The sequence below is a fragment of the Mesoplodon densirostris genome, chromosome 10, assembly GCF_025265405.1.
Source record: "Mesoplodon densirostris isolate mMesDen1 chromosome 10, mMesDen1 primary haplotype, whole genome shotgun sequence".
Classification (NCBI taxonomy): Eukaryota; Metazoa; Chordata; class Mammalia; order Artiodactyla; family Ziphiidae; genus Mesoplodon; species Mesoplodon densirostris.
In genome coordinates, this window is record NC_082670.1 from 58,478,184 (window position 1) to 58,622,362 (window position 144,179).

The following is a 144,179-nucleotide window of genomic DNA, read 5'->3' on the forward strand; positions in this document are numbered from 1 at the left end:
CAGTATTTTAGTTCCCCGACCAGGGATTGAACCCGTGCCCCCTGCAGTGGAGTCTTAACCACTGGACCACCAGGGAAGTCCCTCTCTAATCTTTCTTTTTTTCTCTATGGGACCTTCCTTCTGCAGCCCTTCATCTTCCTGTTTTAATCTGGTCTGGTTACTCTGCTGCACAGCTACCATTGTAGGGCTTACCTCTTGTGCTAGACCCCATCCTATAAACCATCTCCTGAACTATCTTCTATGAGTGTGGAACCAAGAACTTTGTAAATATATACCATAGATTGATATATTGGTTACAGAATTCTCCTGAATTTTGCTTGGCACACAGTGGAACCTGAACAGATACTTGCTGAATAACTTAGTTTGGCCATCCACATGTTATTGATACTTTCCTTTGTACCATGAAGCTTACGGGGAGGGTTTGTTTTTTTTTTTTTTTTTTTTTTTTTTTTTTGCGGTACGCGGGCCTCTCACTGTTGTGGCCTCTCCCGTTGCGGAGCACAGGCTCCGGACGCGCAGGCTCAGTGGCCATGGCTCACAGGCCTAGCCGGTCCGTGGCATGTGGGATCTTCCCGGACCGGGGCACGAACCCGTGTCCCCTGCGTCGGCAGGCGGACTCTCAACCATTGCGCCACCAGGGAAGCCCTTGTTTTTTTTTTGTTTTTTGCGGTATGTGGGCCTCTTACTGTTGTGGCCTCTCCCGTTGCGGAGCACAGGCTCCGGACGCGCAGGCTCAACAGCCATGGCTCACGGGCCCAGCCGCTCCGCGGCATGTGGGATCCTCCTGGACCGGGGCACGAATCCATGTCCCCTGCATCGGCAGGCGGACTCTCAACCACTGCGCCACCAGGGAAGCCCAAAGGCCTTGGTTTTTAATATATGATCATAAATATTAAATAAGTAAAAATAAATGAAATCACACGTCTGTGTACATGCATAGTTTTCTTACAAGGAAACTCAAGTATGTTTAATATGAAGAAATACCAATAACCATTTACTTACTGCTCCCTGAATCTGAAACAGAGAGCTAGTGTATGCCTGAGGGAACAGACTAAAGAAACCTCATATAACTCTAAAAGCAAATTAACAAAAGCAAGGGTGAGAGGGTGAGGGAGCTCCTCTTCAACTTTGGATACGACTTAAACACATACTGGATTTTGGTGAAAACAGGAGAAACTTGCCCTCAAATGTCGAGATACACACAAGATAATATGCACAGCTGTCCAGAATGATTTCTACTCTGTGAAGCAATTCTTTCAAAATAATGCTGATATTTATTCTCAGAAGTTCTCTTACCCAAGTAAAACAACTCCTGTCTAAGAGACACTGGTGGCAAAGGGCAGGTTATTTAAATAGCTGTGAATGGTATTAGAGAACTGGCAGCTGGTGGAAATATGATCATTAGTATATGGGATGAGAATGGGCTTGCACAGGGAATAATTCTACATAAAAAGATTAATAGTTTCCCTATTTCTCTTAGAAGAATTTGAGGTCATGTGGACCTCAAAATTTACACACCCGTAAGTGGAAAATGGGTAATTTACTCTTCTTGCATTTTTAATTTTTTAGAAATATGCAAATAGATTAAGGAGACAAATAGTTCTCAAGCATGTTATATGCTGCAAAAAACTGAGTGCCCTGCCCCACACCATTCCCCTTTCCATTCCATACACATGATGTGTCTCCCAGGTGACATGTGGCAGTGGGATCTTAGTTCCCCGACCAGAGATCGAACACTTCGCCCCCTGCAGTGGAAGCACTGGACCGCCAGGGAAGTCCTCTCCATCCTTAATGTCATCGGTTTCAGCAAGTCTATTTGAACTCTTCTACTGCATGCCTCCTTTCCTGTAGGTCCTCCCCCATGACCCCCCAACACCCTTAAGTTTACCCCGAGAGAGTGGAGTAGGGGAGTGAAGACACCTCATTTACCTTTTGCCCTTCACTTTCTCTCTCTTAGACTCTTCCTCTTAGCACCCAAAAGGGCTTTCTCTTTCTTGCATTGCAGGGACTTTCCTTACATCAAATCCTTGTACTATTTACCCTCTCATTTACTGTAAAAACTCTTTGTTACAGTCTTCTGGGCTTGGCTTTGATAAACTTCTTTTCTCCTCAACAAGGCTTCGCTCCTCCCCAAAATCACAAGTGCTTACTTTCAGGCTACTGTCTCAACATGGACTTGAAAAGCTCTATTTTGAAACTCAAAGCTGTTTTCAGCAGGGTTCTGTCCATCCAGAGAGGTTTATTTCCATTGGTTCAATCAGTGGGGGTAATGATGGGCTCACCGGAACCAGGGATTATCAGGGAGGAAAAAATCTATTGATTTAATATTCCCCGAAACGTTACACTGCGGATACACTCTAAGAACACATTTTATGATGTTTCATTACACAGATGGAAAATCAATGTTACCATAAGCGAGTTTGGAAACAGTGAAATGTATCTTTGGAAAGCATCACTAGGGCTCCCTAACGTCCAGTTCTCCCTTCCCTCCTGGGCATACAGAAGACCACCCTTCCTGATCCCATTCCAGTCTGATGGAGCTATGTGAGAAGTTCTAGACAGTGAAAGGTAATGAAAGTGAGAGGGCAGAGGCAGTGAACAGTTGCTATGTGATGCTACAGATTCCCTCTTCCCATTTGAAATTGGAGTCTCATGTTAAGACAGTTAAGCTACAAGATCAAACTCGGACAGCGACCCTGGACAGTTGCTTGTCCCACAGAAGACTTTGCATGAGCAAGGAACAAATGTTTATTATGTTAAGATGCTGAGATTTTGAAATTGTTTATTATCAGAACATGAGCTAGCTTATACAATCCTTTGGCCACTGGCCTAATGCCTATTTAATAAGGGTACCTGCTATTGAGGGGAAAGCTGTGTTATTTTGATAGTAGAAACCTTTTTATTTTTTTCCAAGCAGTGAAACTCATTGACTCATTCAAAAATATTTACTGAGTTGCCTACTAAGTGCCAAGTGCTAGAGACTTAACAGTATACAAAATAAACACAATTTTTGTCCTTAAGGAGTTTACATTCTAGTGAGAAAGTCAGAAAAAAAAGTAATCAAGTAACAAAAAACTTGCTAGTTAGGATAAGTGTTATGAAGCAAATAAACAATGGCTGAGTTAGACATTAACAAGGGGGGAATCTACTTTAGACAGTGTTATGGGGAGGAAACATTTCTTCCGAGATATGAAGAAAGGGGTAAAGTATTTCAGGTCATATGAGGAAAGAAAGATCTTAGTAAGAGTTTGAGAAGCTGAAATAAGACCAACATGTCTGGGCAGTAATACATGAGGAACAAGTGGCAAAACATAAAGTTTGAGAGACATGCAGAGACAGATCATGTTTCATCAGAAAAGATCACCTTAATCTTTCCTTGATCAATGACCCACTTAACCACATTTATGTTCATTTCCTTTTTCCCTCCATCTGCCTCAACAAATGACACATTCCTCATCTTTCTGACAGTTAATCCCTTCTTTTGTACCCTCCCTACTCTGGTTACCCTTTCCTCTCCTCTTTTCATGCACTTGGCTCCTTTGGTTATCCTCAGCTCTTCTGAATCTTCATTCTCTCCCCAGTGGATCAGTCCTGTCAGCCAACCTACAAAATACTATCTTCTGTCTTAAAAAAACACATAATCTGATATTATATTTCCTGACAGCTTCTGATCTATTTCTATTTCTTTGTGTTCCTTTCTAGGCCCAGAGGCTTAAAATTAATTTGTATGCTGACTGTTGATTCCCAAACAAATCTCTTCTTGGAGCTCTAGTTTCATATATCCAATTGTCAATTTAATGACTCCACTTGAATGCTTGGTATAAACACTTCCCATCCTCTGGGCCCATCAGTGGATTATCCATCAGTTTTTTTTTTTTTAATATGTCAGTAAATGATTCCACTGACAGCTCAGATGTTCAGGCCCCAAATCTGGGAGTCTGGCTTACTACTACTAATGCTAGCTTTCATGATCCCTTGCCTGGATTTCTGAAATGGTTTCATGATTTGGCTCCATGCTTCTACCTTGCCTTCCTTTAATACATTCTCTACATAGCACCCAGAGTGGCTAGTTTATTTATTTTAACATGGAACATTTTAACTAAAATAAACTTTTAAAAATTTAAAAAACTGTGGCCAAATAAACTTTTGTAACAAAAGTAGTATATAGTCTGTAAAAAATTACACAAAAAAGATAGGCAAAAAATAAAGAAAATAATACATTTCCACTTCCAAAGATTACAACTGCTAATTCCTTAGGGTATAATCCTTCTAGATCTTTTTTCATAGTATATAAATACACATATGTGCATTTTATAATCAAAATGAGATATCAAAATGAGATATTGTAACATACATACTGTTTTGTGACTTGCTCTTTTCAGTTAATGATCTCCACCTTTCCATGGCAATACATTTTCATCTCATATTCAGTCCATCTATGCTCAAATTTCTTCAATTGTCCTGAAAACGCATTTCATAGCTGGTCTGTTCAAATCAGGATTCAATCCAGATTCTATGTCCCTCAAATTTTTTTACAGAGCAGTGGCTTTTTTCATAACTCTACTTTTTTAAAGAGATGGGATCAGTTATTCTGCCTAATGTTCCACCTTCTGGATTTGTTTGGTTACTTTTCATGGTATCATTTAGTTTGCTCTTCTATCCCCTGTACTTCTTTATAAATTGTGTGTTAGATGCAAAGAATTGACAGATTCAAGTTAAACATTTTTGCCTGGAATAGATCATGGATGACGATACTGTATACTTCATATGACATCCCATCAGATTGATGCACAGGGTGGCCTTTTAAAAATGTATCGATAAATTGTATCATGTCACCATTGCTTAAATGCCATTTATAGCTTCCTTTCCATTTATTCTACAATACAAATTCTTTAACTTGGCTTACAAGGTTCTGAACGATTTGATGCCTGTTTACTCTTCCAACTTTATTTCATCCCATTCTCTACTTGTTTATTAAGTTTTTGCCACACTGTTTGCTTCCACTCCCTGAACATGGGAAGTGCTTGCTTCCTAGGGCCGTTGCCCCTTGGTCTGGGAGGCTCTCCCCAGCCACTACTCTCCCAGCCACTCTTCCCTTCTCCTAATGTCAAGCATCTTCTCAAACTGCAGGTCTTTTAAAGTTCTCCTACTCAGAAAAGACTTCTTTAATTATTTAATAATTATTATTGTTTAAACTAGGTTCTTTCGAGGGACCCTCATACCCTACATGCCAAGCACCCTGCTTTTTGTACCAAGATACTTTTTCCCACCTTAATATCTGTGTCCTTACCTGACATTAAGCTGCACAGTAGCCAGGACCTTGCCTACTCGGCTCACTGTGCACACAGTATTCATACACAGCAGCCCGCTGAATGAATTACCATAGGTCACAATAACCCTGAGGCTACCAGGTCTTGGACAGGTGGCTGCAAACTCGCTCACGTGGCAGTAACTGGAGTACTGCCCCGGGAAATTGTTAGAGCGGAGGAAGAATTATCTTTACGTGAAAGCACTCCGCCCACCTGCCGAGGAAGTACGGAGAAAGGAGAAAATTCCGCCTGTGGAGAAAGCCGGCGCCGTAAGGCTGGGCGCAGGAAGAGTGGAGGCCCAGGTGAGCAGCGCCGGCGCCCGGTCTCCCTCACGTGACCGGAGGCGGCGCACCGAGTGCGCCTGCGCGAGAGCTCCCGGAAGTGGCCGGACCCGAAGCGCAGGCCGAGCGGACCTGTGTCAGCCCGTCAGTCCGCCCGTCCGGTACCCCGCGCGCCTCAGCCTTCGTCGCCGTCCCGCGGTCCCTTTGGCCCGAAGGGCGGCCGAGGCGCTCGCCATGGCGACGTTCGTCTCAGTGCAGCTGAAGAAGACCTCGGAGGTAGACCTGGCCAAGCCGCTGGTGAAGTTCATCCAGCAGACGTACCCAAGCGGCGGGGAGGAGCAGGCCCAGTACTGCCGCGCGGCGGAGGAGCTCAGCAAGCTGCGCCGCGCCGCGCTCGGCCGCCCGCTGGACAAGCACGAGGGCGCGCTCGAGACGCTGCTGAGGTGGGCCTGGGGCCGGGCGGGGGGAGGCCGTCGGCGGCCTGCCGCTCCCCTTGCTTCCTCCGCTCTTCCTGCCTCCCTTTTACACCCACGGCCGGGGCTGGCCGGCCTGCCCCTGCTGGCCGGGCGCGTAGGTGTGGTCTGCATTCCTTCCTGCTGAGCAGGAGCGGCCTCGAAGGCCCCGGGGACCCGACCCGCTTCCCCTAGCTGCCCGCCCTAGCCCTTGGTCCACCGAGGCTCGGTCGGTCGGCCACCTGGGAGGAACGGTCTGCCACGTACTGATCTCTCTTGCCACATTTACGCAGAACTGGTTTTCTTCACTTTTTGGTGGGGGGAGGGGGTCTCTGAGACTCCTCCCTTCCCCCGTTTTTGCGTCACTGCAAAACTTTGTTGGCCAGGTTTGGATTTCGTAATCGTAGTTGCTTGAGGGAAGTGGCAGAATTGGAACACTGGAACCCATGTTTATTACTTACTACACTGTCCACTTCGGAAAGAGCCATCTCCCTAGGTTCATCGTAACCGAACGACAAATGGAGAATTCCATAGGTTAGGAGATGCCATTATTTGAAGTTAAACTTGAGTGACATTAACGTTCAAGATAGGTTGCTTTTAATCAGTTTGTTCACAGACAGGTATGCAGATATTGGAGTAAATTTGTTATCTTAGCAAATGTTTATTGAGCTCAGGCTGTATTTAAGGAGAGTTCCTTTTGTAGTTCTTTCTAGTTAGGATGGCAGAACATTTTTATAGCACTTTATAGTTAAAAAATTTCTTTCGCCCATCTTGTTAATGATCTGATTTCCTATGTGTAACATATTCTCCTTGTTTCACAGGAAAAACAGCTGTATTAGGATGCAGGTAGGAGCAGCTCAGGTTAAACTAGTTTAGTAACTGCAAAGTCAAGGAATATTTCTTCCTTATCTTTAGGCATTCAAGGAGATCATCCTGCCTCCATGATGATTACCTCTTAGGAGAGCTTTGTTTCTCTATTGGGAGAGATGGCCACTGGCTCTCCTGTAGTTACAGTGGTCTTAGCACTCAGGATCTTGGCTCTCCTGTAGTTACAGTGGTCTTAACACTCAGGATCTTAGGTAAGAGTGCTTTTCTCCTACACCCTGGCGAAAGTCCATGGAGACCTCTGATTGGGTTGGCTTGTGCCCATGTATGATGGTGGGAAATGGCCTAATTTAATTGCCCTTGTCTGAGTCGCTCTGCTGGTTTAATTTCTCCATGCAGCATGGATTAAAGTAGTATTAGTACGGACTGGGGAAGAGCTGGTTCTCCAGAAGGAGGATACTGAATAGATTGCTTAGAGAGATGATGACCCCTTGGTGTCAGTTTTAAAGATAAGACTGTTGGGTTGCAAAGATCACTAGCTTGATACTTAGTATAAGCTTTTTAAAAAGTTAGGGCTTCCCTGGTGGTGCAGTGGTTAAGAATCCGCCTGCCAATGCAGGGGACATGGGTTCAAGCCCTGGTCCGGGAAGATCCCACATGCCACGGAGCAACTAAGCCCGTGCGCCACAACTACAGAGCCTGTGCTCTAGAGCCCATGAGCCACAACTACTGAGCTTGCGTGCCACAACTACTGAAGCCCATGCGCCTAGAGCCCGTGCTCCGCAGCAGGAGAAACCGCTGCAATAAGAAGCCCATGCACCACAGCAAAGAGTAGCCCCCACTCGAAGAGTAGCCCCCGCTGGCCGCAACAAAGACCCAACGCAGCCAAAAATAAATAAAGTTTAAAAATTTTTTAAAAAGAAACAAATACAAAAAAAAATTTTAACCTATGAATACTTAGCCATTCTTAAGAATTAACATACTTAAAAAAAATCTCCAATACAATTCTTATATAGACATGAGTGGCATTCAGTGATGATTTTTCATTAGTAGTATTAAAAAAGCATGGGTTGTGTATAATGTACACATGAATACATTAGGTTTGGTCTCAGCCCTTAAGGAGTGTGTAGTCTTCAGAGACTAAAAGATGAGAGAATAGTGGGTAGTGGTTCTGTGAAGTTTAAAACTTCATTCATTTGTTCATTCCTTTAGTCTTTTCCAAGGTGTAAATGTGAGAACTGTTCCTAGGTTCTAGGGCTGTTGAGGAGATAGTCTCTTTGAAACTGTTTCTTTAGTCATCTGTATTATCCTCATATTAACACATTCCTTCAACAACTACGCTTTTTTCACTTCTGTTCTAGGAGAGTTAGGGTAAACTAATAGATATTAGTACAGTCTATTAAATGGAGGTGTGTACAAAAGTACCTTTGGTATACATGCTGTAAAAATGAAACAGCTGTGGGGTGTTCATCCAATCAAGCAGATTGTCTTACTTTTAATAATTATATTTGGATAATTGTGTAAACTGAACATTAATTTACATATTTTACACTTAATGAACTTTTAAATAAAATTTTTAAAAAAGAGGGCTTTAATCTAATTCCTAAAGAAGAGAAGCTAGCTTGGTAAGTACAGATACACAGCTCTACATATAGGTACAGTGACTTGCCTTTTTATTGTTACTAACTTCTAGATGACCTGTTAAAATTTCCTAAAATACACATTTATGAGTTATAATATTAAGAGTGAATGTCATCCTTTGTAAAGTGACTTTAACTACAAATTGATTAGGAGAGCCTTGGTAAATAGTGAATTTTACACTAGGTGATCAGATGGGAACCCTGCTGGGATTTTTTGGGGGGAGGGGGAAGCTCCAGATACCACCTTCCGTGTCTTTTGTTGTGATTAGTTTCTTAGAGGGAAAGCTTCCAGTCTCCTTCCATGAAAAAGCCTAGTTGTCAGCTTTCTGAAATTTGGTCAGGGGGAATGGAGGTTGAGGATCTCAACAGTCATGTATGCAGTTTTTTATATTATCTGTTTTAGTTTTATATTATTTATGTTGCTGTGTTAGGGGTGAAGTCATCTGTGTGTGGTAGATCTCAAATTATCAGTGAGTTAAATTATGATTTTAGGGCTTCCCTCGTGGCTCAGTGGTTAAGAATCTGCCTGCTGGTGCAGGGGACATGGGTTCGATCCCCAGTCTGGGAAGATCCCACATGCTGTGGAGCAACTACTAAGCCCGTGTGCCACAACTACTGAGCCTACACGCCGCAATTAGTGAAGCCCGTGTGCTCTAGGGCCCACGTGCCTCAATTACTGGGCCCACGTGCCTCAATTTCTGAGCCCACGTGCTGCAACTACTGAAACCTGCATGCCTAGAGCCCAGTGCTCCGCAACAAGAGAAGCCACTGCAATGAGAAGCCCGTGCACCGCAACGAAGAGTAGCCCCCGCTTGCCGCAACTAGAGAAAGCCCGCGTGCAGCAATGAAGACCCAATGCAGCCAAAAAATAAATTTAAAAAAAATTGTGATTTTACTCCATGTGAAAAGTTGGTGGATGGGTAGTTCTGGTAGCCTAGGGATGGTGTAGTGGTTCTGTGAAGTTCATCAGGCTCAGGCTCTGGCTCCTCCAGTGATCTGCTCTGTAAAACCTAGAGTCCTTGCTCTCAAGTTCCAGATAGCAGTCATACCCAAGTTTTAGGAGGATGGAGGGAGGGAGAAAGGAGGCAGAGGGCTCAGCCTCCAGGATGTTTCCTGGAAACTGTCCCAGAATACCCTGCTCATATGTTATTGGCCATTATGTGTAGGATAGGTAAAGGAATAGAAGGGTAGGATAGGTAAAGGAATTTTTTAAAAAAATTTTTATCAGAGTATAGTCACTTTACAGTGTTGTGTTAGTTTCTACTGTACAGCAAAACGAATCAGCTATATGTATACATATATCCCCTCTTTTTTGGATTTCCTTCCCATTTAGGTCACCGCAGAGCATTGAGTAGAGTTCCCTGTGCTATACAGTAGGTTCTCATTAGTTATCTATTTTATACATAGTATCAACTATTTTATACATAGTATCAACTATCTATTTTATACATAGTATACATAGTTGATACTATGTATTTTATACATAGTATCAACATACATAGTATGTCAGTTCCTGTCACCCAATTCATCCCCCTCCCCGTATCCATATGTTTGTTCTCTATGTCTGTGTCTCTATTTCTGCTTTGCAAATAAGATCATCTATACCATTTTTTTAGATTGCACATATATGCGTTAATATACAATATTTGTTTTTCTCTTTTCCGACTTACTTCACTCTGTATGACTATCTCTAGGTCCATCCACGTCTCTACAAATGACTCAGTTTTGTTCCTTTTTATGGCTGAGTAGTATTCCATTGTATATGTATATATATTACCACATCTTCTTTATACATTCCTCTGTTGAGGGATATTTAGGTTGCTTCCATGTCCTGGCTATTGTAAATAGTGCTGCAGTGAACATTGGGGTGCATGTGTCTTTTTTTAAAAATAAATTTATTTATTTTATTTTTCGCTGCGTTGGGTCTTTGTTGCTGTCCCCGGGCTTTCTCTTGTTGCAGCAAGTGGGGCTACTCTTTGTTGCAGTACGTGGGCTTCTCATTGCGGTGGCTTCTCTTGTTGCAGAGCACGGGCTCTAGGCGTGCAGGCCCAGTAGTTGTGGCACACAGGCTTCAGTAGTTGTGGCTTGTGGGCTCTATAGCATAGGCTCAGTAGTTGTGGTGCATGGACTTAGTTGCTCTGCGGCATGTGGTATCTTCCCGGAGCAGGGCTCGAGCCTGTGTACCCTGCATTGGCAGGTGTATTCTTAACCACTGCGCCACCAGGGAAGTCCCCGGTATATAGTATTCTTGTTGACATTTTTTAATAGTTTGTAATTTTAGTTTTCTTTAACTCAAGAGTCCTTTATATAGATTTTGTAAAATTTCTAAATAGATTTGTGTCACTTTTTTGTGGGTTAATATTTAGTTTGCTGCATTATGGTAGTATCTTTTTCATTTGTAAAATAAAGTTGATGGAATTAGTTTCATAATTTCTGAAATTTTATCCCAGCACTAGTGTTTTACAGATCAAGAAAGAAAATATTGCTGTTCCATTTTACTTCTCAAGGTGTTGCTTACGTTCTGATTGTTGCTGAAGATATTGAGATAATATTAGCCCTAATGACGTTGCTACAATTTGTTAATAAAATAGTGTGGGGAATATAAAGATATATAATACCTGACCCTTGGTCTCAAGGAGTATCTGTAGTATCCAGACCTTAAATTGGCTCAGTAATTTTATTTTGCATAAATGAATAAACTTGAAAATTTAAAGGAAAATTTAAAATCTCTGCTTTTCTGTGTTCTGACTTTTCTAATGTTTAATAAATAAAATAGCTTGTCAGGACTTTCTTCATTCTTTGTAACCCTAGAGAGAATCTTCTCTCAGAATCTTCTGCACACAGGAGGTTTAAGCCACGCAGCTAGCTTTGTGGTAGAGTTAGACTAAGATCTTGACTCCCTGACTCTTTACTTTCTGCCATACTCTGCTGCAGTAGTGCTTCATTAGTGATTCTTCATGAGGTAAATTGGGCAAAGAAAGAAGGGTGAAAATAAGGTTCAGGAGGCATCTGTTAACTCTGATCAATATCTGGCCCAGCTCTCGTTTCTGTCTCTGGTTGGTGGGCTGGGAGTTGCCCAGCCCTCAGTACTGGCTGGAGCTGGATGGGTTACGTGAATTTGCGTTGCAGTATCACCTTGCCTAACGTAGATTGGTTGTTCTCCATCTTCACACCTTCCCCCTAAAAAAACCTTTAAAACTAGCATTTCTAATGGGAATTTGTTTTGTACCTATCACTGGTATATTAAAAGAAATATATTCATTTCCTTTTTTTTCCCCATCAGATTTTAAACGTTGAGTTCTTAGATATGTGCTCTAAAGTGATTGAGTTTTATGAAATACTGGAGAACATGTAAAACACTTATAAATAGTTGTAAAATAAGAGTCTGTAGCTACCGTTTTGCCAACATGTGCAGTGTGTCCAGGCAGTATTTTAAGCTTTGAGTATATATTGTATCATTTGTCCCTCATGCTTAAATTAAATGAGGTTTTGCCCTTTAGGAAGGGTTTAGAGAGGTTGAGTAACTTGCATGCAGTCACACAGCTCAGAGTTGGTGGAGTTGGGATTCAAACTCAGGGTTGTCTGACTTACTTTTTTATGTTTAGGATTTTATAGTTAATTATTTTTTTTTTATTTTTTTTTTTTTTGCGGTACGCGGGCCTCTCACTGTTGTGGCCTCTCCCGTTGCGAAGCACAGGCTCCGGACGCGCAGGCCCAGCGGCCATGGCTCACAGGCCCAGCCGCTCCGCGGCATGTGGGATCTTCCCGGACCAGGGCACGAACCCGCGTCCCCTGCATCGGCAGGCAGACTCTCAACCACTGCGCCACCAGGGAAGCCCTAATTAATTTTTTTAAACTTATTTTAAAAATAAAATCCTTAACATTCTTTTTTTTTTTGCCACACCAGTACTCTGGTGTAGCATACTGGCTTTCTCTCTCCCCATTTGTGGAAAACTTGCAGCCTATGTCTAATTTGTTAGAGGTATACCCTGGGATAGAATCTGCTGATTGAGTAAAGCATATTTAAATGATAAAGAGAGAGGTGTGGTAGATTCTCTTGTTCTGTTCTTGTTCCCTCTCTAGAGAGCTTTGATAGCTGAGAATTAGGCTGACCTGTGAGGGGTCATGTGTGGTGGAATTATATTGAAAGAATAGCTTACTGTACTTTGTACTGTAGGAACAGCATTTTCCCTGTGGTACCTGCAGTTAGCAATGGCTGTTTTCTTTTGAAAAGCATTAGTTGGTCTCTTTGTTGGAGTTTACTCCATATTATGAAGTCAGATATTACTGATTTCCAATGACTATTGTACAGTACTTATATTTCATTTTTTCATACTTATATTTCATATTACATAACCTGTCTTAAGACAGCTATTTTACTTTGAAGATTCCATCGCGTATCTTCCTAGTCATTTAAATGTAGGATACACATGCACTGTTACCCCACATAAGTTTTGAGAGTTGACCCCAAAAGTTTTGGAGTAAATAGGGTAGGTATAAAATTTTAGTACATTCTCTTTAGCCTTTCTTTTTTTCCTGATTCACTTGCAGAGCAAGTAGCTTCATCTCCTACTTCCTTCCTTGCTGTCTGTAGAGCAGAGGCCTACCCAGCTGCCTGTTTTAGTATGGTCCAGGGCACCACTCCAGCGTTGTGAGCCTTGGAGAGCTAGCTGGGGTGCTCCCCTCTGTCCCATCCTCCCCTTTATTCCAAGTGTTTGCCTCTCTGGCCAGTAGCCGTGCCTCACTGCTGCCCAGGGCTTGCTCAGGTGCCCTACATGTTGGGTTTTCTGCTTGGCAATGGCTTGGCAGTGAATGGTGTAATCTCACACCGGAACTTGGAGACTCGGCAAATTGCCCTCTCTCCTGCCAGCTGTACCAGCCACCCAAGCTGAGATGGCTGGACTCTCTGGCAGGAGAGAAGGGCGTGCCGATATTTGAGTGTCACTGGGGCAGAGAGTGAAACGGACTGTATTAGCCACCACTCACCTCCCTCCCCTGGGCTTCTTGCCACCAGACTGGATCCTCTTCTCTCAGAGAAGTCTCCAGCTAATGGCAATTAGATAACTGTGTACTTAGTGTACCCACCATCTGAGATGGCCCAACCCAGGTAAAAAGCACACAGGGCAGGGCAGAAGTTTTCTCTCTTGTTATAACAAGTACCTACATTTTATCCTTGATTTTGCCTTTTTTTTGGCAAAGCCTAGAATAGCCCTTTTCAGCAAAAGTGTGCCAGTCCCTGCTCTATAGCCCTGTCGGCCTCCTTGCACATTGTTGCCTCAGGGTCTTGGTACTTGCTAGTCTCTCCTTATGGACACGTTCTTTGGTAGCTCCTGTTCATTCCCCAAACAGAGAGTCTCAGGTTTTACTTTTCAGAGATTAAAAAAAGTTGCCTTTTAAAAACTTTGCATTTTACTGATTCATTTGTTTGGAGCTAGCAATGAAACTGAGCAAATAGACCCAGTTTCTGTTACAATCCTTTGAGAGAAAAGACGTTAAACAAAGTCCCGCAAATAAATATATTACCAACTGTGGTAAGTTCTGTGAAGGAAAAATTCAGGGGCCTAAGATTATAAATGGAGAGGGGAACTAATTAAGAAAAGGAGTGAGATTGAGTGCCTCTATCATTTCTGCCACCACCGTGGATCATCTGTTTACTGGATTACTGCAATAGCTTCCTGACTTGTCTCTACTTTTGCCCTGGCACACCTGCAAGTCAGTTTTCTACATAGCAGCCAGGGTGACTGTGAAAATGGATTAGCTCGTGTTACTCTTGTCCAAACCCTCTGGATGGTTCCTCCTCTTACTCTATAGTAGAAGCCAAAAGTCTTGCAAGTTGCACTCAAGGCATCATTACTTCCTTGATTTAATCTCCCACTATTTTCTCCAGTGCTCGCTCTCTGGCCATATGCCTCCTTCTCATGGCAGAGATCTTTTCAGACATACTCTGGTCTCAGCTTTTTGGCGCTTGCTCTTCCCTTGACTGGTAATGCTTTTCCCTCACATCCCATCACTTCCTTCATGCCCTCTCTATTATTCTTGATTGTTAAAAAAAAAAATTATTTATTTTATTTATTTACTTTTGGCTGCCTTGGGTCTTCGTTGCTGCACATGGGCTTTCTCCAGTTGTGGCAAGTGAGGGCTACTCTTTGTTGCGGTGCGCGGGCTTCTCATTGTGGTGGCTTGTCTTGTTGCGGAGCACGGGCTCTAGGTGCACGGGCTTCAGTAGTTGTGGCACATGGGCTCAGTAGTTGTGGCTCGTGGGCTCTAGAGTGCAGGCTCAGTAGTTGTGGCACATGGGCTTAGTTGCTCTGCGGCATGTGGGATCTTCCCGGACCAGGGCTTGAACCCGTGTCCCCTTCTTTGGCAGGTGGATTCTTAACCACTGCACCACCAGGGGAGCCCCCATGATGTTTTAAATTTTTTCATTTTTTACTTTTATGTAGTCAAATGACCATGTTATCTGACAAAACTACAGCCTTCTCACCTCACCCCATACACATACCTTATCTCTCTCACTTCTTTAAGTGCCATTGCACTTAGCCCTATCTACTTTACTACATTTTTATTTTATCTTGTTTTGTATCCCCCTCAAAAAGTAAGCTTTACAAGGGTGCAAATTTTTAAATGCTTATGTTCTGCTGAATTCCTATGTCCTAGAACTGTGTTTGGTGCATAGTAAACCTGTAGTATATTTTTGTTGAATGAGTGAATGAATGAGGACAAGAAAAATGGGAAATTGTGATGGGAAAATTTCCAGGTATGGGGGAAAAAAATGGGTGAGGGCCCTGAGCCAGGAGAGAGCATAGAATTTTAGTGCCTAGAATGTGTAGTGAATATTCTGAGTTGAGGCTGGAGAGTTGAATGATGAATGATGTCAAAAGTTTTGGATGTAATTATAAGTATAATGGGAATGCAAGAATACTCTCCTACATGACCACAGTACAGCTTTCAAAATCAGGAAATTAACATTGATTGAATATTACCATTTAATCTACAAAACTCATTCAGATTTTGCTGATTTTCCCAGTAATGTTGTTTACAGGTCCAGGATCTAATCCCAGATCTTGCATTGCATTTAATTGCCTTTTTAGTCTCCTTCAATCTGGAATAGTTCCTCAGTTTTTCCTTGCCGTTCACAATGTTGGCATTTTTGAAGAGTACAGGCTACTTAACTTTGTAGAATGTCCCTCAGTAAGGGCTTGCCTCATATTTTCTTGTGTTTTATGCATTTTGGGGCTCTAGTACCACCCAAGTGATGCTGTGTTCTTTTTAGTGCATATTAGGAAAAACACGAGGTTGATTTGTCCCATTGCTGATAATGTTTAACTTGTACCAGTTTGTTAAGATGCTGTCTGCCAGATTTTTTGGCCTTACAATTAATAAGTTATACTAATTAGTATTTTGTGGGAAGGTACTTTGTGACTTTGTAATATCCTGTTTCCATCAAACTTTTGTGTTTTAGCTTCCATTAATGATTTTACCTGAATCAGATATTATATTATGAAAGATGCCAAATGGTGACTTTTCTCACTTCATTGTTTCTTCTAGATTTATTAGTTGGCATTGTACAGTAAGGTAGAGCTTTCCCTATTCACCCGTTTTGTTTACTTTAGAATGGTGTTTTTATTTTCCTTAGTGGGTTATGATTTGTTATTTATTTGAATTATTCTGGACTTGGCTAGTAGGAGCTGCTTAAAGCTAGTTCCTGTGTTCTTCTGACATATCCTCATTTTTTGAGTCCTTAACTTCCTAGCATAGCTAGATGTTTTAGGCTTGGCGCTTGAATTTTCTCAGCTGCAGCCATGGAGCCAGCAGTTTCTCTAAGGACTGCCTCCGTTTAATGCATTGTACTATTTATCTGGCCTCTAGGTGTGCTTATTGCTACTTAGGTATTATTGCTTCTAGGACCTCTCAGCGTATACACTTAGGAAATACACACACACATTTATACCTCTTTTGTATCTGTATTCCATTGTATTAAAAAATGAGTTCACACTGTTACCTCTAGTTCCAATCCAAAGCCAGCGTTTCTTCTAGCTGTCCGCCTTCCCATGTTTGTAACTCCCTTCTCTGGTAGTTAGAAGCCTGACTCCCATTATCTTCATTGTATTTACCTAATTGCTCAATTCTTCCTCTATGTAACCAAACTTGTGGCCATGGCAGCCCCAAACTTGATCTCTGACATGTTGCTCCCACCCCTCTGGAAAACTTGGCCTCAGAAATAACAATTGCAAAGAGCCATGGTGATGGGGGTGCAGGAGCAGGGAGGTGATAAGGGAAGGAAGAAAGATTACAGGCCAGTTAGAAAGCTTGGCCTTGGACACCCCCCCCCCCCCCCCCGCCAACCCCCTGGCTAGCTCAGAGGTCAGCCTGATAGGGGAAGACTCCCTCATGTTTGATAATCATTCTGGCTGCTGTGTAGAGAACACATTGAAGAGAATGAGAAAGGAGAAGAGGAGACAGGGCGACTGGCTAGGGAACTTTTGGATTAGTTTACTTTCAAGGGAGAGTGGAAGTGTTGACTGTGTAGCAGTGGTGGAGATGGACAGGAGAGGACATACCCAAATCATATGGGAAAGTTGGTAAACCTGTTTTTAATCAGTAGTTTACCAGAGGTGTTAATCTGCCCAATGGATATAAAGTTATCTTAATAAGAAATAGTATTTTAAGATAAACATTAGTTATCTAGACAGATACTAGTTTGCTTTTAGCCAGTAATAGTTGATAAGTATTTTTCTTTGGTGGTAAGAGTTTTTTTTGACAGTTTTTTCATTGCATGCATTTTAGATACAGGTTTACACATTAAAAGACTGCATGAGACTTCCCTGGTGGTGCAGTGGATAAGGTGCTGCGCACCCAATGCAGGGGGCCTGGATTCGATCCCTGGTCAGGGAACTAGATCCCACATGCATGCCGCAGCTAAGACCCGGTGCAACCAAATAAATAAATTAAAAAAAAAGACTACGTTAATTAACTTTAAAATGGCTGATTGAAATCTGATTTGTGGGCCCACTCAGAGTTAACATGTATAATTTTAGTATACTCCAGTTGTATTTACATAAATGTGTGTAATATTTAGCTTTGGTAATTTAAAATTTTGACCGATTTTTATATTTAATTAATTAATTAATTATTTTTTAAGGTTCTTTTTTTCTTCCTGTTTTATTGAGATATAATTGACACATAGCACTGTATAAGTTTAAGGTGTACAGACAGCATAATGGTTTGACTTATATGCATCATGAAATGAGGACCACAATAAGTTTAGTGAGTATCCATCATCTCATATAGATACAATATTAAAGAAATAGAAAAAATTTTCTTTTCCCTGTGATGAGAACTCTTAGGATTTACTCTCTTAACTTTCATACAGAACACACTGCAGTGTTCATTATACTTATCATGTTGTACTTGACAGTCCCTAGCACTTACTTATCTTGTAACTGGAAGTTTGTACCTTTTGACTGCCTTCATCTAGTTCCCACTCCCCTCAGCCCCCCACCTCTGGTAACCACACATCTGATCTCTGTTTCTGTGTTTGCTTTTGGAATATAATTGACCTACAACACTGTGTTAGTTTCTGTCACACAACATAGTGATTTGATATTTTGGTACATTCCAAAATAATCACCACAAGTCTAGCTGCCATCTATCACCATACAAAGTTATTACATAATTATTGACCATATTCCCCACATCGTACATTCCATATTCGTAACTCATTTATTTTGCAACAGAACATTTATACCTCTTAATCTCCTATGCAGTAAGGAAAAGACAGCCTCTTCAATAAATGGTGTTGGGAAAACTGGACTACTTTCTCACACCATGCACAAAAATAAATTCAAAATGGATTAAAGACTTTTAAATGTAAGACTTGAAACCATAAAACTTCTGCAAGAAAACATAGTACGCTGTTTGACATGAGTCTTTGTAATACTTTTTTGAATATGTCTCCTCAGTCAAGGGAAACAAAAACAAAAGTAAACAAATTTGCTTTGTTTTTTAGATACTATGATCAGATCTGTTCCATTGAACCCAAATTCCCATTTTCTGAAAACCAGGTAAGTCATTAATTTTAATTTATTTTAAAGTTATATGATAATGGTAAATCACTCATTTCCTCCTACCCATGGTATTTTATTAAAATAAATGGTGCCTCTTCACTATCCCTAGGTTTTTTTTTTTTTTTTTTTTTGTGGTATGCGGGCCTCTCACTGTTGTGGCCTCCCCCGTTGCGGAGCACAGGCTCCGGATGCACAGGCTCCGGATGCGCAGGCCCAGCGGCCATGGCTCACGGGCCCAGCCGCTCCGCGGCATATGGGATCCTCCCAGACCGGGGCACGAACCCGCATCCCCTGCATCGGCAGGCGGACTCTCAACCACTGCGCCACCAGGGAGGCCCCCTAGGTTTTAATGAGACTTTTAAAATACAAATTAGAAACTTTTAAGCCCATTGTAAAGAGTCTCTTGGAAATTCTATTCATGCCATTCCTTAGTCACTTCTGGGCTCATTTAGTGCATTGGACTGCATTTTTTTTCTTGCAGTTTTTAATCAATAGGATCTTTTGACTAATATAATCTGTGGTGCCCTTTCCTTTGGTTTTTACAGAATAAAGAAGGAAACTGTATGATTCAGGAAGTACTAATCTCATTTTATGTGCTTTAAAAATTATTTGCATAAGTTATATTTGCATATGATTTTGCAGATACTATGATTAGATGTTACACTATAAGAATGTCAATCTTACTTTCTCTTAAAGGCTAGATATTGAAAATGCTGATGATTTCTTACAGTTTTATTTGGGAGACTTGTTAATTTGTGTGGCATTTCTAGATTTTAAAATAGTTTGTACAAAATACTTGAAACATTCTTGTACTAAAGTTTTTACAAGTCAAATAATATGGTAAGATTTGCTTTAAAATATTCCAGGAGAAAAAGTATGTGTGTAGTGAGGTTGGGGTTGGGAAGTGAGGGTAGATGAACCAAGAAGGGCAAAAGGCTAAAACTGCTGATGGGTGTATGGGAGTTCCTTGTGTTATTCTCTCTAGTTTTGTGTGTATTGAAAATTTCTCTAATCTAGAATTGAAAAATTTTGTATTGGATTGCAATACATAATTTAAAAGAGGCTAAGTTCTTTTTAACCTTCATGTGTGGAATATTTTAGAGTAGAGTGAGATGCAGTTTTTAATTAAGTAAACTTTTTATTCGTGTACAACATACATACATAAAAGTGAACAGTATCATGTGTATAGCTTGAATCTTCAGGAAGTGAATATATATGTATAACCACCACCCAGATCAAGAAATAAAATATTGTCTCATTTTATCCTGGAAAGGTAACCATTCTCCTACTTTTGTCATAATGGAATAGTTCTAAATTTTATCCTCTGGGAAACCTGTAGAGCTTACTTCGTTGCCTTTACTTCTCTTGGCTTATTTGATGATCGTTTATTAAGTATCTGTTCTGTTCAAGCCATTGTGTGTTTGTAAAGATGAGTAAGATTGTATTTTTTGAAGAAGACAATATGTATTCAGTTACTGAGGCAGAATGACCATTTGAAATATCCTAGTGCCAGTATCTTACTTTCAAAAAAGAAAATTTTATGGTCCACAAAAAGGAAAAAGAATTGGTTGGTTAGAGAAGATAGTATTTTAGATGGGTTGAAGCTTTTGTCCTTTTCTTCACTGGATTTTTCTTTGAAAGAGACTTAATATTTAATGAGATCCAGGAAGGTAACATGAACTTCTTTTCTTTTTTTCCTCTTTTTATCAAGATCTGCTTGACATTTACCTGGAAGGATGCTTTTGATAAAGGTTCACTTTTTGGAGGATCTGTAAAATTGGGTATGTAATTTTTAAATAAAAAATGATAGGAAATTTGTTCTAAATACTTTGTATTGTTTTAGGTTTCTAAAATTGCTCTCCTAATGACTCTTTGTAAATAATAAAAATTTTTATGTTTTATTTTCTTTTTAACTTCAACTTTTAATGAAATTTCCAAATATTTATAGAGAGCCTACACCTTGCCAGGCACTGTCCTAGTTTTAAAAATGAATAAGATAGTTGTACTCAGTCAGGTTGGGAAGGTAGCTATCATTCTAAAATATTGTAGAGAGTATATTAGTCTGTGAACAAACTTCTGGGAGCATAGATGAGGAAGTAGTTAATTCTGTCTGTTTGAATGCAAGTGATGTTTGAGTGAGGCCTTGAAGGATGAATTTGGTTTTTCCAGGTAGAAAATAACATTACAGGTAGAATATTATAACTGAAAGTCACAAGGCTTTTTGATCTACCAGCTCATCACGTTAACCTTTCTGTGTGTTAACTTTCTCCTCTGTGAAGTGAGGAATAGTACTGTGAAGTACTGTTTATTTCATTGGGTTCTTCTGTGGATTAAATGAGTGAATATATGTAAAGTCCTTAGAACAAGGCTCAATAACTATTAGTTACAATCAATAATATTAGTATTATATTACATATGAAATACATATATATAATGTGTATGCATCATAGAATATATACTATATAATATTATATAACAATGTCATATAGTATGTTAGTATATGTAATACATATTGATATAATTATTGTTAAGGCTTGAAACCTTAGGTGAATTGGGGCTTATGGAGGGTGAAGACATTGGAGAGTAGATTGTGAAGAGCTGCAAGTGTACTGTGAATTTGTGCTCTTCCCTCTTATATGTTTATAGCTTATTGCACCCGGGCACTGTGGAAGGGGCTTTACACATATTATCTTAGTAAATTCCTTCTCAGCCCAATGAAGAAAGGCACTGTTATCACCAGTTGCACAAACTGGTTTAGAAAGATTAAGTGACTTTCCAAGATCATATGGCAAAGATTTAATGAAGCCAGATATAACTCCAGAAAGCCTAAGTCCAGAGACTAGAGAGAAACAGACCAGTTAGACTGGTGAGAGATGAAGAGATTTGACTAGGTGTATTGTATGTGGGTCAAGGAACGGATGGGTTTGAGAGAGGGTTCAGAGATGAAACTGATGGATCTGCTGGCTGGCTGTCAGAAGAAAGAGTAGGAGTTGATGTTTGACTCTAAGGTTTGTAACTTGGTTTGACTTGTGGCTAATTATTCCTTTCAATAGACAGGTTGAGTTTGACTTTCCTGTGTTATATCTGGGTAGAAGTTTCTCCTTGGCATTTAGAAATAATATATTTAAAGCTCAAAAGAGGTCAAGGTGTAGATTTGGGAACAATTTTCATTAAATGATAATAAATTTATCTCCTCTGGTAGATTGTAGATTGGGAAAAATATGAAAGGCAAGCTAGGGAGTACAACGTTCAGGGGTACGAGAAGAAGAGGTTCCTGGGAATGAGGTTGAGAAAAGACTTTCAAATCTCAGAGGAACCAGGGTAAAATAGAGACAATGGGATTGAATGCTGGAGGAGTTTCAGAGATTGTGTCCAGTGGTTCCCAAATCTGTCTGCATATTACAGTTACCTGGGGAGAATGTTAGAAATACAGATTATATCTTTACAGACAAAGATACAGGATGCCAGATGTGATAGGAGGACATTCCAGGGTGGGCCACTGGAATTGATATCTTTGAAAATACCTTCAGGTGACTCTGATGTTGAAATGTCATTGACAGAGTCATTGTGGTGGAGGTCAAGAAATAGAAGGTTGTAGAATTCACTGGATTTGGCAGAGAAAGTGTCACTGGGGCGTGCTGAAGTCAGATTGTGTCACGTCGAGGGGTGGACTGGAAGTGAGGAAGTGCAAGCAGCATGTGTGGGTTGCTCACTTCAGAAAATATACAGTAAAGAGTTGGGGACAACGGGAGCGTTATGCTGAGAGGGAGGCAAGGTCAAGAAAAGGACTTCTAGTGCTGTTGTGACAAGCAAGTTGTTTGGCTGAGAATAAGGAGCAGGTAGCAGGAGAACCAGGAGACACTTAAGTGAGATAGGTTAAGTTGATGAACTGAGGTCCTAGAGGAATTTGGACACACAAAAAATTAAGAGCATAAGTAGAGCAGGAGGTAGATCATCAAGGTATTTCTAGTAGCAAATATTGGGAATTAAATGTCCATTACTAATGTTTTGGTTAAATAAAGCACAGGCTGCCCATTCATTAGAATATTGTGTAATTTAGAATATTAAGAATGATAATGCAAATATATATTTGTTGACAAGTACATCTGTGTCCATTGAATATCCAGTAAAAGGCCTGTTACAGGTGAGAGCTGCTGCCTTGAATTGATGTAACTTGGGGCCCCAGAGCTGGTCCCTTTGGAACACCTTTTGTATAGAAACCAGGGTGATTGCTGCTCCCTGGAGTTGTCCATTCCAGGCACCCTGAATATGGTCTAGTGTACTATTTGTGAAAAATTGGGTATGTGAACATGTATGTACTTATTTGTCAAGATATTCACCAAAAATTAGTGGGTAACTCTGGGAGGATATTGAGTGATTTTTAATTTATTTTCTTTTGTGTGTGTGTGTGTGTGTGTGTGTGTGTGTGTGTGTGTTTAAACAATTGTTTGAATTTTAGAACAACTATTTTTATTTATAATCAAGCTGTTGTCATTTTGAAAAGCTTAATGAAAAAGAGCTCAGATAGAAAAACAAGAATGAAGTTCAATATTAAGAAAAAAGAGGGCTTCCCTGGTGGCGCAGTGGTTGGGAGTCCACCTGCTGATGCAGGGGACACGGGTTCGTGCCCTGGTCCAGGAAGATCCCACATGCCGCGGAGCGGCTGGGCCCGTGAGCCATGGCCACTGAGCCTGCGCGTCTGGAGCCTGTGCTCCACAGCGGGAGAAGCCACAATGGTGAGAGACCTGTGTACCGCAAAAAAGGAAAAAAAAAAAAAAAAGAAAAAAGAGCTCTTTGAAGGAAGGAGAGTTGAACATTTATTTTAAAAAACCCTGATTTAACTTTAGATGTGATAGAAGAAATCATAAAGGAAAAAGATTTAATTACAAGAAAAAGTTTTCACAAAATCTCATACGTGAGAAATTGTCAAAATAAAATGACAGACAACAGCCTGGGATGATAATGTTTATAGGAAATATAATAGGCTGGCATATATATCTTATATATAGAAAGTTTACTTTTATCTGTTGCTTGGAATATATTTCATTCTTTAAGTCCACTGACTCTCTGTCATATATGCTGGATGAGTTGCTTCCTATTTAGACTGTGACTTTCTTGTATGGCTCTGTGTGCGTGTGTGTGTGTTTTTAGAAGTTTTAATTGTTCCACCACCACACACATTCTGTGCTTTTATCATATTCTCAAGACTTTCCAAACTCTCTGTCTTATTATTTATCTCTCTGGACTCACCTTTTCCTGAGGGACTCTTCTGTTCCCTTTGGCCTTGTCTGTTTTCTTGCTTGAATCTGGACTGTTTGCTATCTAAATCTGCTGTATAGCTATTATCCCTTAGTTTAGAGCCATTGTTTTCTGGATATTGTGTCTTCCTCTTTTGCTGGAATATACTCTTAAGTAACTTTCTCAGAAAAGGTCAAATTTCTGAATCTCTTCTTTGTGGAAATGTCTGTATTTTGCCCTCACATGAATTTGGTTTGAAATTCTGCTTAGGTCAGAAACCTTGGAGTCACTCTTGACATTGTTTCACTTCATTCCCCACATGCAGTGAATTCATCAGCAAATCCTATCAGATTTTCTTCTGAAAGATATTAAAAATCCAGTCACTTCTCAGCACCTCTGCTCGTGCCATTCTGGTCAGAGCCACCATCAGCCCTCGCACCTATTGCAGCAGCTACCTGTCCTAATCTCTGGCCTCCACCAGTGCTGCTTCCCCACAGTCTGTTGTCCACCAGGCGGGCTGAATGTGTCTCTGTTCATAACTCTGTTGACTTCTTGCCTCACTCAGAGTAAAAGCTAAAGCTTTACAGCAAAGTTGGCTCTCTTACCTCCCTGACATCATTGCTTCCCATTTAGTACCTTGTTCTCCTTTTTTTTAAGCCATACTGGCTTTAATATATGTTGAATTAATTAGAATCATGTTTCTTCAGAACCTGAAGGCATTGTTCCCTTGCCTTTTACTATCCAGTGTTACTGATGAAAAGTCTGCTGAGTATTCTTTTGTAGGTGACCTGATCCTTTTTTCTTGGGAAGATTTTTACAATTTTCTCTTTATACTTCATGGTTAGAAATCTCAAAAGATCTAATTGGCTTTCATTTGGGGTATGGCATTTTATTGTTGGCCCTTTCAGTTTGAAGACTCATTATCTCCTTTCAGCCCTGGGAAATTTTCATACATTTCTTTGATAATTTCTTCTTCATTTTTTCCTCTCTTCTGTTCAGAATGCTGTATTAACTGATATTAGTTGTTCTGAGCTACTCACTCACAACTTTTACATGTTTCATTTTGTTTTCTCTTTATGGGCTGCGTAGATATTTTCTAACCTTTCTTTTGAAAAACTTTTAGCAATCAAGTTTTTAATTTCCAGGGGCTTTTTCTTATTCATGGATTGTTCTTTTTTAAATAACATCCTGTACTTGGGTATGGATGTACCATCTTTGAATCTCTTTAAGGATGTTAATGTGGATCTTTGAGATGTTTTCTGTTATTGGAATTGTTTACTCTGGGCTCAAATTTTTAGTTCACCTTGATCTTTACTTTGCTGCATGTTCTACTCATATCCTGGTTATTCTAGATTTTTAATACATTTATTTAAGAAAGTAGGTTAGAGTAGCTGGTGTGTATGTCTGCTTTACTTTATGGTGAGGAGGCTAGAATTAGGTTGGAGGCAAGCTAAAAGCCGACCATAATTACAAGGGAGACTACTAAAATGCTACATAACAAGGAGGGTTTTACTTTATGGCACTACTGTGTGGCACAAACACACAGCTGTAGTGTTGTTCTGATTTTCCTAAATGGTTTGTTCAGTATTTTTTGTAAGAAGCCTTCTGATTATTTTGCTTGGTGTTCAATACCTGGCACATTATGTAAGACCTTGAATGTCACTATGATTGAATTTGTTCTTTTTTTAAGATTTTTTTGTGGTTAAAAAAAACCTGTAACATAAAATTTACTATCTTAGCCAATTTTTAAAAATTCTTTTTTTTTTTTTTTTGGCTGCACCACATGGCTTGCGGGATCTTAGTTCCCCAACCAGGGATCGAACCTGAGCCCCAGCAGTGAAAGCGCCGAGTCCTAATCACTGGACCGCCAGAGAATTCCCTGTCTTAACCAATATTAAGTGTACAGTTCAGAGGTGTTAAGTATATTCACATTGTTGTGAAACAGATCTCCAGAACTTTTTTGTTCTTGCAAATCTGAAACTCTGTACCCTTTAAACAACAACTCCCCTTTTCACCCTTTCCCCAGTACTTGGTAACCACCATTCTACTTTCTGTTTCTGTGAGTTTGCCTACTTTAGACACCTCGTATGGGTGGGATCATAGAGTGTTTGTCTTTTTGTGACTAGCTTGCTTCACTTAGTATAATGTCCTCAAGGTTCATCCATGTTGTAGCATGAGACCCGATTTCCTTCCTTTTTAAGGCTAATATTCCATTATAAGTGCACACCACATTTTGTTTCTGTTCATGAATCAGTGGACACTTGAGTTACTTCCACCTTTTGGCTATTATGAATAATTCTGTTACAAACATGGGTGTACAAATATCTCTGAGACTGAGACCCTGCTTTCAGTTCTTTTGGATTTATGCCTTGAAGTGGAATTGTTGGATTATCTAGTAATTTTATTTCTTATTTTTTGAGGGACCTCCATACTGTTTTCTACATGGCTGCAACATTTTACATTCCCACTAACAGTACACAGTGGTCCTAATTTCTCCACATGCCTGCCAACAACTTATTTTCCATTTTGTTTGATAGTAGCTATCCCAGTGGATGTGAGGTGTGTAGATTCTTGGTTAGAATTGTATTTTAACCATATAATCTTCTCTACCTCTGAGAGATGTATTAGCTGGCCTTCCATGTCTCCTTTACGCTAGGAGGTGCTTGCATTGGCATAGGTTTGTAGTAGTGAGGAACTGGTTTGAATATCATGGGAAGGTATCATTTTGAGAGAGGTGATGGAAAAATGGAAAGAATTTATTCTAATTGAATTTGAAATGACTTGAATGACTTTCATTTTGAATCTGTCTAATAGCAGTGTGGACGTAAAGGGAAGGAAAGATTAATTTATTGATCCTTGAGTTTTAGGTGATGAGAATATTGTTGTGGAAATAGATGCCTGGCAGGGCAGCTAGGAATATGGGAGTGGTATTATGGGTCAGAAAACAGGTCTGGAAACTTGTTTTTGTGTGAGCCAGTGGGATAGAGGTCATAGTATTTCTCTTTGAAACATTCGTTTTCTTTAGAACAAAAATAATCTGATAAATTTTTCCTTCTCAATTTTTTTACAGCTCTTGCAAGCCTAGGATATGAAAAGAGCTGTGTGTTGTTCAATTGTGCAGCCTTAGCTAGCCAGATTGCAGCGGAACAGAACCTGGATAATGATGAAGGATTGAAAATTGCTGCTAAGCATTATCAGGTACGCAGAACAGTAGTTACTACGTAACCATCAACACTAAGTTGGATTAAATTGAAAATAATTTGCATTTAGGTTTATAAATGTTTCTTTACACACAGATGCTTTCTTGAAAAATAATGTACTTTTTAATGAATTGATACATATTTTTGAAGCCCTTAGATAAACTACTTACTTGTGGACCCAGCTCTGTTTTTCCTCACCATTGTATACCCAGCACCTAGCACAGTGCCTGGCACATAATAAAGGCTCAGTAGATGTTGGGAGAACAAATGATTAAATGTTTTGAGTTGAAATCCTTGGCAAGTCCCTTTTAAATAAATGACCTCATTTAAAATATTTGTATGTTGTTTTTACGTAATTTTTCTTAGACACACTAAAAATTTTTACCAGTATCACAAAAATTAAGACCTCTTGACAAGAAATTTTTAACTCTGAGCTTGTAGAGAGGTCATAGTTAAATGTGGTCAGATGTGTAATGTTCTTAAGTTAGCTAAATTTAGATTTTAGATACAATCATTTACTAATATGGCATATTATTTGGTGGCAGTATGTTATTTACTTAGCTTTTCTTTTTTCAATTTAAAAAACAGTAAGTGATTATTGTTAAGTGATATCTATAATTATGTTTTCATGTTTTATATTCCTTTATAATTTACAGAGTATGTTGATGTTCACATAAACTTTTTGATGCATGTTATATAATGCCATTTTCATTTTACAGACAAGGAGACTAAAGGACAGAAGTGTTAATAAAGTGGTAGATTGGGGTTTCAGGTGTTCTGATTCCAAATTTTATGGAATTCCAAATGCTTCTTATACTGTCCCTCATGGCTCTGGAATTTGCTTGTCTCAGCGGTGGAGTTTGATCTTTCCCGTTGTTTAAGTTTAGAAGAGAGGCGAAGAATGCTGCTCTAAGAAAGAGAGAGGAAAATGTACTTTAAGCACACAACATGCTCCCAATTTTAGATGGGCACAGATGACAAGCATGGTGCATATACCTTTCCTTTGTGAGGCTATAAATGGCAAATATTTTAAAATGTGAAAGTGAAGTAAAATTTTATTTAATTTTCCATTCATTGTAACTCCATTAGTTGGCATGTGAAATCTTAGAGGGCATTCTGAATTACTGAGGATATGTTCCATTCTGTGAGTCACCTCTGTGATTCACAGCAGGATCCCCTACTGTGATGGAAAGAGATCCTAGATCCCTGTCTGGGCTGTTTGCTGCCAAGAAGCTCTGGGCCCTTGGCTAAGTGCTTTGAACTCTGTAGGTCTCCAGTCTATATTTGTGAATGAGAGACTGGATCCCTTGCAGTTCTAGTCTGTGATTCTGTGAGTTTACTAAGCAAGTCAGCTGATCACTCCTTGGAGACATTCTAGTTTTATGATACTTCATGACTGCAGCAATCATTGATGTTTACTTCAGTACAGTTAACCTTGAGTTAGCTCTGTGTAGTATAGCTGCATAACCCCCAGCGTGTTTTTAAAAAAAAATTTATTTGTTTGGTTGCACTGGGTGTTAGTTGTGGCTCACCAGCTCCTTAGTTGTGGCTCCAGGGCTCCTTCATTGTGTCACATGGGCTCCTTAGTTGTGGCATGTGAACTCTTAGTTACGGCATGTATGTGGGATCTAGTTCCCTGATTAGGGATCGAACCCAGGCCCCCTGCATTGGGAGTGCAGAGTCTTATCCACTGCACTACCAGGGAGGTGCCCCCCAGCACTTTTTAATCCCAGACTGCCACCTTTCTTTTTCCCAGGGTTATTTATTTCATAAAAGCAAAGTTATTTTAGTGTTAACCTCAGCGAAATATAATTGAGAAGAAAAATCTGATGGGAAACATTTCAGCAGGGAGCTCTGAAAGCCAAATAAAAAATCTGTAGCAATGGATAGTCATGCTGTTCCTCAGAGGACTAGGTATCAGTACTATTTAAGGTTTCCCCTAAGTATGGCATGTTTAATTATTTGGGAGATGAATTTGGGACCAAAGCAAGAGCATTTCAGGACTAAAAACATTTTAATAATGTTTTATCCCTGCCTTTGTTCTCATGTTAGTTTTGAGGAAGTATTTCTAAAATGTTTAATCAATTTGTCCCATCAGTTTACTTTGTTTGTTACTGCACTTGACTTTAATGTACGTTAAATTTCTTGTTATTCTATAGTGTTTTAGAAAACTGTCCTTATTGTCTGTAGGTCAGATGTAAGTGGTTTTGTGTGTAGCAGTAGAAAATTGTCTTGCTAAATTCTTACAGATTTAAAAGAAATTCTTTTCTTTCCTCTAGTTTGCTAGTGGTGCCTTTTTGCATATTAAAGAGACGGTTTTATCGGCCTTGAATAGAGAGCCTACTGTGGACATATCTCCAGATACCGTTGGGACTCTCAGTCTTATCATGCTGGCACAGGCCCAAGAAGTATTTTTTTTAAAAGCCACAAGAGGTAATTCCAGTTTGTCCTATATTTTGTTGCATGTGAAAAGAAGTGACAGGCTTTTAAAATAAGAAGGTGATTGTAATATGTTCAACACAGAACTTTCATCTTTGAATTTGACCCACGGATTATTGAAAATTTTCAGCTTTCCTTTTCTGACCTTAAGGTGGTACAAATGCACATTTAAGAATGTAGGCTGTGTTTGAAGTCTTTTGTGAAATATATAATTACTGTCTTAAAACACTGAACTCTAGAATAGTATTTATATAGGTTTGTAATATGTCAAAAATTCGTTCATTCAGCAAATAAGTATTGGGTACAACTGTGTGCCAATCCCTGTGATAGGCTCTAGATAGAGTTAGCAGACAAACAAGATTTCTGTTTTCTGGAAGCTTACAATTTATTTTGGGGGAGGTGATAAATTAAGTAGCCAAGGTAATTTGAGAGAGAGATAATTGCTATGAAGAAAATAAGATGTGATAATGACTGGTGGTCTGGCCATTGGGTAAGTATGTAGGGGGAGTCATGCTATTTTAGATTCATCATTCAAGAAGAGTTTCTTTGAGGAGGTCTTGTTTAAACCAGACTTAACTGATAAGAAGGAGCCATCCAGGCAGAGTCCCTGGTCCTGTGAATGAGGGAATAAGAGCAATTCTTTTAAGGCATGTGAGTTAGTATGAGAGATTAGAATAAGACTGAATATGTAAGTACAGAGAAATTGAAAATAAGGGAGCAGTCCATCAGGTGGAAGCTAAATGAACTGGAAAAGTTTTTCTTTTAAAATAACAGCTTATATTGAGGTAGAATTCATAAACAATAAAATACCCTTTTAAAGTATACAATTCATTAGTTTTCAGTGTATTCAGAGTTTTGCAACAATTACCACTATCTTATTTTAGAACGTTATCATTACCCCCAAAAGAAACCCCATACCCACTGTCAGTCACTCTCCATTCCCCTTTTCCCCCAGCTTCTAGCAACTGCTGATCTATTCTGACTCTTTGGATCTGCCTGTGGAATAATTAAGTTGTATGCAGAAGAATTGATTTCATCAATAAGAATTTTTTAAGACAAATGTACAAACGTGTGATCTCAATGTCTATACTGAGTTATTATGATATATCAGATTACTTTATATTTATTTTCATTATAATGGTCAATTTAATATTTTATTCCAGATAAAATGAAAGATGCTATCATAGCTAAATTGGCTAATCAGGCTGCAGATTATTTTGGTGATGCTTTTAAACAGTGTCAGTACAAGGATACTCTCCCCAAGGTCAGTTATTGTTTTTGTAAATACTTGGTTGTTTTGCATGTAGAAATATTTGGATATTTTTGTGTATAAGAAGCAAATTAAAAATTATGTTTTATAAAGAAATTTGAAATTTAAGGAGAGGCATTTGAAGAGCATATTTGTAGAAATAGTTTTTTATTTAAGATGCATGACAAATTCTCTTTCATATTTAGGGGATGCCTTTGCTTCCACTCTTTACTAAACTTGTTTTTCCAAGCTAAAACTCTTGCTGGAAAATTTTGAACACCTGTCTCCAGTAATTTTATCAGATCAGGGCATTGTATAGTTTTGAATCACTGGTTATTTGGTACAGCATGAGTACTTGAGCATGTTGATTATTCACCCTTTTAATTATTGTCCTGTTTTCTTAAAGATGAATCTTAAAGCGCAAAAACAGACATAAAGACAAAAGGAAAAGGAAACCTTAACAGATTCATCCAGTACTTTGATTAGAATTAAGTTTTGCCAACAGGGCTAGAAAATTGGGCTGCTATTGGACAGCTAAGGAAAACAACCATCTAAAACCATATATCACAGGAAGTATTAATTGTTTTAATATAAACCTTTCTGAAGTAGCATTTGAAGAGACTAGTCAGTGATGATCATTTGTAAATGACAAAGGAGATGATTAGACTAAGAAGTAAATTCAGAATGCTTAAAAATGGAAACTTACAGACTGAAATGTAGTATGATTCAACTGCTTTCTTTCAGAAATGTTCAAGGAATTAGTTTTGTCTGTATGATAGCAAATGATATTTGTTACATGCTCTTTTGTAGGGAAATTTATTGATTTATAAGTCATTCAGGAATCTTTATAAATTATGAAATTGCAGACAATTTTGTGGTGAAATAAAAAAGCATGTAAGTACATCAACACATTAGTCAGAATATGAGCACTAGGGAATTTGAAGATTCCTGGAGATTAAAAATTCACCAAGAGATCAGTAGAAATTTGCCCAGGACTCTTGGGTAGTAATAGTGTTGCTCTTAAAAAGAGACTTGGGATCTCCTCTCACCTTTTTTTCATCTGGAAGACCTCATGATCAGCTGCACAGTGTACCGTTACATCCTGTTGGGCCATTAGTTCAGTCCTGTCCCGGAGAGAAGAATGTCACCTACAAAGACTTGGAAACTACCTCTGCACCAATCCTGGTATTCCTTGAAAATCTCCTGTTTAAGTACCAAGTTGCTCCAGACTTACCTTGAGAACTGGCATGAGTGCAGTTTGAGATTTAGATGTTTTTTATTTTTTTGCCTTTTTACTAATAAAGCTCATAAGTTATTTTCATATTCTAGTTATAAAACTGGAATATCTGCAAGTAGTGACCCAGGAAGCTAGGAAATTATTCACTGGGAGACAGGAAAGCTCACAAGGTAGTAATTCAGTTTTTGATTCTCTTATTTTTTTGTCTAGACAGTGATTGTCTAGTATATTTCTTGGATATTATATGGCATGTACTTCCTAAAAACAATGAGGTTATAGGCTAGGATTTGACATTTTAGAAGATCCTCTACTGCTTTTTTGGTTCATGTTTTTGGATCTTCTAAAATTAATTTTGACTGGAATTTTTTTCAAAACAAATTAGGGCAAAATAGCACTTTATCATATTAGTCATTAGCTTAGTGCATTTGTCTGTTTGCTATGTGTTTTTGAGTTATGTGATACTGAGTAATTTTTATATGGCTAAAAATCATCTTTATTAAAAAAGTCTCTTAGGACATGAATTTAAGAGGGAACTTACTTTACTGTCTTTTGTCTTTTAAACATGTTGAAACAGTCAGCTATAGAGCAATTTCATTAGTATATGTGAGTAATGGTGGTTTAGTTAACTCTTAAGGGCTGGGTAAGGGCTCACAAGAAAGCTTCTAAAGCCCTGTGCTTGGTATTCCTCTGTGAATGTCCATTCTACTTCTCTTTCTAATGCATGCTTTCCTTTCTTCTTTGTAAACAAAATGTTGACTTCATGGCTCAATTAAAGTGAATTGTAAAAGCTTAATTGGCTTCATTTAACAGTTAAAAAAGAAAAGAACCCAAACCTTAATTCTAATTGGAAGAAAAAACCTGAATTCATTGAATCCAGTCCATGCAAAATCATGTGGTCTTCTCTGTTTACACCTGACTAACCTATCTCTAAACCATTAATGGGGTGATTCTAATTTCTGTCTCCTTTTCCTTTTTCTTCCTGCATCCCATGTTGTCTGTGGTGGTTTGTGTGGTTGGACTCTCCCCTGGTCAGTATTTTTATTTCCAGGAGGTGTTCCCTGTCTTGGCTGCAAAGCACTGTATCATGCAGGCCTATGCTGAGTACCACCAGTCTATCCTGGCAAAACAGCAGAAGAAATTTGGAGAAGAGATTGCAAGGTTACAGGTGAGTTTCTTAGAAATAAATATTTAAGTAACTTGGATTTCTCTCTTTTTTGTTTTTTAAACAAATTTATTTATTTATTTATTTATTTTGGGCCGTGTTGGGTCTTCGTTTCTGTGTGAGGGCTTTCTCCAGTTGAGGCGAGCGGGGGCCACTCTTCATCGCGGTGCACGGGCCTCTCACTGTCACGGCCTCTCCCGTTGCGGAGCACGGGCTCCAGATGCGCAGGCTTAGTAGTTGTGGCTCACTGGCTTAGTTGCTCCACGGCATGTGGGATCTTCCCAGACCAGGGCTTGAACCCATGTCCCCTGCATTGGCAGGCAGATTCCCAACCACTGCGCCACCAGGGAAGCCCGGACTTCTCTTTTTTTTTAGTGAGATTCCCAAGTTTGCTCGTAAAAACCTTTCCCACTCATTTCCCCTGTCAACAGAGTCAGGTGATTGTTTTTATTTTCTAGGCTATACCTACCATGTGCTTTTTGAAGTCTCATATTTTATCTAAAAATTTCATGCATAATTTGTATTCAGTTTTCTTTTATTTATCCATGTTTATTTTAATATAAAATATTCTAAATTAATTATATGCTCCAGAAAGGATGTGGAGTACTTAACTTGTGGCCTAGCCTTGGTCTAAATTGGGTCATTACAATTCCACAGCTTGAAAAGGACAGTGGTAATAGATACATAAATAGATCTGGTAATCAGCAGAGTACCTTCTGTGCTGTTGTATCAGCACTGGGTGTGTGAGAAACTTGATGTGACATCTGGGGCAACTTCGCAGCAGGGGCAAGGGCTGTTTACATGAGTTTTTTGTATTTTGAGGGTTGGTAAGCAGAGGGTAGGAAGAGGACTGTTAAGGAAATTTAAATATGGACTGGTATTAGAAGATACTATGCAAGTCTTATTTAGGAAGTTCAGTTTAATTAGTCTTTTCATGAGAAAAGAAACCCAAGTTTTATAAAAAATAAAATGTATGCTTGTATTGTGCTCCACGCCTCCACACTGACAAAATCAGAGATGGGCACACTCAGATTATCAAACATATTTTATTTTTCCAGGGATTCACTTGATTGTAATAACTTAGCATCATATGAAAGCATTATATGAAAATGCTTCTGAGAAAGGGGTTTCTGGGGGAGAGATTTTTTTCAGGGTAGCATATTTAAAGTATTAGGAGTATTAGGAGTTTTGACTGAAAGAAGAACACACAACATAAGAGCTGGAGTTTAAGTTTTATTCAGGGACTTTACTGAGGACTGTGGCCTGGGAGACAGCCTCTCAGTAGCTCTGGGGAACCACTCTGAAGAGGTAGGGGAGAAACCAGCTTATATATGATTTTGGCTAAGGAATATGTGCAGTTGGTCAGGCTTACATCTCAGTAACATTACTGCTAGTCACAAAGAACAGATATCTCAAGTTAATGATTTTAGTGCTTTTCTATGTATGGGAAGATGTGGGAATCTGGGTTCATTAAAATTCTTCCTGAGATATGCATCTAACTGTCTAAGGGGCCTGTTTTTCGAAAGCACAGAGTGCCTCATCTTGTTTTTCATCCTGAATTCCTCTCTCAGGGAGCAGTGTTGGTCAGCCACTGCAGTGGATAATGACTGGGTGATGAGCACTGCTATTTGTTTTACAGAAGTTTAGCTTTTTTATTTTGGGGGAATTCTGGGACTATTATATTCAAATAAGCCTTTATTCTCTATAAACCAGTTATATAAGAGCCTCTTTTGAAATTTTAATCTAATTTTTAAAACCCCTCTGGAAAAAGGAAACTTTCAAGCTCACATAACAAGAGATGAAGACGTTTTTCAGTTATAGACACACAAGAGTTTATAACTTGAGTTTTACACCTTTAGTCATAGGTCAGAAGTTAACATATAGAACACAAACACTTACTGATTCATATCTCCAAGGGCTGTTCCTCTTTCCATTAAGTATGAGATATTTTTCTACTTGATTTGAGCTCAGAAATAGGTAAACAGAACAAACAGACAAAAAAGATGACCAGCAAGTCATATTCTCCATAGTCTCTCCTTCTGCCCCATGTATCTGATGGTTGCACCATTCAGTCAGCTTTGCAATCATTGTTAACAATAATGGGGAAAAGCTTATTAGTCACGAACAAACCAGAAATAAAAACAAAATCACAAGAATCAGGAATATCACAACAGTAGGTAAAATAACAAAGGGAAAATTGTTGCTTGTGATTCACTTCTGGGGCCAAGAAAAGTTGTCCCTGGACTTACACAGCTCATGAAGTGTGCTTATTGGACAGTGCAGTTCATTTGGCTCCCGAAGGTGGGTCCACTTGATCATCCTGGTGGAGTCTCTAAAGCTGCCAAGGTACGATCTTCAAAAAGACATAAAAATACAGTTGACCCTTGAACAACACAGGCTTGAATTGTCCAAGTCCACTTATATGCAGGTTTATTTCAATGAATAAATATTTGGCTGTCCGTATCTTCACGTCCTGAATTTATGGATTCAACCAAATGCTGGTCGTGTACTTTGTTTAATCTGCAGATGCAGAGTCTGTGGGTACAGAGGGCCAGCTGTGGGACTTGAGAATTTGGATTTTGGTGTCTGTGGCAGATCCTGGAACAAATCCTCCACGGATACTGAGGGATGACTCTATATAGATAAAAAAAATGTGACTCAGATAGAATGAATACATACCAGAATTTATTTAATTCATTAATGAGGGACCTAATGAGATGATAAAACTGATTTTGTGAAAGTATTGTTTTTTTCTTTGTTATGATAGTAGCTTGTAGATATTAAGGAGATTGTTTATGCTTCTGTATGAATTTTATTTAAATATTTATTATGGAAAATTTCAAAAATATATATATATATAAAAGTAAGAATTATCAAATATCCATTACCCAGCTTCAGTGATTATCAGTATTTTGCTTTGCGTTTCATGTTTCCCCTTCCTCTCTTATTTTTTTGGAGTATTTTCAGCTGTCTTATGTATCATTTCATCCTTAAGTTACTTCAGTATATGTAAGTCTTAAAAAAATTAAAACCACAATGTCATCCTATCTAGCACAATTAATACTAATTAATAATTAATTCTAGTAATCTAATAGTATCCAAACATAGTTTAGCTTTCTCTGATTTTTTCTAAAATGTGTTTTTACAGTTGGTTTGTTCAAATGAGGATTCATACATGGTCCTCATGTTGCATTTGGTTGATATGTCTCATGAAGTTTTAATTTGTAATGACCTCTGCTCCCCAACTGCCATGTTGAATTGTCCTCACTTTTTCTTGTTTTGTATGTTTCTTACACTGATTTCTGTGATGTCTGTTATCTCTTTCATGTTCCTTGCATAAATATTATAGTCTTCCTTAAACTGTTTTTGTATTTTTCTTCACTTTCTTTCCTGAGTTCTGCAGGTCCCGTTTCACATTTTCTTGCTATCTATCACCCACTGTTATCTGGGGCATCTGGTCCTCTGTTCATATTTTGTGTGTCTTTGGTACCGTGATTGCATCCTTAAGTTTTTAGCTTATTTTAGTTTTTTTAGTATGCTGTGTTCTTTGCTTTGTGGCAATATTTATTTCTTTTCTTTTCTTTTTTCTTTTTTGGCTGTGCTGCGAGGCTTGCGGGATTTTAGTTTCCCTACCAGGGATTGAACCCTAGGCCACAGCAGTGAAAGTGCGAGTCCTAACCACTGGACTGCCAGGGAATTCCCTGTGACAGTGTTTCTTCAGTGAATTTGCATTATCTGTTGGAAAGTTAAACTGCTCTTTTTCATCCTTTTCCTTATGGTTTCTTAGTGTTGAGGCAGATGGGATGCCTTTTCAGTCACTTGTGTTTGAATGAGCTTGATTTTAGTCGGGGAATAGCAAGAGGTTCCTGGGTGGGGGAACCGCAGGGTATCTTTCCAAGCCTCCTTGTGTAGGCCCCTTCCTCCTCTCCTCCTCTCTGCTTCTCAAAGCCTGGTGTAGGAAGGATTCCACTTCTGTGCCTGTATTTCCCTGAGTTCCTCACAGCCTTTGCTTTTCCAGGTGATGCATCTACTTTCAGTTTGTATTTTGTGGACATTTTCTGAGTGCTCATCCCCTTTCCTCCTTCTCCCCACTTTCAGTCCTCTTTTCTGCTTCCCCCAGCATCCCTGCCCTTGTAATTATCTGCCTCTGTGCTCAGCAGCTCCGTGGGACCAGGCTCCTCAGTATTCCATTTTTCCTGTGACCCCTGGGTGGCTCCAGGCAGGCCATTTGGCTTTACCTTTATCTTTGAGCTGGCAGCTGTCACCTCATTGCATTTCATTGTTTTTAGATTTGCTTAATTAAGCACTTTCCCCTCAGGGTGGGGCCCTTAGCCTTCCCGTTTCTCCTGCTGTATTCAGCATTTCTTATGCTCCTAATAATTTTTCAATTTGGGGGAGCGTTTGACCACATTTACAAATCAAATTTGATGTACAGCTCACTTTAAAAAGTGATTTAAATTTGTGCATTTTCCCATCTCTTGGTTTACACTAAAGGTATAGCTTTTGTTTTCTTTGTTTTGGTTATCCTTGTTTCTGTTTCATGTTAATCTTGTACATATATTTTAAAATTTATTCGTGGATATTTTGTCTTCCTGTTGCTAGTAACAATGGATTTTTTCTTTAGTTATCTTTTCAAGTTGGTGGTTGTTTATCTGTATTTGCTCTGTTGATTTTGAATCTTAGCCGTCTCTTATTTAGAATAGTTAATTCTCTTAGCTTTTGCTGGTATACAAATATATACCAGCAAAAGCTGGTAAATAATAATTGTTCCTTTTCTTTTCTAAATTTTATACCTCTAATTTTATCCTTTTGTCTGGTTATTTTGACATATTCTGTGTTCTGTGTTCATGATGATACTAGTGATCTTTGTTTTATTTTGACTCTAGGAATGTTTCTTTTATTTTTCTGCTAAGCATGAGATTAGCTTTGGAGGTTAAGATTTTAACATGTTAAGGAACTGGATATCTATTTTTATTTTACTAAAATTTAAAAAAATGTCAAAAGTGAATATTTAATCAAATGATTTTTCAATGTCTTTGGAGATAATTTGATTTTTTAAACTTAAATTTATTATTTGGAGAATTACATAAGTAGGTTTTCTAATATTAAACCATTCTTGTAATCTTGTAATTTTGGTGTTTTAGACTGCTTTATCTCTTCATGTGGCCGCTTTATATAGATGGTCTTTATATACCTGAGAATATTATGTATTCTCTAACTGTGGAGCCCAGGGTTCTCCATGTCTGGTAAATCAAACTCATTAATTGTGTTGTTCAGATCTTCTATAATCTTACACATTTTTTGTTTACTCCATTTATTTCTGAGACAGGAATGTTAAAATCTTCCACTCTAATGCTGGGTAGATTTATCAATTTTTCATTATAATTGTTTATATAGATAAAGGCTTTTAAATATAATATTTAAGAGGTTTTATATCTTTCTGGCAAATTGGAAAGTGTTTTATATTGAATTTATCCCTAATAATGCTTTTGACTTTATTGTGTATCTGGTGTTACTGTACCTAACACCACCTAAGTAATTTGAACCCTAACTTTATGTGAGGCATGTGTTCATCTTACGTATCACAAGGGCAGCCTTTAAAGAAAAAATTGCTATTGGTGCTGACACAGCATGCTTCCTTGTTGATTTCCTGTGTTGCATAATTTTTTTCTGACTCACCCTTTTCATCACGGGTATAGCCCTTTGAGGTTCCTGCCTTCATGTGGAGGGTGAAAGGGATGTTTCTTAGTTTTCCGTCTTATGTAGTTTCAAGACCCCTGTCTTAAGTCTTTCTGAGGGCTTTTAATGCATTTTATTTTTTATTTATTTATTTATTTATTTTTTTGCGGTATGCGGGCCTCTCACTGTTGTGGCCTCCCCCGTTGCGGAACACAGGCTCCGGACGCGCAGGCTCTGGACGCGCAGGCTCAGCGGCCATGGCTCACGGGCCCAGCCGCTCCGCGGCATATGGGATCCTCCCAGACCGGGGCACGAACCCGTATCCCCTGCATCGGCAGGCGGACTCTCAACCACTTGCGCCACCAGGGAGGCCCTTAATGCATTTTAATAGCTCGTCCTTTGGGTACAGAAATACCCAACAGCCAGAGCCACTTTCCTCAATGTCAGTTTATAGTTTTGATTTCTTTTATTTTCTTGGTAATTCATTCATGTCTTTAAAGGGATATCTGCTCTGTATTATTCTTCATTTTTGATATTTTGGTATTTTGTGATGGGAGAATTTCTAGGCTGTTCTGTTGACCACATTTCTAGTAATGCCAGTCCTCAAAGATTTTTTTTAAAAAACAGTGCTTGGATACCTGGTTGAAAAAAAGAAATAAAATATTCTCTCTCTCTTTTTTTTTTTTTACATTTTCTTAACTAGCATGCGGCAGAATTGATTAAAACAGTGGCATCTCGCTATGATGAATATGTCAACGTGAAGGAATTTTCTGACAAAATCAACCGTGCCCTTACTGCAGCAAAGAAGGATAATGACTTCATTTATCATGATCGAGTTCCAGACCTTAAAGATCTAGACCCTATTGGCAAAGCCACACTTGTGAAATCTACGCCAGTCAGTGTACCCATCAGCCAGAAATTCACTGGTATGTCAACTGTTCAGAGGCACTTTAATCTTATTTATTTCTTCTGCGGTTTAATTTACTTTTTGTAGCTAAAATCATATAATTGAGATTGTATGCTTTGAATATAATTTGCATTCATGTTGTTCAAAGTGAATATGAGAATAAAAATTACAGTGAAACTTTAAGATGGAAAGTAAATGGTAGTAAAGCATGAAGTATATATACAGCAGAGTCAGAAAACTTGAAACTGTGTCTGAGTAATGATAATGACTTCAGTGAGCATTTATCTTTTTGTTAACATTTGTTATTTAAGATTCTGCTAATAAAAATAAACATACATAAATATGACTTTAAACATATAAACTTTTGGAGTCATGGTTGTATCAAATGTTATAATATCCTTGAATATTGTAGGTATATGCAATATTATGGTAGCCTCTAGCTGAGATGCCAAGGATAATATTCTAAGTTCTTGGGTGGTTATTTTACAGTTGGCCATCTGTATCTGTGGTTCCACAGCCATGAATGCAAGCAACCGCTGATTGAAAAATATTCACATAAAAAAATTTCCAGAAAGTTGCAAAAAGCAAAACTTGAATTTGCCATCCTCTGGCAACTATTTACATAGCATTTACATTGTATTAAGTATCATAAATAAGCTAGAGATGATTTAAAGTATTTGGGAGGATATGTGTAGGTTATATGCAAATACTGTGCCTTTTTTTTTTTTTTTTTTTTGCCATACGCGGGCCTCTCACTGTTGTGGCCTCTCCCGTTGTGGAGCACAGGCTCCGGACGTGCAGGCTCAGAGGCGGTGGCTCACGGGCCCAGCCGCTCCGCGGCATGTGGGATCCTCCCGGACCGGGGCATGAACCTGTGTCCCCTGCATCGGCAGGCAGACTCTCAACCACTGTGCCACCAGGGAAGCCCCTGTGCCATTTTTTATAAGGGACTTGGGCATCCATGGATTTGGTATCTGCCAGGGGTCCTGGAACCAATCCCCTGCAGATACCAAGGGACAACTGTACTTATTTCTGTTTAACAAACACAAAGTGTCTACCATGTACCAGAAACTCTTTTCAGCACTTTACAAATATTAGCTCATTTATTTCTCAGAACAACTCCATGAGACAGTTACTATTATTATCCCCATTTGACTGATAAGGATACTGATACAGAGTGGTTAAGTCATTTACCCAAGGTTGCAGAGCCAGGAAGTGGTAGAGCTGGAAACCATAGCACTGTGGCCCACTCAATCAGTTTCATCAACATATAAGCATTGTTTTCTCTTGTGTAGATCTTCTTCACCAAAGATCCTTTAAACTTAATGACTAACACATCTTTAAAAGCTAAGAAAATTAAGTTCAAAGAAAAAGCTTTCGTTATCATTGTCCACGAATATGGTGATCTAAAAATTCTCTTCATCGTATTTTCAATAGTGATTTAGTTTTGTTCTTTAAATATCTGTAGACTTTCAGTGTGAATATTGGAAAGGAAATATGAGTAGTCACTTTACAGTTTGAGTTTTTGTCTTAAAATTTTGTTGAAATTTTAATTCCTAATTTTAGATCTGTTTGAGAAGATGGTTCCTGTGTCAGTGCAGCAGTCTTTGGCTGCCTGTGGTCAGAGGAAAGCTGATTTAGTTAACAGATCAATTGCTCAAATGAGAGAAGCCACCACTTTGGCAAATGGGTGAGTAGAGCTTAACTTTCATAAATTTATCTCTAAAGTTCTGATGTTTTCTGATTGGTTATTTATGAATGTTGTAGTTTTCTGAGCTCAGAGCTGAATGTCAAGGATATTTGAAATAACAAATACAGGCACACACACATTTCTTAGGGACACTATATTTACTGAACCCTGGCAAATATATTATAGTTGGAAGAAATTTAATTACTGAAACAAAGTGAAAATATTTGACCACTAATTTGTATTTTAGGAGATATTTATTTGAGGGAAATGTGAAGTAGAACTGAACTTTCAAGGTTAAGATACATGCATGTTCAGTATTCTGAAACAGTTTTTGTTTTTGGTGGATTGAAGCTAAGAAAATAATACATTGTTTAAAAAAATATATTAAGTATAATTTTCACACAATAAAATACACCCATTTTAAGTGTATAGTTCAATTCTTTTTGATAAATATATATACCCACGTAACTACCACCATCATGATCAAGATAGAGAACATATCCATCACCCTAAAAAATTCCCTCATGCCTTTCCGTTCAATTCCTCCTCCTCTACCCTCTAGCCACTACTGATCTGCTCCCTGTCACCATAGGTTACTTTTACCTTTTATACAATTTAATATAAATGTAATCATTATAGCATGTGCAATATGTACATGACAGTATATAATACATTATATACAGTAAATAGTACATTATATATGATATATATTGATAGTACATTATATACAGTGTATAGTATTGCTACAGTATATATAATATGCAATACTTGCAGTATGCACAGCATGTAACAGTATATATTAAAAATGTGTTGGGCTTCTTTCACTTAGCATAATCTATGTTTTATGTATCAGTTTGATTCTTTTTATTACTGAGCAGTATTCCTTTTTATGGTTAAATAGTTTGTTAATTCTTTCACCTTTTGATGGACGTTTCAGTTGTTATGAACACTGATGTACAAATCTTTGTGTGGACTTGTTTTATTTCTCTTGGGTAAGTAACCTAGGATTAGAATTGCTGAGTTGTATGGTTAGTGTATGTTTAACTTCACATGAAATGTCCAGATGGTTTTCCAAAGTCATTGTTCCTGCACTGTTTGAGAAATGCACTTGCTCTGCATCCTCATCAGAATTTAGGATTGTCAATCTCTTTAATTTAGCCATTTTAGTGTTTGTGTAGCAGTATCTCATAGTGGTTTAATTTTCATTCCCCTGATGACTAACGATGTTGAGCAACTCTTCATGTGCTTATTAGCCATTCATATGTCTTTGTGAAGTGTCTGTTGAAATCTTTTTGCTCATTTTTGGAAACTGAGTTTTTCTTCTTAATTATTTTTAAAGAAGTTCTTTACGTATTTTAGAGGCAAGTCCTTTAACAGAAATGTTACTGAGAATTTTTTCCTAGTCTTGTTTGCTTTTTCATGTTTTTAATTTTGATGAATGCATAGGTTTTGACCTCATTTTACTTTTTCCAGTGAGAAAGCAACATAAGTTTACTGTAACATCCCCTCCATTATGTAAATGAAATAATAGAATAATAGTTATTGTGCCACAAAACAGAACAGATGAAGATTCTGTATTAATACATAGACCAACTATGTACTCTTGAAATTTTGCTTAGATGATATAAAATTATAACCATTTTGTGTATTATTTCTGTTTTGTCACTGACAGTATAACAGTCAGGAGTGTGATAAAAGATTGCATTTTTAAAATAGAATTTTTGACTTTTAATTACTTAGACTGAAAGAAGTTAAGTTTACCTGTGAGCCAAAGGTTTCTAGTATATTTTAATGCATATTTCTTACCTTTTAGCTTTCAGTTCTGAACTGTGAACCTAACTTAGCTTTTTAATGATTTTGTTTTAATTTTATCAATCACTGATTTTCTATTTTTCCTCTATTTTTGCTTTCTGTTTCCATTGACAAGGCTTACCCACTTTTTTGGAGTGCTAACTCTGCTGCTATTGATTTGGATATAGGACATCAGTGTTTTAAAGGAATATTAGACCTCTAGATGACATACTATCTCATTTTTTCAGGGTATTAGCTTCACTTAATCTTCCAGCAGCAATTGAAGATATATCTGGAGATACTGTACCTCAGTCTATACTGACTAAGTCCACATCTGTGATTGAACAGGGAGGCATCCAGACTATTGATCAGTTGATCAAAGAGCTACCTGAACTTCTACAAAGAAATAGAGAAATCCTAGATGAGGTATGTTTTAAGAGATTTGCTTTTCAAGTAAAAATTTTCCAGCCCCTTGGTGTCCAGCAAGGATTAGGACTCAAGGCTTCTTCCTATTGGGTTTCACAAGGTAGCACTCATCATTTAGGTGAGTTTGCTGTGGCCCAGACAGAGTCTGCTCTTCAGCCTCAAGAGGAATTCTGACTGAGTGAAAATGGGGTCATATGTGTCTTAAGGGTATATAAATGCACATTACTGAAACTCGTACGACCATTGTGTAAAACTAGTATACTGTGAGAAATTACTATCACAGAAACTGTTCAAGCTTTTCATAATTAATGATTTTTTTTTCCTATGAAAGATTAGGTCTCTGGTGAACAACGAATCAGACTAAGGAAGTTAGGCTATCAAATGTTTTATAAGCCCACTATACCTATCTTTTAGTCGAAAGGAGATTTTATCAATAAGAATGGAACACTCAAGTTTTTTGGCTAAAGGCAACTATTTGCCAATGTTATTCTCCTTTTACTGTGCTTTCACCTCTTTCCCCTAATTGATACATTTGTTTCTTTAGCTATAAATACATTCAGGCTGGTTATTTTGGCTTTTGTCAGTTTAGGAGTCACATCTTTTTTAGATGACTTCTGTTCTCAGTGCTTTAATTCATGTTTTGATCTTTCAGTTAACTGTCAGAGGATGTTGTATTTACATCATATCCAAGTACTTTGGGGCAAAGACGGAGTACTTAAGTACTTATGACAGTGTGAACCTTGGGGATAAGAATATATACCTTCCAGGGTTATTTAAAGGATTAACTAAAATAAAACAGAAATATTAATGTGAAAAAAAGTTCATCTCATAATTAAGGAAAAACTGGCTTTATTAGTGTATATGATATGTCTGTTGTCTGCCTATCTTAATATGAGGTATTTTTATTTATTTTATTTGATGTTCCTAACAGCCTTAGAGTCAGAGTCACTGTTATTCTGTCAGTTGTACTTGGAGAGTCTCATTTTAAGTAAGTTGTTAGTTGTGAAGCTGATACTGTTTTTGAGTGTTTATCACTGTGGTAGCAAAGTTAATTTTAGTCTTGATTTTGAGAAAATTTAAAGTGTCCACTAATTTATTCTTTAAATGATAAATTTATCTTACTTGGGAGCTGTTGGGCCCTTGCCATCTTAGATTCATGGATTCTGTTTCTTCAGTTACTCTTTTTTCCTCCATTCTCTCCTAATGAATTCCTGTTAGATTGATGGTGGTGCTTCTGGGTCAGTTCTTCACATCTCTCTCTCTTTTTTAAAAAAAAATTAATTAATTAATTTGACTTCACTGGGTCTTAGCTGCGGCACTCAGGATCTTTGTTGCCACCTGCGAGATCTTCATTGCAGCATGCAGGATCTAGTTCCCTGACCAGGGATCGAACCCAGGCCCCCTGCATTGGGAGCATGGAGCATGGAGACTTGGGAGCATGGTTAACCACTGGACCACCAGGGAAGTCCCACACCTCTTAAAGTTTCTATTACTTTTTCTCTTTGTGCTCTTGTTCTTTCTGGGAGGTTGTCTCAGGCTAGCCATCCAGCTTAGTAATTGGCTGTTTAGCTGTGCCTTATTGTTTTTTCCCCCATATTTTTCATTTCCAAGATGCCTAATTGGTTCTTTTAATAAATCACCTATATTAATCTCACAACTACATTTGTCTTTTTTTTTTTGAGATAAAATTCACATAACATAAAAGTTCACCATTTTAACCTCTTTAGGCTTTTAGTACATTCACAGTATTGTGTGAGCACCAACACAATCTGATTTCAGAACATTTCAGAACATTTTCATCACCCCCAAAAGAAACCCTGTACCCATTAACTCTTCATGGAGTTGAGTCACTCCTCATTCTCCCTTCCCCCTTGCTCTTGGCGACCACAAATCTAATCTCTGTTTCTATAGATGTATTTATTCTGGACATTTCAGATAAATGGAATCATGCCTTTGGAGTGTTTTTGTCATAAAAGGGTGTTGGATTTTGTCAAATATTTTTTCTGTATCTCAAGATGATTATATCGGTTTTTTCCCCTTCATTTTACTAATACAGAGTATTACATTAATTGATTCTTTGATGTGAACCACCCTTGTATTCCTAGTATATCCCACTTTGTCATGGTGTAGAATCCTTTTAATGTGCTGCTGGATTTGGTTTGGTAGTATTTTGTTGAGCATTTTGCATTTATATTCATAAAGGATATTGGTCTGTAGTTTTCTTGTTGTGTCTGTGACTTTCAACTTGTGTGTCCTTATGGTTGTGTCTTTTGTAAATGGCACATAGTAAGGTTTTTCCTTTTCTTTTAGTTTGACAGTCTTCATCTCTGTTTGTAGAGGGTTAAATCCGTATATATTAGCTGTGATTATTCATATATTTGGAATCATGTTCTTCTATATTTTGTATTTTCTACTTGTCTCACTCTTTTGATTTCCTTCTTTTTTTGTCCCTCCTCACCCTCACTTTTTCCTGGTTTTATTGAGTTTCCTCCATTTCTTTCCTTTTTTTTTTCTTTTCTTTTTAACAGCATGGAAGTTGTACACTTATTTTTCTTCTTTAAAGTTCATTATGATGTGTCTGGGTGTGGGTTTATTTTCATTTAAATTGCTTGATATGCTGTTGGATCCAATGAATTTGAGGAGTTGTGTCTTTTATCCATCCCAGAAAGTTCTTAGTTTTCACTTCTTTCAATATTGCTTTTTCCCTATTCTAATTATTATCTCTTTCTGGATCTCTGATGTTAAATCTTCTCCCTTTATTTTCCAGGTCTTTTAACCACTTGTATTTTCTCTTGCTCTGTGCTTCATCTTGTGTGATTTCTTCTGGTCTGTCTTCCAGTTCACTGGTTCTTTTCAGTTATATCTCAGCAGTTTTTAACTATCCATTAACTTCCTAACTTTTTATTTTTTTCATTTCCAGAAATTGTATTTGGTTCTTTTTCAATTCTTCTCTTTCTCCTGTCATACTTTTATCTCTTATTCTAAACATAGTAAATATATTTATTTTATTTTCTTTATTTTATCATCTTAGTATCTCTGGTCTTTGTGGTTTGGTTTCATGATTTGTTATTTTTGCTGATTTTTTGCTAATTGTGGTTTGTTTCCTCTTATTTCAGTGTTTTTTGTTTTGTTTTTGTTTTTGTTTTGTTTTGGTGTGTTCCTGTATATTAAGACTGTTAATTTGGAGGGCTTTTTCTTTTTTTCTTTGTGGTTAATCTTTTACTCTGAAATTCATCTTAGGACTTTGTGTCACACAGTTATTATGATTTCCAGTTCTAAGTTCAGGCTTTTGATTAGGAATCTTAAGGTGATACTTCTTTTCTATTTAGAGCCAAGATTCAAACAGGTAAGTTCCCTTCTCTTGGGCAGTTTTCCTTTTTAAAAATTTGTCCACCGAGTGTCACCCATTTGGAAGTGACCCAGTTTGAGGGAAGATCATGCCCTTGATCTAACCTCCTCCTCTTATTAACTCCACCTGTGTTTCTTGTCTCCTATTCATGTTCTGTTAAATTCACACTCTAAGCCATTAGAGAATGTGTAGGAGGTGAACTATGGACAGTAGGCCAGTTCTACCTTGTGGCCTGTTTTTATATGGTTCACTAGTTAAGGATGATTTTTACCACTTACAGAGAATTGTAAAAAAAAAAAAAAAAAAAGAAGAAGAAGAATATGTGACAGAGACTATAGTCCACAGAGCCTAAAATATTTACCCTCATGTTTGACACAAAAGTTTGCAGACCTCTGCTCTAAGCTGTCAGGAATTAGCAGATACCGTTGACTCTAGCACTTGTGTCCATTGGTGGATTAGCACTTGTGTTTCAGGCCCTGTACTATCCTGTCTTCTCAGCTATGCATTAGAAAGGCATTTTTTTAATATGTTAATTTTCAGTTTGTTGTATTGGGAGTGAAGTCTAAATCTTTTATTTTCATGAATTAATCAGTTTTCTCTTTTGTTTATGGCTTCAGTGGTCTAAAGGCTTTCTATTTGTTTTAATCTTAAAAACATCTTTGTTTAAAGTAGTCTTGGTACATGGATGTGCATAATCTCTTAGTTTTCTTTCTTAATTTTACTGAGTAAGGTAATGGCTAACCTAGTCTTAAATTTTTACAAGATTTTTTGTTAAATATAACTTGGGTTTCTGCAACAGAAATTATTGTACTAATTTATATTCTAACCAGTACTGTAGGAGCTCACTAATTGTCACCTGTATTGAGTATGATCATTTAAAAACTGTTTTAAATTTTTTACACCAGAAATATTTCATTGTTGCTTTACCTTCTTTTTAAAAGTCATTAAGACTGTTGGATGAGGAAGAAACAACTGACAATGATTTAAGAGCAAAATTCAAGGAACGCTGGCAAAGGACACCATCCAATGAACTCTATAAACCCTTAAGAGCAGGTAAGAATGTGCATAAATGACTTTGACTTGAGTAAGTTCTCAATTTGGATCCACGTTTTTTGCTTGATTGAAGTAGGCTCTGATGTAAACGTGTTTTTATTGAAACTGTGCTATTATGAAAATCCAGGTGTTTTTCTTCAGTTCCATGTGAGACAAAAAATGACAAAGGTAATCTACATTCATTACGAGAAGTTCAAATTCTTAAGAAAGTAAAAATTAAAATGATCCTGTAATAACACTCATTTCCTATTCCAAGCTCTATGCATATTTTAAAAACATAAATGAGATTGTATTATATATATGGTTTTGTAATTTCATTTCACTTAGTAGTGGGTAGTAAAAGATGAGTTTTAACAGTTAGCCTGAAACCAAATTATTATTTTTAAGACTTTGAATATTAAGATTTTATGCTTATTAAGATAAATGATGTCTAGACTTGTTTTATTTCTCTGTAAAAGTAATTAATACTGTTGAGATTTTTCTGAAAATATATCCGCCTTTCTTTTAAGTCAGATTTAAGGAGTGATCCTTTGAGAGAGGAATACTTTTGAAATAAGTTGTAACAATTTTTGGAGTGAATGTTATCTTTCTATATTCACAAGTTGTAGGAAAAGATTAGACTAATGTCGATTGGCTTTTATTTGGTGGACAGTAACCGCAAATGTATTTTAAGGTATAACTGCTTTTGCTTTATATTTGATTTTGTCATTTTTCCAAAACCGAAAATGCAAAGACTAATAGGAGCTCAGTTTCTGTTATCTAGTGAATTGGGACTTATCGAAGGGGGAAACAAGTAAAGTTGGAGAACAGAATTAAAAGTACAACCAGCTCATATACATTACTGTTAAAATCAATACTGTGCTCTGGTAACATTTTTTTTTTCCCCCCTCCACAGAGGGAGGCAACTTCAGAACTGTTTTGGATAAAGCTGTGCAAGCAGATGGACAGGTGAAAGAGCGTTACCAGGCTCACCGGGACACCATTGCACTTCTGTGTAAGCCGGAGCTGGAGCTGAACGCTGCCATCCCGTCTGCTAACCCAGCAAAGACCATGCAGGGCAGCGAGGTGAGGACATGCGTTTTGATGTGGGTGATCATCTGCTTATGAAAACTATGTTCAAGCCATTATATACAATGAATTACCAATTTTTTTTCTTACTGGCATCTTTTTAAAAATGATGATGGGGCTTCCCTGGTGGCGCAGTGGTTGAGAGTCCGCCTGCCGATGCAGGGGACACGGGTTCGTGCCCCGATCCCGGAAGATCCCACATGCCGCGGAGCGGCTGGGCCCGCGAGCCATGGCCGCGGAGCCTGTGTGTCCGGAGCCTGTGCTCCGCAACGGGAGAGGCCACAGCAGTGAGAGGCCCGCGTACAGCAAAAAAAAAAAAAAAAATGCTGATGTACATTGAGGTGGTTGTTTTTAGAGTAGCATGATATATACACTGTGTAAAAAGTAATTATATTAATAATACTACTATCTCTTTTTTGTGTGTGTGTGGTATGCGGGCCTCTCACTGTTGTGGCCTCTCCCGCCGCGGAGCACAGGCTCCGGGCGCACAGGCCCAGCGGCCATGGCTCATGGGCCCAGCCGCTCCATGGCACGTGGGATCCTCCTGGACCGGGGCACAAACCCGTGTCCCCTGCATTGGCAGGCAGACTCTCAACCGCTGCGCCACCAGGGAAGCCCAATACTACTATCTTGTAGTAATCATTTCCATTTATTGAATGCCTTCTGTGAACTGGGTACTATATTCTAGGTACCTCATATGTTCACAGGTTTAATTCAAATTTTATAAAAGGGAGAGGCTTGGAAGTATAGGAACTTCCTTGAAGTGGAAGGACTGGATTGGCCAGATAGTCTTCTGACCACAGATTCTTTGTTTTTTACATCATTCTATACCACCTTCCACCATATTCCACTGGGAGTACCTCTGAAGGGAAAGTTGTCAAGGTGTGCTTGTTAATCTAATAAATGGATAACGTCATCATGACATTTCTACTGGTGACAGGAAGGAGAAAATCAGTAGTGGGGCGTGTGATTTGCTAAGTCCCAAAAGGGGAGAGTGTGGGCTGAACACTGTGAAGTTGTGTAGGAGGATAAGAGGAGACCCGAAGCACACAGGAAAATAAGCCAAAGGGCAAGAGGTAGTGCTGAAAACTTCTTGAAAAAGGTGAATTTCCTGGAATAGTAGTTCTCAGAAGTTATCATTGCCATTCCTTATTTGTCTTTGCACAGAAGCATTTCATGTATTTACTCAGCCAAGACTTAATGGATAGCTACTGTGTAAGGCACTATGCTAGATGCTCATAATATCCAGCCTTTACGTTCAATTCACAATCCAGTGTGGAAGATGAGACGTATACAAGGATTACTGTAATACAGGGTAGAAATTGAAAAGTGTCACAACTATACTGTGAGAATTTAGGTGACGAAGTAGTTATGTTCCAGCATTTGGAGCTCCTTAAGCTTAGGAGGCTTAAGAAATTGGCACTTTATGAGCACAGTAGACAGGCAGGAAAGTGGACATGTGTAGGATTCGAGAAGATTGAGTGCGTGGGTGTGTCCAGAGCGGCTTCTGAGGTTCTGTGGGAGCAGCCCCCGAAGTGAAGAGAAGACGGCGCTGGTGGATGGGCACAGAGCCTGCGTCTCAAGGCGGGTGCCTGAGGGAACAGTGACTGTCAGTTAGATGCTTTGAGGATGTGGGGGAGAAAAGGAAGGTGGTTAGAAGATTAACTTGTGAAGAACAGAGCCTGCAGACCCATAGAACAGCAACACATTCTGGCCCCTTTTTATTTTAGAAAAAAACATCTCTGTTTAGTATCCCCGTTTTTTCTTTTTAGTGTCACATGCATGACTCAGAACTTATAGGGCTTTTGTCCTTTTATTCTCCTGCATTCTGTAGAAAAGCAAAAATGGTTTTTGCTAAGCAAAATCAGAATGAGCATGTACTGATATGTTATTTTATTCAGTAATAGCTGCTTTGTTAATTCACAGTGGTATTACATAGGGGAAGAAAACTTTTACAGTCAATATGAAGTTATTTTACTGAAACTAGATTTTCTGCATAGAGGTAATCAACAATTTTCAGTGTTCTAAATATTCATTCATCATGTGCCTTTATCAGAAAAGGCAAACATCATGTATTTATTAAAGCTATTTCAGATAGTTGTCATTGTAGTTGGTGACACATTAGCCAGAGTTTTTATGAGAAAAACTCAACCATTTGAATTGCTGATTATTAAAGTGATACAAAGTACATGTTTTATTAAGAGGTCCAAGCATAACAGGTGGGGCTATTTTTTTCTTTCATTATGAACAGGCCAACTAACTAGTTATTTGTCTTTGTTCTGTTTGGGCATCTGGTTTTAGGTACTTAGAGGATCTTCGTTTTTATACTATGTAAGAGACAGTCAGTCTATTTCAAGATAATAGTTAGTGTTCCTGACTTTCAGCTTTGTTTACTAGACTATTTTTTAAGACCAATTCTGCATATTCCTATTTCTCCCCCAGCTTTATTTCACTTGGCTACTTAAACATTTTCTAACTTTTGTTAGACATAACTTATATATAGAGGAAAATGACATTTCTTACTCTCCTAATAGCCAAGCAACCTTCACATAGGGTCATGGTCATGGTTGAGGTTCCATTATCAGTTTAAATATGCCAACAGATAAAAGTATCACAGCCTTTTCAAATTTATATGCTGTTATATCCCCCCAATACAAAATGTGTCACATAGTTACAGAAATAGTTACAATTCAGCAAAATAAGGGATACTTAATTCTTGGTCTGTTCCTTGTTGTTACTCTGTTCTTGTCTGAGTGCTCAGATGCCTAAGCCTCTTTAGTCCACAATGCACATGAAGTATAGAGTTAAACCATGAAGCCTAACTAACAGTTAATAATAATGGCTACTACTGACTGAGCACTTAGCCTATGTTAGAAATTACATTGAGCACTTTATATGGATTATTTCAGTCTTTACAACAGTCCTGACATATAGGTACTATTCTTATTCTTGTTTTGCAGATGAGAAAATTGAGTTTTCCAGGTAAACTGCCCTTGGTTACACAGTAACTAAGCCCATTATATTCACTAAGGGAGTGTAGTCAGAGTTGAAGTATTTTTTTCTATGTCATCATATTTCACTTTGTTAGACAACTAGTTTCATTTGTTTCTGTATTCACGTTTTGATTTAATTTTGTGTTTGGATGTGTAAAAGAATATTCATGATTCAAAAGGTTCATGCAGAGAAATCTCACCCCTTTTCTTTCTACCTTGTTCCCATCTGCTCTATGTAAGTAACAGTACTCATTAGTCTTTGGTTTGTGCTTAGTGCTTTTATTTTTGTGAAAAATACATATGCACACAGATACATATCATGTATTATGTGTGTGTATAGCTTTATATTCTGATTTCCCTTCTCACTCAAAATGCAACATACCATACATAATGCTTTTGTACCTTTTTTCATTTAACAATATGTCCTGGAAGTCATTTGGAAGCAAGACTTTGCTCCACTTTGTCTAACATCAAATTCTACTAGATCCCTTTAATAGACTTTGCCATGTCCATCCAGGTATGATTCTTTCTCCTCTTCCTTCCTTTTAGAGTATCTGTGGTTTAATGCTTCTTGGACCTCTAAGACCATTCCTTTGCACTGCTCTGCATGTTAAGAGACTGAATTTAAGATAGGAAGGACACTTAAGAGATACGGTGGTAACAGAGGCCAAAATGTAGAAGAAACTTGAGACTTCCTCAGGGCTTTGGTTTTCACATGGGAAGGTCGCTCTGGACCCTTTTGTCAGGGAGCTAACTAAGGCCGTGGACTGAAGAGCCAGACAGAGCTTCTTAGAAACAGGCAGTAGGTGAGCAGATCCTTTGGAGCTGGAAGTGCTGCTGGTAAGAAGACAGACAGAGGTGTAGGTGGGGTTCATGGACGGCCCCTTCTTCCTTTGTCTTTCCCCACTTTCTTTCTGTGAGCATCCCTGGGGCAAGCAGAATAGGGGGCTTGGGGTTGCTGTTCTCCCTTCTGGTCCTAGCAGAAGTGTGAAGAGATGTGAGTGAAAGGGGGCAGCTCATGTGTGGCCTTAGAGGGCGCTTGAACACTCTATAACACTATTACTACAACGGGGTGTTTATGAATCATTTGGGTGTTAGTCAGAGACTGCCTGGACCGAGTAAGAGGCAGAACTCATGATGCGAACAGAGATACAGAACCCGCCCGCTCGTTCTCTCCCAGGATATAAAAGAAACATACAGCTATAGCTTTCTATCTGTCTGTCTGTCTGTCTCTCTCGAGTGCTCTCTCCGTATATATCCGTATCTCTGTTTCTGTCTCCATGTCTCTCTCTCTCTCAGTCTCGCTAGGTCGGCAAAATAGGGTATCTCTTTACTTGACAAAAACATACCTTCTGGGGACTTCCCTAGTAGTCCAGTGGTAAAGAATCCGCCTTCCAATGCAGAGGACGTGGGTTCAATCCCTGGTCAGGGAACTAAGATTCCACATGCTGCGGGACAACTAAGCCCGCACGCTTCAACTAGAGCACCTGTGTGCCGCAAACTACAGAGCCCACACATTCCGGAGCCCACGTGCCACAACTAGAGAGAGAAAACCCACACACCACAACTAGAGAGAATCCTGTGTGCTGCAGTGAAGATCCCACATGCTGCAACTAAGACCCGACGCAGCCCCAAAATAAATAAATTAATTAAATTAAATAAATATTAAAAATGTATATATATACTTTCCTCTACCTCGTGACAAGGATGCAGTGTCGTGTAGCGAGGTTAAGAGATTGGTTTGGAGTTAGGCAGACTTAGGTCTCAGATTTCACCTCTGCTCCTTTTAGTAGCTGTGTAACCTCAGGCATGTTAACTTAATTTTTCTGGGACGCAATTTCTCCATCTGTGGAATAGAGGTAATAAATATATACCCTATGAGGTATTGTAAGGAATACGTTAAATTATATTTGTAAAGTGTTTAGGACAGTGCCTGGCACATAATAGATGTTCAGTAGGTCTGTTATCATTATTGCTGCTGCTGTTGCAATCTGAATCCACTAAAGGTACAGCAATGTCTGTATCTAAATAAACCTGATGTACAATTTATACTTGGCTCTCTGAGAGATCGTCTCTCCCTGACCCTGGTGAACCTTTGTATATAATTCCTTTCTTGAAATTGGCTTCTGTTTTTTGGGCAGTTAAACTAAGTTTTTTAAATTGTTTAGGTTGTAAATGTCTTAAAATCCTTACTGACAAATCTTGATGAAGTAAAGAAGGAAAGAGAGGGGCTGGAGAATGACCTGAAATCAGTGAATTTTGACATGACGAGCAAATTTTTGACTGCTCTGGCTCAAGATGGTGTGATAAATGAAGAAGCTATTTCTGTTACTGAACTGGATCGAATCTATGGGGGTCTTACAACTAAAGTCCAAGAATCTCTAAAGAAACAAGAAGGACTTCTTAAAAATATTCAGGTAAAGTTTATATACTTTAATAAGATTTTTATTAAAAAAATTACAGGAAGGATAAACCTGGACTAAATCTGTATCCATTTAGGATTGTGTTTTTTGCAAATGTTACATATTAATAGAAGTCTGTAAACGTTATTGGTTATATTTTCATGCCCACTGAATTTATGGTATTTTTTACTTAAGGAAAGCTGTACTGTGTTACTCCAAAAGGAATATATTAGGTAAATATCTAGTAATAACTGCATGAAATCATATATGATTTTCATAGTTGGGAAAGTATCAGTACAAATGTCATGAGCTATAGTAACTTGATAAATAAGTGTAACTGCATAAATCTTTCTTTTAACAAGGTCTCACACCAGGAATTTTCAAAAATGAAACAGTCTAACAATGAAGCTAATTTAAGAGAAGAAGTTTTGAAGAACTTAGCTGCTGCGTATGACAACTTTGTTGAACTTGTAGCTAATTTGAAGGAGGGCACAAAGGTATGAAGCACAAAAGAAACAAGAGCTAACTAACCAGTGTGGATGTGAGGATATAGTTTGGGAAGTTAATTGGTATTTCCAGTTGGACCAAATCATTCTGTCTTGAATTTCTTAGCTTTAATGACTTTGGCTCCTGAGAGCTTTGGTATAAATGGGAGAAAGCTTAATGAAGGTGGGAGTATTTCATGGGAACTTTGCAGAATGAATTTTATATTTCACCAGGCAGAAAGAGGATGTGTAGGCATTCATTTCAGGTAGCAGGAATTAGCACAGAGAGGTCAAAAGGTCAGTGACACTTTGTTTTGGGGTAGAAAGTTGGCCAATCTGAGTGAATTAGGAGGGAACAGGAGTAGTAGTCAAAGCCGATATGTGATGGGGAAGGGGGTGTGTATGGCTTTTATATTCTGTGCTGGTGGTGTGGATTATGATAGATTTGTGATCTGCTTATGACTCAAGAGTGCTTACTAAATAAGTTTAAGTATTTTCTTGCCTTTCCTTTAGATATTTTAGGGAAATGCTTATATTTGTTTTTACCAATTACTTTGCTTTTGAGGGAACAAGTGATTTTTAAATTTTTCCAATACATAATTCCTTTTGGTACTTTAACTCCATAATGATCACTTAATAAAGTTACCTTGATGTAAATACAGTAGATATAATGTAAAACCCTCTGAAGAGAGCATAGAAATACTGCCAAAGCCTTCCAAAGAGAGAGGATAGTAAAATGCCATTTTAATTCGGTTTAAACTGCTTTGTTGAAATAGATAAGCTGAGAAAATTACCAGAGTGCCTTTGGAAATTCTTCTGAGGGTTTCTGAAATGATGCCTGCATTTCTGAAGTGAATGTGCAAATCTGATACTTAAATAGGTTTAGAGTCTTTATTAAGAAGTTGACTTTTCTCTAGGAATTGGGAACTTGTTCACGATCATGAAACTTTTAACTTGTTGCCACTTAATTTTTGGTGACAGTGCTTTCTAACGATGATTTTATTATTTTTATTTTCTTAGAGAATCTTAGGTCATATTTAATATTAAGTTACTGGACTTAAGTGGTATGACTGTCTCTCATGCAGAGGATTTTAGCTCTTTAGCTTTAACTGTTATTGACAAAAGAGCTTTAGATTGTGTTCCTCTTAGATTAAAAATTGTTCTGGTTTATCACTTGTGTTTGTTCTTTGCTCATAGTTTTACAATGAGCTGACTGAAATACTCATCAGGTTCCAGAACAAATGCAGTGATATAGTGTTTGCACGGAAGACAGAGAGGGATGAACTCTTAAAGTAAGTTTATTTTGTGTATTAAATTGTACTTTTGAAGTATTTTTCTTTAAAAAAATAATATTCTTGCTACCTCTTTTAAAAAAATCATATGTGGAGACTTTTGTGGTGAGTTGGCAGCGTGAGTTGGCAATTTCCTTCTTTTCCTCCATGGTGTTTCTTTGTTTGTTTGCTTTTTTATAAATTTATTTATTTTTTATTCTTGGCTGTGTTGGGTCTTTTTTACCACACGCGGGCTTTCTCTAGTTGTGGCGAGCAGTGGCTTCTCTTGTTGTGGAGCATGGGTTCTTGGCATGTGGGCTTCAGTAGTTGTGGCATGTGGGCTCAGCAGTTGTGGCTTGCAGGCTCTAGAGCACAGGCTCAGTGGTTGTGGTGAACGGGCTTTGTTGCTCCGTGGCATGTGGGATCTTCCCGGACTAGGGATCAAACCTGTGTTCCCTGCATTGGCAGGTGGATTCTTAACCACTGCACCACCAGGGAAGTCCCCTCCATGGTGTTTTACAAAGCAACAAGGAAACAACTGCATGATCTGAGAACAAAAGGGTGAAAAGGAGTGGAAACTCTAGATGTAGGAAGAACAGTGATGTCACAGAAGTGATAGCAGAATAGCTCAGGGTAACAGATCTTAGGAAATGCCAATAGACATAAGCAGTTTACTTTGAAGTGGCAAATAGATTCCTTACATGAAGCTAGAGGCACAGAACATGAGGGAGAGAGGGTTTATAGCTCAGAAAATGTCAGCAAAGTCACTTTCTCCAGGGGTCTATTGGGAAAGCTGGGCGAGTAACATAGGACTCATTCCATGTGGAGTAATGAATAGAGAGTTGACACAGCATCGATACAAAGATACTATATTCGTTGAGGTGAGAAAGAGAACAAAATTTTACGAAACTTAGTAGATGAAGAACATTCACCAGAATAATGTCGTCACAGAACAGATGAAAAATTTACCGTGAATTAAAAAATAATAATAAAAGGCTAGGAAACAATCATTAAAGATCACCACAAACATGTGCCAGAACTCAAGGAAAATGGTAAGAAAACAGGAGGCACTAAAACGTGAGGTGTCAGGATTCAGGAAACAAGTGGAAGAGAAGAACAAAGCAATCACAGGTATAAGATGAAATGGGAAGGAGCAAAACGGAGGATAGACGATGAAGAAAACACAAGAGCACAAAGTAGAAAAGAAGAAATCAAAGAAAATGAAACCAAAGTAAGGAAAGGATTAAAAAGGATTAGAGAAAGTGGGCAGAGAAGATCCAATATATGTAAAATTGAATTCCCTTCAAAGAAGAAAAACCAAAACAGTGAACAGAACAAATATTTAATGATATTACTCAAGAACATTTTCCTAAAATAAGGCTTGTTGAAAGAGTATATCATATGGTCAGGAGAAATGAACAAGAACTGTCAATACCCCAGCATATAAATTATTAGTCTTAAAAGATAATGGTAGATGGGGCTTCCTTGGTGGCACAGTGGTTGAGAGTCTGCCTGCCGATGCAGGGGACATAGGTTCGTGCCCCGGTCTGGGAAGATCCCACATGCCGTGGAGCAGATGGACCCATGAGCCATGGCCACTGAGCCTGCGCGTCCGGAGCCTGTGCTCCGCAACGGGAGAGGCCACAACAGTAAGAGGCCCGCATACCGCAAAAAAAAAAAAAAAAAAGATAATGGTAGAATCCTATTAAGGCAGTCAGGCAAAAAGATCAGGTCAGTTTATAAAAGGTGAAAAAAATTCAGGCTGGCAGCACTGCATGCTAGAAGAGAGTGGAATGATTGCTTGTTGGAACTCAAAGGAAGCAAATGTGAGGCAAAGATTTTATATCCAGTCAACCTGTCCTTCTGGTGTATACAGAGCCATGTGCTCAATTAGTAATGAATGTAAAGGACCCAGAGACTATTATACTCATGAGCCTTTCTTGAGCCCTTCAGATGACCTGACCATTATTCTTGTCTCTGTCCATGTTTAAACAGTTTCCCATTGAAGAAGTGGGCAAAGTTAAGAGCTACTTTCTTCCACCCGCCAAGAAAGAGCAGGGCTGGTTGTTTTCAGTTTTTCTACTAAACCTTTAAAAAGCAAATAATTAGAATGCTTTTTAAATGGTTCTAGAGGTTAAAAAAAAAACCCTCCAAGTTAGTTTTACTGATAAGTAAATGTGACAAAGATTAAAACAAAAGTCTTCAGACCAGTTTCATTTATGAATATGGATGCGAAATTTCTAAATAAAATACTTGCCATTGATATTCTCCAGTATATTAATAAAGAACCATGACCAAGGGGGAGTGGGTGGTTATCCCAGTAATGCAGTGATTGGTTCAGTATTTTTACATCTAAGGAGAAAAATATTCTCTTCATAGATGAGGAAAAAGCATGAGAAAATAACTATTCTGGTACTCAAAATAGGAATTAATTGACTTCCTTAACATGAAAATATATGTGTATGCGTGTATATATACAATAGATCTATTTATCTGTTTATATCTGCACAAAACTCAGCTTCATGGTTAATGGAGAAATGCTATAAACATTCTCCCTAAAGACAAATGCCCATTATCAATGCTGTTATTTAATATTGTTTTGGAAGTACCAGATACACCATTAGAAAAGAAAAAGAAATTAGAAATAGAAAAATTGGAAAGGTGGAGGTAAAACTATCACTACTTACAGACTTTATGATTATATATCTGGAAAACCCAAAAGAATCAACCCTCAAATTCTGCAAATAATAAAGGAATTGTTACTGAAGATAGGTGATTATAAAAATAATTTGTAGAGGGCTTCCCTGGTGGCACAGTGGTTGAGAGTCCGCCTGCCGATGCAGGGGACGTGGGTTCGTGCCCCGGTCCGGGAGGATCCCACATGCCGCGGAGTGGCTGGGCCCGTGAGCCATGGCCGCTGAGCCTGCGCATCTGGAACCTGTGCTCCGTGACGGGAGAGGCCACAACAGTGAGAGGCCTGCTTACCGCAAAAAAAAAAAAAAAAAAAAAAAAAAATTTGTAGAAATCAGTAGCCTTGGGACTTCCCTGGTGGTCCAGTGACTAAGACGCCGCACTCCCAATGGAGGGGGCCTGGGTTCGATCCCTGGCCAGGGAGCTTAATCCCACATGCAGCAACTAAAGAAAGGTCCCACAGTGCAGCCAAATAAATAAATATTTTTAAAAAATCAATAGCCTTCATACAAATAAGCACTTAGAAGATATAATGGAGGAAAAGACTTCACTTAAAATAGCAATAAGGAAGATAAAATACATAGGAATAAATTTGTCATTTATTAGACCTGTATGAAGAAAACTTTGAAACACTATTCAAGGACACAGAAGAGGACTTGAGCAAGCTGAAAGGCGTATCATGTCCTTAGATAGGATGAGACAGCTTCATGAAGATGTCAGTTCAAAAGAAACTTATGTATTCAACATAATTTTTAAAAATATTTATTTATTTTTTTATTTTTTTGGCTGCATCGGGTCTTAGTTGCGGCACATGGGATCTTTCGTTGCGGCACGTGGTCTCTTCGTTGCAGTACTTGGGCTTCTCTCTAGTTGTGGCGCGCAGGCTCTAGGGCGCATGGGCTCTGTAGTTGTGGTGTGGGAGCTCCAGGACACGTGGGCTCTGTCATTGTGGTGCGTGGGCTCTGTAGTTTGCGGCATGCAGGCTCTCTTGTTGAGGCACGCAAGCTCAGTAGTTGTGGCGTGCGGGCTTAGTTGCCCTGTGGCATGTGGGATCTTAGTTCCCTGACCAGGGATTAAACCCGCGTCCCCTGCATTGGAAGGCGGATTCTTTACCACTGGACCACCAGGGAAGTCCCTCAACATAATTTTGATTTAAAAAGGAATCAACAGATTTTCATGTAAAACTAGACAAGTTGATCCTAAAGCTCAGGTAGAAAAACCGTTAAACAAGATTAGCCAGGAAAACTGAATAATAATAACAGTAAGGGGAAAGTAATTTGCCAGATATTAAAATATGTAATATTGTCTCTAATTAAAACACATTGATACTGGCACATGATTAGACCAAAGACAGAATAGAAGATAGGAATAGATTCAAATACATATGTGAATTTAGTGTAAAAAAAGATCCTAAATCAGTCAGAAGAAGTTAGAAACAAGTGCCCAGCCATTTAGAAAACAAAAAGTTATTTTTACCTCAGAATAAGTTCCAAAAGGGTCGTAATTGAAATGTATAAAATGAAATGAAAAAGAGAATATGAGAGAATTCCTTAGTAAAGCTGAAATAGGAAGGGTCTTTGTAATTCTGACTTAAAACCCAGAAGCCATAAAAAAAAAAGTTCATCATAACATGATAAGAGTCAAAATGTAATAAACTGGGGGAAAATATTTGAAACTTATTCATGGGCAAAAGGCAAATTTACGTAATTTATAAAGAACTCCTAGATACTAATGAGGAGGAAAAAACTCAGTAGAAAAATTGGGAAAGGATGTGAACAGAAATTCTGCAGGTGAAATATGAGTGGTTCTTAAGCATATGAAAAAATACCTATCCTCGCTCAATATAAAATAAATATGAATTAAAATTACTCTGAAATGACATTTTTCAGGGATTTCTCTGGTGGTCCAGTGGTTAAGACTCCGCGCTTCCACTGCAGGGGGCACGAGTTCGATCCCTGGTTGGGGAACCAAGATCCTGCATGCCATGTGGCATGGCCAAAAAAAAAAAAGAAACAACATTTTTCAGATTGGCAAAAATTTGGATATTTGATAACATGCTTTATTGGCACACGTGCGGGAGCAGGTCTCATCTGTTGCTGTGAGAAGGCACATTGGGGCAGTCCTTGTGTGGGGCACTTGTGTGGGACCTGGAAAGGTCTGCTTTTGAGAATTTATTCTGAGGGTGTATGCTAGAAATGACATACCAGTGAATTCATTTCTAAGTTGCTTGTACCAGTAAAAGAATAGAAACAGATCAAATGTCCAGGGCTGGTGAAATAAAGCTACATCTGTACAGTGAAATACTATGCAGCTATTTAAAAAAAAAAGAAAAAAAGGATGTTTTCTATTTACCCATGTAGAAAAATCTCTGAGAGAAATAATTAATGGTAAAAAAAAAATGTTACAGACAGTGTAAAGTATGCTTCTTATGTAAAAAGGGAGAAGATTAAAACACATTTGAATTGGTTTATTTCTGATAAGGGAGCTCTGGTCAGGTTCATAAGAAATAAAAAATATTGGCTGTCTGTATGTGGTAGTGAATGGTGGAATGAGAATTTGTAGATAGTGGCCTGTCACTTTTTAGTTTTTGAATCAAGTGAATATATTACCTTTTCAGAAAGTTATATTAAATTAATCTAAATAATTGTAGGGATTTCATGTTTTTTATAGTACCACCAACTAATCTAACTTTATTTTTGACATTGTATCTGTACTCCTGGCCTTTTTTTGTTTTTTTAGCCATAGAACCCTTTGTTCAGACTCAATCCTGCAGAGAAGCCCAGTTTGTGAAACAAACAGAAATGGCTCTGTGATGTAATAGCTTTGATTTATATAATTAGTCAGTGGACAGGAAATTCTCATTTGTCCTATAAATGTGTTATTTACTGCAACCATCTCTGGAGTGTATCAAAGGAAAAAATATTATGTCTTATATGCTTTATAATATATTATAATTATACATGCTAGATACTGTGTTTATGATTAAATATACTCAAAATCTAATTAAATAGTTGTAAATGTAATAAATAAGTAAAATATTTAAAAGATTAAATATAATTATATTTACTATATGTGAGTTACATATATACACACATATATTAGATGTTTCAAAGTTCGACCTTTTTCAAATTTTAATATTAACTAAAAACTTATAGTTTATATTGTAAGCATTTATTACAAATTTAGAAACATTAAGAAGTAGTTTTGATTTCTTGATGAATGTGTGTAAGTTTTCTTTCTATGTGGAGTGTCTAATTTATCTTACAACTGGGATTGTTTTTGACAGTGGAAGTGTGGTCTGGGGGACTCAGAGTTGCTGTTAATTGTTACATCAAGACAGTAGGTCTTGTTGCAGACATTTCAGGACACGTCATGTTTACTGCTCTGTGCATGTGAATCAGCACAGTGAGAAGTTGATCAATACCAAGTATTTCATAGAGTGTATTTTACTTTAGGGTTTTTGTTTAGTGAGATTCCAATTTACTGTTAGAGGAGACTTTAAAATATTAACAAAATTTTTAATATTGTATTTTAATAGTCCTTTCAACCTCTATCTTTAATGAATTTACCTTAATAATAGATTGAGGTATCTTTTAACATAAACTATCTTGGTGCCACATTTCGAATATCTTTCAGAAAGTTTTCATCAAGAAATTTGCACAATGGTTTTAAAGTTTTCATCAAGAAATTTGCTCAGTGGTTTCAAATAGGTTGTTGTTTTTTGTAAACACTGATACAATACGGCAATTAAAATATTAGCTAGGTAACTATGTACAGTTGTAGTTTTCTGATAATTTTTAGATTATTATGTTATGAGTTTCTCATCTAGGGGACGACCTCCTGTTCGAGAGAGGGCAATTTCTTAGGCTCACTTGCTCAGTTTGACATGTTCCTTAGTCTGGCTCTAACTATGATCTCTGAAAAAGTTTACCTTTTTCCCTGGTCTTCAGAAACAGAATAAGAACTAACTTTATTTTATTCAATAGTAGGAAGAAAGAAGATTTCAGTTAGTTCTAGTCAAGAACAGAAATGTAGTATATTTTAAAATACCATCATTGTTTTGAGTATATTTTCTGTATTTCATACGTGAAGAAAAGAAAGTAAGAAAAACATCTGGTATTTTGTATGTGTTGGTTTTCAAAATTGTGTTAATTTCTAACACTTCTGTCTTTAATAAGGGACTTGCAACAAAGCATTGCCAGAGAACCTAGTGCTCCTTCAATTCCTACACCTGCGTATCAGTCCTCTCCAGCAGGGGGACACACGCCAACGCCTCCAACTCCAGCACCGAGAACCATGCCGGTCAGTAAGCAACCACGTTTTTAAAATGCAAGTTTTACATGTTCTTGACAGCTTGCTTGCTGTAAAGGATAACACAGACTTTACATTGTAGAGGTCTGGTGGTCACCACTTTGATCAGGTGACCAACCTCAACTTTCTGATGTTTTGCAGTATAAGGAGTACAGCATCACTCATGGATTCTTGCCTATAACTAAATCTAATGAAGTCTTTAGAATCACCTTTCAGTTCATAGCAAATACAGTGATAAAACAAGAAATTAAATTGTGCTGTTAGGAACAGTTGGACAGTCTAGAACTGGAATATTCTGTGAGACACCTGGCTTGGTCTTTTCTAAAAGCAAATGTCATAGAAAAAAATAGACAGGGGGCATATTCTAGATTAAAAGAGAGGAACGATTCATAATAATCAAATGCAATACATGAACCTCAGCTGGATCTTGGTTTATAAAAACGCCTAGAAGAGCTTTTGTAAAAAATAGGGAAACTTGAATGTGGAGTGGATACTCAATGATATTAGGAAATAATTATTAATTTTCTCAGGTGAAATGGTATTGTGATTATGTAGGAGAATATTAGGACTTGTATGCTGAAGTCTTTCGCGCTGGTGTCCTGAAGTTTGCAACCTAACTTTCAAATGGTTCTGCAAATATATAGATAGATAAATATATGGATATAGCTATAGATAAAGCAAAGATGGCTAAATATTAACAATTAATTTAATTGGTAAAGTGTGATTGTTTATAATAGTATTCTTTTACGTTTTCTGGTGTTTAAAAATTTTCATATGAAAATTCATGAGGCCAGGAAGAGATAACAGGAATAAACTGTACCTGACCTGCTCCGTCCTCTGACCTCAGATGTCTAACCATTGATGGGAGCAGTAATGAACAGTAAATGATTAAATATTAGGCATCAGGGAAAGAGCAGTGGCTATGGAGTATCCACAAATTGGAGAATTATTTTTCAGCTACAGTACATTTCTGGAGTAATAAGCCCACATTTAAGAATGGGAATTAGAGGGCCTCCCTGGTGGCGCAGTGGTTGAGAGTCCGCCTGCCGATGCAGGGGATACGGGTTCGTGCCCCGGTCTGGGAGGATCCCATGTGCCGCGGAGCGGCTGGGCCCGTGAGCCATGGCCGCTGGGCCTGCGCATCCGGAGCCTGTGCTCCGCAACGGGAGAGGCCACAACAGTGAGAGGCCCGCATACTGCAAAAAGGAAAAAAAAAAAAAAAAAAAAAAAAGGAATGGGAATTAGAAATATATTTGGTTGGATTCTAGAGTTTCTCATATGCCCTTTTATTTTGATTGATAGCAATTTGACAGAAACCTGACACATTCTGTCAGTGCTGACTTTTTCTTGCAGCCTCCTAAGCCCCAGCCCCCAGCCCGGCCTCCACCTCCTGTGCTTCCAGCAAATCGAACTCCTCCTGCTACTGCTCCAGCTCCAGCTCCAGCTCCAGCGAGCACTGGGACCACTGCACCAGCTCCATCACAAACTCCTGGTTCAGCTCCCCCTCTGCAGGCCCAGGGGCCCCCATACCCCACCTATCCAGGGTATCCCGGGTAAGGCTGAAACTTTGTATATCCCAATGAATTGGCTAATGTTTCTAGCTCTGGTTAGTCTTTTAAAAACAAGCTCACCCCTTCTCTGAATGGAGGTGTCATGAAAGAGTAAGCTACATTGTCAGCTCACATAGAAATAAAAGTAAGTTATAGTCACTTTTTTTGAGTCGTTGAACAGCCATTTCCCAGGCTTATTTAATTTTAGTTTTTATGTACTGGGTTTATATTAAATATATCTCTTCTGTATGGAATTCAGAATGTTTCCTTGGTCTTCTTTATTTAGGTGATAAACATGTAGGTGCCTTTTCTGAGCTTAGAATAGCAAGGTTGATAAGGCCTTCTTTACATACCTGTACTTTGATGTCTTGGCATTCTGATCAACTCTTAAATAGAAATCTATCTAATTATGGCATGTGTTTTCTTAAAGATCAGCTGCCTTTGTGATAGATTTTTAAAATTAAAAATCCAGACATTTAACTATCTTTTAAGATGTCTTCCAAACTTAGTAAGTACATTGTATCTTCCAAATGTTAAAACTTTGTAAATAGTAAATTTTTGAGCCTTACAGTGAACATTGAATCTTGTGAAACAGAAGTGTACTTAGATTGCCACATTAGATTTAAGGGCCTCCGTTTTTATTCCTTGTTCATAGTTGAATATTTAGTCTTATTTCCTTCAACAATCTTATTTTTGGGGTAGTATTCAACACTTTTTTCTTGAATTTCAATTAATAACAAGATAGAACACTTTTCTCTAGCAAGTACCTTGAAACAGCTGTTTTTTTCTCGCCATTGAATGGCTTTCTTGAAAAAACTTCATTTTAGAATAATTATTGTATGTTTCATTTTCTAGTGTTTGATTTACCAATCCAGCTTTCTTGTGTTCTTCTTCCCATCAGGTATTGCCAGATGCCCATGCCCATGGGCTATAATCCTTACGCGTACGGCCAGTATAATATGCCATATCCGCCAGTGTATCACCAGAGCCCTGGACAGGCTCCGTACCCAGGACCCCAGCAGCCTTCATACCCCTTCCCTCAGCCCCCACAGCAGCCTTACTATCCACAGCAGTAGTGTGTCAGCTCAGAAGCTCAGCTGGTTCAGCTCAGAGGGAAAGAAATACCAACCCTGCAATAAGTGTACTAAACCCTACGCTCTGGTTAATATAACGTACTCTGATGTACTGAGTGCAGTGTGTAATTTCTGTCTGCGGCTAGAAGCTGTGCCCCAGTTCCACATTTGATTGCACATGGGCCATTTGCTGCTGTTGCAGTATAAAGACTAAGTGTAATAGGACTTGAAATAAATTACATTACAGTTCATAAAAGTTGAAAATGAGAAATTAAACCCACAAGTGAAACGTTTGAAATTATTATACTTAGTTCTACATAAGACATTATTGGAACATCAGAGGCTTACAATGATGATTTTAGTACTGATACTCAAGAAAACTAAGTTCTCTTTCTCTTTTGGTTTATTGATTTGGTTTAATTTTCATTATGCTATTTTGCATAATCAAAACATTGTAAATCTTATAATTTAAAAATAAATTCCTTAAGAACAGTTGTCATTGTTATGTTTTGTCATTGATTCTCATTCCTGTCTAATTTTCTGGTATTAGTCTCTCATTTTATGTGTACACAAGTTAAACAGATCATGAGTTAAGTGCATGATTAATGCAAGTTAATAGGTTCAAGTACATTTTATAGGAAAACCAAAAGAATAATAACCATAATTTATCTTTCATATACTGATTAGTAAATTAATTTTGACATTTATTTTGAAAAATCCTATAATGTGGAAGAAACACAATTGCTACCAAAGATTCTTCAAATAAATATACAAGTAAATATGTATATTTAATGTTTTATTATTAGCTTCTCCAAGAAATTGATACAAATTCTGGTAATAATTTTTTTTCTTTTTTTCATAATCTGGTTAAAATAAATACATGTCATTAACAGTGCTGTCTGATGTAATGGAATTGTTTAAAGAAAATTTACTGTACCCTTCCATTCCTTTTTTTCACCTTACTGTCTTAACCTACTAACATTTAATGCACAATGTATATGAATAGATCTAAGCCCTTTCATTTTTATGCTCCTAAAAGATTGGACTATTTTATAATTCAGGGAGTGCACAAAACAGTTGTTGGGAGCATATACCAATTCTGGAATAGGCTGTGTATTTAATATTAGTCTCCACTGTTAGGATAAACTAATCACTGTATAAACCTCAGTGAGACTTGCCTAGTGGAATGCATCGACATGCCTCATGGAATGAGAAAGAAAGGAATGAGTTGTCTCATATCCCAGTGGGGTCTGTTCTGTGTGAGGTTCATTTCAGAACACACCAGGCATATGAGTAGATGTCCAATGAATCTGTTTATTTTCTAAGTTTTAATGCTAACCTTCTCTTGAATTATTGTTTCATTTAAATGATACTATTAGTTGGTCCACTGTTGTTTTCATTTGACAGTTTGGGTTTATATTTTAAATGTGGGACGGAAGGTGTGATTGTAAAGGGAGTGAATTGGTTTAAAATATGTGTATATTTTTAAAAATCTTACTTTGTTGTTGTATGTAGAAAACATGAAGGCATGTTACTTCAATATAAATGACCTTTACATGGAATACTGAAATTGGTTTAAAGTTCAGTAGTTAAAACCTTGGCAAAAATAGTTTTTTACATATCATAGCTAAGTTTTATTAATATGGAATCATCAGAATATGACATGGGCTTGTTTGACTTGTGTAAATGGCACTTAAGTTCCTTCTTCTTATTACTCAAGTTATCATTTCTATCGTAAGATACTCAGTGAGATTAGGGGTATTCCAAATTGCTAGTTTATAATTCTCACTAATGCAGAAAAAACAAAAAACAAAATTGGCCTGAATATTCTCTTGGGGAAAGAAGGCACTAAAGAAAAGAGTAAGTGCATGGGAGGGCCACCAGAGAAGTTACAAGGCCATTTAGCCCATTCCCTGTGCTAGACTAGGCCTCCTCTGTGCTCTCAGAGGGCTCAGGAAGGTGGTTCAGAAACTTTAGGGAAGGAGGCTCCGCAGCCCCTCGTGGTAGCCTCCTCAGCATACCCAGCTCATTCAGCTCTGTTAGCAAACCCAGGCCTATTCCCTCTTGTTGGTTCACCCATCCTTTAGATGATTGAGGATGCTTTCCTTTGGTCACCTAGTGTCTTAGGTACAGATGACCAAATTTCTGCAGCCCTTCATTGCTGGATGTGTCTTCATAGGACTCTAGTTTCATTAAGGTGGCTCATGGAAAGAAGTTTCTCTTATGTCTGTTTTGCATCCTAGCAAAGCAAGCCCTCACTGGGATGATTTTTGTTACCAGACTTTTTTATCCTTTGTTTAACTTCCTGTATTCCACAAAATACCCTAAAAAGTTGTTGTGGATAATGCTTTTTATTTAGAGGTAGGAGAGTTATCACTCTGGTTCAGGTATGTTGTACCTATGTTTATAATTAGGCTTTTTGATTATCTTCCTAAACTAAAGAAAGGACACTTTATTTATTTATGTCAGGCTTTGGAATACTATTTTAAAATGGACTATAAGTAATGAAGCTCTGCATAAAGGAGCTGGTCTGAAGTGGGGAAAAAACTAACATGGCTTGACTTCTCAGTCTGGTGTAAAGTATTGGTCTACTCCTGTGCCTCTTGGTCTTTATTCACATTTAAGAAAAATAGTCACGTCACTGCAAACCAGTCAATCTTTGTGAGATCTGTGCACCCAACTTCTTTGCAATTTATAATCTCTCCCCAAATTTAAGTAGTTACAAAAAAAAAAATTTTCACAGAGCCTCTGTCCCTAATTTTCTGTACCAGCCAGCAGCCTATCTAGTCAAAAAAGATTAAAAAGATATTTTCCATTAGAGCTTTACAGTTTGCAAAAGTGCTTTTTGTACACATTTTCTAATTTCATAAACATGGCAAAATGCAATTTGTTAAGTAGACTTCAATTTGCTGATGGGAATTTTTTTTTTTTTTTCGGATCAGTGTATCTTGGAAAATCTTGCTACAACCTAGCAGCATCTTTTTTTTTGTTTTTTGTTTTTTTTTTTACACTTCTGCAATTATTAGTTGATTCACAATACAGAACAGGATACAAAGTAGGAGAAAAACAGTGCTTATAGCATTATAATTACTAGTTTAAAAATAAACTTTAGAACTAATTGGTTGATTATAAGATTTACATGGAAGAGCAAAGAAGGAAAAATTATATTTTTAGAGAAAAAGAGAATATTCAGGCTTTATTTCTGGTATGAAGTTTATATTTTTTAAGAAATCCTATATTATCACACCAGAGATTTTAGATTCTTTTCTGCTTACAAACATTGCTGGTAGATGGATGATATTTTTATTGTATTCATTTCTCTTAGGGGGAAATTGTAAAGAAAACAAAAGGTTCCGGATGAAATGTATCCTAGAAATAAAAGTTGAAAGATTCTTACTTCCTTGTAGTATGAATTCTTATTTAAAGTGTTTATCCTTCAGCTTTTATATTTCTCTAATTTCTTTGACAAACAGTGGGTTGGGAAATAAAAAAATACCCACTTTGACTAACTGCATGAGACAAGAAGATGGTGTTGTTTAAATGGTTTCTTACAGCTGTCAACCCTATACTTGATCATGGATGGACCATTATTTTCATCACTTACAATTTGACCCAGATCTTTCAGATGAGTAATCTCTTCTTCAGGTGTCATTTTTGGGGTTAATGTTTGGAAATGTTTGGCGAGATTACCACAGTCAATTCATCAGGGAAAGGGGGATGGTGAAATGTGTTCGTCTTTTAAAACATTTTTATTTTCTTATTTTCTTCCTACTTCTCCCATGTTTTAAGGTTAGATGCAGCTGTTTTTCTATGTAGCTCAGGATACACAGTTTATCAGAGAATGTGTTGACTTTGTATGTCCTTGAAGTTGAACAGGCTACCTCCAGGAATGAAGCTATAGTCTGAATCCGTATTATATACATTTAAGATACATAACTATTGGGTATAGTTAAATCTTTTTTGTTTGTTTTCACTTATCTGGCATCTGGGTTGGACAGTAGAGTTCTCACGGAGGGGCTTGGGAACCTAGGCATGTGGGGTGGGAGGACATGGGAAACTAAGGGACCCTCCCTGAAACGAGTTCAGCTGCAACCTAAATCCAGGACAGTGACTTGAGCAGCTCTGCTGCTGGGGTTGTTTCAGTTTATGACCGCAGGGCGGGTGGGGTTGGCCTGGGCACTGCCTGTGAGCAGACAGGAACTTGCCTAGAACCTGTGTACCAGAGAGCCGCCAGCCCCTGCTAACCAGAGTCCCCATCCACTGACGCATCTTGCCTTTGTAGTTAATTCATCTGGGGCACATCCAAGTTGCACATCCAAGTTGTTTGCCTTAGTACTCTGCCTGCCAGTGATCCTGGCTCGTGTCAGCTCTGTGGCTCCCAATAGCCGCCTTTTTTGCTTAAAAGCTGCTTACGTCCTTTTCAACTAGTGACGCCAAGTGATACAGGTGGATATGTTCAAGTCTATTACCTTTGTGTTTCTTTTTAAGTTTTCCTGTATTTGTAACTCTTCTAGTCTCTACACATTTTGAAACCACGTGATTGATATTCAAGCCAATTATTGTGAACATGAAGTGACCCTTTTTCACTTTTTTTTTTTTTTTTTCTTTTTGCGGTATGCGGGCCTCTCACTGTTGTGGCCTCTCCCGTTGTGGAGCACAGGCTCCGGACGCGCAGGCTCAGCGGCCATGGCTCACGGGCCCAGCCGCTCCGCGGCATATGGGATCCTCCCAGACCGGGGCACGAACCCGCATCCCCTGCATCGGCAGGCGGACTCTCAACCACTGCGCCACCAGGGAGGCCCTTCACTTTTTAATATATATTATTATTAATATCTACACTTTTTTTTCCTATCAGGATACATTAGTGTTTTTTGTTTTGTTTTTTGTTTTTGTTTTGTAATCTAATAGGAAAGTTTAAAATAATTTACAACTTTGTTAAAATTATAATCATATAATCTTTTGACATTTTGTCTGTTTGGAATATTTTTGTCCTATTTCCTTTTCCTGTGTTTCATTGCTTGGATTATATTTTCTTTTTTTCTAGTTATTTGGAACACTAATACTCTTATTTTCTTCCCTCCCATCCTCAGCTAAATCTTGTCTTTTTTATGTATATTTTTGTAAACAGGGTTTGGACTTATATTGTTAATGTATTATTTTCTTATATTTTGACTTTTGGAATGTCAGCTTGGTTGCTTCTAGTTTTTGGCGATTATGAATAAAACTGTTTTGTGCTCAGGTTTGTGCTTTCCTCCAGGATTCTGGCTCCAGTGGTTTCTGCTCCCAGTAACCTGTGATTCTCTGTCTTCGTCTGTGTCTCCAGTTTGGGAGTTTTGCCCCTAATGACTTCATATCTCATCTTTACATTCTGATGCACTCTGTACTGATCTCACCTTTCTCTTTCTAGTCCACTGCTGGCTGTGTTCCACTGATAGCATGGTTGCCTACTCTTATTTCATATAATAACTTGCTCAACAACAACTGTGTACTTACTGGTTCTAAGGACTGTACTGAGTCTTCAAATAATAATTCATTTGTTGCAGAAGAGCCCTATGAAATTGATATTTTTATTCATACGCTACACAGAGGAGTCAACTTGTTGGAGAGAAGTTGATCAACTTGTCCGTGGTCACACGGCTGCTGAGTGGCTGAGCTGGGGATCTTTCAGCGGCCGTCTCTGATCTGAACATCTACAGTGACAAGCATAGCTTCCTCTTGTGTGCTGTTGTTACTGCTAAAAGTAGCTGACATCTACTGAGTGCCTGCCACGTTCCAGGTCCTCTTCTAAGCATTTAAATTCCATTAACTTATTTTAGCTGAGCAGTCACTAGTGAGATGGCCAGTGACTTCATCCCATTTTGCAGGACAGGAGGAAACAAGGCACAGGAGTTGAGTGATGGAGCTGGGATCTCACTGAGATGAAAAGTTAAAAGGCTTTCTAAAGTTTCTCCTGTCTCTTGGAGTATTTGTTTTATAGTAGGGCATTTGCTCTCATTCCTCACATCCATCTCTCCATTCACCTATCCATTTTTTTTCTCCCCAATAATTCAAAATTATATATTGAGAGATTATTGATTACTCTAGGTGCTGCGAATACAACTGTGCCCTCAAGGAATTAATATTCCAAGGAAGAGTGAAATTGAACTGGGAACAATGATAGGTTTAAGTGTGAATTTGTGGGAGTTCTCCATTTCCTTCTCCCTCCTTTCAATGCCAACCAGGTAGCTAAACCCCTTGCATGTTCCTGTTCCAGGGGTTGTTTGCTGGGTGGAGTCTCTGGGGCCAGGAGTTAAAGGAAGCAGCATCTCAGAGGGGATAGCTTTTTTAGAGGGATCACAGCAGGCCCAGTGGGTGTCACACTCCAAATGAGGTGGAGCTTCTGTAACTGAAGGGACCATGAGTCTGGGCAGCATGGAATGGTGACCCAGGACCTAGCACCACATTGGGTATTTGTGTGGGAAGCCAGTAATGACTGAGACTGAATTTCTCATCACCCTGTGGGATGGGCTTCAGAGTCAGAATTGAATCAATCAATCAATAGATATTTCTTATGTACCTGGGCTGATCAGCTTCAATTCATAGCTCCCTATTGCATTCAGGCCATCTCTGGGAGGGCAAAGAATGTTCATGCCATGCATGCCATGCCGTGCTCCAACAATAGCACTGCATTCGTTTGGTTGAATTGGCTGAGACCCCACTGGAGAACTGGTGAGCAGAAATAACAGGGCTCCTGGAAGCCTCTGCTGATGTTTAAGAGTGATCTGAATGCTTTCACCTGCTGGTCAGATATGGGGGTTGGCAGGATGGAGAGAAGGTAAATCACTCATTAGACAGTGCTGAGGAGATTCATGTTTCTCATTCCCAGCAGAAAGTGCCCTGTACCTCAGAGGGAGTTGCCTGAATCCTAAAATGGGCCCAGTCTGGTCATGCCATGTAAGGCCCAGGCCAAGGGGTTACCCCAGTTGTGGGGAAGGCTGTTTTGCTATGGTAGAGATGAGCCCACTAGAAGCTGTGGGTGCTGGGGGATGAAGCTCCAACTTGGTCCCAGGAGAAGAGTCTGCCTCTCTTTGGGGCTCATTCCTGAGATGCAGCAGGTTGGTAGCTGAGAAACTGTAGAGTTGAATGAAATCCCAGGGGTGATGCCCTGGGCCTCTGGGGCTCTCGGAGCAGAGGAGGCTCAGTGGGTGATGCGGACTCCCCAGCAGGCTTTCAGGGGCTGCAACCCTTATGAGCACACAGCAGTCTGCTGGAACGTGTCTGCACCTACTGGTCAGGAGAGGAGGTCAGAAGGGCCTTCTCCAGAGCTCTGGACTTCACAGGCAAGGCCTGGACACTCAGAACAGGTGTTGACAGATCTGAGCCGCACCTCCCATCCCAAGCTCTATCTGACCGACCCTCACTCTCACACCTTCTCCAACCACTGGTGCCATAAAGGCCGGTACTAGTGGGTGGGGGGAGCCAGGCCCTGCCACTGAGGCCAACACATGGGGATATGTCTCAGACTCTCAGGAAATGAGTGTGGAGCCTGCATCCCAAGTGTGAGGGCAGCCCTCAGCCCGTCCTCATGGGGTGGCCTGGGCACTCTGGGGAGAAACCTGCTTAGGACAGACAGGGGTGTGAGGCAGGTAAGGGACACCCTGCTTCAGAAAGGGTGTCCTAAGGAGGCAACCGTGTGCCTGTAGGGAGGCCTGGGGCATTTCACGGGGTTTCAGCCATGGAGCTTGCAGCTGGTGAGCTGGCTGAGGAGGACTTGGGGTGGATCAGGAATCCAGGGGGTGCATGCAGAGCGTGGGCAGTGGGGTACCACTGCTGTTACTTCCCGCCATGCTTATCCGAGATCTTGGCTCATTTTTACTATAATTACTCTGAATTCTTTATCAGGTAGATTGCTTATCGCCCCTTAACTTAGTTGTTCTTTTGGGGTTTTATCTTGTTCCTTCGTCTGGAACATATTTCTCTGTGGTGTTTTTCTAACTTTCTGTGTTTGTGGTCTTGGTCCCGCAGGCTGCAGGATCGTAGCTCCTCTGGCTTCTGGTGTCTGCCCCATGGTGGGTGGGGCTGGTCCAGGGGCTTGTGCAGGCTTCCTTGTGGGAGCGGCCAGTGCCTGTCCACTCTTGCGGGGAGCTGGGTCTTGTCCCTCTGGTGGGCAGGGCTGTGTCAAAGGGTGTGTTTGTTTAGAGGCGGTCTTGGTGTCAGGACGACTTTAGGTAGCCTGTCTGCTGATGGGTGGGGCTCTGTTCCTGCCCTGTTGGTTGTTTGGCCTGAGGCGTCCCAGCCTCTTGGGTGGAGCCAGGTCTTGGTGAGAAAATGGCAACCTCCAGGAAAGCTCACGTGGAGGAATATTCTCTGGGGCTTCTGCTACTAGTGTCTTTGTCCCCACAGTGAGCCACAGCCACCCCCGCCTCCCCAAGAGACCCTCCAAGACCTGCAGGTAGGTCTGGCCCAGGGTCCTTTGGAGTCGCAGCTTTGCCCTGGATCCCAGTGCATGTGACACCTTGTGTATGCCCTCCAAGAGTGCAGTTTAAGGGGAAATCCTTGGCGGTCCAGTGATTAAGACTCCACGCTTCCACTGCAGGGGGCACGGGCTCGATCCCTGGTCAGGGAACTAAGATCCCGTAGGCTGTGCGGCATGGCCAAAAAAAAAAAAAAAAAGGAAGCGTGGCGTCTCTGTTTCCCCCAGTCCTGTCAAGCCCCGCTGGCCTTCAAAGCCAAATGCTCCTGGGGCTCCTCCTCCCGCTGCTGGACCCGCAGGCTGGGAAGCCAGACGTAGGGCTCAGAATTCCCACTCCCTTGGGAAAACCTCTGCAACAGAATTATTTTCCAGTTTGTGGGATTTGATTATATTGCAATTGTGCTCCTCCTACAGTCTCGTTGTGGCTTCTTCTTTGTCTCTGGAGGTAGGATATCTTTTTTGGATAGGTTCCAAGTCTTTTTTGGTTGATGGTTGTTCAGCAGTTAGTTGTGATTTTGGGGTTTTCGTGAGAGGAGATGAGCTCAAGTCCTGCGACTCTGCCATCTCATCTCCATCCCTTCCCACCGTGTCTACATGGCCAAGGGAGAGCCCCCTCACCCTGTGTGTGTGTGTGTGTGTGTGTGTGTGTGTGTGTAGCGGGCAGGCGGTGGTGGGCTGGTTGGGCAGTGTTTAGACAAAGGCAATGTGTGAGGAGTCCAGGGGTGAGAAAGGGCAGCAGTGAGAGAGCTCCGTTGGCAAGAGGCCCCAAGAAGGTTTGGGCAGGAGAGGGGTGCAGGCAGGTGAGGTCTGGGGAGTCCAGCAGGGAGAAGGGGCACATTTGGACGGGCTGTGGAATTGCTTGGCGGATGAGAGCCTTGTGGAAAGTGGGCCGGACACTCCAGCCAAGGGGTCCTTGGTTGCCCGTGTTGTTGTGTCATTCTCCATGGCTGGGAGGCCCTCCGCTGAACTCCAGGTTCTGCTCACGTGCTGCCTTTCCCAGAGGACACACTTCCCCTTCAACTTCTCATTCCATGTTGTGGGTATCACTGGGGTCTCCTGGGGTCAGGGTCCCTCCCACTGAGGCAGCTGTTGGGGGAGGTCATCTAGAGACCGGGACCTGCAGTTGAGCCGGGCAACAGGAGGTTCCTCACCCCCTCCAGTCCTTGAAATGCACGCACCACCTGTGGTTCCCGCAGTGGAGAGGGTTTCAAGGTTGCAGCCTCGAGAGGGGACACGGTGTTGAGACCCTCTAGACGGTATACATGATTGAACCCAGTATGCCTCCACACAAACGTGTAAGATTCTGGTGGGTGGATGTGCAGACCCACTCACCCTGCGGCGCCCAAGACCAACCTCTCAGGTAAGCTCCTCCGCTTGCTAACACGCCGTCTACGATGTGGACTGGCTGCCGCTTTGTTTGTTCTTCCCCTGCCCTCGAGTTCGGGGCTAGTTTCAGATTTCACCCCTGAAAGTCCCAAATTTACAAACCACCAGCAGCGCTGTGCGTAGGCTAAAGGCTGGTTGTTAGAAGCAGTCTGACCTGGGCTTGGTCCTTTGTGATTCTGGGCTGTAAGCCTCCATCTCCCTGATGGTGCAGCAGCAAAGGAGCAGCGCCTGAAAGACCGACCCGGGTAGGTGCTCAGAGCTGCTGGCTGTTATAATTGTTCTCAGCACCTGCAAACTCCCCATAACTTGGGGAGAATTTGGTGAGATTGTTGGCCCTTCTCTGACTTTAGGCTTATATGTATTTTATCTTGCTGAAATTCGCTTCCATTTCTGCCAGTTTAGCCAGGATGGAAGAGAAGCTGGTGTCCTGGTTTTCAGAGCAGTGTTGTTTCAGTTACGTGAAGTGTTGGAATGGCCATTTCATTCAGATTCCCCAGTTCTCACACCCTGGAGGTAACAATAGCATTTTCCCCCTGAAATACTACAAAATTGGTAACCTCCTTGCCTCAGGTGGGGAAACTGCTCCATGAATAGATTAAGGTGGAGAGACTAGCTGGGCTCCACCAACCCCAAAGGGGTCCCCAAGGGGATGGAATTCAGGAGGTTTCCTACTCTACTAGAATGGGAAAAAACTGAGGCTTTGTGTTTACTACGCTCTAACTGAAATATAGAATTCTTTCAATTATAAATGTTGACAAAAGGTCAAATATTGACCTTTAGTATTACTAGAACCTGTGATTTTGTCCCGTCTTGAAATCCTAGCTATTTGTATATCACATTACAGTTGCCACTGATTTCTCAAAACGTCATTTATGCTTATCACTACTTTTCATTTATGGTAAATAGACCTGCCACTACGTCTTGTTATTTACTGTCGAAAAAGCACATATATTAGTATAGACCCCACTTGTTTAATAACTGGATAAATAAATCTAAATATAATTGGTTTCCTTTGTAATTTTATGTATTTTACTTTATGCATTTGGGAGGAGGTCCATAGGCTTTACGTGATTGCCCATATGGTTCATAGCAGCACACAAAATTTATTAACCTCTAGACATTGGAAAACTTTCCAATGGGTAAGAGCGGCAATTTCCACTTACACCACAGGAGGGAACTATTTCCCAACGAATGCTTTAAAAGATCACGGCGGGGATTTTTATTCCTCTTAACTCTTGTTCTAAAATTGGTTCAAGCTTTCTTCTTTACTGTTAACAATGTAATTGGGGTCCTGTGATAAGGCTCTGAAGCTGATACACCGCCAAGAGCTGAAGCATCCTTTATTTTGAGTCCAGAAAGACGTGATACGAAAAAGTGAGTCTCCCAGGCACCAGATGAGAACTAGTTTAGTGCCCACAGCTCATTTGCTGTCTCCCCCCGCCCAAAGAAAAACAAAAAAACAAAAAAACAAAAAACACCCAAACTTGTGAAGCAGAGAGCATACTTGGTTTGTTATTCTGGTAGGAACAGATCCGCTGTTAGGGTAGAAACAAAGCTGAAGGGTTTTCATTAAGTCAGCGGCTGTTGGAAGTGGCTGCACTTGTGTGGGGGAGGGGAAGGGGCAGAGGCGGGAGATGCAGCAGGAGAGACGGACTTCATAAAACAGGAACTTCACAGGCGCAGAGAGACCGCGATCCTGTACTACAAACCGAGGACCCAGCCTGGCCTGCTACTTGGTGACGCGGTGGTTGCCCCAGGGCCGATTTTAATGGGAACAGTTTCACATGTTCCTCCTTCTTTGGCTACATCAGCGCATAGGTCACTGTATATATTTAAGGGCTCAGAATGGAGGTCTGAGAGTGTCTAATTGCAAAGGGCAGCAGCCACTTTTACAAGTCAGCCTGGGACAGAGGAACAGCTCTGCAAACCCTCACTCGCCCCGAAGTAGGTCGGCCTGGAGGGAAATGACTTGGTGGGCGGGGTGATTCTGTGTTCCCACCTCCCGCAGTGACTCTAAAATTAACTTTTGTTACACTTCCTGCTCTTCTGACCTTTAAGGATTGTTGGCTGTTAAATTATTTTTTAAATTATAAAATACTAGCTTTATTTAATATCACAACATTAAATAATCTCTAGGATGTGGGTACTCTGTACTTTTTGGTTCAATATAAGCTCGAATTTTTCATTTCTTTTTCTGTTTTTAAAAATTTTTTTATTGGAGTATGGTTGATTTACAGTGTTGTGTTACTTTCTGCTGTACAGCAAAGTGAGTCAGTTATGCATATACATATAGCCCCTTTTTTTAGACTTTTTTCCCCATATAGGTTACAGAGAATTGAGTAGAGTTCCTTGTGCTATACAGCAGGTCTTTATTGGTTATCTATTTTATATATAGTAGTGTGTACATATCAATCCCAATCTCCCAATTTCTCTCTCCTCTGTTTCCCCCCCGGTAATCATGATTGCTTTCTACATCTGTAACTCTATTTCTGTTTTGTAAATAAGTTCATTTGTACCATTTTTTTAGATTCCACGTATAAGTGATATAAGATATTTGTCCTTCTCTATCTGACTTACTTCACTCAGTATGACAATCTCTAGGTCCATCCATGCTGCTGCAAGTGGCATTATTTCATTCTTTTTTTATTCTATTGTATATATGTACCACAGCTTCTTTATCCATTCATCTGTCAATGAACATTTAGGTTGATTCCATGTCCTGGCTATTGTAAATAGTGCTGCAATGAACATTGGGGGTGCGTGTGTCTTTTCTAACTATGGTTTTCTTCAGGTATATTTGGCTCTTATTTTAATTATGAGCAATACTGTTTCATTCAGTCATTCATTCCTTCCTGCAAGCATGCATGCCTTCATCTACAGGAGCTGATCTTTCAGGCTCCATCCTGGGTGCTGAGGCCACAGCACAGACCAGACCCAAGGACTGTGGCTTCTAGCTCCTTATAGAACTCAGCACAGGTTGGGTCCAAGTGACCACTCTGAACAGGATCTTTTCAGGTGTGTCTATTGCATGCCCATCAGGCAAGTTGTTGATCTGCTCTGAGCCTCAGTTTCCTCTTGTATAAAGTGGGAACAATATCACCTACCTCATGAGATTATTGTGAGAATAAAGAAAACCAAGTGTGTACATGGCTGTTACCACTGAGGATCATAGCTTTGTCCTTGAGCGTGTGGTGTACTTGGGGCATGCAAATACCAGTAGCCCAGAGTGTGAGCGGCTGCAACTTGTGCTTGGCTTTCTGGCACGGGTACCCCAATAACCCGGGGAACTTAACAAATGCTCTTCACTAACGTGCCCTAGATTTATTTTGTGAGATGACAGTGTGACAAAGTGGCCAAAGGCATGGGCTCTGGGGTTGAGGGTCTGACACTTTATTAGCTGCAGGACTTGAAGCAAATGACTTCGCCTCTGTGCTTCCCCAGATCCAAAATAGGCGCAGTAATGGCACTTTCTGCCTGAAGTTATTATGAGCTAATGCATGAAAAGCTCTTAGAATGGTCTCTGACACATAGTAAGCACTCAAAATTGTGAGCTATTATTATTATTATTGCCCTAGGCAACTTGTTAAATGTTCTCTGATGACAAATGTAAAGGTTTGTGTGAATCTACTAGACAGTCTGGACCAGTGGTCTCAGGTCCCTGGAACCTGTTTCCTCTGAGGTTGACATGAGAGCTGCACCCCCTCCCCTACCTCCCCTGTCCTTGGAATGTACCTTCCGCTCGCCATCCCCCAGTGGAACTGGTTTCAAGGACACAGCCTTGAGAGAGTAAGGTGTTGGAACCATCTGGACAGTATATGTGACTGAACCCAGTTAAGGTCTCTGTATAAACTTGTAAGATTCTGGCAGGTGGGCGGGAGATCCCCTTGACGTGTGGTGCCCAAGACCAGCCTCGTGTGCAAGTTCCCTGGCTTGTCACACCCGCTGCCTCCCCATCTGGAGTGGCTGCCTCTAAACTTGATCTTTCTCTGCCCTCCGTGTGTAGGGTTAGTTTGCGAACCAGCATGTGCTGGTGGGGGTGGGGAGGTGATGGTAGGTGATGAGGGGTGTGGGTGGAGTGATGGTGGGTCTTTGCTGGTAGTCTAGGCGGGGATGATGATGAGTAGTTGGTGTTGACGGTGAAGCGATGAGTCAGCAGCAGTGGTGCTCAGGCACCAGGAGGACTCAGTGGTGAGGTAGGAGGACGGACCCTCCCCTCTGACTCCCTGGAGGCCCTCCATGCTGTGACTACAAAGCAGACCCATGTTCAGGAACCAGGTTTGTCTCCGATTCCAGTGCAGTTCAGGAGCAGAGCTCTGCGGGACGCTGGGCAGTGCTCCCCAGGAGCCCAGGTGTTTCCCCAGCTGTGGTCAGTTGTGGCCAGGCTGGCATTCTGAGCAGCAAGGCCAGTGTGGCATGTAGTCTAAGAACTTGTTTCATTTGCTTTTGGACAGGCCTATGCTTTATTTTACAGTCCCACCTCATATTCAATTTTTTTTTTCTCTGAGAAATCACAAGCACTTTAAAGATATTGTACCAGGGCTTCCCTGGTGGTGCAGTGGTTGAGAGTCCGCCTGCCGATGCAGGGGACGCGGGTTTGTGCCCCGGTCCGGGAGGATCCCACATGCGGCGGAGCGGCTGGGCCCATGAGCCATGGCTGCTGAGCCTACGCGTCTGGAGCCCGTGCTCCGCAACGGGAGAGGCCACAGCAGTGAGAGGCCCGTGTACCGCAAAAAAAAAAAAAAAAGAAAAAAGAAAAAAGATATTGTACCAGTGTTTCTTATAACATCCCTTTGATGTTGGGGTCAGATAAAAGAACCCAGCTTTACAGGTGACAAAACTGAGATGATTCTCCAGATCACATGTTTCTTAAACTATTGAGAGGAGGCATCTTAAACTATTGAGAGGAGGCATCTTCCTGTGGCTGCAGAATTAATTTTTGTTTGAAAAAAAAAAAAAGAGGCCATTTTGTTATATTTCAACTTCCCCTCAACAATGGCAAAAGAGACAACAAGAAAAACTCTCTTCTTTTTCAGAGAGTCATCCTGGGCCCCTTCTCTCTGGTGTGTGTGTCTGTGACCCTATTTCCTTTCTGAGGAGGTACTGGAGTATGGGGGCTGATACTGCAGGAGTGAGTGGGGAAATGGGAGCAGACAAGAAATTTTCTTTTTTTAAAAAATGTATTGGAGTGTAGTTGATTTACAATGTTGCATTAGTTTCAGGTGTACAGCAAAGTGATTCAGTTATACGTATATATACATATTCTTTTTCAGATTCTTTTCCATTATAGGTTATTACAAGATCTTGAGTAGAGTTCCCAGTGCTGTACAGTAGGTCCTTGTTGATTATCTTTTTTTTTTTTTTAAAGTTTGCATTTTCTGATTGTGGGAATTTGTAAGAGTAGCTGACCGTTGAAATTGGAACTCTTTTTTATTTTTATTTATTATGGCTGTGTTGGGTCCTCGTTTCTGTGTGAGGGCTTTCTCTAGTTGTGGCAAGCGGGGGCCACTCTTCATCGTGGTGCGCGGGCCTCTCACTATCGCAGCCTCTCTTATTGCGGAGCACAGGCTCCAGACGTGCAGGCTCAGTAGTTGTGGCTCACGGGTCTAGTTGCTCCGCGGCATGTGGGATCTTCCCAGACCAGGGCTCGAACACATGTCCCCTGCATTGGCAGGCAGATTCTCAACCACTGCGCCACCAGGGAAGCCCGATTATCTATTTTATATATAGTAGTGTGTATCTGTTCATCCCAACCTCCTAATTTATCCCTCCCCCACTCCTTTTCCCCTTTGGTAACCATAGTTTGCTTTCTATACCTGTGAGTCTCTTTCTGTTTTGTATATAAGTTCATTTGTATCATTTTTTTAGTTCCCACATATAAGCGATATCATATATTTGTCTCTCTCTGCCTGACTTAAGAAGTTTTCATTTTAAGCTTTGGTAAGTGAGTGGTGTTTGCACTACCCTTGTCATCTAGGGAACCATTTTGGAGAGGGAGAAAAACCCCAACCAAACCTGTCAGAAAAACCAAACCTTTTTTTTTTTTTTTTGCAGTACGCTGGCCTCTCCCGTTGCGGAGCACAGACTCCGGACGCGCAGGCTCAGCGGCCATGGCTCACGGGTCCAGCCGCTCCGTGGCATGTGGGATCCTCCCAGACCGGGACACGAACCCGTGTCCCCTGCATCGGCAGGCGGACTCTCAACCACTGCGCCACCAGGGAAGCCCAAACCTGTCATTTTTTTAAAAAAAGTATTTGTTCCACATTCCATAAGGCTGAGCAAAATCACATTTTCCTTGGTAAAAGCAGATGCGGTTTCTTGCAGAGAGCCTTTGAAGATGGGCTGCTGCCGCCGTTCCTGGTGGTGTCCTGTCGTGCCAGGGCCAGGACAAATGCAGCTGGCCTCCACATCGATGTGTTTTAACTGAAAAAGAAATAGAAAGGTACACTTCAGGACATACTGATCTCTAAAAGGCTGCTTCCTAGAATTGCTGTTTGCTAGGCTGCCAGCAGCCCCTCTGACTCCTCTTTGCAGATGTTTTATGGATGTGATTTAAACCTCAGGACTCTTCCTTTCTTCCCTCTGGTGAAGGAGCTTGGTGCTCTCAACTCATTAACTTATGTTCCTGTTATTTGCCTGCCGTTGCAATCCTCTGCTTGCAATAATGTGGCATCGCACTGTCAGGGGAGGTTCATGTCACAGAGGTGGCCTCGATGGGCGATCAGCAGTGATGGCAAATTTGCAAATTTAAGAACAGCGCACACGGCAAAAATGAGATGCAGTATGGGAAGTACTGATGAAGACAGACTTTCTAATATTCCCGTCCTGTGGTTCCACGTGATATGTGGTCCGGGAAGCGGGAAGAGTTATGAACATTTTGGTGCTTGGGGTTGAGACTCTCAGGGGCCTAGCCATGCTGATTTGTGGTGTGGGGTCTTGGGACATTTGTTCCACAGACAGCCGAGGGACCTGCTCAGTGCAGGGGAAGATGTGAACCCTGTCATGACAGGATGAACAGGCTTTGGGGAGAGAGGTAGTGAGACAGTGGAACTGAGGAGAGATGTTCCAGCAGAGTGTTCCAGCAGCTGGAGGTGTGCACAGGGGATGTAGATGTCCATGGGAGAGGAGGTTTGCTCTGCTGGATTAGAGCAGGTCAGAGAGGAAGAGATTGTCACTGACCACCTGCCGAGGGCGCCAGGAATACACATGTAGTTGAACTTGGGTTTGTAACCTGCTACATGAAAAGAGAACATGCACCCCATGGAACCATGGAGTGTCTGGGTAAGAGCAGTTCGGAGGGGCTTCATAGAGGTTTGGGCTTGTGTCTGGTGATTTGAGTACAAGGAAGTGGGGTCTCTTCTGGGTCAGTCTTGTTAGAAAGAGGGACAGTTTGGTGACTGGGCATCTTAATACTTTTAGTCTAGGAGGTGGGATGAATGGAGTGGGGATAGGGATGTCCTTGGAAAAGAAGCCATGGCAGCTCACGTCAGCCTCAGGAGGGGAGGGGTGGTCCTTCTCCTTGTTGCACAGTGTCTTTGTTTTCAATTTCTATTCAGGTATGATTCCCAAGTGGTATCATTTGTGTCTTGTTGGAGTTCTCGACTGGCGTTGATAGTCTATGAAATTGTTAATTTCATCAGGGGACCATCACAGCCTAGCTGGTAGCACCTGGGCCAATGACTAGCTGCTTTTATTTTTCTCAAAATGCTTGGTCTGGGCACTGAAGGGTGAGTAGGATTTTTCCAGGTCAAAAAGGGAAGGCATCTCCCGTGGAGAGAGGGTATAGCTGGAGGAGATTGAGGGAGGCGTGGAGTATCACAAGAGGCTGAGGGTGCTGTGAGCAGCTTGAGTGTCAGAAGTGAGGATGTGTGTGGGGGACAGGGGGAGAAAGGCCCTGGATTAGAGGGGGCCGGGTGGGGAGGACTTTGCCCCTGGCTACGGAGCTTAGACTGTATCCTTTGGCCATCTTCATCAGAGTGCTCAATTCAGAGCAGCTGGTCAACAGATGTTTATTGACTTGGGATGGCCTTCATTTTCCCTGCACGTGCTTCTTTTCTTCACACCATGGATTGCCATCAAAGCCAAAAAGGAAGGCTACCCAAAGGGGGGATATCCTTCTAGGAGTCCAGATATGCTTCTCTTGCAGTAACGCTTGGACTACTATAGGAACCGAGATGGAAGGCTTCTTCCGGCACGTTTGATCTGCTCCCCTCTTTCACAAAGGGGGACCTGAAGCCACACTTGGAAATGTACTGGCTTGAGATTCCACAGCAAATCATGAAAGGATGAGGACTTGACCTCACATCTCCGGCTGCCTTGTTTCTGCTCTTTCAAAACTTCTCTGAATTGATGCTTACATAACCCTAGTAAATCCTGGGGCTCCACATGGCTGGGTCACTGCAGAGACACCCCCCCCGCTGCCAATTCACAAAAATAAAATGAAGCAGCCAGAGGTAATTGAGAAGGAATTCCATTGTTACAGGACTCTGTTGAAGACCTTTAAGGAGATGTGATTCCTGAGCTCTAGTAACACTTCCAAAGGGCTTTCCTCCTCTCCCCTCTCAGCTTCTCCAGGTGGCCTCTGTGCCAACACCCACACGGCTCCCTAACCACAGACTGAGGCTGGATCTTCTCTCGCTCCTTCCTTCCTCTCATCTTTCATAAATGGATTGGCCTGGCCTCTCTGTCCATACCCTCTGTCCCATCCTCCTTTTTCTCAGTGCCCATCCCACCTTTATATCAGTCAGGGTTGTGTCTGGTTACATGTTACAGAAACCTCACTACAGTGGCTAAAACAAGTAAGAGGTTTCTTTTTCTCCCCCCAAAAAAGTCCATAGCAAGGTGCTCCACAGCTGGTCCAGCAGGTCCTTCTGCTTTTCTGCTCTGCCATTTATGCTGTGTAGCTTTCTTCATTCTCACAGATGGCTGCTGTGTCCGTAGGCATCGTGTTTGCATTCCAGGCCAGAAGAGGGGAAATGGACAAAGGCAGAAGACATGTGCCTGATGAATAGTTTCTTTATTTAAAAAAAAATTTTTTTTATTGAAGTATAGTTGGTTACAATGTTGCATTAGATTCTGGTGTACAGCAAAGTTATTCATATATATATACATGAATATATATATATGAATATATATATTCTTTTCCAGTATGGTTTATTACAGGCTATTGAATAAAGTTCTCTGTGCTATACAGTAGGACCTTGTTGTTTATGTATTTTATATATAGTAGTTGGTACCTGCTAGTTCCAAACTCCTATTTTATCCCTTCCCCACCCCCTTTCCCGTTTGGTAACCCTAAGCTTGTTTTCTATGTCAGTGAGTCTGTTTCTGTTTTGTAAATAAGTTCATTGTGTCATACTTTAGATTCTACCTGTGTTATCATATGATATCTGTCTTTCTCTGTCTGACTTACTTCACTTAGTATGGTAATCTCTGGGTCCATCCATGTTGCTGCAGATGACATTGCTTCATTCCTTTTGATGGCTGAGTAGTATTCCATTGTATATATGTACCACATCTTCTTTGTCTCTTTATCTGAATGGTTTCTTTATACTGGGAAAACAGTTGCTTTCCCTGAAGCCTCATCCAGTAGGTTGATAATTACATCCCACTGGCCAGAAATGGTCACATGGCTATCACTAGCTGCAAGGGATCCTGGGGAAGTAAGTATAACTGTCACCTTGCAACACTGGGAAAAAAAATCAGGGTCCTGGGCTTCCCTGGTAGCGCAGTGGTTGAGAGTCCGCTTGCCGATGCAGGGGACACAGGTTCGTGCCCCGGTCTGGGAAGATCCCACATGCCACGGAGCGGCTGGGCTTGTGAGCCATGGCCTCTGAGTCTGCACGTCCAGAGCCTGTGCTCCGCAACGGGAGAGGCCACAACAGTGAGAGGCCCGTGTACGGCAAAAAAAAAAAAAAAAAAAAAAAAAAAAATCAGGGTCCTGTTAATAAAGACGGGAAGAAGAGATATTGGGTAAGAAGTTGGCAATGTCTGGTGTACTCATCCTCTAGATTTTGCATCACAAGAATTTTGAGGGCGGATTTGGTAAAAACAGGGCTCTTGTCCACGTTGGGATGGGGGAGAGAAGCTGATGGAGCAAAGTTATCCACACGTGGATTAGTAGTATTTGCTTAAATAAGCAAGATCTATTCTAGAACACATTGACTTTGTTTTCATTTTGTGACTTTTTAGCTTTTAAAAGTAAGTTAGAAATCTAAGTAGACATTTAGGATATATTGCCTATAGGAAACGAAATATTTTTTTCTTAATGCATTCTACTCAATGTCAGGACTTTGCTCTGAGAAAATTCAATTCCAAGAAGACAAGTTTCCAAATGCATTCTACTTAGAAAGATTAGAGTTGTTTTTGTCTTATTATGCACTAGAATAAAATAATTACAGAGAACAAAAATACCAAGCTCTTGGTACTATAATTTCAATTCTCATTTTTGTCATTGTGTACATAGACATTTGATGTTATTACAGTGGGTGCATACCAATTGGTAGTGATCCATTCTTTTCCATTTAACAGTATTTTATAGACAGGGTTTTACGGACTGACAGTTCCTATGGTTATATTTAGTGACAATGTAATATTCTGATATGCTATAGCTCACTTAGTCATTCCCCTTTGATCAGAGGTTATTTGAAAAATATTTAACAACTGATACCTCATTAACATCAATTAGTCAGAAGAGACCAGGCTATAGAAACAGAAAATATACTGAAGACCCCTGCTGGACCTGGCATTAGCTCTTGTTGCTGGGTGTAGAGTGGTCAGGGGTCCATTTGTTGGTGGTGGCGAAGTTGGTAGTGGATATTTACTAACTGTTATGGAAGGACTGCAACAATTCAATAACCAGTTGTAAATTAGCTTTTGCTATATAGTAAGCCATTCCAGAACTTAGTGACTTAAAAAAAAGCAGTATGCTTAGCTCATGATTCTGTGGGTCAGCAATTTGTGCTGGGGTTTGGGTGATTCTACTGGTCCTGACTAGGGTTAGTTGTATGCCTGTGGTTTGCTGCTGGTCAGTTAGACAGTCTGCTACTGGGTGCTGCAGGGTCACCTGGTGTGATGGGGTTGACTTGACTGTACGTATTTCATCTTCCAGAAGGCTAGATGGAACTTTTCACATGGCTGGATGGAGTTCAAAGAAAACAAGCAAAAAACATGCAAGGACTCCTGAGGTCTGGGCTTGGAATGGGAACAGTGTGTCTTCTGCCACGCTTAATTGGCTAAAGCAAGTTCCAAGGTCAGCCATAAGGACTCCACCTCTGTATGAAAGATGCTGTAAAATCACACTGAAAACAGGTATGGATACAGGGAAGAGCATAATTTGGGCCATTTTTGCAAAAACTACCATGCTGTTGTATACCAGAATGGCGGACTGAGTATCACTCTGTTAGAAATGAAGCATTTATAGTGTGCATTACTCTGCACATTACATGTATCACTGCTATGAACATCACATTCTTCCTGATGATTTTACCATTCTTGGCATTAGAAAAATACTTACTAAGGGAGCAGGGTGGGAAGATCTTCACTCATTCTGGAGTCATTCATTCAGCGTCCCTCTGCACTAGGTGGGGGGAGGGCAGAAGCAGCAGGCACATTTGTCTGGAGTCCAGCAGGGAAGATACACAGTAGTGGACAGCACAATGTGGAATGTGGCTTCTGCTTTGGTAGTGATGTGTGTGGAGGGGTCTGGGGCATGTGCCTGTGGCCCAGAGGGAGAGATGTGGGTGGGGAATCTGTGTGTGTGTGTGTGTGTGTGTGTGTGTGTGTGTGTGTGTGTCTTATGTAAGGCAAGGCAGCTCAGGGGTAGGTAATGACTGACTTTTTTTTTTACATTTTATTTATTGGCCACGCCACAAAGCTTGGGGGATCTTAGTTCCCCAACCAGGGATTGAACCCATGCCTCCTGCAGTAGAAGCGCCGACCGCCAGGGAATCCCCTGTAATGACTGACTTTAGATTTGAAAAATGAGTTAGCCAGACAAAGAATGTGGTGAAGAGTGAACCCCAGTATGCACAAGGCATTTTATCCAGATAATGAATGAGGGTGCTCTGGGGCAGGGAGCCAGCCAGAGGGAGATTGCACTGAAAAGCAGGGCAAGGTCAAAGTGCTTTCAGCCTGGCTTTGACCTTTATCTTGGAGGCAGTGCAGGGCCACTGGTGACTGCACGTTTTATTGTGAAGATTCTCAGGATTAGAGCTGAAGAGGTGACTTTGACCAGTGCAGGCTGTTTGATTCTCTGCAGTTGGGAGCAGGTTCTTGTCCTAGAAGCAGAGGAAGAATCACTTTTCTTTTCTGAACACACCTTGGTTCTCTGAGAAATCACACTAGGAGAAATAAACTTGGCCTCATGTCACATCTTCCATTAAGATAAGATCTAGATGGAGCAAAGATTTAAGTATTAAAAAAATAAGGTCATAAAGTATTAGTAGAAAATATGAAAATAATTTTAATCTCAAAATGGGCAAGACTTTCCCAGAAGTCATAGTAAAAGAGATTGATGTATTTGACTACATAAAGCAAAATAGAAATAAAAAACATCTGCACTGCAAAAAAACACCACATACAAAGTAAAAAAACCAACTACAAATTAGGAAAAAATATTTGCAATGTGTGGCAGCCTTGCTATCTGGCTATTTAGTTTTCCTAACATTATTTTGTTGAAAAAAAATCTTTTTCTTACTGATTCAGAATATCATCTTTATCATATGTTAAATGTTTATCTATTTATACACACATTTATTGATGGATATTTTGGGGGACTTTAAATTCTGTTCCTTTCATCTATCTGTCCTTTCATGTGCCAGCACCATATTAACTTAATTACTGTAGTACTGTAATACATCTTAATATCTGGCAGTCCTCTCACATTGCTTTTATTTTTTTATTGAAGTATCGTTTATTTACAGTGTTGTGTTAGTTTCAGGTGTACAGCACGGTGATTCAGTTACACAGATATATATATACATACACACACACATATATACTTTTTCAGATTCTTTTCCATTATAGGTTATTACAAAATATTGGGTATAGTTCTCAGTGCTATATAGCAGGTCCTTGTTGGTTATCTATTTTATATATAGTAGTGTATGTTAATCCCAACCACCTAATTTATCCCTCCCTCCCTTTCCCCTTTGGTAAGCATAAGTTCATTTTCTGTGTCTGTGGGTCTATTTCCATTTTCACATTGCTTTAAAAAAAAATAACCATTAAGACACACGATTCTACTTTTCTATAAAAGGCGTTGGTCGAACAGCCCTGAGTATGCCGACCTGGAGCACACCCAGCGCCGCCTGGGCCTCACCTGGCCGCCGCTTTGCCCGGTGCCCTCCAAAGCCCCCAGAAGCCCTAGGGCCAGGCCCACCCTGTGCACTGTTTGGTGACCCGGGGCTTCTGCCGTGGGGTCTGAGCCATCCTCCCCCCCGAGCGAAGGGGGCGGGGCAGTGATTCTGCGCAGAGTAAATGGTTCTACGAGGAACACAGGTGTTTACACTTGACCCAGCTGCAGCCTCTCAAAATCGGGTCCTCCCTTCAGTACGGTGAATACCACGGGGAGGATCCTCCACGCCCCAGGTTCTGCCCTCGTGGTCCGACACTGGCCCTACCCTGGAGGCTGCTGTGGGGAGAGGGGCCCCCTGCCGGCGCCTGGGTGTCTCTGAAGGCGCCCGCGGTCCGTGGAGCTGATCTCTGGTAAGTTGTTTCTTTTGGGCAGCACCTTGATGACCTAGCCTTGAAAGACGCCCTTGTTCGGCTCCACGGCGGCCTGGGCCGAGCCCTTGGTGGCAAACTCTATGCAGGCATAGCCCTTGGGGGTGTCGGGAGAGCTTGTTGCACAGGATGGCCACCTGGCGTATCTCGCCGCAGTGGTTGAAATAGGCCTTCAGCTCCTGGGCCGTGCCGCCGTAGTCCACATTGCCCATGTAGCTGGATCTGTGGTCGGCCTCCACCTTCTCCATGGGGCTGTCTGGCCCGGCGCTCAGCAGCTGCCCGGCCAGCAGGGCCCCGGCGTCTTCCTTTTCCCGCTCTGGGCCCTGGGCCTGCTCCATGGCCCACAGCTTCAGTTTCATGGCCTCCAGCTCCCGGTCCGGTACCGGGCACTCAGCCAGGTCCTCCCTCTCCAAAAGAGACGGCAGGAAGCCCGCGTCTTCCTCGTCCTCTTTCCCCGCTTCCCCTGTCTCCTCATCCTCCCTGTCTCCAGCCCTGGGGCCCAGAGGGGTCTTCCCGGCCCGGCACCAGGCCCCCCAGCCCTGGGCCTCGGGGTTGGAAGCCCTCCGGAGTCAGGCCTCGGGGGTGTGCGGGAAGAGAGTGCGGCTGAGGAAGGGCCACATGGCGGCCGGGGCAGGAGGGGAGATAGGCCAGGCCTCTGCTCGCCTCCACGCCCTCACATTGCTTTTATTTATTTTTCTAATTAAAAAAATATTTATTTTTGCCTGCGTTGGGTCTTCGTTGCTGTGCTTGGGTTTTCTCTAGTTGCCGCGAGCTGGGGCTACGCTTTGTTGCGGTGCGCGGTCTTCTTGTTGCGGTGGCTTCTCGTTGCGGAGCACGGGATCTAGGCGCGCCGGCTTCAGTAGTTGTGGCTCGTGGGCTCTAGAGTTTAGGCTCAGTAGTTGTGACGCACGGGCGTAGTTGCTCTGCAGCATGTGGGACCTTCCTGAACGAGGGCTCGAGCCCGTGTCCCCTGCATTGGCAGGCGGATTCTTAACCACTGCGCCACCAGGGAAGCCCCCTCACATTGCTTTTAAAAGGAGACTTTTCTTAAAAATGTTTGCTTGGGTTTTTTGTTTGTTTTGTTTTTTGCATATGAGGTATTTCCTATTTAAGAATATGGCACATCTTCCCATTAATGCAAGTCGTTTTTTGGTGTGCATCCCTCAGGGGTAATTTAAATTTTCTTCACATCAATTTTGCACATCTTAGGTTATTTCTGTATATTTTATCCTTCTTGGTTACTATAAATGAGATATTTTCTTCCTTGATAATTCTAACTGGCTATTAAATTCTTTATATTAATTTTGTATCCATCCAGCCTACAAAATTTTTTTAATTGTCTTGGACTTTTATTGGTTGATAATCATACCAACTACAAATAACTTTGCCTCCACTTTAAAATGTTTTTATACTTTATATTTCTGTTTATTGTTGATTGCTTTGATTAGTATTTCCAGAACCATTGTAAATAATAAGGGTGATAGTGGACGTTCTTATTTTGTTCCTGGCTTTAATGGGAGTGCTTCTTGTATTTTCCCATTAAACGTGAGGCTGGTTTCAAAAATAGATATAGATATATACCTATTACATTAGGTAAGCATCCACCATTAGTATCCTTCGGTATAGCCAATTCTTTGGGCTAGCCAAGTATCTGTGTGTGTACCTTTTCCCTATGTAGAACATCTCCACCCCCTAATGGGAACAGAGTCCCACTTGGGTCAGCTTCTGGGTGAACAGCCAGGATCTGTGGGTGATGCTCAGTCCTGTCCATCAGATCAGGATAGTCTTCCCTTGATTTGTTTTTCAGAAATTGTCAGTTGGTCCTATCTTTATTTTATAAGAGATTAAGTTTTTTTCAGTCCACAGTATGAGAAGATCAAATTTAGAATCATAATTTATTTTGTTGAGTTGTTTTGTTTTTAAAAAAATAAAGTTCATTATTGAGGTTAATTGTGTCATGGAGGGAACAATATATGCTAGGAACCAAAATAATTAAAAAATTTAAACTTTTTACAAATATATAAAATATTCAATTCTTTATTGAAGAGGTTTGGCTCTGAATGTCACAGCACAAATCATACAGACTCACTAGGTGGAGATATCTGAGGACCAACAGAAAGCAGGCTGTTTCCTCAGAGCATCTCCCACCCATCCTCCCAAAAAGATAGTCTTCCCTTGATCTGGTGGTCTTTAAACTAAAAGGGAAATGATCTAATCACAGCATGGCCAATATGTAGTAACTCAGTGGACACAGGTTAATCACAACAGGAACTCCATGTTGAAAAGGGAAAATGAGAGATATGATAGACATTGGTCCACGGCAGAAATTACACTGGGCTGTGACAAATATTCCCTTTTCTGGCTGTAGAACACATTTCACTGGTTAGTCCATTTGGACCACCTCTTTCTGCTCCCTGGGAAAAAGTCATTGTCCTCTGAAATCCCCAGCTCTTCCTGTGGGCAACTGTCTTCCTTGTCTTTTATTGTTCAAGGCCATAAATGTACTGACTTCCAGTGAACTTAGATCGCTAGCCACAGACAGAAAGTACCTCTCCTAGCAGAATTATGTCCTCTTCCATCTGTGTTTGTGACTGGCTGGCTTTAGACTGAGTTAATCTCCCTTGTAATGTTGGGTGGAAGGAAAGAAAAAGACAGCTAAAGTCCATCAAAATTTGGAATTTTCCCCAATGCTTCCCCTTCATGGGAAGGTTGTCTGTCTTCCAAGGTAGCACAAGTGATGGTTTAACCAGGAGCTCTGTGTGGAATAACAAGTCATCATATGACCAGCTTGTGATGCCATATTTTATGTGCAATGTTAGTAATTGCTGGGTACCTCTTACTCAACAATGTTAAAATGTAAAAAACCGCCCATGGCGATTGTAATGTGCCCTCAATTATAAGATGCAAATCAATTTCAGAAATGTTAAAATGTACAACAAATGTGCACCTTAGATATGATGAAATATCACGTCTGCACCTTTGCCATCGGCTGTCCCACCGGCTCCACTTGGACAGCGTCTCATTTATGCTTTGCTCTCTGAGACTCCCCACCTGCGGGTACCAAATTCTGTTTAAATGAGAATGAACTGGTGTTGTTCTGTTATCTACAAGGTTCCTTTTCCACTTGTGGTCCGAGGCAGCTGCTCCAGCTCCAGGAGTCGTGACCACTTTTCCAGCAGCAGGAAGGAGAGAAGGGGATAAAAGGGACATTCTCTTTCCCTGTAAGTATATGTCCAGGGAGTTGCTCAGACCATTTCTGCTTTATATCCCATTGTGTGGAACTTAGTTACATAGTCACACTTAGCTGGGAGAATGTAATTTTATTCTAGGTAGCCAAGTACCCAGCCAATATTCAGGTGTTTGATTACTGTAGAAAGAAAAGATGAAACCTGGGGAGAACTAACTGTTTCTAAAGGTTTGTAAGATAATCTGTAAAAAAGTTCCTCTTTTTTTTGTGGGCAGGGGGTGCCCATGCCATGTGGCTTATGGGATCTTAGTTCCCCGACCAGGGGTTGAACACGGGCCCTTGTCAGCGGAAGCGTGGAGTCCTAACCACGAGACTGCCAGGGAATTCTCAAAAAAATTCCTCTTTTTATTAAGAATGAAATCATCCTAAGAATGTATGTAATTTTATTACATGCCTTTTAAGCATCTCTGGAGATGATTAATCCCGAGCCCCCGACTCAGTCTGGGTCCCTTGTCCTGTAGTGTAGGACACAGGCTGTCACTCTGAAGTCCATAGCAGCTTTGCACAGTAGAATCAAGCTTTTGTTTTTGTGATTCCTTGATTCAAATCCGGCCCCACCAGCAGCATGTGTAGCCCACCAGGGAGAAAAGGGATCATGTTTGCTTTGCTCACCACTGGTAGTCTAGCATCTAACACAGAACCCCGCATATAGTGGGCGCTTGGTAAATTTCCAAAGAATACATGAGTGAATGAACAGTTTCCATTTTGTGTGAGGTTTCTCAGGAAAATAGCGATTATCTCTCTGCTCCCTGCCCCCCATCCCACGGCTCCTTCCCTCATGCAGTAGCTCTGACGAGACAGTTAATAGGACAGGTGGGTGGCTTCTGGTGTGAAGGCTGCAGCTTCCAGGCCCACCTCCCAGGGTCTGTGTGGACATGAGGAGCTTTGAATTAATGGTGGAGGGGAGCCCTGAGAGCTTTTGCAGACAGTTCTGGGGAGAGTGCACAGAGCCGTCAGCAGGGCCAGGCTGTGAGGCCATTAGCCCTGGGGACAGGGCCTGCTGGAGAGCCCTGTCCAATTACCGGGAGTGCAGGTGGCAGGAAGGTGTGGCCAGGTTCACATGAGTCCCAGGCTGCTGGCGTGTCATCTAACGTGGCAGGCCCAGCGTGACCCTCCTGCCTTGTGGAGCAGAGTGATGCCAGTTAGCATTTTTTTACTCTGGCAGGACCAGCAAACCGGGCCAAGGCATCTTTTCCTGCCAACTCATTAAGGATCGGGCTGGGGCCGCAGGAAACCTGCAAATTCAGGCCTCTTAGCAGGAGAGAAAGCCTGAGGCATTTCCTCAGCTGCTCATCCTCTCCCTTCTTTGTGGCTTCCCTCTTGCTCTCTTGGGGTTGGGTGGGGCTCCAGGGGAGGCTGGAGGAAAGAGAGAGTGTGGGCTGGTAGGGAAAAGATGGCACAGAGGCTACCTCCCTGAAGTCTCAGTGTCTCCCTGCCTTTCTCAGAGACCCACAGGTCTGAGGGGCTGTGGACCTGCAGCTGCAGACCTCTTATCAATCCAGAATGTTCTCTTGCCAAGTTGGTTCAGTGTTACCAGCATTTATAGAACTTCTGCTGCATACCAGGCCCTGTGTTGGGCTCCGGAGGTCCCGCGGTGTCCAGACATGTAATCAGGTGTCCTCGATGTGATGAGACATGGGAAGTGATAGAGGCATATCCTTGACAGCAGGTATACCCAGGAGAAGATGCTTGGGTCAAGGCAGATATCCGGGAAGCTTCTAGGGAAGTAGGGACTTGAGCAGGCGTCACAAGATGAATGATGCTTGGCCGATGGACAGGGGTGTCCAAACAGAAAAGTCACAGGGGAGCCAAGCAGCATGGCACACTTTGAGAACTACCATACCCTGTGCTGCTCCAGGTTAAAGTGTACTGCTCACTTACCAAGCACCAGGGAGGGGAAGGTTCTCAGTGTTTTCAATGCTCCATCTCTTTTAGCCCTCACAGTATCCCTGAGAAGGAAGAACCATTGTCCCATCTCACAGTTCAGGGCCTGGGGCGCAGGGAGGTTAAGTGACGTAGCCAGGATTCATCATTAATTAGTAGTTAGTAAGGAGTGGACTAGGCTTGTTGGACCTTAAAGCCCATAGTGATGATAGTGATGGCAGCAAGAATCTAACAATAGTAGTTAACACTCACTGCACACTCACTAAGTGCCAGATACTGTGCTAAGCATTATTTCACTTAATTCTCAACACATGCAAGTCTGTCCTGTTTTATCCCCACCTCACAGAAGAGGACGCTGGGGAATGGTTAAGGGATTGAAGCCCTTTACCAATGGGTGAAGGTTTGCTCCCAGGCAGCCTTAAAGCAAAGCCTGTGCTCCTAACCACTGCCCTTTTCCAGGTGTCTTTTCCTGGAAGGGCACAGTGAGGGAAGGTGAGTCTGGAGAGGCAGGCTGATAGGCCCCAGACCCTGGAGGGCCTTGTGGGCAGCACACAGGCCCACAGGCCACGAGGCAGGACAGTCATGGAGTCGGGCTGCCCGCTGCAGGGCCCACGGCTGCAGTGGGGGCCTGCTTTGTAAGGGCGGCCCCAGGATCTCTTCCATGAGTCCAGCTGGGGTCCAGTGTCCTTGAGTTCCACTTTTCTCCTCTAACTAGACTGTCAAGATCTGCCGGGGTGCGGGCTGTGCCGTCTGCTTCACTGTGGTCTCTTCAATGGCTGGTGAGCTGTTAGGGTCACATCACAATCTAGTGATGGAATGACTGCAAGGGTGGAAGCAACCAGCCTCACTGCTCAGGCTTCCCTGGGTTGCCTTGGTCCCGGCCAGAGCAGCCTCTGCCCATTGAGCCTCGTGCTTCCTGAGCTCGGCACCTTAGCTCACAAGCCTGCTCCTCCAGCCTCCCCATTTCAGTAACTGGTAGCACCAGTGTGATGGTTAATTTGATGTACCAACTTGACTGGGCCACAGGGTGCCCAGATATTTGGTCAATCATTATTCTGGATGTTTCTCCAAGGGTGTTTTTGGATGAGATGAACATTTTAATTGGTAGAGTAAAGCAGATTGCCCTCCGTAATGTGGGTGGGCCCCATCCAACCAGCTGAAGGCCTGAGTAGAACAAAAGGACGGACCCTTCCCTAAGTAAAAAAAGATTCTCCCGCAGACTACTTTGGGCTTTATCTGCACCGTCGGCTCTCCTGGGTCCCAAGCCTGCCCACCCACACTGCAGATCTGTACTGTGGCCCCCATAATTGCATGAGCCAATTCCTTAAAATAAATCTCTTTCTCTCTCTCTCTCTCTCTCTATATATATATATATATACACATTCTATGAATTCTGTTTCTCTAGAGAAGCCTGACTAATACAATTGTCCTCCCAGCTGCTCAAGCAGAAACAGAGGCGTCATCCTCTCTCATTACCTACAGCACTGAATCAGTCACCAAGTCCTGTGGCTATCACTTCTCAAAGCGCTCCCGTGCCCGTCCACTTCTCATCACATCACTGACACCTCCTAGGCCAGGGCAGCATCCCCTCCCCCTGGGTGGCAACAGCACTCACTGATTGGTCGCTGAGCTAGCCCTGCCCCTTCTCCACCCAGTGTTCACACAGCAGCCAGAGCAGTTCTTACAAAGGCACATCTCACCCTGTCACTCAGCTGTTAAATCCCTTCAAAGGCATCCCATGGATCTCAGGATAAAGCTGTGATATCAGTGAGGTTTTGCTGCCTAACAAATGGTGCCAAGCATAGATACTAACAGGCATTAATAGCTTATGATTGGTAACTTGGTCTGGACTCACCAGGGTGGTTCTTCTGGGCTTGTCTGGGCTGACTCATGATTCTAGGGCCAGCTGGGAACTGACTGGTCTAGGAGGGACTCAGCTTGGATGGCTGGGCTTTGTACCGCATAGTCTCTCATGCTTCAGGATCTGGGAAGTGTTGTAAGAGAAAGAGAGAGTAGAGGCTCAAGGCATCTAGAGGCCCAGGCTCAGGACGGGCATATCGCTTCCTCTGCATTCTTTTGGCTCAATCAAGAGAAAAGTCCGGGTCAGATTCAAGGGATGGCGAGGTGGATTCCACTTCTTGATGGGAGGAGCTGCAAAATCACACTGCAAAGGGGCTAGACCCTGGGAGGGGAATAACTGTAGCCACTTTTGCAACCGACCACAGCCCCAAACCCTTACCCTGGCCTATACAGTTCTTTGTGATTTGGTCCCTGTCCTGTCCTTCTTGGCATTCCAGCCCCAAAGGCCTCCTTTCAGTCCCTTGAACCTGCCCAGCTCTTCCCACTCCCGAGACTACACACATGCTGATCCTTTTGCCTGAAATGCTGTTCCTTCATTCAGCTGGACAGTTGGTCGTCATCTTTCAGGTCTCAGCTCAAATGTTGCTTTTTTGGGAAAATCTTCGTTGACTAATCTGGACTAAGTAGATCAGGTTCTCCAGTTATAAATTCGCAGTGCACATCATTCTTTTCTCAGTAGCACTTACAACAGTTGGAATTAAATAATTATTATTTTGAATGTTTGTGTCGTATCTGTTTTCTCCTAGACCGTAGACTCCATGGACTTTAATTAATTAACTCATCTATTTACTGAATGTTTATTGAATGCCGGTTCTGTGCTAGGCATTGTGCTAAGGTGCTGGGGATATGGGTGGTGAAAAAATAGACCCAATTCCCTTCTCAGGGAATTTATAATCAGATGGGGACCCCAACATTAAGAAGTAATTAGCAAAGCAAAAGTAAAATTGCAGTGGAGATAGTTCTACAAAGAAGGGTCACATGATGCCATGGGGCAGCTTGACAGGTAGGAGGGCAGGGAAGGTTTTGCTGTGGGCTGAGATGTGGAAAGTAAGTGTCAGTTAGGCAGAGGTGGAGGGTGGAGGGGGTGGAGTGAGACAGCTGTGACCCCACTTCTGGTGGGGGGGAGAATGTGGGGTACAAAGGACTGACAAGGGAGGCTGGAGGGCAGAGGCAGAGGGCTGGACATTGTTACAGCACAAGCCTGGGGAGTTAGACTGGGTGTTCTCTGCTGGGTTGGGGGATACCATGAACTTGGCTTTGAACATGATGAGTTTAGGGTAACTTGGAGATATTCAAAGGTTTCTCTTGAGCAGGCAGTTTTACAGGTTTGGAGTTCAGAGGAGGGGTCTGAGCTGAAGATATATGTGGGGTGGTCATAACTAAAGCTGCAGTCCTACATAAGACCCTCTGTGGGGTGGCCTATGAAGGGTGGCAGCTCTTCGTTGTTTGTGTGCCTTGGATTCCTTTGGTAGTCTGGGAATGCCTATGATTTTAAATGAGTGAGGTAAAATGTATAAGATAACAATGGAAACCAATGATGTTGAAATACAGTTAGCAAAATACTAAAAATAAAGTTGTGATATAGAAGTATAGATGCTTCTTTATTAACTCATTAAATAACAATACCCAGTGGCAGTTCTAATAATTACTATAATTGTAAAGTAGTGATGAATACAGATTTCGAGAAGTCTGCTACAGCTGTTGTGTGGGATGAAGATCCCTGGAATTTTTCTTGGGGACGAGGTGACAGGTCCTACTAATACTGCTGTGGTTTGTTCTTAGCATTCATAATTGAAGGAATTGCTAAATGTCTGTAAGAGGAAAGTGAAAATGAAGATGCAGTTTTTTTCACATCCAAGTTCACTGACCCCCTAGGGGCCTGGGGACCCCAGGTTAAGACCCTTGGTCTAAATCAAGAGGAAGAGAGTGCTTAGGATGCTAGGATAGGGTCTTGGGCCAAGCAGAGGAGGATAAGGCTGAGAAGGGCTGGAAGGGAGACCTGGCAGGTAGGTGGGAAAATGAGTTTTGTCTGTAAAATCCATGGAAAACCAGTGATCCATGAAGGGGGTGGTCAGTTATGTCAAATGCTGAAAGTTCCATGACATAAGGACTGATAAATATCTGTTGGATTTGGTGGCTTTGCAGGGAATATTTGTCTTGCTTATTGCTTAATTCCTGGTGCATTTCAGGGCTCATGGTGGGCATTCAGTATTTGTTGAAGGAGAGGATGAGTTGCTATCTCTCCTCATCAGGTCCTGTGGGAACTTATCTGCCTGGGGGAACAGTCAGTGGAGCCTGCAGACACTCCCTGAAATCGATTTCCTGACCAAGGGTACTGTCTACAGGGATCAATGAACCCCCAGAGTCTTGGAGGCTCTCATCTGTGAGCCACGCCCTTGGGAGGGAAGGTAAAGTGGCCCCTCCCCATCTAGGATGGTTGGGTTTCAGGCCCTGGCCCTCAGGATGGCACTCACTCTGCCCTATCCACAGCCGCCAGGTTCTCCCACAGAGTTACTGATACTCAGAGCTGGATGTCTCCCAGTGGAGGTGACTTCCTCTGAGGACTCACCTTTGTCTCTGTGTTCTCTGCTAGTGCCTGGTGGCCGCGGGGTGGACCCCTGTTTTTGAGAGGTGCTCTGTGTGTGCTGGGAGGTCTGGATTATCACTGCAGACCTCAGGCCATTTGTCCAGTCTCCCCACTCAACGGCATCTTCCTGTGAAGTGGGTTACTTCTGCTCCAGTGCTATGGGGTGAGGGAACCTCACTGAGTCGTGCAGGGTCACCGTAAGTGAAGTGGCCGTTATGAGTTTCTGTCAGGAAGGTTTTGCGTGTAGATCTGAACTGTTTAAAACAGCGGAACAGCCTAAGATGGTGGCTGGGCCAGTGGAGGCAAGAACTTGGCAATGAGAATAACACAGCTTGGGATTTGGTAAGGATTTAACACTCATTCAGTTCAGAGGTTTCAAGCTGTGCTCCAGCGATGCCAGAGGGCTCCAGGATGGGGATAAGAGAGACCCACCAGGTGGGACTCAGGACTTGCACGACCCACTGGAGCATCTCCCTTATATATTGGAACATCTCTTTTATACACTGAGCACCTCTACAATCTCATTGGTCTCGAGAGAGAATTCTGCTGCTCAAAATTTTGAAAATCACTGATTTAGTCCAACTCCCTTATTTGATACAAAAGGCGACTTAAGCCCAAAGAGATAGAAAGCTGAGCCCAAGGTCATGTAGACAGTTGGCAGCAGAGCTAGAACTGGAACTCAGGTCACACAGATAGTCTTTTTTTTTTTTTTAACATCTTTATTGGAGTATAATTGCTTTACAGTGTTGTTAGTTTCTGCTTTATAACAAAGTGAATCAGCTATACATATACATACATCCCCACATCTCCTCCCTCTTGCGTCTCCCTCCCACCCTCCCTATCCCACCTCTCTAGGTGGACACAAAGCACTGAGCTGATCTCCCTGTGCCAAGTGTCCATCAATAGATGAATGGATAAAGAAGATGTGGCACATATATACAGATGGTCTTTTTTGTGGTTTGATTATATAAATACTTATGAAGTCATACATATTACCATTTATTTGTGTATGTAGACACCATGCTTATACCTGGATCATGCATCATTTCTCCTAACTGCATGCCCCCATGGTGAGTTTGTTTGCCCTGAAAGGTGTTTGGGGAAGGGTGCTTAGGAGTCTTAGAATCTGGAAGCTGTTTTTGACTTTTCTGGCTGAAGAAGCACAAGGTAAATGGAGCAGATCTATGAAGATGTCGAGTATTTTCCACATACAGAGAAAAGAACCCCCAAAGAGAATGGTCCCACGAGGTTAATAAAGGTCCAGCATTCCTTGGAGACCTGGGAAATTAATCTGACAGCTAAAACCTCAGAGGGGTTAATGGAAATTGTGAAGCAACAGCTCTGCATATTGAAAAGTCTAAAAGTAGCTCCAGAGCCACCTCCTGCACCTGGGATAGCCTCCATACTAACTTCAGCTGCTTTGTGCCAGGCTGGCCCAACCTGGATTTCTTCAAGCTACATCCAGAAAACCCCTGCAGCGCCCTCAGCCATGAGCAAAAGAGTGGGGGGAGCTAGATGGAATGTGCCTGGTTATGAATTATGTGCCAGATCCCTTCCCACAGCAAGGGGGCTGTGCCTGTGTGTGTGTGTGTGTGTGTGTGTGTGTGAGAGAGAGAGAGAGAGAGAGAGAGAGATTGAGATTCAATGTGTGTGGTATCTCAGTTGGACTAGAGCATACAGGCGTCCTGAGTCTTAGAATCCTATTTTTTTAAATCTTCATGAGCCTAGGGCTTGTATCGTTCAAGCCCCTTATTTTTCACACCAGGACCCTCTGGACCAGAGAGGGCTTATGGAGTTGACCCCCTTCCTTTGCGCTTCTGTAGCTTCCTGTCCTGCTCCATCAAAGCCCATCTCAGCTGGTACCTGTCTGTCTCCCACGAGTCTTGATAGTGGGCACTCTGTCTCATTCAACTTTGATGCCCAGTGCCTGGCGGAGGGCCTTGGCACATTGGAGGTGTCAGGAAATTTTTGGTTTTGTTTTTAATTAACACGTTGGGTCTTCATTGCTGCGCGCGGGCCTTCTCTACTTGCGACGAGCGGGGGCTACTCTTCATCGCAGTGCGTGGGCTTCTCATTGCTGTGGCTTCTCTTGTTGCGGAGCACAGGCTCTAGGTGTGTGGGCTTCAGTAGTTGTGGCACGTGGGCTCAGTAGTTGTGGCTCGCGGGCTCTAGAGCACAGACTCAGTAGTTGTGGTACACGGGCTTAGTTGCTCTGTGGCATGTGGGATCTTCCCGGAGCAGGGCTCCAACCTGTGTCCCCTGCATTCGCAGGCGGATTCTTAACCACTGTGCCACCAGGGAAGTCCCAGGAAATTTTTGTTGATGGATTGATTGACTGAATGAGTGAATGACTGAATGAGTGAATGAATGAATGAGTGAGATTTCTTAGGAGAAATCTTCTAAGAGTCAGATTTTCCACAAGGAGAGGCAGAAGGTCATGGGAAAATTTTTTGAGCTGAAGCCAAGCGCTGCTTCCTTTTTACAAATTAAGAAACAATAATGGGGACTTCCCTGGTGGTCCAGTGGTTAAGACTTCACCTTCCATTGCAGGCCGGGTTTGATCCCTGGTCGGAGAGCTAAGATCCCACATGCCTAGTGGCCAAAAAACCAAAAAACATAAAACAGTAGCAATATTGTAACAAAGTCAATAAAGACTTTAAAAATGGTCCACATCAAAAAATCTTAAAAAAAAGAAACAATAATGCCTTTCATTTCCATAACATTTATGATTTCAAAAAATGTTCATTTGATCCTCCTGATAACTTGCGAGAAAGACTGGAGGTGTTTGTTACCCATACTGTATGGATGAGGAAGCTGAGGCCCTTGGGAGAATCACTGCTTCCTCAGAGTCACACAGTTGCTGAGAGGCCAGGGTTAAGTCCTCTAGGCATCAGCCAGAGCCTTATTCTAGAAGCAGGTGTCCTGTTGGATTGTCTTAGAAAACCTTGCAGGAAATCTCTGAGTGAGAGAAATCATGGCCAGGCATTTGGTGAAAGAAAACCAGAGTTAGCATCTGTTTAGTGCTTTCCAGATCCTTTGATGTGCTTTCTCACAAATCATCTTGTTGGTCCCCTCTACACCCCTGAGCTGTGTCACTCACATTGTGTAGACAAGGCAACAGGATCAAAGCCATTGACTTGCTCCGGTCTGCTCACGGATAAATGATGGCGTTGGAGCTGGGCCCAGGTCCTCAGTCACCCGAGCCCCAGCTCCAGCAACTGTAGGCCAGGCATCAGCCCAGGGATTGACAAGGCAGGTTTGAGAGCTAGAAGATCTCATAACCTAAGGAACCTGGGTCCCGCGCACAAGGTGGTGGGCACTCCTGGGTTAAAGGCTGTGGTGCTGGGAGACTGGTGGGCAGGTTTAGAACCAGAGGAGAGAGGGAAGTTGAGAGAGGAAAAATCCTGCAGAAGATGGAAAAGCGAGCAAAACCAGAGGGACAGGAAAGAAATCAGGGATTATACCAGGTGGACATGGGTGGGAAAGAATGACGTAATCTAAACGCATGTAGACAAACAGAACACAGAGTTCGCCCTCTGAAATGCCTTTCAGTGGCAAAATGTAAAGAGCTGTTATTTTTGCATTTGTGACATTTTAGGCTTCAGCTACTTGTAATTGAAAATGAAAAGAGAAAATCCCAAAGCAGCCTAATTTATTCGTTACCGAGTTAAGGAAAATGACAGAGGAAGGACATGGCACTTAGCTACTCATTGCCATTCTTTGACAACCCACCAAGACCATCCTCAGCTTATTTCAAATAGGCATGTTCTTAACTCCTCATTTCTATCACTGACATCACTGCTGAGGGAAAGGTGGTGAGAAAAGACCACAGAAACACATCAGGAACCATGAATCACAGCAAGGTGAAGAAAATTAACAGTGTCACAGAGAGGCGGCCCTGGACAGAACGTACAGCCCCTTCAGAACCAGGGATGGGGGCCCTGGTGGGGCTTCCTGGCCTTTGAGTCCCCTCTGTTCCCCAGACGGCAAGCAGAGCTCCCTCCAGGCCTCAGCCCTGCAAGCTGCTTCTTCGCTTTGTTTGAGGTTTTGACTGATCTTGGATGTAATTTTGTCTTCTAGGATTTCTGATAAATCTCTGAGCAGGAAATAATATGATTTTTTTCCTTTCTCCTCCGTGAAAAGAGGGCAGGACCTTACAATAAGTTTCCTTGTGAAAGAGGATGGATTGAGATGTTTGGAGGGTAGGAAGGAATTAAAGGAGGATTGTAAATAAAAGGAGCTTGGTAGTGCCTGACGAGTGAATCCCAAACTGTCGGGAATAGCTGCTACGGTCAAGTTCCCGTCCCCCAAACCCTAACCATGCATTTCAGCTGCATCCCTACCGCCTCCTCCTCCACCAAGAAATATTCCCAAACCTTCACGTGAATGGGTTCAAACCCTAACTGGAACTTATATGCCGTCTAATGCTATTGGATTTGTCAAATATATAATTTTCAAAATGCTAAAAATGCCACTCAAACAAATACAGAAGGAAAATGTGTCAAAGATTTGTTGAACTCATTAATTATTGAGGGGACCGAAGGATGTTAAGGATGTTCCCAAGAGAGGGTGGTGACCTTGAGGTCTAACGCTTCCCGGGCAAGGGCCCTCCTTGACTCTACAAGGCCCTGCAGTGTGGCCGCAGCTTTTGTCTTTTGCTGTCTTGACCCCTGAGGAGGGCACAGCTGGATGAAGCAGCATCACCCCATCTCCACGGTGCAGAGAGCTGCCGGCACCCAGCTAGTCCGTTGTTAGATGTTTAAAGGAACCCTCGCTTCCCCTCATAGCTCTGTGTTGTCATGTACAGGATGTAACAAATTCTTCCAAGAGGCAGATGAGGCTGTTCTCTTTGGAAACTGAGTTGAATGGGATTGATTTTTAGGTGGCAGCTCTTTCTCAGGCAGGTTTAAGATAAAAACGGTCAAGAGATGAGATGGTGAGGAATTTTGAAATTGGACTCGAGCGAGTGCCTTGCAAAGACTGTTTTGGATGCTCACTTGATTCATCTGAACACATAGTAGGTGCAGAACAGTGTCTGCTGAATGAATCATCTCAAGATGGTCCCTTAGGGCAGCAAGGACCCCTTTTCCAGGAGAGGGTGTAGAAGGGCTGGTGGGAAATGGGGAGGTATCGTACTCATTGCCGAGAGCGATTTCTTGCCCTCTCACCCCCATTTCATATTCCACCTCTTTTCAGAAGATGAATTCGAGAGTATTTCCTCCTATTTCCTCCTCTTTGTGATGACATCACTGTCATGATCCTCATGGTTGTCAGTTTTTGGTGACTCACCACTTTGCTATTTTGGTGGCTGTACATTTCAGGAGATAATTGCCTTCCCCTCTCCCTGAGCACCACACCTGCTCACATTTGGAGACTTCCAGAATGACAGCACCTTGCCAGGCAGCGGCTCCCTGAGCCTGGTGGTGGGAGTGAGAGTAATTATGAATGAAGGAGGGAAGTGACACAGTGGGAGAAAAGACAGGCCTGCTCCCCGAGCTGGGAGCTGTAAGTCAGTCCTGACATCACCCAGAGGCTCAGCTCTTCTTATTCATGAGGAAAAGAGGGAAACTGCCTGGGAATGAAGGCTGCTCCCCTGAAACCAAGCTCTGCGTGGGTGCTCCAAGTGTTGAAATCCTCCTGAGAGAGAGGGGGCTTCTGAGGGAAACTTCCAGATCGTGGTGTTCTGGGATTTTCCTCTTAATGAGAAAGAGGGTTCCTATCCTTTCTGGGAAATCCCCTCGTTTCTTCTGAGGGAGCCCAGGTCTCTCAATAGGCCATGTTCAAGTGGGCTTGGTAAACTGAGATTCTGGCTCAAACGTGCTTCCTTTCTGACCCATCCTGCTTTAAGAGACACTAAGTGACCCCAAGTGACCCCTGGTGCCCCCGACTCTCTTGTAATAATCTTCTCTAGAGGCCACAAGGTAACTTTAAACATATCTGCTCATGGTATCTCTTTCATGATGATTTAAAATTCTTTTTTTCTTTTATTGAAATATACTTGATTTACAATGTAATGTTAGTTTCAGGTATACAGCAGAATGATTCAGTTATACATATATATCTATTCATTTTCAGATTCTTTTTTTTTTAACATCTTTTTTGGAGTATAATTGCTTTACAATGGTGTGTTAGTTTCTGCTTTATAACAAAGTGAATCAGTAATACATATACATATGTTCCCATATCTCTTCCCTCATGCATCTCCCTCCCTCCCACCCTCCCTATCCCACCCCTCTAGGTGGTCACAAAGCACAGAGCTGATCTCCCTGTTCCATGCGGCTGCTTCCCACTGGCTATCTATTTTATGTTTGGTAGTGTATATATGTCCATGCCACTCTCTGACTTTCTCACAGCTTACCCTTCCCCCTCCCCATATCCTCAAGTCCATTCTCTAGTAGGTCTGTCTTTATTCCCATCTTACCCTAGGTTCTTCATGACTTTTTTTTTTTCTTAGATTCCATGTATATGTGTTAGCATACGGTATTTGTTTTTCTCTTTCTGACTTACTTCACTCTGTATGATGGACTCTAGGTCCATCCACCTCACTACAAATAACTCAATTTCGTTTCTTTTTATGGCTGATTAATATTCCACTGTATATATGTGCCACATCTTCTTTATCCATTCATCTGATGATGGACACTTAGACTGCTTCCATCTCCTGGCTATTGTAAATAGAGCTGCAATGAACATTTTGGTACATGACTCTTTTTGAATTATGGTTTTCTCAGGGTATATGCCCAGTAGTGGGATTGCTGGGTCATATGGTAGTTCTATTTGTAGTTTTTTAAGGAACCTCCATACTGTTCTCCATAGTGGCTGTACCAATTCACATTCCCACCAGCAGTGCAAGAGTGTTCCCTTTTCTCCACACTCTCTCCAGCACTTACTGTTTCTAGATTTTTTGATGATGGCCATTCTGACTGGTCTGAGATGATATCTCATTGTAGTTTTGATTTGCATTTCTCTAATGATTAATGATGTTGAGCATTCTTTCATGTGTTTGTTGGCAGTCTGTATATCTTCTTTGGAGAAATGTCTACTTAGGTCTTCTGCCCATTTTTGGATTGGGTTGTTTGTTTTTTTGTTATTGAGCTGCATGAGCTGCTTGTAAGTTTTGGAGATTAATCCTTTGTCAGTTGCTTCATTTGCAAATATTTTCTCCCATTCTGAGGGTTGTCTTTTGGTCTTGTTTATGGTTTCCTTTGCTGTGCAAAAGCTTTGAAGTTTCATTAGGTCCCATTTGTTTATTTTTATTTCCATTTCTCTAGGAGGTGGGTCAAAAAGGATCTTGCTGTGATTTATGTCATGGAGTGTTCTGCCTGTGTTTTCCTCTAAGAGTTTGATAGTGTCTGGCCTTACATTTAGATCTTTAATCCATTTTGAGCTTATTTTTGTGTATGGTGTTAGGGAGTGTTCTAGTCTCATTCTTTTACATGTAGCTGTCCAGTTTTCCCAGCACCACTTATTGAAGAGGCTGTCTTTTCTCCACTGTATATTCTTGCCTCCTTTATCAAAGATAAGGTGACCATATGTGCATGGGTTTATCTCTGGGCTTTCTATCCTGTTCCACTGATTTATATTTCTGTTTCTGTGGCAGTACCACACTGTCTTGATTACTGTAGCTTTGTAGTATAGTCTGAAGTCCAGGAGCCTGATTCCTCCAGCTCCATTTTTCATTCTCAAGATTGCTTTGGCTATTCGGGGTCTTTTGTGTTTCCATACAAATTGTGAAATTTTTTGTTCTAGTTCTGTGAAAAATGCCAGTGGTAGTTTGAAAGGCATTGCATTGAATCTGTAGATGGCTTTGGGTAGTAGAGTCATTTTCACGATGTTGATTCTTCCAAACCAAGAACATGGTATATCTCTCCATCTATTTGTATCATCTTTAATTTCTTTCATCAGTGTCTTATAATTTTCTGCATACAGGTCTTTTGTCTCCTTAGGTACGTTTATTCCTAGATATTTTATTCTTTTTGTTGCAATGGTTAATGGGAGTGTTTTCTTAATTTCATTTTCAGATTTTTCATCATTAGTATATAGGAATGCAAGAGATTTCTGTGCATTATTTTTGTATCCTGCTACTTTACCAGATTCATTGATTAGCTCTAGTAGTTTTCTGGTAGCATCTATGGGATTCTCTATGTGTGGTATCATGTCATCTACAAACAGTGACAGCTTTACTTCTTCTTTTCCATTTTGGATTCCTTTTATTTCTTTTTCTTCTCTGATTGCTGCGGCTAAAACTTCCAAAACTATGTTGAATAAGAGTGGTGAGAGTGGGCAACCTTGTCTTGTTCCTGATCTTAGTGGAAATGCTTTCAGTTTTTCACCATTGAGGACAATGTTGGCTGTGGGTTTGTCATATATGCCCTTTATTATGTTGAGGAAAGTTCCCTCTATGCCTACTTTCTGCAGGGTTTTTATCATAAATGGGTGTTGAATTTTGTCAGAAGCTTTCTTTGCATCTATTGAGATGATCATATGTTTCTTCTCCTTCAATTTGTTAATATGGTGTATCACATTGATTGATTTGCATATATTGAAGAATCCTTGCATTCCTAGAATAAGCCCGACTTGATCATGGTGTATGATACTTTTAATGTGTTGTTGGATTCTGTTTGCTAGTATTTTATTGAGGATTTTTGCATCTATATTCATCAGTGATATCAGTCTGTAATTTTCTTTTTTTGTAGTATCTTTGTCTGGTTTTGGTATCAGGGTGATGGTGGCCTCATAGAATGAGTTTGGGAGTGTTCCTTCCTCTGCAATTTTTGGAATAGTTTGAGAAGGATGGGTGTTAGCTCTTCTCTAAATGTTTGATAGAATTTACCTGTGAAGACATCTGGTCCTGGAATTTTGTTTTTTGGAAGATTTTTAATCACAGTTTCAATTTCATTACTTGTGATTGGTCTTTTCATATTTTCTGTTTCTTCCTTGTTCAGTCTTAGAAGGTTATACCTTTCTAAGAATTTGTCCATTTCTTCCAGGTTGTCCATTTTATTGGGATAGAGTTGCTTGTAGTAGTCTCTTAGGATGCTTTGTATTTCTGCGGTGTCTGTTGTAACTTTTCCTTTTTCTTGTCTAATTTTATTGATTTGAGTCCTCTCCCTCCTTTTCTTGATGTCTGGCTAATGGTTTATCAATTTTTTTTTATGTTCTCAAAGAACCAGCTTTTAGTTTTATTCATCTTTGCTATTGTTTTCTTTGTTTCTATTTCATTTATTTCTGCTCTGATCTTTATGATTTCTTTCCTTCTGCTAACTTTGGATTTTTTTTGTTCTTCTTTCTCTAGTTACTTTAGGTGTAAGGTTAGATTGTTTATTTGAGATTTTTCTTGTTTCTTGAGGTAGGCTTATATAGCTATAAACTTCCCTCTTAGAACTGCTTTTGCTGCATCCCGTAGGTTTTGGATCGTCGTCTTTTCATTGTCATTTGTCTCCAGGTATTTTTTGATTTCCTCTTTGATTTCTTCAGTGACCTCTTGATTATTTAGTAATGTATTGTTTAGCCTCCATGTGTTTGTGTTTTTTACATTTTTCCCTTGTAATTCATTTCTAATCTCATAGCGTTGTGGTCAGAAAAGATGCTTGATATGATTTCAATTGTCTTAAATTTACTGAAGCTTGATTTGTGACCCAAGATGTGATCAATCCTGGAGAATGTTCCGTGCACACTTGAAAAGAAAGTGTAATCTGCTGTTTTTGGATGGAATGGCCTATAAATATCAATTAAATCTATCTGGTCTATTGTGTCATTTAAAGCTTGTGTTTCCTTATTTATTTTCATTTTGCATGATTTGTCCATTGGTGTAGGTGAGGTGTTAAAGCCCCCCACTATTATTGTGTTACTGTCGATTTCCTCTTTTATAGCTGTTAGCAGTTGCCTTATGTATTGAGGTGCTTCTATGTTGGGTGCATATATATTTATAATTGTTATTATCTTCTTCTTGGATTGATCCTTTGATCATTATGTAGTGTCCTTCCTTGTCTCTTGTAACAGTCTTTATTTTAAGGTCTATTTTATCTGATATGAGTATTGCTTCTCCAGCTTTCTTTTGATTTCCATTTGCATGGAATATCTTTTTCCATCCCCTCACTTTCAGTCTGTACGTGTCCCTAGGTCTGAAGTGGGTCTCTTGTAGACAGCATATATATGGGTCTTGTTTTTGTATCCATTCAGCAAGCCTGTGTCTTTTGGTTGCAGCATTTAATCCATTTACGTTTAAGGTAATTATCGATATATATGTTCCAATGACCTTTTTCTTAATTGTTTTGGATTTGTTTTTGTAGGTCCTTTTCTTTTGTGTTTCCTGCTTAGAGAAGTTCCTTTAGCATGTGTTGTAGAGCTGGTTTGGTGGTGCTGAATTTTGTTAGCTTTTGTTTGTCTGTAAAGCTTTTGATTTCTCCATCAAATCTGAATGAAATCCTTTCTGGGTAGAGTAATCTTGGTTGTAGGTTCTTCCCTTTCATCACTTTAAGTATATCATGCCACTCCCTTCTGGCTTGTAGAGTTTCTGCTGAGAAATCAGCTGTTAACCTTATGGGAGTTCCCTTGTATGTTATTTGTCATTTTTCCCTTCCTGCTTTCAATAATTTTTCTTTGTGTTTAATTTTTGCCAATTTGATTACTATGTGTCTCGGCGTGTTTCTCCTTGGGTTTATCCTATATGGGACTGTCTGCGCTTCCTGGTCTTGGGTGGCTATTTCCTTTCCCATGTTAGGGAATGTTTTGGCTATAATCTCTTCAAATATTTTCTCGGGTCCTTTCTCTCTCTCTTCTCCTTCTGGGACCCCTATAATGCGAATGTTGTTGCGTTTAATGTTGTCCCGGAGGTCTCTTAGGCTGTCTTCATTTCTTTTCACTCTTTTTTCTTTATTCTGTTCTGCAGCAGTGAATTCCACCATTCTGTCTTCCAGGTCACTTATCCGTTCTTCTGCCTCAGCTATTCTGCTATTGATTCCTTCTAGTGAAGTTTTCATTTCAGTTATTGTATTGTTCATCTCTGTTTGTTTGTTCTTTAATTTTTCTGGGTCTTTGTTAAAGATTTCTTGCATCTTCTCAATCTTTTCCTCCATTCTTTTTCTGAGGTCCTGGATCATCTTCACTTATCATTATTCTGAATTATTTTTCTGGAGGGTTGCCTATCTCCACTTCATTTAGTTGTTTTTCTGTGGTTTTATCTTCTTCCTTCATCTGGTGCATAGCTCTCTGCCTTTTCATCTTGTCTATCTCTCTGTGAATGTGGTTTTTGTTCCACAGGCTGCAGAATTGTAGTTCTTCTTACTTCTGCTGTCTGCCCTCTGTTTAACTCTTAATACACTGAACTTTTATGTATCTTCCTTGCACTGTTTTCGGCTCCTTGACTGATGCATAGTCCTATCACGTCTGTAAGACAGCCTTGGGTACATATTAAGAGGCTTGTGTCATTTGGTGAGGATGGAGGACTCTTCATCAAGTAGGGAATCACTAATTCCATAACACCAAAGCCCACCACTGTACAGCACAGGGATTTTGTCTTAGAGACTGAAAAATCTCAATAGGTCACAAAGGGTGAAATACTGTGTTATTGTTTATCTTTCCTGACATTTATGACTTGTCTTCCAAATATGCTGTGTGAGTTTTGAAGCAGGGATATTACATTATTGCTCACTGACTTCCCTGTGGCATGAGGCACAAGGCTTTGGCCACAGTTAGCACTCCGTGACTCCTTGATGTGATTTGAGGGTTTAGACTTGATCGTGAACCCAGGCTCACTGATTCATTCATTCATTCCACACAAACTTATTGTGCATCTACTAAGTGCCAAGCACTGTTCTAAGCACATGGGACTGAATAGTCTCTGCCCTCTTAGAGCTGAAATCAGGTGGAGGAGACAGACAATAAACAAGGCAAATCAGGAAATATATCATATAGCAGGTAAAGATAAGTGCTAGGAAGGAACAATACAGGAGCAAAGGTGGATAAAGGCTGTTGGAGGGGTGGTCAGGGAGACTTCTGGGTGAGGACCGAGAAGGTGAAGGAGGGAGCCTTATGTATCTTGAGGGAAGGGAAGAGTTTTGAGAGCTGAGCACGCAGCATGTGCAAAGACCCCTGAGGCAGGCGTGCCAGGAGTGTTCAATAATCCCAGCTCTGGCCCACCAGTCTCTGGGTAGATAATCTTGCTTCTAGTCTCTGTGACCTCACCTACCCTACCACTCACCTGGTTCTCTGCATGCCAGCCACGCTGGCCTCCTGCATGGGGGAGGGCGTGCACCTCTGCAACCTCTTTTCTTCCCCTCTTGCCAGAAGGGCTTCAAGGTAAGCAGTGCTCCTCTGACCTAACCCTTCCTTGCCTGGAGTTTGAGCTGCTCTTGCCCCTCAGGCCTCAGGATGAGGCTGCTTCTGGAGAGACAGTTGGCAGTGTCTTCTGTGCAATGACTTCAGAAGGTTGTCAGTGGTAACGATGGAGAAAGCTGTCTTCGAGTCAGTAGGAATGTGGTTTAAATTCAAGAACAGAAAGGCATGTAGGGAGGAAATGCTGGGGAAGCTTGGGGTATCTCCAAAGATCCTCAGCAGGGGACCACCCATTGGCATCTTCTTGAAGGCAGATAAGAGTAGCCTGCTCTGAGCTCACCCCAAGGAGAAGTTCTCACACCAGGGCTTTGAAGGGCTTGCCTCAGTGTCCCCTCTGTAACCCCAAAGTCATTTTTCCTAAGGCTTTTCTGGAGATTTATTATAAAATGCTCCAGGCCTGCCAAAGATTTGCAGCCTTTTTTTTTTTTTTTTTTAATTTTGGCTGCATCGGGTCTTCATTGCAGGCTCTTCATCGTGGTGCATGGGCTTCTCTAGTTGTGGTACATGGACCCTAGAATGCGTGGGCTCAGTAGTTGCAGTGCATGGGCTCTGTAGTTGTGGCATGTGGGATCTTAGTTCCCTGACCAGGGATTAAACTTGGGCCCTCTGCTTTGGGAGTGTGGAATCTTAACCACTGGACCACCAGGGAAGTCCCAGCCTTTTTTTTTTTTTTTAAATAAGATTATTTTATCTAGGATTGCCATTCAAATACAGAAAAATAGAATGGAAAAGTCCTCGGGAAGAATCAAAACAATGCAAATGTATTACCTCTCTGCTTCTAACACTTCAGTTTATGGCTGTTTCTCATGGCTGATTATGGCTTCAAATAACAAAGGGATGTATTAGGGAGAAAACACTTTCTAGCCATCAGAATGAGGAAGCTGGAATTCAGAATATATATATATTTTTAAAGTTTGTGATTTTTATTCCTTTATGTGGGAACTGTGATGCAGATTAGTCTGGTCAAAACAATCATCTGGAATAAGCACAAATAACTCCTGACCTTCCTGACTCCTCACTGTCAGCCCTTTGGGACCTCAGCCTGGGAACAGAGCAAGATTGCCCGCCTCCCACCTCTGTCCTAGTGCACCCCCTCCCCACCTGCTGCTGTCCCCCGAATGGCACAAAGCCCCCCAGGGCCAGGTGCTGGCTGCCTGCCTCTCCCTCTGCCTCGTGCCCATGGGGTGGGAGCAAGGACAGTTGTGCAGAAATAAAAGCCTTCGGCACCAAGTAGCAGAGTGGGGAGGAGGCACGTGTGCACGGCCTGATGACAGCCCCTGAGCTGGGCCATCACTTGTCGCGTTCCCTGGAGAGCCATTCACAAGTGACAAAGCAGGTTCCAGAGGCTTCAGCAGAAATCAAAAGGCAGCAGCAGTTATTACCTTGTCTGCCTCTGACACCCCTCCTTCCCACCTCCCCGCTTTTCTTAATATCAGGGTCTGCTCTTTTGGCCTCCGGAAGCCCCTGCCTATTCGAATACTCATCATCTCTTAGAGAACAAATAACCGTCCAGGGGCAGCGGGATAGGGACCTTGGAGCTTTCCTGATAATGAATGAGAATAAGATGGAGTCATTCAGCACCAACCATGGGACGAATGATTGCTTTATGAGTATTATCCCTGAGGAGTATCACTGTCCTCATTTGATAGAGAGGAGAAAACTGAGGATGAGAGAGGGTCAGCGTCTTTCCCGAGGCCACACTATAAGGGATAGAGTCGGATTTCAACCCCGCCTTGGAGCAGGGGGTCCTGGGGACTGTGGCAAGGGTTGGGGGGGGATGTGCAAGCAGCGCTGGGCAATTCACAGACAGAGCTGAGGATGTACTTAGCTGCTAATTAATGCCGATGAGTCCCTCCTGCCTCCCTAGCACCTTGATATTCAGTGTGGTCTCTGGACCAACGGCGTCCGCATCACCTGGGAGCTTGTTAGAAATGCAGAGTCTCGGGCCCCACTCCAGAGCTGATGCATCAGAATCTGCATTTTAACAAGATTCTCCTGTGATTGGAATGCGTGTGAAAATTTGAGAAGCCCTGCTCTAGAGCTGTCCGGGACAGCGGTGACACCAGCAGGCTCCATGCCGTGTGTCCCCACTGTCAGAAATTCCCCTGTGAGTAGGGGACAAAGCCAAACCCACTCCTAGTATTTCTTACCAGGGGAACGAACAGAATTGCTCAAGGAAATGCTGTCAACAACTGCCTGAGAGTCGGGCGGATCTGACAGCGAGCGAACGCTAGGTGGCAATGGATGGACAGGCATCGGCAGGAAACAGGCACCGCGCTGTCACTGCCAAGGGTCAAGACAAAATGATAAAGGCGTGGGTAGGGGTGGCTGAGCACAGTTGGGTAGTGAAGGGAGATTGTTGGGATGATATTAAAGAAACTGAGACTTCACCAGCGAGCCTGGGAAGGCTGTTTTGTGGAATCAGAGATTTGGGCAAGAGTAATTGCTTCTTTTTTTGCCTCGAGCTATGTTAAACACACACAGTCTTCCCGCGGGAGGGATGTCAGCAGCTGGGTACAGCGAAGCTGAAGGGAATTGAGAGTGGGAAAAAGTTCCCAATCCACTTTGTTCTGCTCCCTGAGGTCAGGGAGGCAGCGGCAGCCAGTCTGCAGTGTGGGTTGGTCAAAGCTGGCCGGCAGGGAATGAGAGCATCCTTTCCCACCATGCAATGGGCTTGCAGGATAGGCCCACCCGCTGCCCAGAGGCTCTGCTAACACCCTCCAGCTCTGTAGGGGACAGAGCGCAGATCTGCTTTCCTCCTGTGTCCAGGTGTTTGGCTGAATTCAGACTGGGGAGAAGAATATACATAGTTATCTTGGCTCCTAAGGTTCTCTCTTCTTCATCCTCCATAGATTCCCTGGAACTAAACTCTAGGGTGGAGCCCTGTGGCCCCCCATGTTTGACGGACTGGAGTCCATCTTTGGTTTCTAAGAAAACAAGGGCAAAAGAAGGTTTCCTGAAATTCCCCAGATTGTGAGGTCACCATATAGAGTCCAGCTTCTTTTATCCTGTAGTGGTTTGTTCCAGAGACTCTCTCATTTGGTCAGTGGACCCCAAAGTTGGAAGACTTCATTGGAAATCCGTTCAGAGACAGTCATGTTTTCCTGACTATTTGGTGGAAGTGCCATCTGAAAACACCTTGAAGTTGTTTTCAGATGGGTGGAGACACATTATTCTTAGAAATTTCAGTGTTTAAGGTCAGGGTCTGGACTTTTTCAAGTTATTTTCTATCTCTAACCAAAATTTAGGCTTGGCTGGACAGCTGACCCCTGCAGAAATTCTGCAAGCCTACTGGTAATAGGGTTGTAGAATTACAGAATAGATGTTAGAGATTGTCCTGTCCCCAGCCTGTCTTGTTCAGATGGGAAAACTGAGGCCCAGAGAGTTCCATTCAGTTTGTTTTGGCAACCTTAAATGAGGGCCCACTCTGTGCCAGGGATCGAGGCCAAACAAAGAGACTGAAATACAGTCTCTATCAGTTTATGGATCAGCTTATGGCCCAGGTGCCTTATGGTGAGTGGTGGATACAGGTATGGAAGAATGGCTTCCTGCCCCCACCCCCCTTTTTTTTCTTCATTATATGAGTTTCCCTTTCTCTTTCTCTCTTCCTCTTTTTTTTCTTTTTTTTTGAATTTTGATGATTTTTTTTTTAAGCCCTCGGGGGCTTTGCATTTACCAGGTGGAAGTGAGTAAGCAGCAGTATTAGCAATTCCAAGGATATGTTTGATCACTTCTGTCCTCCCTATAGGCCTGGATACAAGACAAAGTGCTTTCAGACCTGAGGAAGCAAATTTTATTTTTTTATTTGTAGGAACTTGCCTTGAATTCTGACAGGATGAAAATAAATCAAGCTAGTCAACATAAAGACTTTTTTTTTTTGGCCCGACGAAATACACCTTCTGCAATAGATAAACTCAAAAATACTGTCTGGGTGATGCTGTCCAAACTGTAATCCAGCCACAGTTTATGGTAGTCTGCCCGAATTCTCCAGTCTCTCACCTCTCTTTCTCTTAGGGTTTATTAGTTGAATAGGTTTGTGGGTAGAAAGAGGTGGTGAATTAAAAATAAAGACATTACCATCCATAACTGGAAAAGTGCTAGAGAAAGTCTGTTCCTATTACACAGTGATATTCAATAATATGAAAATTGCATGCAAATAGGCCCCTAGCCTTCCTCACTGTGGCCAAATCTGGTAAAGGCCACTGTCTGGGCATCTGTGTCCTCGCTGACCAAGAGGAAGGTTTAGAGTCTTAAACATCAGGCACCTGAAGTTTGCATATAATTGAGCTTCCGGGTCTCTCAAAATCTTACATTTTATTCACAAACACAGGCATCTGCTACTAATTAAAGTATCACGGTATAATTATACCCTTTCTTATTAGTAGATATGGAATCTGACAGTTGCTTAGATACAAAATAAGCAAGTGCAGATTGCGTTCTGCACCCTTCACAGGCTGGGGAGACAGAACAACAGAATTTTCAAAAGCTCTGCGTAAATGAGTCTCGTTGCCCAGAAATCGTAAAGTTCTGAATTATCATCGGTGAATTTGCCTGGGAACAGATGTTAATCCCACCACAAGTCTGTGATTTGAGTTTTAATATCATTCAGTGATCTTCCTGACTTGGTCCCCTCACCTCTGTACTACACTCCAACCACCCCCCGCCCCCGCCCCGCCAAAAGCATCCAACTCTCCACAGGACAAGGCAGCTGCTGCTTCCTCAAGGAATTCTGGGGCCAGAAGACATCCAGCTGGAGGAATGGCGGGGCTGTATTGTAGCCGGTTCAGCCTTTGGGTTTGTCAAAGGTTGACTTTGGGTTCAAGGGTGTGGATTTGACATCCAGCAGAGTTTCTGGTCATTCTAAGATAGCCTCTCTTCCTGCTCTAAGTCTTCACATAATACAGTTAGGGAGATTCCCTGCTAACCCATCAGCTACAGGAATTCAGGGACCAGGACTTGTTTGGATCACCCAGTATATCTCCAGGGTCCAGCATGGTGCTTGGCACTTAGAAGATGCTCAATAACTAGTTATTGGAAGGATGGATTCTGTTGACTCCCTTATTTAAAAAAATTTTTTTAACATCTTTATTACAGTATAATTGCTTTACAATGGTGTGTTAGTTTCTGCTTTATAACAAAGTGAATCAGCTATACATATACATATATCCCCATATCTCTTCCCTCTTGTGTCTCCCTCCCTCCCACCCTCTCTATCCTACCCCTCTAAGTGGTCACAAAGCACCGAGCTGCTCTCCCTGTGCTATGCGGCTGCTTCCCACCAGCTATCTGTTTTACGTTTGGTGGTGTATATATGTCCATGCCAGTCTCTCACTTTGTCCCAGCTTACCCTTCCCCCTCCCCGTGTCCTCAAGTCCATTCTCTAGTAGGTCTGAGTCTTTATTCCCGTCCTGCCCCTAGGTTCTTCATGACCTTTTTTTTTTTTTTAGATTCCATATATATGTGTTAGCATACGGTATTCGTTTTTCTCTTTCTGACTTATTTCACTCTGTATGACAGACTCTAGGTCCATCCACCTCACTACAAAAAGCTCAATTTCGTTTCTTTGTATGGCTGAGTAATATTCCATTGTATACGTGTGCTACATCTTCTTTATCTATTCATCTGTCGATGGACACTTAGGTTGCTTCCATGCCCTGGCTATTGTACGTAGAGCTGTAATGAACATGGTGGTACATGACTCTTTTTGAATTATGATTTTCTCAGGGTATATGCCCAGTAGTGGGATTGCGGGGTCATTGTTGACTCCCTTATGTGCAGTTCCCGATGGGAGAGGTGATACTTTCAACCCTAGTAGTCATGTATTTCCCAGTGTGTGCGACTGCACTAGATCAGGACTACTGCTGATCCAGGGCCAGTGCTGCCTGCCAACCTGTTTTTGTGTGGCATGTGAGCTGAGAATGGTTTATACATTTTTAAATGGTTGGAAAAAAATCAAAATGAGAAGATATTTCATGACACATGAAAATGATATGAAATCCAAATTTCTGGGTCCATGAATAAAAGTGTTGTTGGAACACGGTTTTGTTGTTGGCTGCTTTTGTACTGGAGTAGCAGAGCTGGGTCGGTGCAACAGAGGCTCATGGCCTGGAAAGCCTTAAGTATTTACCGGAAAAGTTAGCTGGTCCCTGGATTAGATCATTCCCTAGGGTTAGCCTTTGATTTTGGGAGAGTGGGATGCAGGAGAGAGGGTCTACGGGTGAGTTATGGGGGGCAGGTTAGCTGGGAAGGAGAGAAGAGCCAGGAAGTCTAGAAGAGTACTTCAGCCCTCTTCACCGTTCTGCCAGTCCTGGCCTTTCCACAGTGGAAGTTTCCAGTTTCTCATTGTAATTCTGATGAACGCCCTCAAGGAACGCAGTGATAATCCTTTCTCGGACTGCCCCACTGCTTGGATGGATGCAAAGGACTGTATCTTTCTGCTGTCTCTTGGTCGTTGTAAATCCCTAGTTCAAAATGCTCCTTCTTTGTCGAAGACATAAAATTTCGCTTCTCACTGTTTGGGTAATAAATCTGTATGTGCGGGCAAGTGTGAGCTGGAACTTGTCGCTGGAAAGCAATCGTCTTCAGTTTTCAGCCACCCAGCGAGCACCCCACGCAACCGCACCATGCTTTAGCTTCCCGGCAGCCCTGAGCCCACTGCTTGTATACCAGGACCTTTCTTTTTCTAAGCCCCTAGCAAGGGTGGAGCCCTACCCTTCCAGAGGAGTGCCTTTGTGATTAAGCTGGCAAGGATGCAGTCAGCCTAGTTAGAGCCTTGATAATCCATTTGATTCATCTTGGTTTTCCATCCAAATCCCAGGAGGCATCTTGTCGACCTGAGCCTCATTTCCCTAGGGTTTACAAGAGCACCTCCTGGAGCAAATGGCATCATATACCATTCTCTTATTAGCCATCTTCTGAATTAGAGTCTAATTTTCTCCAAACCGCACACTTTATTTGGAAAGACGTTACTTCTCTCTGGGGCGGTACCAGCCTCTGGGTTCCTGGAGGCCTGACTCATCTACCTGTGGGTATAAAAACTGCCCCATGTCTTCTGATGGTGTATTTAATAGGTTGGGGGATAGATTTGCTTTGTGAGTGACAGTGATTAACACTGGCATTGTTTACCTTAAGTAAACCTGGGCTTTGAAAATCATAACCAATAAGAGGATTGCCATGTCTTTTTAAAGGGTTGATTACCAGGGCTTCCTGTGGAAGCACTAGCCAGTTATCTGATCTGAAAGGGTTTATTTATTTATTTATTCTTTTTTTTTTTTTTTTTTTTTTTTTTTGCAGTACGCAGGCCTCACTGTTGTGGCCTCTCCCGTTGCGGAGCACAGGCTCCGGACGCGCAGGCCCAGCGGCCATGGCTCACGGGCCCAGCCGCTCCACGGCATGTGGGATCTTCCCAGACCGGGGCACGAACCCACATCCCCTGCATCGGCAGGCGGACTCCCAACGACTGCGCCGCCAGGGAAGCCCTATTTATTCATTTTTTATTGAAGTATAGTTGATTTACAATGTTGTGTTAATTTCTGCCGTACTGCAAAGGGATTCAGTTATACATATATATATATGTGTATATACGTATAAATATATATATACATTCTTTTTTAAACTATTCTTTTCCATTATGGTTTATTATAGGATATTGAATACAGTTCTCTGTGCTATACAGTAAGACCTTGTTGTTTAGCCATTCTATTGGAAAGGTATTTTTTTACTTTTTTTTTTGGCTGCACTGTGTGGCTTGTGAGATCTTAGTTCCCCAGCCAGGGATTGAACCCCGGTCATTGCAGTGGAAGTGGTGAATCCTAACCACTGGACTGCCAGGGACTCCCGAAAAGGTTTATTTTTCACTTTTAATTTTTTAAAAATATTACTTTTAAAATTTATTTATTTATTTTTGGCTGCGTTGGGTCTCCGTTGCTGCGCACGGGCTTTCTCTACTTGCGGCGAGTGGGGGCTATTCTTCGTTGTGGTGCGTGGGCTTCTCATTGCGGTGGCTTCATGGGCTCTAGGCGCCCTGGCTTAGTTGTTCCGCGGCATGTGGGATCTTCACGGACCAGGGATCGAACTCATGTCCCCTGCATTGGCAGGCAGATTCTTAACCACTGTGCCACCAGGGAAGTCCCCCGAGAAGGTTTATTTTTAAAGTAATGTAGGAAATTGTTTGTGGAAAGAAAATTCAAGTTTCACCTTTCTGAGTAGTACTATTTGTTTCATCTATTATGTGCCAGACATTTCTCTAGGTATTCTGTATATATTTTCTCTAATTCTTTCCCAGATCCCACAGAATAGATGTTATTATCTCCATTTTACAGAGGAAACTGGAACTTAAATAGGATGAACGAGTTGCCTGAGATTCCAGATAGGCAATGTCACAGCTGGGACTCAAACCCATGAAGGTGTGACCTCAGGGCCCATGTACATAACATCATAGACACCAGCCCTCTGAAATGACACTTCAGCCACGTTGTTCTTTAAGGACAGGCAGAATGTTAGAAAGAACCAAAATACAAAGAAGTTAACAAACTGGGCTGCTAGAAACACAGACCCAGCCAACGTGTGGTTGTCCATCTTAACTCGTGCAGGGATCATGAAGCCCCATATTTTCTTTAGCTAAACGTTTCCATCTCCTTCCTTAATGGACATTTTAAAAAAAGAGGTTAAAAAAGAGACTTAGTTGAAATTATTTGCTTATTATTTGCTTTAGTTGCAATTATTTGCTTTAATGGGTTCAAAATCCAAGAGGGATAAGAAGGCATATCAAGAAAAATCCTTCTCCCACCCCTGGGAGATTTCTCCCAGGCCTGATCCTTATAGAAAAGCAATGCGAATATGGTGGATTGAAAAATGGCCATAGTTCCTCTCCCTCCCTCTATCCAAACCTCTTTGCTCTATGACCTTGAAGCTTCTCCCATCAGGAGGTGCAGTGTATTTCCCCACCCCTTGAACCTGGGTTTGCCCTCTGACCTGCTGTGGCTGGTAGAATGTGGCAGATGTGACCAACTACCAGGTCCCAGCCTAGGCCTCAAGGGACCTCGGGTGCTTCCTCCCCTTTCCTCAGAAACTTGCTGAGTTACCACGTAAGCAAGGCCAGGTCAGCCTGCTGGAAAGTGCAGGATCCAAGGAGCGATGGATGAGTCATGTAGGAAGTGCAAAGGCCCAGAGCACTGAGGATGTTTGCTGTGTACAGAGAGCAGTCAGGAGGCTCCAGTCAAGTAACCAGGAGCCTTGTAAGCCGTGATGAGGACTTCGAGTTTTATTCTCAGTGTGTGATAGCAATGAAAGAGCAAATGAGTAAACAAACAGAGGAATACGGGAGTGAATGGTCAACCAGGGAACTGGAAAGGGCATGGTTCCTAACGGGTAGAATGAGCAGCCATCACCATGGATGTGACATGTCGTCTGGGATTTGAAACTCAGAGGAGAGCAAACCCTGAATTGTTCTGTGACAGGCTCAGCTCATGGTGAACTGAGCTGGTGCTCCCTTCCTACTGGTGCTCAAGTCTAGGGTGGTTCCTCTGGGCTTCCTGGAGCATCACATCTGCCTGGGGAGGGGTTGTTACGTCCTCCAGGGCCACCCCGGAAGAGGTGTGCTCCATCTGGACTTCTGGATAATTTGGATTTCTAAAAAGGGCTTCAAACGTAAAGAGTTGGATTGAACCCCTTCTTTGTAAGGGCAGGAGATAGAAATGCCAGGGCCTTGCTGGCCAAGAGGAGCTCCACTGAGGATAGGAAGGACTTGACCGTGGCCTCCTGCTCCATGAGACCCACAGGTAGTGGCGTCTCCTCTGGAGTGAACACTGCAGAGGATGTTCAGCTGCAGCCCAAACCCTCCAGCTGCCTTTTTACCCAGGACTGCTCTGCTCTTGGCAAGAAGGCACAGGCCCGAGCAGGGTCCATGGAGGAGACTGCAGCCATCTACATGATGGTCTCCATAGTGCTGCTTTCATCTCAACTGTTCATGCGCTGGTAACCAGGGAGGCTGAATACCAGCTGGCCCCAGAGCACAGCCCTCAGCTGGGCGATGGCTCTGACCCCCCACTTCCCCTCTGCCTGGCCGTGGAAGCTCGAGACACAACCTGCCTCTCACCTGTCTGCTTCCAGCACTCTTGGCTTCCCCTTCTAGTTGAGTGGTCTGTGAATACCTGATGAACACTTGGTTTACCTCCCTCCCTGGATTTGGCGAGAGGTCCTGGAGCAGCTCCCGGCTCCCTCCCTCTTCCAGAGACACTGGATCAGGGAGAGAAGTGTCACACACTGTACAGGGTGCTCCTTTGGGCCTTTCGGTTGTCATTTATGCTCATGTTATGGGGGTGAAGCAATTAAATGCCTTGAGGGTTCAGAAGGTTGCAGAAATATGTAAATTGGCCAGGTGTCATACTGTCAGGTGTGGTGGAGCCTGGGGCGAAATGCAGATGGAAAATTCCAGCTAAAGGCCTTTAAGTCCAATACTAAACACCTCGAGCAAAACCTGCTCTTGGTCATGTCAGCAGGCTGCCTCTTTGAGTCCCTCAAAAATTAGAATGAGTTTCACATGAAACCAGCCTGACATATTGAAAGACAACCGTCAACTTTTTATGCTAGTAACCCCATGTGAAATTCTTAACTGGGTCCCCAAACTCCTTTCTCGTTCTTCTTGGGATAGGGCTTTTGATTTTCTGCTTGCTGCTATGTGGCTTTCAGGGACAACCCCTCAAGCAAATCTCCCTCATTGATGCTGGCCTGATTGGCTCCAGTCTTGGGGATGGGTTGAGACAGATGCTGAGACTCGGGGAGGATTTGATATTCTACAATGCCAAGTTTCCCCTGCAGGGAAGGCACATCTTCCTTCCTGGGGTTTGGAGGTGTGTCCTCCGTTGCTTGGCCTCATTTTGAACTTTCTCACAGATATCAGTAAGCTCAAGGAAATTAGAGTGGATGAGGGTATTGGAGGTAGGAATGGAGAGCTGGGTGGATTTGAGAGAAATTTAGGAATGAAAATGGACTGTATTGGCTTGGATGTGTTGGAGAGGGTACTTTTTGGGCTGGTGCCCAGGTTTGTTTTGAGTAATAAGATGGGTGATGGTACCATTTTGTGAGATGGGGGCTTCTGTAAAAATAGTGGATGGCCACTACTGTCTTGAGTGACTGTCTGTTCATAAGTCATTAACTATCTCGATGCACCGTTTCCTCAAGGATAATCTTATCAAATGGTCCTTGACAGGAGCATGCAGAGAAGGCTGGCACCTGTAAGTATTCACAAACAGGAAATAATTTGGAGCCTCCAGAGGAAGCCCACTGGAATGCCAAGGCTGGCTGCTGTCTCCTACCCACGGCTCTTGAGCTCAGGCCATTGAGATGTCATTGATGTGAACAAATGAAGAATAAATTAACTTGCTTTGGAATGAATGATTGGATCGCCCCTCAGACTCGAGTGCTTGTGTTTCCTGAAAACTCAATTTAATTTTGGTCTGAGAGAGTGCATTGCTCTGCAGCACCAATCTTCCCTAATGGCTGACACCCAGGGGGTGAGGTGAAACCCTTCAGGCTCCAGGAAGAGGCCAGTGGTGACACATGTGTGCCTGAGCCTAAATCTCAGAGCCTGGATCCAGCTCAACCCTGCCCAGGCTAGCAGAGGATAGAGATCCTGGTTCCAGGCACCTGTGGGCAGCCTGGGAGGGCGCCTCTCCTCAGGCAGGATCTGGCAGGAGGCCCAGCATTTTCGCCTTCCATGGCCATAGCTACTCGTGCCTTGGGCTGCACATCTTAGGGCTGGCTGGTCTATGTGGAGAGAGAGGTTATTAGTGCAGAAAGAATAGATTTGGGCCCTAGCAGAGGCAAGAGAGTTTGACATACACACACTTCCTTCCCTACACATAAAGAAATTACTGCCAAGAAATGAGGTATTTTCAGATAAATGTATATCTTCTAGGGTATATCCTTTAAAGTACCTTCTTATGTTGTTGGATTGTTTTTTGAAAAGAATGGTTTTATAATATATGATGTGATTTCCACCTTTTAAAAGCAGAGTACCCTCAGATCAATTCAGCATTAAAATATATATATATATATATATATATATTTTTTTTTTTTTTTTTGGCTGTGCCACATGGCTTACAGGATCTCAGTTCCCCAACCAGGGACTGAACCTGGCCCACAGCAATGAAAGGCCAGAATCTGGACCACTAGGCCACCAGGGAACTCCCCATAAAATATCTCTTTTTTTATTATGGAAAAATTCAAGCATATACAAAAATGAGAGAATAATATAATAAACTGTATATACCCAACTGCCAGCCTCAGCAATGATCAATTCATGACCAACTATTATTTTGTCTATACTCCCCACTTCCCTCTACCCCAGATTATTTATATTCACCCTGTTTATGCTGACCTCAGGTCATCATTAGGACAGCATTTTGTGGTACATGCAGCACACGTCCCCTTCCATGTATTTCTCATGTCTGTATCCTTGCCTTTATGAGGACTCTCTCTAGTTTAGCTCCTATGGGTCTGGAAATGAATAGAGCTAAGGGAGTTAACATTCTATGTTCAGTAAAAGCACATAGGATTTGAGAGAGCCTTTCCTACCTGAATTTCAGTACTGGGTTTATCTTGGACATTCACAGGCTGTTTCTGGAGGGTGAGGGTTAGGACTTTTCATCTCTTAAAAAGGCGAGTGTTTCATTGTGCTGTCCTAGTGCTCTTTTTTTTTTCTTTGAAAATGAAGTCATTATTAACAGATACAAAGAAATGGAAAAATACTTATTTTTGAGAAAGATTTTGAGACATAATGAGGAATTCCAAATATATGCAATACATCATTTGTTGCATGAATATCATGAAGCTTGTCTGATTTTGACCTTCAGCACCATCTCCTGTGGCTTTGCTTGGGAGCCATTTTGAGGCATTGCACTAAGTTTTGCACCAAATGCCTCCAAACTGTTGTGTTTTCTCCCACCCTTTGCTCCCTATTTGGTGTCTTTTTACTTTCTTATTTATTTAAAAAATTTTTATTGGAGTGTAGTTGAGTTACAATATTGTGTTACTTTCTGCTGTACAGCCAAGTGAATCAGTTATACATACACATGTATCCACTCTTTTTAGATTCTTTTTCCATATAGGCCATTACAGAGTATTGAGCAGAGTTCCCTGTGCTAGACAGTAGGTGCTTATTAGTTATCTGTTTTATATATAGTAGTGTGTATATGTCAATCCCAATCTCCCAATTTATCCCTCCCCCACTTACCACCTGGTAACCATAAGATTGTTTTCTACATCTGTGACTTTATTTCTGTTTTGTAGATAAGTTCATTTGTACCATTTTTTAAGATTCCACATATAAGCGATATTATATGATATTTATCCTTCTCTGTCTGACTTACGTGACTCAGTATGACAGTCTCTAGGTCAGTCCATGTTGCTGTAAATGGTGCTGTCTTTTTAGATTACTTGGTTGCTCACTGTCGCCGCTGTTTGCAATGCTTCTTCGTGTATAACGTAGCAGGGAACTGAAGGTTGCTGGATCAACCAGATAGCCACACCTGTTACAGCAGCAGCCTATCAGTGTGTGTGAAATTGAATCCCTAAACCCCCCTTTGCAAAAAAAGTGCATGAGAACTTCCTGAGCTCAGAGGTGTGTCCCCAGTGACAGGCTCTGAGGATGAAGATGCAGACAGGTTTAAGGGGTGTAGTGGGGTAGTTCAATAAAGTGGGGTCTTAAAGATGGGAAGTAGAAAGCTTGAGGGTCCTCCAGAAACTCTTGGTCCCTTGCAGTCAACAGGGGCTACTCCAACCTTCCAGCACCTTCCAGCACCCTCTGCACGGGTGTCATTCCCTAGAATGTGTGGAAAGCAAGTCTGTGCATCCAAAGGTGTGAGCATTCTGGCCATTTGGGGGATGTTTTGCCCATCTTTTTTTTTTTTTTTTTTTTTTTTTTTTTAGTAAATTTAATCAGTTATACATATACATATGTTCCCATATCTCCTCCCTTTTGCGTCTCCCTCCCGCCCTCCCTATCCTACCCCTCCAGGCGGTCACAAAGCACCGAGCTGATCTCCCTGTGCTATGCGGCTGCTTCCCACTAGCTATCTACCTTACATTTGGTAGTGTATATATGTCCATGCCGCTCTTTCGCTTTGTCACAGCTTACCCTTCCCCCTCCCCATATCCTCAAGTCCATTCTCTAGTAGATCTGTCTTTATTCCTATCATACCCCTATGTTCTTCATGACATTTTTTTTTCTTAAATTCACCCATCTTTTCTTTATTATTTCCTCTTAATCTCTGCCTTCAGCTTTTTCCCTTTTTATGTTATCTGCCTTTCACAAATGTTTGGCAAAAGCCTTTCTTTCAGGAGGAAAACCTGAAGGCATGCCATCAACCCTTGGGTATGGAGGGCTCTCAGATGGGTTTTTCTGGGGGACGAAACCACCCTTAGTTTATGGAATCAGCTGCCATTCATGGGGAAAGGAGCCAGTGGAGGGGGAGTCCTGGCAAAAAGATGAAGCTAGGATCATAACAAACACCTCTATGGATGCAGGTTTATGAAGTGCTTTCTGTCACATTGGGATGGGGTGGCAGGTGGGCGAGGAGTGTATGGGAGAGATTCAGGAGTTTGGTCTGGGCTTTTCCCATTCTAATGTTTACCTTTGTGTCTTCCTTCCCTGGCCTACCCTGGGCCCCCAGACTTCTTAACCCTGCCTGAACACTACCCCCCATCCCCAACCCCACCTAACTACTTTCCTTTTATCCATCACTCTCCAGACTTCTCCCTCCCATGCTGGACTCCATCTCCTATAACAAATCTGCTCTGTGTCACTCTTTCCCTGTCTCCATCTTCTTCAGTTCTCATCCGGCCCATAAACTTTCAGGTTCCAACACTCTGTTTTTCAGGTTGAGAACAAGAGGATTTTTTCTAGGTAGGACCTTGTGCAGGAGCAAGAGGTAGGCGGGAGATTTCTTGGCTCTTTCAGCTCCATCTTGACTAAAAATAGAATCGAGCTCATCGAAAGGTGCTGACACAGGGCCTGGAAACCACCAGGTGTCCTGACGACAGAGGCGTCCACTTTCCTGGGCTCCAAGGATGGGCTTTTGGTGGTGGAGGTGGGGAGCAGGCAGAGAACGCAGCTGAGGGAGCCGTCCACGTCTGAGAGCAGGCCTGGCCTCAGGCCTTCCGTGGGAAGGGCAGTGAGGCTTGGACTCTGAGTGGCGGGCCAGTAGGAGCCTCTGAGTGAGGGCGTGGTAACAGCACAAAGTAGGGCGGTCACAGCAATGCCCCCTTTTCTCCTTCCTTCCTGTTCCTAGTCCTCTGACATGGAGGAAAAATGGATCTTGATAATGAAGACCCAGGGACATCCTGACCCAGCCCTGAGACTGAGGCGGGTCCCCATGCTGCCCTCAGAAGGTGATAACAAAAGAGCCAGGCATGGGGTTAGTGCCTTCTCTCTGGGAGGCAATATTGGTGGTGGGGATTCTGGGCCGAGGGCGGCCCTCCAGATCCTTTGAACTCCTTATTTCTCTTCATGTTAACCTGTCGTGGACTGCTTTATTTTTTTTAGCATTTACATTTCTTTATTGAATACAAAGCTCATCTTACTTCCTTAGTTTACAGCTCAGAAATCAAGACCCTTACAAGTTATGTACATTGTCCAATATCATGTAACTGTTAGCTCTAGGGTGTAATATACTTCTGAGTAGTCCTCATGTGCTGGGCGTGATGCTCTGGGCCTTACATATGTGACCCATTTAGTCCTCCACATAAGCCTATGGTGGGGACCATGATAACCTGTACTTTACAGATGGGTAAACCCAGGTCCACAGCTGCACTGTCTCCTAAGTGTTACCCAAGTGCCGAGTGTCAGAGCTGAGAGTCCAGCTTCTGGACCCAGCATCTGGAGCAGCTCTCATCACCATCCCTCTTCTGAAGCCTGGGCCAGGCCTAGAATGGGCGGGAAGCTGGGATTAAAGCTGAGAGAGTCAAGACTGCGGATGCCAGTGTGGCCTCTGGTTTTTTTCCTCTTTCCTGTTGCCCCTGCTCTGTGGTCCCCCAACTCCTCAGTTCATTCTGGAGGTAAGCCCCTCTTCTCAGACCAGATTGGCTGTCCCCAAATTTCAGTTTGGCTCAGTCCGTTCATCACACCAGCTTGTGAAGCAAAACTGTGGTTGTGTCATCCATGGTTGTCGGTCATGTCCTCATATTCCTGTGGGAATATGACACATGGGAGAGGGTGGGATTTTTTTAAGGAGGCAAATGTGAAGCAGGCTGTGCCAGCCTTCTGTAGCTGTGCTCATCAGAGACTTGTGAAACTTGGAAAAAGAATTGGGGGAGGCCCAGTCGTGGCCATCCTCCCACTGACAGTCCCAGGGTGTGGTCTGGACAAGCCAGATATGGGGCTTCTCCAGGACCAGGGGAGGAAGGCTTTTTGGGGAAACTGGGTTTGAGAATTGGAGCTATGGGTGCAAGCTTCAGAGGTCTTCACCTAAACTGCCTGCGGGAGCTCGGACCAAGGGCACCTGCTAGAGGTGTTGCTCTCTGGATCCTGGTGATGAGATGCTGGCGGGGCTGGACGGTGTGTGAGTGTGAGTGTGTGTGTGCGCGCGCTTGTCTAAGGGGATTGCTAAAGTTAGTTTCCTGACTGATTTCAGAACCTGCAGGCCGCAAGCCCCTGACTATCGGAGGACAATGCCCTGCATCAGCATCGGTGGCTTTGTAAATACAGGCCAGGACTCGCCAGGGCCAGGATTCTGGTGGTTGTCTAATCCATGAGGGCTGCATGCTCTGTTGTTTTAAAGAACAATATCATCTTCATTTTTGAAAGCCTAGCCAGTTGTATCTGAATATCCCAGACCCCGTACTCAGAGAGAAATGGTGGCAAATTTGCCCTTTATTACTTTAGCACTTTAAACAATTAACTATCAATCTTTTAACATTTTCACATGTGTAACCTTTTTCCCACTTAGGTATTTGAATCAGCTTCACCCCAAAAGGTTAAAAGAAGCAAGATAGCCCTCCTCTTCTCCCCTTCATCCCTTCCCTTGGGATCTGGTCTCTCTCTCTCTCTGTCTCTCTGTCTCTCTGTCTCTCTGTTTCTCTCTCTCTCTCTCTCTCTCTTTGTGTGTAAAGTAATTGAGAATGCATTTTATAGCCAAGATTTTTTTCTTGTCCCTCTGAGGAAAGAATCCTGTACACACATTCAGAGTTAAAAGGAAAAAGACTCCAAAATCTGGTTCAAAGCAGAAACATGGATCCCGATGGACAGTTTTCTGTCTAAACAAGATACTCCCAATAATGGAGACCCAAAGATTAACTGCATTTTCACTGGAACTGGATTCTCAGACGTTAATTGCCTATAAAAGATTTTTCCCAGCCTGCCATCTCCATAACTAATTTGGTTTGCTTCCTGCCTATTGTAGCCTTTTAGCAAGTAAGAAAATTTTGAACTAAACAATTAGGCAGCAGTAACAATTTTTGAGACACATACAAGTCATTTTTGGACTAAGTTTGGATTATCCAAGTTAGTGCTTTTCCTCCATCACAGTTTTTAAACATGGTTTCCAGTAGCTCAGATGAATGGGATAAGTTATGGTTTCATCGTCTTGTGGACCCATTAACTTAAGTCTGTCATCTGATCACATAGCCTAACACTGACTGGTCATCTCCCAGCATCCATCCACCCATTCACCCATTCATCCAGCAGCCATCAGAGGGCCACATAAAGAGCTGAGAGTTCATGGTCTGGTGGAGGAGCCGACAGTCCCAGAGTGCTGAGAAGTTTATTTTCAGCAAACTGCTGGAAGTTTGGGACAGTCTGGTAGGTTGGAGGGGAAGATATAATTCAAGTTAAATGGCACCATGAGTCAATTTTAGAAGTTTTTTTAAACTGAGGTTTAATTTACATACAGTAAAATGAACAAATCTTAAGTGTCCAACCTGATGACTTTTTACAAGGTATACACCTGTGTGACCACTAGAACATTTCCATCACCCCAAAAAATACCCGTCCAGTCAATACCTGCCCTCAGAGATAACCACTATCCTGACATGTTACCAAAATCAGTTTTGACTGATCTTATACTTCATAGACATGGTATCATACAGTCTGTACTTTTTGGGGTCTGACTTTTTTCACTCCACATAATGTCTGTGAGGTTCATCCACGTTGTTGCATGTGTCAGCAGCTTGTCAGGTTTCATTGAGGAGCAGTATTCCGTTGTATGAATACACCATAGCTTGTTTATCCCTTCTGTTGACGGACACTTGGGTTGTTTCTAGTTTTGGGGCTATTTTGAATAAAGCTGCAATGAACATTCCTGTGCAAGTCTTTCTGTGGACATGAGCATTCATTTTCAAGTGAATCAAACTTAGGAAGATAAGGAGAGTCAACAGATTTTTAGTTATTCAATGTGCTGAAACCCTTCATAACAGAGAGAGAAATCCAGGCTGACTGGATTTCAAGACAGGCTAAATGTGTCCCCTCGGAGATGCATGAACTTATTTGAATGTGTTCATCACATGAACTTGTATGAGGAAGTGAGCTAATCAGGGTGCCTTCAGCTTAGTGACAAGAGTTCCCTGCAGGAAGGGGGACCCCCAATGGACCCCACTTTCAACTTGTTGGGGGACCAGAGACCCTTGGGAGTAAACCTAAGACATCTTATCTTGTGTGTTGAAGAGGGGAACCCCCCCATGCCCTGTGTGTAAGGAGGGTCCTGAATCTTCCTGTTGGTCCTGATTCCAGTTTCCCAGCAATAGTTAAGGTCAAGGGGGAGATGGTGCGTCCTGCTCATGGTTGTTAGGGCTCCAGGTCAGCAGCTCCACCAAGGGCCAGGGGCTGGCATCTCCCCGGCTGTGTGTGTGTAACAACACGGGAAGGCCAGCGCCTCATGACGGACAGTTGAATCTCACCTGCCTGCTGTGAGGTATACTTCCCACCCCAGAGAATTGCAAAGTATAAATTGTCTCTTAATACTGATAAGCAGTCAGGAGGAGGACAGCCCTTGACAAAATATTACACCTTAATTGTATTTCTCAGCTGGGCTCAGGAAATCTACTTCTTCCTTAGGCTAATGCTATTTCCTATGTCTCCCAGCCCTACAGTAATGATTTCTTTAAGCCTCGGTGGGAAGCATCTTAGCGTGGGAGGGGACTGTACTGATGAGGCTGTCTGTCCAGGTGCTCATGTGTGGGGCGGGGAGGGGGGGGCTCTGCCTTCGTCAAGTGCATGAATCACTGTGACTTCTGGCTTCGGGCTGGGCTGAGATGGGGGCAAGGGAGGACAGGCTGACCCTGATAATAGAGACTCCTGGGGATGGGAGTGGTGACTAGGAGGCCAGACTTCCTGCTGGCCTGGTTTTCTAGTGCACAGGTGCTTGCAGTTCTAAATAAATGTGCAGTGTCAGGGCTTAGCAGCTTCTTAGCTGAGACTCCTAATGAGGGCTGAGCATGGAAATAAGATGGGCCCTCTCTGGGCGCTTGTCATATGTTGGATGAAGCCAAATTCAGGCCTCATTAAGAAAAACGATAGTCTGGGAGAACTGAGCTCGGGGGTGTGAGAGACCGGGGGGTGGCCGCCTGTCAGACACATTGTGTGCTCTGAAAATCCCCCTCCATGAAGCCTGGAGGCTCACTACTGTGAGCATCATTGCTTTTTCACTCTGAGAGGTGTCTTTGTGCTTTCTGCAGTGTTTTAAAAACACTGTATTTTGAACATCCATCCCAAAAGAGAGGCCAGGGGCCCAAGGTAGCTTTCCCCTTCACAGATCAATGTCCAGCGGGGACTCACAAAGGCCCATCTGGTGGTCTTGGCGTGCAGTGGTTGCTGGTTTCCCCTGGTTGACCATCCACTCCTGCATTTGCCTGTTCGTTTGTCCATTTACTCATTCAGTGCTGCCACATGCTTAGTGCAAATTGTATTGGGTTGAGTAGTGTCCTCCCTAAATTGATGTCCTTCCCTGAAGGGGATTTGGGAATGGGCTGAGTTAGGGTGTGAGGAGGAGAGGGTGATACCAAGGGAGGATCTCATATGCACAGTGGAATGGATCGTGGTACCATTTACAGAGCAAAGAAACACTGGAGGTGTGCGTGTGTGTGTGTGTGAGCAAACCTCAAGCCCATGGCAGTTTCTACAGCACTGCTGTGTTACATGCCTTCCAGCAACCTCAGTGGAGAGGAGGTGAAGCCTCAGAAAGGGCTTTGATTCTGAGAAGGCTTGTGCCCTTGTGGTAGACTGGTGTTCTCCAGTGAACCATGGATCTTGGAACACACACCCTTGGGCATCCCCTCCTGCACTAACCTGGGACTTGGCCTTGTGACTTGCTCTGGCCAATGGGTCATTGGTCAACATAAAGCAGGAAGGGGCTAGGTAAGTGCTCGCACTTTGGGGGCTTGTCCTCTTGGAAGCCTCTCTTGGCAGTTGGCCGCCATGCTGTAAAGAGGCTCCAGATGACCACCTGATGAGATGATGAGATGCCACGTGGACCAACGCCCTTCATGCTCAGGGACCATCTTGGAAGTCCCAGCCCCAGCCAAGAGTCTGCCTGAACACAGCCAGAGGAGTGACCACAGCTACACCCCCTGGAGCAGAACTCATCCCCCCAACAAAATCATGAAGAAAAATAGATCGTCATGGTTCTAAGCCACTGGTTTTGGGTGGTTTGTGATACAGCAATGGATAATGGAAAAGACCTCTTCAGCCAGATGATGTGGGGAGTTGGGCTGCTACTGGGCTCTTCTGGGTGGAGAGTCTCTGAAACAGACATCTCTAGTCTGCTCCGCCTGCCTGGTTTCTCCTGTTACCTCTTGCTTTACTGTGACGTTAGTTGTAGCCTTTGGAGGGCAGTCTATCTTGGCACGAGGGGGCAATGACAGATGGAATGGCCTCTGTCTCCCTGTCTCTCTTCTCCCCAGTTTTCTCCTTCACCATTCCTTCCCTGGTCTCTATCTGTGCCTGGTTTTCCTCAATTCCTTCTTGCCTCCTCCTCTCCTATTGCTGTGGTGAGCCCCCAAGGCTACAGAAACTTCTGAAACCCAGTTCAGGATATGTATCAGTGTCCACCTCCCTATTCCTTTTGTCCCCTGTCCTAGCACTGGAGCACAATTGGGTCTCCTTTGTCTTCTTTTTAACGAACAGGTTTAACCACTGTAAGCTGGCTATTATATTGGACTGAAGATGCTGTTTGTGAGACATTGTCAACTGAGACCCGGGACCAACACTGACACCTCCTTAATTATGTGCCATTAACGAGGTACACGCTGCAGTGAGGGGAACACTGTGGATTCGCTCCCGCTTTAATTCTGTGCTGTGTTACATGAAACGCTAATGAGTCCAGAATTCTCAAAGGTCATAATCTGAATACATTTCCTTTTCTTCTTTTTAGGGGAATGGGAATAGGATTCAAAACAATTAAAATGAGATTTACTTCATCATTTGGCTAACAATGTCCTCGACTGTACTAATTACACTGAGATAGGTATTCATTTGCTGGTCATTTGGACAGATCTGAGTGTGTCTGATTTCTTGTAAGGCCCCCATCTCAGAATTCTACACAAGGTTTTTTTTTTTTTTTTTTCCCAGCTGCTCACCCTATTGATTATGAGAAATAACTGGAAAAAAAAATCCACCAAAACCCTTACAATATGGAAAGTGCAAATTTAGCAGAACCAGCATTGAATTTTCCAGGGAGTCATTTATCATCCTTACAAAGTTTTGTTTCTTTGCAAATAAAAAAGAGAAAGGAATGGTAATTGCTGTGCTCAGCTAATTGACAGAACTGTGTCAGAGAAAGGAGGCATTTCAACAGTGCCTTGGATGATGACATTTGAAGGTTGCTCCCATCCTCTCTTCACTGCTAAATTAGGTAATCATTATTTCCCCATGAATCTTATTAATCTAATGCTGGCTTCTCCCCCCACCCTCAGTTAGATTTGAGATTCAGACAGAAATGTGAAGACGAAATGCCGAAGGTCAGATGATCGTTTGGCCGGTTCAGGTTGTATTCCCCAGTTTTGGGGTTCAATGCCTGAGTGGGAGAGGGCTAGAGGGAGTCCATCTTTTCAAAGGAACTTCTCATTACATGAGTGGGACCCAGGTTTGAAATCTCCACTGGTGGATTTGAAGAGTAGGTTAGTCTACTGAACATGCTAGGATAATGGTGGCCAGAATGGTGCTTCTCCAGCTTTTTCCTGGTTTTTGGATGGCTTCAGTGGGGGCAGAGGCTCCTCTGTGTACTCAGAGGTAATAACAGTCTCCAATTTCTCACTGAAAAAAACGGTGCTCATCTGATATAGGGCTTACGATATGGCTTTCGGTGAGACAGAGCTAATAACTGGCTCAGAAAATCAATGCTTGGCTTTCACTGGCTATTGTAACCAGAAGACCAATGTCTGATGGAAACAGATAGACAGTCTGGTGCCAGGACCAGCAATTCCTCAGGAGGACAGATGGACAGCAGTCCTGGATGATGCTGGAAAAACTGCAGGATGCTCTGTGATGATAAAGGTGAAATGTGAAGGTTGTTTCAGCTGAAGACATGTGGGTCAAAAACCCTACCTTCTGTAGTTTCTGACTGAGTTTGGGCAAGACATCCTCAGCCTGCCTTGATGATCTTCCTGACACTGGTAATATTCTCATGCCATCCCCACCTTGAGTCCTCTTGTCCTTCCCTCCCACTGCAGTTGGGACACCTCAGTGTCCAATGGGGAAAGCAGCTCCTCCCCAGCACCCCAGATGATGGAGCTGAATGTATGTGACAGGTGCATTCTGGGACATGTTCTCACCTCCTCCTAGCTTCCCAAAGAGGAACTGAATAGATGGCCAGTGGGTCTCTGTAGAATCAAAACAAATCTGGAAATTAAAGGTGATACAAACAGATGGAGATATATACCATGTTCTTGGATTGGAAGAATCAACGTTGTGAAAATGACTATACTACCCAAAGCAATCTACAGATTCAGTGTAATCCCTATCAAACTACCATTGGCCTTTCTTACAGAACTAGAACAAAAAATTTCACAATTTGTATGAAAACACAAAAGACCCCGAATAGCCAAAGCAATCTTGAGAAAGAAAAATGGAGCTGGAGGAATCAGGCTCCCTGACTTCCGACTATACTACAAAGCTACAGTAATCAAGACAGTATGGTACTAGCACAAAAACAGAACTATAGATCAATGGAACAGTATAGAAAGCCCAGAGATAAACCCACACACATATGGTCACCTTATCTTTGATAAAGGAGGCAAGAATATACAATAGAGAAAAGACATCATCTTCAATAAGCGATGCTGGGAAAACTGGACAGCTACATGTAAAAGAATGAGACTAGAACACTCCCTAACACCATACACAAAAATAAACTCAAAATGGATTAAAGACCTAAACGTAAGGCAAGACAGTATGAAACTCTTAGAGGAAAACATAGGCAGAACACTCTATGACATAAATCACAGCAAGATCCTTTTTGACCCATCTCCTAGAGAAATGGAAATAAAAACAAAAATAAGCAAGTGGGACCTAATGAAACTTAGAAGCTTTTACACAGCAAAGGAAACCATAAACAAAATGAAAAGACAACATTCAGAATGGGAGAAAATATTTGCAAAGGGAGCAACCGACAAAGGATTAATCTCCAAAATTTACAAGCAGCTCATGCATCTCAATATCAAAAAACACAAACAGCCCAATCCAAAAATGGGCAGAAGACCTAAATAAACATTTCTCCAAAGAAGATATACAGATTGCCAAGAAACACATGAAAGGATGCTCAACATCACTAATCATTAGAGAAATGCAAATCAAAACTACAATGAGGTATCACCTCATACCGGTTAGAATGGCCATCATCAAAAAATCTACAAACAGTAAATGCCAGAGAGGGTGTGGAGAAAAGGGAACCCTCTCACACTGTTGGTGGGAATGTAAATTCTTACAGCCACCATGAAGAACATGGAGTTTGAATGGAGAATGGAGTTTCCTTAAAAAACTAAAAACAGAACTACCATATGACCCAGCAGTCTCACTACTGGGCATATACCCTGAGAAAACCATAATTCAAAAAGAGTCATGTACACAGTGTTCACTGCAGCACTATTTACAACAGCCAGGACATGGAAGCAACCTAAGTGTCCATCGACAGGTGAATGGATAAAGAAGATGTGGCACGTATATACAATGGAATATTACTCAGCCATAAAAAGAAAAGAAACTGAGTTATTTGTAGTGAGGTGGATGGACCTAGAGACTGTCATACAGAGTGAAGTAAGTCAGAAAGAGAAAAACAAATACTGTATGCTAACATATATATATGGAATCTGAAAAAAAAAAGCACTCTGAAGAACCTAGGGGCAGGACAGGAATAAAGACACAGATGTAGAAAATGGACTTCAGGACACAGGGAGGGGGAAGGGTTAGCTGGGATGAAGTGAGAGAGTGGCATGGACATATATACACCACCAAATGTAAAATAGATAGCTAGTGGGAAGCAGCCACATAGCACAGGAAGATCAGCTCGGTGCTTTGTGACCACCTAGAGGGGTGGGATAGGGAGGGTGGGAGGGAGATGCAAGAGGGAGGGGATATGGGGATATTTGTATGTGTATAGCTGACTCACTTTGTTATATAGCAGAAACTAACACAATTGTAAAGCAATTATACTTCAATAAAGATGTTAAAACGAAACAAAACAAATCTGGAACATTTGTAAAATAAACTAGATTGACCTTTCAGATGTTCCACATGTCTTGAATCAGCGGTCTGGAAACTCTAAATCTTTCTTTTAATAATCCTCTTAATCAATTTAGTTATTAACTTTTAATATTTTAAACAAAAGCCTTTATGAAAAGAGAGCCTAGCCTTTTTTCCCATGGGCCCAGAGAGATAAAAATTTCATGTTCCTCTGACAAGTCAGTCAGAATCAAATCTTGCATCAGTGAACAGGTTTCAAAACCTCTGATTCCCACTTCTAGAGGAGGTGGTATCTGACCATGTCCTTATTCAGAAACAAGGTAAAACGACTCATGTTTGTATGAACAATGTAGGAAATGGTAGGGATGCTTCCTTCATTTGGTTTTGTGATGGGAATAAGTCATTTTTCTCCCCTTCGTAAGACATTTTCCTTTGTAACTTCAGTCTTCATAGTGAAGTTCAATAAACGACAACAAAAATGATAGGAAAAAAAATCACCCTTTGAAAATATTCATTAGTCAACCTATTGTTCCAAGAAGGCAGATGGAACTGTACTTTTTTCTTTCTCTTCCTTTTTCTCTGCCTCACCCCCAAATTGCCTTTGTGTTTCTTGGTGTAGTTTCCAAATTAGGTGAAAACCCATCACCTTCCAAAGTTGTCAAGGAATAAAAAAATCAGAACGATGTGCAAGGTTGAGTAGTTAGATGGTGGTGCCCAATGCACTTCCCTTGGCCGAAAGTTACTCCATCTTTTGCCATTCTAGGGAAACCTAACTTGGGATGTTCATGGCTTAGCAGCAGAAGGTGGAGGAAAAGTTCTCGATTTCTATTTTTATTCCCTCAGCCTTCCTTTCAGTATAACTTTCACATTTATGGACCTGCCCACCAGGGACCTTATATACATTAATCACAGGGCGAGCCTCTCAGTGGGTTCATCTGTACTTGTGGCTGCCATAAAAGAAATTAATCAAATTTCATGCCTGGTTTTGGTAGCATATGACTCATTTTCATGGCCCTAGAACTAAAACACGGTAGTTAAAACAGCAAAGTGATATTTATAGGTAATTTTGATCAAGCCTGTCATAATTTTCTTTCCTGGGTAAGTCTGTATGTCCTTTGTTATAGCTCTAATTACACTGACAGCTTTCCAGAGGGAATGTTAGGGTAGAGGTTATTTGAATATGAAACCAAAGGTTTGACATCAGTTAAGAGTGAATGGTTTTTATTTCCTGACATATGTTTTAATGTAATGTAAGCTTATGGGCTGATTTTCCTCCCTGAATACTATTATATTAATTTCATTTCATCATCTGTTTTTTAAAAACATCTTTATTGGAGTATAATTGCTTTACAATGGTGTGTTAGTTTCTGCTGTATAACAGAGTGAATCAGCTATACGTATACAAATATCCCCATATCCCCTCCCTCTTGCATCTCCCTCCCAACCTCCCTATCCCACCCCTCTAGGTGGTCACAAAGCACCGAGCTGATCTCCCTGTGCTATGCGATTTTGTAGTGATGTGGATGGAACTAGAGACTGTCATACAGAGTGAAGCAAGTCAGAAAGAAAAATAAATACTGTATGCTAACACATATATATGGAATCATCATCTATTTTATGTTATTTTATTTTTAAAGGTTAAGCTCATAGAACAGTGCTGTCTTTTTTTGTTTTTGTTTTTGTTTTTACTTGGCTGCACTGCGAGGCTTGCGGGATCTTAGTTCCCCAACCAGGGATTGAACTCAGGCCCTGGCAATGAAAGTGCTGAGTCCTAACCACTGGATGCCAGGGAATTCCCTTAATTGATTTTTTAAAAAATTATTTTATTGAAGTTGATTTACAATGTTGTGTTAATTTCTGCTGTACATCAAAGTGATTCAGTTATATATATATATATTCTTTTCCATTATGGTTTATCACAGGATATTGAATGTATTTCCCTGTGCTATACAGTAGGGCCTTGCTGTTTATCCATCCTATATATAATAGTTTGCCTCTGCTAATCCCAAACTCCCAGCCCATCCCTCCCCCACATCATTTATTTCATTTACTTTATCACTGAGGCAGAAGGAGAACTGTGCTGGTCTCTCCTCCCCCTGCCTAGGTCAGGGCAGCCTGAAACAGTATCCATCAGTTAAGACATGAACTGATTGTGGGCTGTTCACCTCACTCCCACGTCACCTCCCTACTGAAACTCTAGCTGCAGGCCTCTGTCAGGTTACAAATTTAGCAGCACTTTTCCAGTGCCTTTCCCCTTTCCACATCACTCCAGGGATCTCTATTAACTTAGCACACTAAAAATAGCACTGCAGAACTGCTGAACAGGTGAGGGTGACGGGCAGGGCCCGGGGAAGGCTAAATATTGCTCACATTGATCAGAAACCTGGGCCCTGCTCCTGTGACGATTGCAGTTTGACACCAAGCTCATTAAAAATGTTTGTGCATCTGTGGCTTTGAGAGGCAGGAGAGAGGAGTGCATCAGGTCCAGGGGCCTGAGGAAGTGAGGATACTGTTGCCAAGGTCTTTTCTTACCAACCTGGGGTTCCCTTTTCTTCTGAATTAATGCAGATCTTGTGTGAGCCTGAATGGGACTTGTCTTCCCTCTTGGCAAGGCTTCTTAGCTGCGAATAAAGCCAACTCTTACCTTGACTTTAATCCTGGGCGTGGTGTAAAATCTTGTCTTCCGCAGAGTGTAATGGTCCCATCAAATAATAGATAGCAGTGTGTTTTACTCGCTTCAGGCTGAACAGCTTGTGGGAAAAATTTATGATCTGAAGTCTTCTCTGTTTGAGTCTTAGTTCTACAGCATCATAACTGTGCTGTCTTGGACTAGTAAATGAACCTCTCCAGCCTCTTATAAAATAGGAATATTAATTGAAATTTTATTTTATTTTTATTTTATTTTATTTTTTTAACATCTTTATTGGAGTATAATTGCTTTACAATGGTGTGTTAGTTCCTGCTGTATAACAAAATGAATCAGCTATATGTATACATATATCCCCATATCCCCTCCCTCTTGCATCTCTCTCTCTCCCTCCCTATCCCACCCCTCTAGGTGGTCACAAAGCAGCGAGCTGGTCTCCCAGTGCTATGCAGCTGCTTCCCACTAGCTATCTATTTTACATTTGGTAGTATATATAAGTCCATGCCACTCTCTCACTTCGTCCCAGCTTACCCTTTCCCCTCCCCGTGTCCATTGACAGATGAATGGATAAAGAAGATGTGGCACATATATATAACGGAATATTACTCAGCCATAAAAAGAAATGAAACTGAGTTATTTGTAGTGAGGTAGATGGACCTAGAGTCTGTCATACAGAGTGAAGTAAGTCAGAAAGAGAAAAACAAATACTGTATGCCAATACATATATATGGAATCTAAAAAAAAAAAGGTTCTGAAGAACCTAGGGTCTCGACAGGAATAAAGATGCAGATGTCGAGAATGGACTCATTGTAGTTTTGATTTGCATTTCTCTAATGATTGGTGATGTTGAACATCCTTTCATATGTTTCTTGGCAATCTGTATATCTTCTTTGGAGAAATGTCTATTTAGGTCTTCTGCCCATTTTTGGATTGGGTTGTTTGTTTTTTTGATATTGAGATGCATGAGCTGCTTGTAAATTTTGGAGATTAATCCTTTGTCAGTTGCTTTCTTTGTAAAAATTTTCTCCCGTTCTGAGGGTTGTCTTTTTGTCTTCTTTATGGTTTCCTTTGCTGTGCAAAAGCTCTTAAGTTTCATTAGGTTCCACTTGTTTATTTTTGTTTTTACTTTCATTTCTCTATGAGATGGGTCAAAAAGGAACTTGCTGTGATTTGTGTCATAGAGTGTTCTGCCTATGTTTTCCTCTGAGAGTTTTATACTGTCTGGCCTTACATTTAGATCTTGAATCCATTTTGAGTTTATTTTTGTGTATGGTGTTAAGGAGTGTTCTAGTTTCATTCTTTTACATGTAGCTGTCCAGTTTTCCCAGCACCACTTACTGAACGTGCTCTCTTTTCTCCATTGTATATTCTTGCCTCCTTTATCAAAGATAAGGTGACCATATGTGTGTGGGTTTATCTCTGGGCTTTCTATCCTGTTCCACTGATCTATAGTTCTGTTTTTGTGCCAGTACCATACTGTCTTGATTACTGTAGCTTAGTAGTATAGTCTGAAGTCAAGCAGCCTGATTCCTCCAGCTCCATTTTTCTTTCTCAAGGTTGCTTTGGCTATTTGGGGTCTTTTGTGTTTCCATACAAATTGTGAAATATTTTGTTCTAGTTCTGTGAAAAATGCCATTGGTAGTTTGATAGGGATTGCATTGAATCTCTAGATTGCTTTGGGTAGTATTTTCACCATGTTGATTCTTCCAATCCAGGAACATAGTATATCTCTCCATCTATTTGTATCAACTTTAATTTCTTTCATCAGTGTCTTATAGTTTTCTGCATACAGGTCTTTTGTCTCCTTAGGTAGGTTTATTCCTAGGTATTTTATTCTTTTTGTTGCAGTGGTAAATGGGAGTCTTTCCTTAATTTCTCTTTCAGATTTTTCATCATTAGTGTATAGGAATGCAAGAGATTTCTGTGCATTAATTTTGTATCATGCTACTCTTCCAAATTCGTTGATTAGCTCTAGTAGTCTTCTGGTAGCATCTTTAGGATTCTCTATGTATAGTATCATGTCATCTGAAAACAGTGCCAGTTTTACTTCTTCTTTTCCGATTTGGATTCCTTTTATTTCTTTTTCTTCTCTGATTGCTGTGACTAAAACTTCCAAAACTATTTTGAATGATAGTGGTGAGAGTGGGCAACCTTGTCTTTTTCCTGATCTTAGAGGAAACGGTTTCAGTTTTTCACCATTGAGAACGATGTTGGCTGTGGGTTTTTCATATATGGCCTTTATTATGTTGAGGTAAGTTCCCTCTATGCCTACTTTCTGGAGGATTTTTATCATAAATGGGTGTTGAATTTTGTCGAAAGCTTTTTCTGCATCTGTTGTGATGATCATATAGTTTTTCTCCTTCAGTTTGTTAATACGGTTTATCACATTGATTGATTTGTATGTATTGAAGAATTCGGCCTTCCTGGGATAAACCCCACTTGATCATGGTGTATGATCCTTTTAATGTGCTGTTGGATTCTGTTTGCTAGTATTTTGTTGAGGATTTTTGCATCTACGTTCATCAGTGATATTGGCTTGTAATTTTCTTTTTTGTGACATCTTTGTTTGGTTTTGGTATCAGGGTGATGGTGGCCTCATAGAATGAGTTTGGGAGTGTTCCTCCCTCTGCTCTATTTTGGAAGAGTTTGAGAAGGATAGGTGTTAGCTCTTCTCTAAATGTTTGATAGAATTCGCCTGTGAAGCCATTTGGTACTGGGCTTTTGTTTGTTGGAAGATTTTTAATCACAGTTTCAATTTCAGTGCTTGTGATTGGTCTGTTTATATTTTCTATTTCTTCCTGTTTCAGTCTGGGAAGGTTGTGCTTTTCTAAGAATTTGTTCATTTCTTCCAGGTTGTCCATTTTATTGGCATATAGTTGCTTGTAGTAATCTCTCCTGATCCTTTGTATTTCTGCAGTGTCAGTTGTTACTTTCGTTTTTCATTTCTAATTCTATCGATTTAAGTCTTCTCTCTTTCTTTCTTGATGAGTCTGGCTAATGGTTTACCAATTTTGTTTATCTTCTCAAAGAAGCAGCTTTTAGTTTTATTGATCTTTGTTGTCATTTCTTTCTTTGCTTTTCATTTATTTCTGATCTGATCTTTATGATTTCTTTCCTTCTGCTAACTTTGGGGTATTTTTGTTCTTCTTTCTCTAATTGCTTTAGATGTAAGGTTAGTTTGTTTATTTGAGATGTTTCTTGTTTCCTGAGGTAGGATTGTATTGCTGTAAACTCTTTTGGAACTTCTTTTGCTGCACTGCATAGAATTTGGGTTATTGTGTTTTCCTTGTCGTATGTTTCTAGGTATTTTTTGATTTTCTCATTGATTTCTTCAGTGATCTCTTGGTTATTTAATAGCATATTGTTTAGGCTCCACGTGTGTGTGTGTTTTACAATTTTTTTCTTATAATTGATATTTAGTCTCATAGCGTTGTGGTCAGACAGGATACTTGATATGACTTCAATTTTCTTAAATTTACCAAGGCTTGATTTGTGACCCAAGATACGATCTATCCTGAAGAATGTTCCATGAGCACTTGTGAAGAAATTGTATTCTGTTGATTTTGGATGGAATGTCCTATAAATATCAATTAAGTCCATCTTATTTAATGTATCATTTAAAGCTTGTGTTTCCTTATTTATTTTCATTTTGGATGATCTGTCCATTGGTGAAAGTGGGGTGTTAACGTCCCCTACTATGATTATGTTATGGTCGTTTTCCCCTTTTATGGCTGTTAGTATTTGCCTTATGTATTGAGGTGCCCTTATGTTGGGTGCATAACTATTTATAAGTGTTACATGTTCTTAGATTAATCCCTTGATCATTATGTAGTGTCCTTCTTTGTCTCTTGTAACAGTCTTTATTTTATTTTATTTATTTATTTATTTATTATTATTTTTTCGGTATGCGGGCCTCTCACTGTTGTGGCCTCTCCCGTTGCGGAGCACACGCTCCGGACGCGCAGGCTCAACAGCCATGGCTTACGGGCCCAGCCGCTCCGCAGCATGTGGGATCCTCCCGGACCGGGACACGAACCCGTGTCCCCTGCATTGGCAGGTGGACCATCAACCACTGCGCCACCAGGGAAGCCCAGTCTCTGTCTTTTGGTTGGAGCATTTTATCCTTTTACATTTAAGGTAGTTATCGATATGTGTGTTCCTATTACCATTTTCTTAATTGTTTTGGGTTTGTTATTGTAGGTCTTTTCCTTCTCTTGTGTTTCCTGCCTAGAGAAGTTCCTTTTGCACTTGTTGTAAAGCTGGTTTGGTGCTGCTGAATTTTCTTAGCTTTTGCTTGTCTGTAAAATTTTTAGTTTCGCCGTCGAATATGAATGAGATCCTTGCTGGGTAGAGTAATCTTGGTTGTTTTCTTTTTCCTTTCATCACTTTAAATGTGTCCTGCCACTCCCTTCTGGCTTGCAGAGTTTCTGCTGAAAGATCAGCTGTTAACCTTATGGGGATTCCCTTATGTGTTATTTGTTGTTTTTCCCTTGCTGCTTTTAATAGTTTTTCTTTGTATTTAATTTTTGATAGTTTGATTAATATGTGTCTTGGCTTGTTTTTCCTTGGATTTATCCTGTATGGGACTCTCTGCACTTCCTGGACTTGATTGAATATTTCCTTTCCCATACAGGGAAGTTTTCAACTATAATCTCTTCAAATATTTTCTCAGTCCCTTTTTTTTTCCTCTTCTTCTGGGACCTCTACTATTTGAATATTAGTGTGTTTAATGTTGTCCCAGTTGTCTCTGAGACTGTCCTCAAGTCTTTTCATTCTTTTTTCCTTATTCTGATCTGTGGTAGTTATTTCCACTATTTTATCTTCCAGGTCACTTATTCGTTCTTCTGCCTCAGTTATTCTGCTATTGATTCCTTCTAGAGAATTTTAAATTTCATTTATTGTGTTGTTCATCATTGTTTGTTTGCTCTTTAGGTCTTCTAGCTCCTTTTTAAACATTTCTTGTATTTTTTCCATTCTACTTCCATGATTTTGGATCATCTCTACTATCATTACTCTGAATTCTTTTTTAGGTAGACTGCCGATTTCCTCTTCATTTGTTTGGTCTGTTGGGTTTTTACCTTGCTCCTTTATCTGCTGTGTATTTCTCTGTCTTCTCATTTTGCTTCACTTACTGTGTTTGGGGTCTCCTTTTTGCAGGCTGCATGTTCGTAGTTCCCATTTTTGGTGTCTGCCCCCAGTGGGTAAGGTTGGTTCAGTGGGTTGCTTTGGCTTCCTTGTTGAGGGGACTGGTGCCTGTGTTGTGGTGGATGAGGTTGGATCTTGTCTTTCTGATGGGTAGGGCTGCATCTGGTGGTGTGTTTTGGGGTGTCTGTGAAATTATTAGGGTTTTGGGCAGCCTCTCTGCTCTTGGGTGGGGTTGTATTCCTGTCTTGATACTTGTTTGGCATAGGGTGTCCAGCACTGTAGTTTACTGGTCGTTGAGAGGAGCGGGGTTTTAGCATTGAGATGGAGATCTCTCGGAGAGCTTCATCATTTGATAATACTTGGGGCTGGGAGGTCTCTGGTGGAGCAATGTCCTGAACTCGGCTCTCC

The 144,179-nt window shown here is 41.6% G+C and overlaps 1 protein-coding gene and 1 pseudogene across 2 annotated transcripts; one reads left to right on the forward strand and one right to left on the reverse strand.

The window, feature by feature from the left end:
- The first annotated feature begins 5,681 nt into the window (after nucleotides 1-5,681).
- Nucleotides 5,682-66,256, forward strand: PDCD6IP (programmed cell death 6 interacting protein). Of its 2 annotated transcripts, XM_060109658.1 has the most exons (18): nucleotides 5,682-6,033; nucleotides 18,517-18,571; nucleotides 20,286-20,355; nucleotides 26,883-27,010; nucleotides 29,292-29,445; nucleotides 30,615-30,715; nucleotides 32,986-33,102; nucleotides 39,482-39,704; nucleotides 41,252-41,375; nucleotides 43,415-43,592; nucleotides 47,883-47,994; nucleotides 48,890-49,059; nucleotides 54,224-54,472; nucleotides 54,820-54,954; nucleotides 56,140-56,234; nucleotides 63,083-63,206; nucleotides 64,569-64,768; nucleotides 65,667-66,256. In XM_060109658.1, exons 1-18 carry the CDS (start codon nucleotides 5,825-5,827, stop codon nucleotides 65,839-65,841), a joined length of 2,619 nt encoding a protein of 872 aa, XP_059965641.1. In that variant the 5' UTR covers nucleotides 5,682-5,824; the 3' UTR covers nucleotides 65,842-66,256. The 2 variants fall into 2 exon arrangements, with proteins under 2 accessions (XP_059965641.1, XP_059965642.1); XM_060109659.1 differs by lacking the exon at nucleotides 65,667-66,256 and having other exon boundaries at nucleotides 64,550-64,623.
- A 22,965-nt stretch (nucleotides 66,257-89,221) lies between these two features.
- On the reverse strand, nucleotides 89,222-90,018 carry LOC132497751 (embryonic polyadenylate-binding protein 2-like; annotated as a pseudogene).
- Between the last annotated feature and the right edge of the window lie 54,161 nt (nucleotides 90,019-144,179).

Excerpts from the sequence above, each read along its gene's own strand:
- PDCD6IP (XM_060109658.1), top strand. The coding sequence starts at position 5,825 with ATGGCGACGTTCGTCTCAGTGCAGCTGAAGAAGACCTCGGAGGTAGAC. Across the intron at positions 6,034-18,516 it reads GCGCTCGAGACGCTGCTGAG|ATACTATGATCAGATCTGTT; the intron begins GTGGGCCTGGGG and ends TTTGTTTTTTAG. Across the intron at positions 39,705-41,251 it reads CATCAGCCAGAAATTCACTG|ATCTGTTTGAGAAGATGGTT; the intron begins GTATGTCAACTG and ends TCCTAATTTTAG.